The sequence below is a fragment of the Manacus candei genome, unplaced genomic scaffold (genome assembly GCF_025592945.1).
Source record: "Manacus candei isolate 608988 ecotype Guabito, Panama unplaced genomic scaffold, ASM2559294v1 h1tg000172l, whole genome shotgun sequence".
In the NCBI taxonomy this organism is placed as follows: domain Eukaryota; kingdom Metazoa; phylum Chordata; class Aves; order Passeriformes; family Pipridae; genus Manacus; species Manacus candei.
In genome coordinates, this window is record NW_026138220.1 from 554,830 (window position 1) to 696,538 (window position 141,709).

Below are 141,709 nucleotides of genomic sequence, written 5' to 3' on the forward strand. Positions count from 1 at the left end.
GGTCCGGCCATTGCAGCACAGGGCGGAAAAAAGGGAACAGCAGCTCTTTCCACCAGGAAAACAGTCTGGAAGCTTTGGCTTTGAGGTGCAGTTGGTGGGGCACTCTGGACACATCTTGGGCAGCAAGACCTTTCTGGGCTGGTACTTTTGTCTGGCAGCAATCTTATTTGGATTCAATTTTTCATGAGGTGGAAGAGGCCATTGCAGCGCAGGGCTGAAAAAATGGAACAGCAGCTCTTTCCACCAGGAAAAAAAGTCTGGAACCTTTGGCTTCAGGTGTAGTTCTTGGGGCAGCGTAAGCACTTGTTGGGCAGCAAGACCTTTCTGTGGTGGCACCTTTTGTCTAGCAGCAATCTTCATTTGGATTCTATTTCTCAGGAGGTGGGACCGGCCATTGCAGCAGAGGGCTGAAAAAAGGGAACAGCAGCTCTTTCCACCAGGAAAAATAGTCTGGATCCTTTGGCTTCACGTGCAGTTTTGGGACAGCGTGGGCACTTGTTGTGCACCAAGACCTTTCTGTGGTGGCACCTTTTGTCTGGCAGGAATCTTCATTTGAATTCTATTTCTCAGGAGGTGGGACCGGCCATTGCAGCAGAGGGCTGAAAAAAGGGAACAGCAGCCCTTTCCCTAAGGAAAAAAAGTCTGAAGCTTTGGCATCACGTGCAGTTGTTGGGGCAGCCCTGGCACTTCTTGGGCAGCAAAGACCTTTCTGTGGTGGCACCTTTTGTCTGGCAGGAATCTTCATTTGGATTCTATTTTTCAGGAGGTGGGACCGGCCATTGCAGCGCAGGGCTGAAAAAAGGGAACAGCAGCCCTTTCCACCAGGAAAAATAGTCTGGATCCTTTGGCTTCACGTGCAGTTTTGGGACAGCCTGAGCACTTTTTGGGCAGCAAGACCTTTCTCTGGTGGCAACTTTTCTCTGGCAGGAATCTTCATTTGGAGTAAATTTTTAAAGACGTGGGACCGGCCATTGCAGCGCAGGGCTGAAAAAAGGGAACAGCAGCTCTTTCCACCAGAAAAAACAGTCTGGAACCTTTGGTTTGGAGGTGCAGTTGTTGGGGTAGCCTGGGCACTTCTTGGGCAGCAAAGAGCTTTCTGTGGTGGCACCTTTTGTCTGGCAGGAATCTTCATTTGCATTGAATTTTCCAGGAGGTGGGACTGGTCATTGCAGAGCAGGGTTGAAAAAAGGGAACAGCAGGTCTTTTCTCTCAGGAAAAATAGTCTGGAAGCTTTGGCTTTGAGATGTAGTTGTTAGGGCAACCTGGGAACTTCTCGGGCAGGAAGAGTTTTCTGTTGTTGGCACCTTTTGTCTGGCAGGAATCTTCATTTGGATTCAATTTTTCAGGAGGTGGGACCGGCCATTGCAGCACAGGGCTGAAAAAAGGGAAGAGCAGCTCTTTCCACCAGGAAAAAAAGTCTGGAACCTTTGACTTGGAGGTGTAGTTGTTGGGGTAGCCTGGGCACTTCTTGGGCAACAAGACCTTTCTGTGGTGGTACTTTTGTCCGGCAGCAATCTTCATTTGGATTCTATTTCTCAGGAGGTGGGATCGACCATTGCAGCAGAGGGCTGAAAAAAGGGAACAGCAGCCCTTTCCCTAAGGAAAAAAAGTCTGGAAGCTTTGCCTTTGAGGTGCAGTTGGTGGGGCACCCTGGATACTTCTTGGGCAGCAAAGAGCTTTCTGTGGTGGCACCTTTTGTCTGGCAGCAATCTTCATTTGGATTCTATTTTTCAAAAGGTGGGTCCGGCCATTGCAGCACAGGGCGGAAAAAAGGGAACAGCAGCTCTTTCCACCAGGAAAACAGTCTGGAAGCTTTGGCTTTGAGGTGCAGTTGGTGGGGCACTCTGGACACATCTTGGGCAGCAAGACCTTTCTGGGCTGGTACTTTTGTCTGGCAGCAATCTTATTTGGATTCAATTTTTCATGAGGTGGAAGAGGCCATTGCAGCGCAGGGCTGAAAAAATGGAACAGCAGCTCTTTCCACCAGGAAAAAAAGTCTGGAACCTTTGGCTTCAGGTGTAGTTCTTGGGGCAGCGTAAGCACTTGTTGGGCAGCAAGACCTTTCTGTGGTGGCACCTTTTGTCTAGCAGCAATCTTCATTTGGATTCTATTTCTCAGGAGGTGGGACCGGCCATTGCAGCAGAGGGCTGAAAAAAGGGAACAGCAGCTCTTTCCACCAGGAAAAATAGTCTGGATCCTTTGGCTTCACGTGCAGTTTTGGGACAGCCTGAGCACTTCTTGGGCAGCAAGACCTTTCTGTGGTGGCAACTTTTCTCTGGCAGGAATCTTCATTTGCATTCAAATTTCAGGACGTGGGACCCACCATTACAGCGCAGGGCAGAAAAAAGGGAACAGCAGCTCTTTCCACCAGGAAAATCAGTCTGGAATATTTGGCTTCACGTGTAGTTCTTGGGGCAGCGTGGGCACTTGTTGTGCACCAAGACCTTTCTGTGGTGGCACCTTTTGTCTGGCAGGAATCTTCATTTGAATTCTATTTCTCAGGAGGTGGGACCGGCCATTGCAGCAGAGGGCTGAAAAAAGGGAACAGCAGCCCTTTCCCTAAGGAAAAAAAGTCTGAAGCTTTGGCATCACGGGCAGTTGTTGGGGCAGCCCTTGCACTTTTTGGGCAGCAAAGAGCTTTCCGTGGTGGCACCTTTTGTCTGGCAGGAATCTTCATTTGGATTCTATTTTTCAGGAGGTGGGACCGGCCATTGCAGCGCAGGGCTGAAAAAAGGGAACAGCAGCCCTTTCCACCAGGAAAAATAGTCTGGATCCTTTGGCTTCACGTGCAGTTTTGGGGCAGCCTGAGCACTTCTCGGGCAGCAAGACCTTTCTGTGGTGGCAACTTTTCTCTGGCAGGAATCTTCATTTGGAGTAAATTTTTAAAGACGTGGGACCGGCCATTGCAGCAGAGGGCTGAAAAAAGGGAACAGCAGCTCTTTCCCTAAGGAAAAAAAGTCTGGAAGCTTTGACTTGGAGGTGTAGTTGTTGGGGTAGCCTGGGCACTTCTTGGGCAGCAAGACCTTTCTGTGGTGATACTTTTGTCTGGCAGCAATCTTATATGGATTCAATTTTTCAGGAGGTGGAAGAGGCCATTGCAGCGCAGGGCTGAAAAAAGGGAACAGCAGCTCTTTCCACCAGGAAAAAAAGTCTGGAACCTTTGGCTTCAGGTGTAGTTCTTGGGGCAGCCTAAGCACTTGCTGGGCAGCAAGACCTTTCTGTGGTGGCACCTTTTGTCTGGCAGCAATCTTCATTTGGATTCTATTTCTCAGGAGGTGGGATCGGCCATTGCAGCAGAGGGCTGAAAAAAGGGAACAGCAGCCCTTTCCCGAAGGAAAAAAAGTCTGGAAGCTTTGGCTTTGAGGTGCAGTTGGTGGGGCAGCCTGGACACTTTTTGGGCAGCAAAGAGCTTTCTGTGGTGGCACCTTTTGTCTGGCAGCAATCTTCATTTGGATTCTATTTTTCAAAAGGTGGGTCCGGCTATTGCAGCGCAGGGCTGAAAAAATGGAACAGCAGCTCTTTCCACCAGGAAAAATAGTCTGGAAGGTTTGGCTTCAGGTGTAGTTCTTAGGACCGCCTGGGCAGTTGTTGGGCACCAAGACATTTCTGTGGTGGCACCTTTTGTCTGGCAGCAATCTTCATTTGGATTCTATTTCTCAGGAGGTTGGATTGACCATTGCAGCGCAGGGCTGAAAAAAGGGAACAGCAGCCCTTTCCCTAAGGAAAAAACGTCTGGAAGCTTTGCCTTTGAGGTGCAGTTGGTGGGACACCCTGGGCACTTCTTGGGCAGCAAAGAGCTTTCTGTGGTGGCACCTTTTGTCTGGCAAGAATCTTCATTTGCATTGAATTTTCCAGGAGGTGGGACTGGTCATTGCAGAGCAGGGTTAAAAAAAAAGGAACAGAAGGTCTTTTCTCTCAGGAAAAACAGTCTGGAAGCTTTGGCTTTGAGATGCAGTTGTTAGGGCAGCCTGGGAACTTCTCGGGCAGGAAGAGTTTTCTGTTGTTGGCACCTTTTGTCTGGCAGGAATCTTCATTTGGATTCAATTTTTCAGGACGTGGGACCGACCATTGATGCACAGGGTTGAAAAAAGGGAAGAGCAGCTCTTTCCACCAGGAAAAAAAGTCTGGAAGCTTTGACATGGAGGTGTAGTTGTTGTGGCAGCCTGGGCACTTCTTGGGCAGCAAGAGCTTTCTTTGGTGGCACCTTTTGTTTAGGACAAATCTTCATTTGCATTCAATTTTTCAAAAGGTGGGACGGACCATTGAAGCAGAGGGCTGAAAAAAGGGAACAGCAGCCCTTTCCCTAAGAAAAAAAATTCTTAAAGCTTTGGGTTCACGTGCAGTCGTTGGGGCAGCCCTGGCATTTCATGGACAGCAAGACCTTTCTCTGGTGGCAACTTTTCTCTGGCAGGAATCTTCATTTAGAGTAAATTTTTAGAGACGTGGGACTGGCCATTGCAGCGCAGGCCTGAAAAAAGGGAACAGCAGCTCTTTCCACCAGGAAAAAAAGTCTGGAAGCTTCAGCTTTGAGGTGGAGTTGGTGGAGTAGCCTGGGCACTTCTTGGGTAGCAGGAGCTTTCTGTGGTGGCACCTTTTGTCTGGCAGGAATCTTCATTTGGATTCTATTTTTCAGGAGGTGGGACCGGCTATTGCAATGCACGGCTGAAAAAAGGGAACAGCAGCCCTTTCCACCATGAAAAAATATCTAGTTGCTTCGGCTTGGCAGTATAGTTGGTGGGGCAGCCTGGGCACTTCTTGGGCAACCAGCAGCTTTCTGTGGTGGCACCTTTTGTCTGGCAGCAATCTTCATTTGGATTCTATTTTTCAAAAGGTGGGTCCGGCTATTGCAGCGCAGGGCGGAAAAAAGGGAACAGCAGCTCTTTCCACCAGGAAAAATAGTCTGGAAGGTTTGGCTTCAGGTGTAGTTCTTGGGGCAGCCTAAGCACTTGTTGGGCAGCAAGACCTTTCTGTGGTGGCACCTTTTGTCTGGCAGCAATCTTCATTTGGATTCTATTTCTCAGGAGGTGGGATCGACCATTGCAGCAGAGGGCTGAAAAAAGGGAACTACAGCCCTTTCCCTAAGGAAAAAAAGTCTGGAAGCTTTGGCTTTGAGGTGCAGTTGGTGGGGCACCCTGGACACTTCTTGGGCAGCAAAGAGCTTTCTGTGGTGGCACGTTTTGTCTGGCAGCAATCTTCATTTGGATTCTATTTTTCAAAAGGTGGGTCCGGCTATTGCAGCGCAGGGCCGAAAAAAGGGAACAGCAGCTCTTTCCCTAAGGAAAAACAGTCTGGAAGCTTTGGCTTGGAGGTGCAGTTGTTGGGGCACCCTGGGCACTTCTTGGGCAGCAAAGAGCTTTCTGTGGTGGCACCTTTTGTCTGGCAGGAATCTTCATTTGCATTGAATTTTCCAGGAGGTGGGACTGGTCATTGCAGAGCAGGGTTGAAAAAAGGGAACAGCAGGTCTTTTCTCTCAGGAAAAACAGTCTGGAAGCTTTGGCTTTGAGATGCAGTTGTTAGGGCAGCCTGGGAACTTCTCGGGCAGGAAGAGTTTTCTGTGGTGGCACCTTTTGTCCGGCAGGAATCTTCATCTGGATTCAATTTTTCAGGAGGTGGGACCGGCCATTGCAGCACAGGGCTGAAAAAGGGAAGAGCATCTCTTTCCCTAAGGAAAAAACAGTCTGGAAGCTTTGACTTGGAGGTCTAGTTTTTGGGGCAGCCGGGGCACTTCTTGGGCAGGAAAGAGCTTTCTTTGGTGGCACCTTTTGTTTGGCACGAATCTCCATTTGCATTCATTATTTCTGGAGGTGGGACCGGCCATTGCAGCACAGGGCTGAAAAAAGGGAACAGCAGCTCTTTCCACCAGGAAAAAAGTCTGGAAGCTTTGGCTTTGAGGTGCAGTTGTTGGAGAAGCCTGGGAACTTTTGGGGCAGCAAAGACCTTTCTGTGGTGGCACCTTTTGTCTGGCAGCAATCTTCATTTGGATTCAATTTTTCAGGACGTGGGACCGGTCATTGCAGCGCAGGGCGGAAAAAAGGGAACAGCAGCTCTTTCCACCAGGAAAACAGTCTGGAACCTTTGGCTTTGAGGTGCAGTTGGTGGGGCACCCTGGGCAGTCCTTGGACAGCAAGACCTTTCTGTGGTTGCACCTTTTCTCTGGCAGGAATCTTCATTTGCATTCAGATTTCAGGAGGTGGGACCGACCATTGCAGCGCAGGGCAGAAAAAAGGGAACAGCAGCTCTTTCCACCAGAAAAACAGTCTGGAACCTTTGGCTTCAGGTGTAGTTCTTAGGGCAGCGTGGGCACTTGTTGTGCACCAAGAGATTTCTGATGTGTTACCTTTTGTCTGACAGCAATCTTCATTTGGATTCTATTTTTCAAAAGGTGGGACCGACCATTGCAACGCAGGGCTGAAAAAAGGGAATAGCAGCTCTTTCCCTAAGGAAAAAAAGTCTGGAAGCTTAAGCTTTGAGATGGAGTTGGTGGGGTAGCCTGGGCACTTCTTGGGCAGCAGGAGCTTTCTGTGGTGGCACCTTTTGTCTGGCAGGAATCTTCAGTTGGATTCAATTTTGGGAGTTATTTTGGTCATTGTAGCGCAGGGCTGAAAAATGGATGAGCAGCTCTTTTCCACAGGAAAGTAAGTTTGGATCCTTTGGTTTCAGGTGCAGTTGGTTGGGCAGCCTGGGCACTTCTTGGCAAGCAAGAACTTTCTGTGGTGGCACCTCTTTTCTAGGAGGTGTTTGCTCCCTTTTAGCAAGTCTCTTATGGCATCAATCACAGAGCACTGGGACTGCTCACAGGGCATGATGAAGTAAGACACCGGTAGTCCGGAAAGAGGGGCTAGAAAAATAAATTCCTGTATCTAATTGCCTTCCTTAATTACAGAAATCGATACTCTTTTGACATGATCTCTACTGACCCTGCTAAGGATGTACTTTTGCCCTGACCCCTTGCTCCAGATGTGCCAGGTACACCAAAGGAAACAAGAGAGAATCTCAGCGAAGCCAAAAATCAGCTCTTATGGCAGTTGACACTCTATGGGGTTTAGCACTGGAGTTCAATCTCTCTGGGATGTCTGGTCCAGAACAGTGTATTTACTGAATGGTGCTGTTGCTGAACTTCCCTGGGCATGTTGCAATTGGCTACTGAGGTTGAAAGGTTTCCTCAAAGGATTTTTATCTTTTGAAACTACAGGTTGAATTTGAGGGATAAACTCCAGTATTCTGAAAGTGGAAAGTTGATCAAACAGAAAAGACTGTTTCTTCTACAACAGATTTGAAATAGTGCACTTGTAAAAATCACAAAGCTTGAAGCCTACTCAGCAGAGCTGATTCCTCATCTGCACTGTGCCAGGGGTGACAGCGGGTCTGTCAGCACCTTGGCACATACTGACGAAGCAATAGATGTTGACCAGATCAAAGTATACCCCTGAGATGGACTGAAAAGAGAGGACTGAAAACGGAGGCCCTGATCCTGACAACATACTGATGCATCCTGAAGAAGCTGTCCCGTGGGAACAGAGAACACTGTCTCATGAGAACAGGAGCACTGTCTCATGAGAACAAGAACCTGTTTTGAACGAGGGGAGTTGCGAAAAACATCAACATGAGAGAAAAATAAGAGCAGGTGCTCGGGAAAGAACTGGGCTGTTTTGAGAAAAAGCAAAGTTGTTGTGAGAAAGTAGAGTTTAGAAAATGCACCTATTAGCTGTAAGAATTCTGGTGTGAAAGTTTGAACTGTCCTATCCGTGTGCATTACGTGTGTTCAAAAACTGTACTTAAGGGGCTGCGCAGCAGCCCCGGGCGGCTGTCCCTGCTTTTTCCTTGGAATAAACTTTACTGGAACCTTTTTTCGTGTCGCTTTGGCCGTTCCGACATTATCAGCGACATCTGGTGACCCCGACGTGATTGCAACGTTGAAGACAGATTTATCTCCAATTGTGGAGCTGCTGTGACTTCCCTCCTAGAGGGGGAAAGAGCAGAGGATTTTCTCTCCTAGAGGGAGATTGGACCTGTGGGGCGAGGCACAGGGGGAACGGAGCCCGCTGAAGCTTGAGAGTGGGGCTGGTTCCCACCAAACGCTCCGGACCTGAACTTTTTGACCCTCATTAGGTAAGCTAACGGGGGTGCCACCGGGGACTATATTTTAACAATGGGACAGCACATAACGAAGGAGGAAAGTGTAGTTCTATCTACATGGAAATCCCTCCTTAACCGAAAGAATGTCAAGGTTGCTGAATTTAATTTACGACGTGTGCTGTTATAGTACTGAAAATAAGGCTTTGAAGCTGCTACGTTAAGTTGCATTTCATGTGTTTGCCTAACACTTGCTCCGTGAGACTTTGAAAGATTTAGGAGTATGGGAGGCAACGATCTATGCAATAATTCATATAAGAACTAAAACTCTGAAACGCAGTTGCCCAGAAAGATAAGCAGGTTGCTGATGTAACAAATTGTCCTTGAACTACACCTCCAAGCAAAAAATGCAGAAAAATTTAATAATTCACTCCCGGAGACAGAAAAGAAGTCAGGACCCCCCCCTCCATTGCCACTGCTGCAGAAAAAGCAGTTTTTCCACCAGATAACTCCACCGAGAAAACAACTAAGAAAAGAAATCCAAGGCAAGATTTATAAGCGAATGGAGAGGGACAGAGATAAATTAGAACAATGGGGGCTGGGCAGAAAACAAGACAGCAAAGCCCATCCCTGTAGAAGCCTTCGAACTCAAAAGTCAGCATCTACCTCCTTTTCTTGCTTCTTCGCAGCCTGAGTTACCTATTTTTTGTTCATGTACTAATTGGTTGTTTCAGTCTCACAATGTGTGTAAAATAAAACACAGAAAAATACGCAACAAATCAAGTTTGGTGTCATGGAAGCCTGAAGACAACGATCCCTACTGGGGGGTGGAAAGAAAAGGGGGGACAAAAAACTGCCTTCTGATATTTCTGTTAATTCTTGTGTTAACTGTAGTGTCTGTGGAATGTGTTTTTGTGAGCTCACAATATTAGTGTTACTGTGCATGTGTATGTGAAGAAACAAAGTTCTTTGCCAGGAGAAAAAGGAAAAAGAAAAGTAAAAAGCCTTCCCTTGAAAAGATTCAGCCCTGCCAGGGAAAGAAACAGAGTGTATTTCACATGATAGAGATGGTTGGTTGCTTGGTAACTAAGCAGAAACTTTATTCACTCCCTCAGAGCTGGGAGGACAATCAAAATATCCCGCTTTGTAGAAATTGCAACTTTGTAACCTTCTGATTGGAGAAAGAAATTGTCTTACAATTTCATAACATAGTCTGACTAACTGTTTTCTGAAGTTGTTCATTAAAATAACCAAAATTGTTTCAGAATGCATACATAAATGTAATGGAGAAATAGAGTTTTTAAAGTAACTGCTGACAATTGCCTGTTATAAGAAAATTCCAGTGTGTGGGGGGGAGTGATTCTCCGGCAGAGCTCTAAGCACAGCTGTGCTACCTTCCCTCTCCCCCCCCTGCTCAAACAGCTCTGTAAACATTCTTTTGTTACTTCTGTATTTTACAGATAGGTTTTTTGAGATTGTTGAGGAAGCTTTAAGGTAGACTTTTTTTTGGTGGAATACCTAGCTCAAAAATATCTTATTTGACAGGGGCAGTTTTTGCCAGAGAAAAAAGGGAAAAATAAGTAAACTGTTTCTAGCTGGAAGTTTCCACCTTTGTGGAAAGAGAGAGAAAATCTAAAGATATAATACAGGAAACTGCCTAACAACAGGTAGTGTTTCAAGTTTAAACTGCATCTGTCCTAGTCCCTGTGCTGAGCAGCAGAGGTGTGTCCCTGTTATCAGGTGACAAGCTTAAACCAGAACTGTTGCTGCTTTGCAAGGTGTGCATTCTGGATCCCCTGGTATACTCTTATGAGCAAAACCCTAGTTTAAAGCAGTCCAAGGGAGTTTTACTGTGGCTTTATGTAAATTGCTAAAGTTGAAAGCTACTTTAAGAGTGTTAATTTCTTAAATACATGGATGTAAGTTAAACTGTTACACCTATTTTGTTTAAATAAGATGTTTAAAGTTTTCACGCATATCCCAGAAAAATATATAAATATCAGCAAAAATTCAGAATTGGCTGCTTATAAATCCTAGTTGATCATATCGTTTCAGAGGCTGGATGAGACTGCTTAAGTTTTAAAAGGATATGACTGTTCTCCTGTTTCATTTTTTTATATTCAGAGAGGCAGGAATCTGCCCTACGAATTTGTGAATCCTGTTCAAATCACAAGCCATGTGTGGCTTGATAATAGAAAAGTAAAAGATACAAAACTATATTTAACCCAATTATGCAACCAAGACCCTTATAAAAATCAGTAATCCCATCCTCTGAAAGATTTCCATATGCTGGGATTTTGAACAGCCAATTGTTTCTTCATAATGAAAGCTGCTCTTTGCTTTTACTGAAGTTACAGTGACCTTCCTGAAATTCAGTGTGTTTTACTTTACAATAGGAGAGAATTGTTCTGCAGTACAACATGATAAAATGATACTCAAAATGACAGAAACAAAGTAAAAGGAAATACAGAAGTTAGAGACCTAAAAAGATGAGCTAAAACTAAATAGGATTGTTCTAACCAATGTTCTTTGAGAAGCAGGATTGAAGAATGCTCCAGGAAAAAATTCATAAAACCAAGCCATAGAACCTATCTCCTACAGAGAGACTCATACTGCAAAGAATCATCACTAGGCCTTCAGCTTCAAAGAAAAACTGCAAAATTACCCATGATACCCACTTAAAACTGACTGAACTATTAATAACAAATTTGTGAGTTTTTTATTAAAGGTGAAGAACAACTAAAAGAAGCAGATGAACAAGAGCTGAGAGTTAATTACATCCCAGACATCGGAGACAACTTGGACTGACTTCTCACAGAAGACCCTGAATTTCAAGCTGTATTAGCAGACTGTAATAGTGATTTATCTATTCATTTTTCTAGGTACCGACTATAGACAGAAATCATGTGTTGCTGTCTATCACACATTACTCATGTAACTCAGACATTGGTTTAATTCTCCACAATTTAGGAAGTTTTGAAAAACTGTAAGGACAAGTCATGTTGTAATTTGCTGGTTTTCCAGAGCTAAAACAATTATGCAGAGATTCCTAACTCACTTATAGGACAAATTGTTGTCAAGAAAACATTTTACACATCAAATGAACATTTTAAAATATAAAAAGGGGGGAAAGAGACCATGCCGGTGCATAAACAGATGCTAAATCGGAGTAGATCTCACTTAAATTTGTTAGGCCTTATATTCCTTGTATGTATTCCTTTTCAGGCCAGGTACACTTGTTGGACGTGACTGCCAAAGATGACAAACTGAGAAGTACACAGCCAATAACTACTTAAAATGTAAAGTGTGTAATTAAAATGTAAAAGTATAATAGAAATTCCAGCTATGCGTGAGTGAAGTGTGACTGAGGTGGCCACCAAGGAATGACTGGAAAACGATTGTACGAGAGAGAGAAACTGTGTAGATATATATGTGTGTAGACTTAAAAATACTTTACAGGAGTGTCAAGATTTTAAAGAAATATGTTACATGAATCTGTCGGACCATAGTGAGTCCTTATTCTAGATGGTAGATGAACTCTCTTTTTTCTTGGTGAAGTGTTGTTATCCATCCTCGTTGGGAAATGCTGCATTTCTTCTTAGCTTTGAATCAGGGGTTGTCGATACCGATGCCTTGCTTGATCAGCCTGTTGCAAAGGGCCCTGCAACAGACTGTTAAGGCCATCTTTGTCGCACAAATACAAAAAAGGGGGAATTGTCAGGGGTGACAGCGGGTCTGTCAGCACCTTGGCACATACTGACGAAGCAATAGATGTTGACCAGATCAAAGTATACCCCTGAGATGGACTGAAAAGAGAGGACTGAAAACGGAGGCCCTGATCCTGACAACATACTGATGCATCCTGAAGAAGCTGTCCCGTGGGAACAGAGAACACTGTCTCATGAGAACAGGAGCACTGTCTCATGAGAACAAGGACCTGTTTTGAACGAGGGGAGTTGTGAAAAACATCAACATGAGAGAAAAATAAGAGCTGGTGCTCGGGACTGTTCTGGGAAAGAACTGGGCTGTTTTGAGAAAAAGCAAAGTTGTTGTGAGAAAGTAGAGTTTAGAAAATGCACCTATTAGCTGTAAGAATTCTGGTGTGAAAGTTTGAACGGTCCTATCCGTGTGCATTACGTGTGTTCAAAAACTGTACTTAAGGGGCTGCGCAGCAGCCCCGGGCGGCTGTCCCTGCTTTTTCCTTGGAATAAACTTTGATGGAACCTTTCTTCGTGTCACTTTGGCCGTTCCGACATTATCAGCGACAGCACTGATCATCAGCAACTGGCCTCTCTCCTATTTCAGGGTCTCATCCGTGTACACTGGATTAAGGCCTCCTAACTTCTTAAGAAAAGTAGTGTTATAAGCTCACTTTTCTGGCAAGGTTTCCTTAGCAGATGGGTTGAAAAGCAAAACTTTGGTGCCATGACCAATGAATGCACAGTGGTGCTAGAGAGCCCAAGGTTATTTGTGGTGCTAGCTTTGCTCCACTCTCTAATAACTTCTGTCCAGATCAGTGCTGGCAACAAGAATTCCAGGTTAACGCTTGTTTCATTTTTCAGGCTTTGCATTTCAAGAATGGAGAGTTGTTATTGGAAACTCTGCCATGGCTGTCAGTAACAGCCTCGGAAAACAGTTTTTCTTATTTCTGAGGGAGAAGATTCTAACCCAGCTTTGGAGTATGCAAATAGTTGAATGACTTGTTGTACAATTGGAAATAAAAATCCAAACATTTGCTCTGATTAATGTCTTAACTTATATTTGGCTAAAGAGTCCTTTTCTTGTTACCTTCTTTAAAAAATAGAACCCATAATTCAAAAGGTGCTCTCCTAAAGTGTTGTAACCTTTTAAGTCCACTTGTTGCCACACAACAGTAGCATGCCAATATCACATCCAAAGATACAGAATCTTATAGAGATACACACAAATGTATACCTATACATATCTATGTATGTATATCTATCTACCTATACATATCTATACATATCTATACAAATACACACAAGAAAGTTTGGGGTTCCTGATGAGAGTTCTACACGGGTAATGAACAGAGGACTGGTTTGATGTGTCATACAACTGGGGGGACCAAGAACGTATGTTCTGAGCTTTGATTTACTGTCCTGGTTTGTACCTGCCTGCCTTCCCTTGGGGGGAACACAGGCCTCTATTTTGCACGGTCTGTTTTCTTTTACTTTGCAGTGTAGACTAGGGGCAGAAGAGTTTTTGGAGCCAAACAGCTCGATGCAGATTCAGGTCCTTTAGTGGTGCCTAAAACTCAGGAGCTGGACTCCACGGTGCCGGTGGGACCCTCCCAACTCAGCACCTTCCATGATTCCATCAAGTCAACCGTCAGCCCAGCACTACCCCAGCAACCCCCAAAGCACCAAACCGTGTCAGCCATGGCCAGATGCAGGCGCCTCTGAAACACCTGCCGGGCTGCTGGCTCCGCCTGGGCAACCCATTGCAGTGCCCGAGCCCCCCCGAAAAACACAGCGAGAAACCTTTCTCCAGGAGCTGACCTGAAGCTCCCCTGCCTCAGCCTCGGGCCACGTGCCCCGCTCCTCCCAGCGCAGGCTCCTTTCCAGCAGCCCCCTCGGCAGAAGGCGGCTCAGGGCTCCCCTCTGCCCCCCCGGCCGGCTCCGCTCCGGCCCCGCTCCCGCCACGGCCCCGCTCGGCTCTGCACGGGGAAGGAACGCGCCCAGCCCCGGCCCGACACCCCGCGGGGGCCGCGCACCGGGGATCCCTCCCCGGGGCTCACTCATTGGGGGTCCCTCCCCGGGGCTCACTCACCGGGGCTCACTTGCCGAGGGTCCCTCCCCGGGGGTCACTTGCCAGGGGTTGTTCACCGCGGGTCGCTCACCGGGGTCCCTCCCCAGGGCTCACTTACCGGGGCTTCTTCACCGCGGGTCGCTCACCGGCTGTCATTTACTGGGGGCCGCTCACCAGCGGCCACTCGCCGGGGGCCGCACACGGGGGGTCTCTCCCTCGGGACCGCGCACCGGGGGCCGCTCGCCGGGGGTCTCCCCCGGGGGCCGCTGCCCGGGGGTCGCTCAGCGGCAGCGCTCCCGCTCCCGGCCCCGCCCGCTCCCACCCTCACCCAAACCCCACCAACCGCCCTTCTCGGCCCCGCCCCCGCCCCGCCCAATCCCCGCATCGCCCCGCCCACTCCGCCGCCTCCCATTGGCTGCGCACCTTCGGCCCTGGAGCGAGGAGTGCGCGGGGAGCGTTGCCTGGAAACCGGTGAGGGAATCCCGGGAATCCTCGAGGCGCCGGCGCTGCCCCCCCACTCCTGGAGCAGCGGCCCTGCCCGCGCGGGGAGCGGCCACTCAGCGCCCGGCTGCAGCCGCCGCAACGGCCAGGGAAGCAGGCGCAAGGAAGGTGCGCTTCGGCCCCCGGCCAGCGAGGAGTCCTAAAAAGAACAAAAGTGTTCAAAGAGAGGGAACTCATCGCACCATCACAGAACATGCTCAGTTGGAAGGGACCCACGAGGAGCGTCCAGTGCAAGCCTTTGCCCGGCACAGCACCGACCCCAAGAGTCACACCGTGCGCCTGAACTCTGCCAGCCTTGCTTTGCGACCACTGCCCTGGGGAGCCTGGTCCAGTGCCAACCACCCTCGCAGGGAAGAACCTTTCCCAAATATCCACCCTAAACCCCCGTGAAAAAAACCTATTTGCAACCAAAAAAAAAAACTTTCTATTTTCTTCCTTCCCCTTCTCCTTATTTAGTGTTTACACAACAGTCCTGCAGTGCCCTACTGGCTCAAAACTGAACTACTTAAAGTCCTTGCCGTATAGGCTGGATTTTGTCCCTTAGGCAGAGGCTAATCTGTCTGCAGTCCACCAGGACTGCCAGAGCTTGGGGAAGGGATGGAGGCTATCGCAGGAAGGAACAGAGATGCGGAGATATTCCCTGATATTCTACTCTAGAAGCGGCTCAAGAGACAGCCCTGGAGTTGGAAACACTTGCCTTCGTCACTGGACGATCTTGTCCAGCACCACAGAAAGGATCTTCTCCTCCGGCAAAGCCGCAGCTTCCCGGGAGCCGTGGATTGAGAACCGGTGTCTTGGGAACAGGAGCTGCTGGGTCACCTGCTCCTGGGAATCTTAGACTGCAATGGCCTGGGCTCCCACTCCTACCTGCAGCCTTTTGCTGCCATGTGCATCCTCGGCGAGGAGCGGGCTCTGCTCTTCCCCGCCCCTCCCCGGCAGCAGGGAGACCTGGCCAGAGGGGCTCCTGTGTGTGACTCCGGCAGGTCTCCCAAAGGCTCTGGGAGGGATGGAGTCTCTTGCCAGAAGTAACTGAGGTGCCGAGATACTCCGTCCCCTGCTCTTCACATACTGGATCGGGGAAGAGCCCTGGAGTCGGGAACACCTGCTTTTGCCATAGGAGACAACACAGCACGTGTTCCCGCACAGGATCCTGATGTGGCACTGGGAGAGCATCAAGGGACGCAGGGATTGGGCACCTCATCTTTGGGATAAAGTGTCGTTTGTCTTCAATTATGGGAGATTAGTGCAGGGTTCCGAAAAGAAACAAACAACAGCCTTTCTCCCAAAAAAGAAAGCCCAAATGCTATCCCTTTGAGGGGCAGTTGGTGGGACACCCAGGGCACTTCTTGGGCAGCAAGAGCTTCCGTGGTGGCACCTTTTATCTGGCAACAATCTTCATTTGCATTCAATTTTTGGATCTACTTTGGCCATTGTAGAGCAGGCCAGAAAAAAAAAAGGAAAAACAGCCCTTTCCTCCAGGCAAGAACATCTGGATCCTTTGGCTTCAGGTGCAGTTGGTGGGGCAGCCTGGGTACTTCTTGGGCAGCAAGAGATTTCTGTGCTGGCAGCTTTTGTCTGTCACGAATCTTCATTTATTTTCAATTTTTAAAAAGGTAGGACAGGCCATTGAAACGCAGAGCTGAAAAAAGGGAACAGCAGCTCTTTCCACCAGGAAAATCAGTCTGGAACTTTTGCCTTCAGGTGTAGTTCTTGGGGCAGCGTGCGCACTTGTTGTGCACCAAGACATTTCTGTGGTGGCAACTTTTGTCTGGCAGGAATCATCATTTGAATTCTATTTCTCAGGAGGTGGGACCAGCAATTGCAGCGCAGGGCTGAAAAAAGGGAACAGCAGCCCTTTCCACCAGGAAAAACAGTCTGAAAGCTTTGGCTTTGAAGTGCAGATGTAGGGGCACCCTGGGCAGTCCTTGAACAGCAAGTCCTTTCTGTGGTGGTACCTTTCTCAGGCAGGAATCTTCATTTCCATTCACTTCTCCAGAAGTTGAGACCGACAATTGCAGCTCAGGGTTGAAAAAGGGGATCAGCATCTCTTTCCGTAAGGAAAAAAAGTCTGGAAGTTTTCCTTTGAGGTGCAGTTGTAGGGGCAGCCTGGGCACTCCTTGGGCAGCAAGAGCTTTCTTTGGTGGCACCTTTTGTCTGGCAGGAATCTTCATTTGCATTCAAATTTCAGGAGGTAGATCCGACCATGGAAGCGCAGGGCTGAAAAAAGGGAACAGCAGCTCTTTCCACCAGCAAAAACAGTCTGGAAGCTTTGGCTTCATTTGGATTCAATTTTTCAGGACGTGGGACCGGCCATTGCAGCACAGGGTTGAAAAAAGGGAAGAGCAGCTCTTTCCCTAAGGAAAAAAAGTCTGGAAGCTTTGACTTGGAGGTATAGTTGTTGGGGCAGCCTGGGCACTTCTTGGGCAGCAAGACCTTTCTTTGGTGACACCTTTTGTCTGGCAGCAATCTTCATTTGGATTCTATTTCTCAGGAGGTGGGACCAACCATTGCAGCGCAGGGCTGAAAAAAGGGAACAGCAGCCCTTTCCACCAGGAAAAATAGTCTGGATCCTTTGGCTTCACGTGCAGTTTTGGGGCAGCCTGAGCACTTCTTGGGCAGCAAGACCTTTCTCTGGTGGCAACTTTTCTCTGGCAGGAATCTTCATTTGGAGTAAATTTTTAAAGACGTGGGACCAGCCATTGCATCGCAGGGCTGAAAAAAGGGAACAGCAGCCCTTTCCACCAGGAAAAACAGTCTGGAAGCTTTGGTTTGGAGGTGCAGTTGTTGGGGCACCCTGGGCACTTCTTGGGCAGCAAAGAGTTTTCTGTGGTGGCACCTTTTGTCTGGCAGGAATCTTCATTTGCATTGAATTTTCCAGGAGGTGGGACTGGTCATTGCAGAGCAGGGTTGAAAAAGGGAACAGCAGGTCTTTTCTCTCAGGAAAAACAGTCTGGAAGCTTTGGCTTTGAGATGCAGTTGTTAGGGCAGCCTGGGAACTTCTCGGGCAGGAAGAGTTTTCTGTTGTTGGCACCTTTTGTCTGGCAGGAATCTTCATTTGGATTCAATTTTTCAAAAGGTGGGACCGGCCATTGCAGCGCAGGGCGGAAAAAAGGGAACAGCAGCTCTTTCCCTAAGGAAAAAAAGTCTGGAAGCTTTGACTTGGAGGTGTAGTTCTTGGAGTAGTCTGGGAACTTCCTTGGCAGCAAAGAGCTTTCTGTGGTGGCACCTTTTGTCTGGCAGGAATCTTCATTTGCATTGAATTTTTCAGGAGGTGGGACCGGCCATTGCAGCGCAGGGCTGAAAAAAGGGAACAGCAGCTCTTTCCAACAGGAAAAAAGTCTGGAAGCTTTGGCTTTGAGGTGCAGTTGGTGGAGAAGCCTGGGCACTTGGTGTGCACCAAGACCTTTTTGTGATGGTACTTTTGTCTGGCAGCAATCTTCATTTGGATTCTATTTCTCAGGAGGTGGGATCGACCATTGCAGCAGAGGGCTGAAAAAAGGGAACAGCAGCCCTTTCCACCAGGAAAAAAAGTCTGGAAGCTTTGGCTTTGAGGTGCAGTTGTTGGGGCAGCCTGGGCACTTCTTCGGCAGCAAGACCTTTCTGTGGTGGCACCTTTTCTCAGGCAGGAATCTTCATTTGCATTGAATTTTTCAGGAGGTGGGACCGGTCATTGCAGCGCAGGGCAGAAAAAAGGGAACAGTAGCTCTTTCCACCAGGAAAATCAGTCTGGAACCTTTGGCTTCAGGTGTAGTTCTTGGGGCAGCGTGGGCACTTGTTGTGCACCAAGACCTTTCTGTGGTGGCACCTTTTGTCTGGCAGCAATCTTCATTTGAATTCTATTTCTCAGGAGGTGGGACCGGCCATTGCAGCAGAGGGCTGAAAAAAGGGAACTACAGCCCTTTCCCTAAGGAATAAAAGTCTGAAGCTTTGGCATCACGTGCAGTTGTTGGGGCAGCCCTGGCATTTCTTGGGCAGCAAAGACCTTTCCGTGGTGGCACCTTTTGTCTGACAGGAATCTCCCTTTGGATTGAATTTTCCAGGAGGTGGGACTGGTCATTGCAGAGCAGGGCTGAAAAAAGGGAACAGCAGCCCTTTCCACCAGGAAAAATAGTCTGGATCCTTTGGCTTCACGTGCAGTTTTGGGACAGCCTGAGCACTTCTTGGGCAGCAAGACCTTTCTCTGGTGGCAACTTTTCTCTGACAGGAATCTTCATTTGGAGTAAATTTTTAAAGACGTGGGACCGGCCATTGCAGCGCAGGGCTGAAAAAAGGGAACAGCAGCTCTTTCCACCAGGAAAAACAGTCTGGAAGCTTTGGCTTGGAGGTGCAGTTGTTGGGGCACCCTGGGCACTTCTTGGGCAGCAAAGAGCTTTCTGTGGTAGCACCTTTTGTCTGGCAGGAATCTTCATTTGCATTGAATTTTTCAGGAGGTGGGACTGGTCATTGCAGAGCAGGGTTGAAAAAAGGAAACAGCAGCTCTTTCCACCAGGAAAGAAAAGTCTGGAAGATTTGGATTTGAGGAGTAGTTGTTAGGGCAGCCTGGGCACTTCTTGGGCAGCAAGACATTTCTGTGGTTGCACCTTTTGTCTGGCAGGAATCTTCATTTGGATTCTATTTCTCAGGAGGTGGGACCGGACATTGCAGCAGAGGGCTGAAAAAAGGGAACAGTAGCCCTTTCCCTAAGGAAAAAAAGTCTGGAAGCTTTGGCTTTGAGGTGCAGTTGGTGGGGCACCCTGGGCACTTCTTGGTCAACGAGCAGCTTTCTGTGGTGGCACCTTTTGTCTGGCAGGAATCTTCATTTGGATTCTATTTCTCAGGAGGTGGGACAGGCCATTGCAGAGTAGAGTTGAAAAAAGGGAACAGCAGCTCTTTCCACCAGGAAAAACAGTCTGGATCCTTTGCCTTCAGGTGCAGTTTTGGGGCAGCATGAGAACTTCTTGGGCAGCAAGACCTTTCTGTGGTGGCACCTTTTGTCTGGCAGGAATCTTCATTTGGATTCTATTTCTCAGGAGGTGGGATCGACCATTGCAGCAGAGGGCTGAAAAAAGGGAACTACAGCCCTTTCCCTAAGGAAAAAATGTCTGGAAGCTTTGGCTTTGAGGTGCAGTTGGTGGGGCAGCCTGGGCACTTCTTCGGCAGCAAGACCTTTCTGTGGTGGCACCTTTTCTCAGGCAGGAATCTTCATTTGCATTGAATTTTTCAGGAGGTGGGACAGACCATTGCAGTGCAGGGTAGAAAAAAGGGAACAGCAGCTCTTTCCACCAGGAAAAAAAGTCTGGAACCTTTGGCTTCAGGTGTAGTTCTTGGGACAGCCTAAGCACTTGTTGGGCAGCAAGACCTTTCTGTGGTGGCACCTTTTGTCTGGCAGCAATCTTCATTTGGATTCTATTTCTCAGGAGGTGGGATCGACCATTGCAGCAGAGGGCTGAAAAAAGGGAACTACAGCCCTTTCCCTAAGGAAAAAAAGTCTGGAAGTTTTGGGTTTGAGGTGCAGTTGGTGGGGCACCCTGGACACTTCTTGGGCAGCAAAGACCTTTCTGTGGTGGCACCTTTTGTCTGGCAGGAATCTTCCTTTGGATTCTATTTTTCAAAAGGTGAGTCCGGCCATTGCAGCACAGGGCGGAAAATAGGGAACAGCAGCTCTTTCCACCAGAAAAACAGTCTGAATCCTTTGGCTTCAGGTGTAGTTCTTAAGGCAGTGTGGGCACTTGTTGTGCACAAAGAGATTTCTGTGGTGGCACCTTTTGTCTGGCAGCAATCTTCATTTGGATTCTATTTTTCAAAAGGTGGGACCGGCCATTGCAGCACAGGGCTGAAAAAAGGGAAGAGCAGTTCATTCCCTAAGGAAAAAAAGTCTGGAAGCTTTGACTTGGAGGTGTAGTTGTTGGGGTCGCCTGGGAACTTCTTGGGCATCAAGAGATTTCTGTGGTGGCACCTTTTGTCTGGCAGCAATCTTCATTTGGATTCAATTTTTCAAAAGGTGGGACCGGCCATTGCAGCGCAGGGCGGAAAAAAGGGAACAGCAGCTCTTTCCCTAAGGAAAAAAAGTCTGGAAGCTTTGACTTGGAGGTGTAGTTCTTGGAGTAGTCTGGGAACTTCCTTGGCAGCAAAGAGCTTTCTGTGGTGGCACCTTTTGTCTGGCAGGAATCTTCATTTGCATTGAATTTTTCAGGAGGTGGGACCGGCCATTGCAGCGCAGGGCTGAAAAAAGGGAACAGCAGCTCTTTCCAACAGGAAAAAAGTCTGGAAGCTTTGGCTTTGAGGTGCAGTTGGTGGAGAAGCCTGGGCACTTGGTGTGCACCAAGACCTTTTTGTGATGGTACTTTTGTCTGGCAGCAATCTTCATTTGGATTCTATTTCTCAGGAGGTGGGATCGACCATTGCAGCAGAGGGCTGAAAAAAGGGAACAGCAGCCCTTTCCACCAGGAAAAAAAGTCTGGAAGCTTTGGCTTTGAGGTGCAGTTGTTGGGGCAGCCTGGGCACTTCTTCGGCAGCAAGACCTTTCTGTGGTGGCACCTTTTCTCTGGCAGGAATCTTCATTTGCATTGAATTTTTCAGGAGGTGGGACCGGTCATTGCAGCGCAGGGCAGAAAAAAGGGAACAGTAGCTCTTTCCACCAGGAAAATCAGTCTGGAACCTTTGGCTTCAGGTGTAGTTCTTGGGGCAGCGTGGGCACTTGTTGTGCACCAAGACCTTTCTGTGGTGGCACCTTTTGTCTGGCAGCAATCTTCATTTGAATTCTATTTCTCAGGAGGTGGGACCGGCCATTGCAGCAGAGGGCTGAAAAAAGGGAACTACAGCCCTTTCCCTAAGGAATAAAAGTCTGAAGCTTTGGCATCACGTGCAGTTGTTGGGGCAGCCCTGGCATTTCTTGGGCAGCAAAGACCTTTCCGTGGTGGCACCTTTTGTCTGACAGGAATCTCCCTTTGGATTGAATTTTCCAGGAGGTGGGACTGGTCATTGCAGAGCAGGGCTGAAAAAAGGGAACAGCAGCCCTTTCCACCAGGAAAAATAGTCTGGATCCTTTGGCTTCACGTGCAGTTTTGGGACAGCCTGAGCACTTCTTGGGCAGCAAGACCTTTCTCTGGTGGCAACTTTTCTCTGACAGGAATCTTCATTTGGAGTAAATTTTTAAAGACGTGGGACCGGCCATTGCAGCGCAGGGCTGAAAAAAGGGAACAGCAGCTCTTTCCACCAGGAAAAACAGTCTGGAAGCTTTGGCTTGGAGGTGCAGTTGTTGGGGCACCCTGGGCACTTCTTGGGCAGCAAAGAGCTTTCTGTGGTAGCACCTTTTGTCTGGCAGGAATCTTCATTTGCATTGAATTTTTCAGGAGGTGGGACTGGTCATTGCAGAGCAGGGTTGAAAAAAGGAAACAGCAGCTCTTTCCACCAGGAAAGAAAAGTCTGGAAGATTTGGATTTGAGGAGTAGTTGTTAGGGCAGCCTGGGCACTTCTTGGGCAGCAAGACATTTCTGTGGTTGCACCTTTTGTCTGGCAGGAATCTTCATTTGGATTCTATTTCTCAGGAGGTGGGACCGGACATTGCAGCAGAGGGCTGAAAAAAGGGAACAGTAGCCCTTTCCCTAAGGAAAAAAAGTCTGGAAGCTTTGGCTTTGAGGTGCAGTTGGTGGGGCACCCTGGGCACTTCTTGGTCAACGAGCAGCTTTCTGTGGTGGCACCTTTTGTCTGGCAGGAATCTTCATTTGGATTCTATTTCTCAGGAGGTGGGACAGGCCATTGCAGAGTAGAGTTGAAAAAAGGGAACAGCAGCTCTTTCCACCAGGAAAAACAGTCTGGATCCTTTGCCTTCAGGTGCAGTTTTGGGGCAGCATGAGAACTTCTTGGGCAGCAAGACCTTTCTGTGGTGGCACCTTTTGTCTGGCAGGAATCTTCATTTGGATTCTATTTCTCAGGAGGTGGGATCGACCATTGCAGCAGAGGGCTGAAAAAAGGGAACTACAGCCCTTTCCCTAAGGAAAAAATGTCTGGAAGCTTTGGCTTTGAGGTGCAGTTGGTGGGGCAGCCTGGGCACTTCTTCGGCAGCAAGACCTTTCTGTGGTGGCACCTTTTCTCAGGCAGGAATCTTCATTTGCATTGAATTTTTCAGGAGGTGGGACAGACCATTGCAGTGCAGGGTAGAAAAAAGGGAACAGCAGCTCTTTCCACCAGGAAAAAAAGTCTGGAACCTTTGGCTTCAGGTGTAGTTCTTGGGACAGCCTAAGCACTTGTTGGGCAGCAAGACCTTTCTGTGGTGGCACCTTTTGTCTGGCAGCAATCTTCATTTGGATTCTATTTCTCAGGAGGTGGGATCGACCATTGCAGCAGAGGGCTGAAAAAAGGGAACTACAGCCCTTTCCCTAAGGAAAAAAAGTCTGGAAGTTTTGGGTTTGAGGTGCAGTTGGTGGGGCACCCTGGACACTTCTTGGGCAGCAAAGACCTTTCTGTGGTGGCACCTTTTGTCTGGCAGGAATCTTCCTTTGGATTCTATTTTTCAAAAGGTGAGTCCGGCCATTGCAGCACAGGGCGGAAAATAGGGAACAGCAGCTCTTTCCACCAGAAAAACAGTCTGAATCCTTTGGCTTCAGGTGTAGTTCTTAAGGCAGTGTGGGCACTTGTTGTGCACAAAGAGATTTCTGTGGTGGCACCTTTTGTCTGGCAGCAATCTTCATTTGGATTCTATTTTTCAAAAGGTGGGACCGGCCATTGCAGCACAGGGCTGAAAAAAGGGAAGAGCAGTTCATTCCCTAAGGAAAAAAAGTCTGGAAGCTTTGACTTGGAGGTGTAGTTGTTGGGGTCGCCTGGGAACTTCTTGGGCATCAAGAGATTTCTGTGGTGGCACCTTTTGTCTGGCAGCAATCTTATTTGGATTCAATTTTTCAGGAGGTTGAACCGGCCATTGCAGCGCAGGGCTGAAAAAAGGGAACAGCAGCTCTTTCCACCAGGAAAAAAGTCTGGAAGCTTTGGTTTTGAGGTGCAGTTGGTGGGGCAGCCTGGGCACTTCTTGGGCAGCAAGACCTTTCTGTGGTGGCACCTTTTGTCTGGCAGGAATCTTCCTTTGGATTGAATTTTCCAGGAGGTGGGACTGGCCATTGCAGAGCAGGGTTGAAAAAAGGGAACAGCAGGTCTTTTCTCTCAGGAAAAACAGTCTGGAAGCTTTAGCTTTGAGGTGCAGTGGTTGGGGCAGCCTAGGAACTTCTCGGGCAGGAAGAGTTGTCTGTGGTGGCACCTCTAGTCTGGCAGTAATCTTCATTTGGATTCAATTTTCCAGGAGGTGGGACCGGCCACTGTAGCGCAGGGCTGAAAAAAGGGAACAGCAGCTCTTTCCACCAGGAAAGAAAAGTCTGGAAGATTTGGATTTGAGGAGCAGTTGTTGGGGCAGCCTGGGCACTTCTTGGGCAGCAAAACATTTCTGTGATGGCACCTTTTGTCTGGCAGGAATCTTCATTTGGATTCTATTTCTCAGGAGGTGGGATCGACCATTGCAGCAGAGGGCTGAAAAAAGGGAACAGCAGCCCTTTCCCTAAGGAAAAAAAGTCTGGAAGCTTTGGCTTTGAGGTGCAGTTGGTGGGGCACCCTGGGCACTTCTTGGGCAACCAGCAGCTTTCTTTGGTGGCACCTTTTGTCTGGCAGGAATCTTCATTTGGATTCTATTTCTCAGGAGGTGGGACAGGCCATTGCAGAGTAGAGTTGAAAAAAGGGAACAGCAGCTCTTTCCACCAGGAAAAACAGTCTGGATCCTTTGCCTTCAGGTGCAGTTTTGGGGCAGCCTGAGAACTTCTTGGGCAGCAAGACCTTTCTGTGGTGGCAAATTTCTCTGGCAGGAATCTTCATTTGGAGTAATTTTTAAAGACGTGGGACCGGCCATTGAATCGCAGGGTTGAAAAAAGGGAACAGCAGCTCTTTCCACCCGGAAAAAAACTCTGGAACCTTTGGCTTTGAGGTGCAGTTGGTGGGGAAGCCTGGGCACTTCTTGTGCAGCAAGACCTTTCTGTGGTGGCACCTTTTGTCTGGCAGGAATCTTCATTTGGATTCTATTTCTCAGGAGGTGGGATCGACCATTGCAGCGCAGGGCTGAAAAAAGGCAAAAGCAGCTCTTTCCACCTGAAAAAACAGTCTGCAAGCTTTGTCTTTGAGGTGCAGTTGGTGGGGCAGCCTGGGCACTTCTCGGGCAGCAAAGAGCTTTCTGTGGTGGCACCTTCGGTCTGGCAGGAATCTTCATTTGGATGCTATTTTTCAGGAGGTAAGACAGACCATTTCAGCGCAGGTCAAAAAAGGGAACAGCAGCTCTTTCCACCAGGAAAAAAAGTCCGGAAGCTTTGGCTTTGAGGAGCAGTCGTTGGGGCAGCCTGGGCACTTCTTGGGCAGGAAGAGCTTGCCATGGTGGTACCTTTTGTCTGGCAGGACTCTTCATTTGGATTCAATTTTTTAAAAGGTAGGTCCGGCCATTGCAGCGCAGGGTTGAAAAAAGCGAACAGCAGCTCTTTCCCTAAGGAAAAAAAGTCTGGAAGCTTTGGCTTGGAGGTGCAGTTGTTGGGGCACCCTGGGCACTTCTTGGGCAGCAAAGAGCTTTCTGTGGTGGCACCTTTTCTCTGGCAGGAATCTTCATTTGATTCAATTTTTAAAAAGGTCGGACCGGCCAGTGCATCGCAAGGCTGAAAATAGGGAACAGCAGCTCTTTCTCCTGGAAAAAAAATCTAGAAAACGTGGTTCGGAGGTGCAGTTCGTGGGGGAGCCTGGGCACTTCTTGGGCAGGAAGAGTTTTCTGTGGTTGCACATTTTGTCTCGCAGGAATCTTAATTTGGATTCAATTTTCCAGGAGGTGGGACCGGCCAGTGAAGCGAAGGGCTGAAAAAAGGGAACAGCAGCTCTTTCCACCAGGAAAAAAAGTCTGGATCCTTTCGCTTCTGCTACAGTTGTTGGGGCAGCTTGGGCACTTCTTGGGCAGCAAGAGTTTTCTGTGGTTGAACCTTTTGTCTTGCAGGAATCTTCTTTCCCTGTAAATTTTTCAGGAGGTGGGACAGGCCATTGCAGTGCAGGGCTGAAAAAAGGCAAAAGCAGCTCTTTCCACCTGAAAAAACAGTCTGCAAGCTTTGTCTTTGAGGTGCAGTTGGTGGGGCAGCCTGGGCACTTCTAAAGCAGCAAAGAGCTTTCTGTGGTGGCACCTTTTCTTTGGCAGGAATCTTCACTTGCATTCAATTTTTAAGGAGGTGGGACCGACCATTCCAGCGCAGGGCTGAAAAAAGGGAACAGCAGTTCTTTCCCTAAGGAAAAAATGTCTGGAAGCTTTGGCTTGGAGGTGCAGTTGTTGGGGCACCCTGGGCACTTCTTGGGCAGCAAGACCTTTCCGTGGTGGCACCTTTTGTCTAGCAGGAATCTTCATTTGGATTCTATTTTTCAGGAGATGGGACAGGTCATTGCAGAGCAGCGCTGGAAAAAGGGAACAGCAGCTCTTTCCACCAGGAAAAAAAGCCTGGAAGCTTTGGCTTTGAGGTGCAGTTGGTGTAGCAGCCTGGGTATTTCTTGGGCAGGAAGAGCTTTCGGTGGTGGCACCTTTTTTCTGGCAGCAATCTTATTTGGATTCAATTTTTTAAAAGGTGGGTCCGGACATTGTAGCGCAGGGCTGAAAAAAGGAACAGCAGCTCTTTCCACCAGGAAAAACAGTCTGGAAGCTTTGGTTTCAGGTGCAGTTGCTGGGGCAGCCTGGGCACTTCTTGGGCAGTAAAGATCATTCTGTGGTAGCATTTTTTGTCTGGAAGGAATCTTCATTTGGAGTAAATTTTTCAGAAGGTGGGACAGGTCATTGCAGCGCAGGGCAGAAAAAAGGGAACAGCAGGCCTCTCCTAAGGAAAAAAAGTCTGGAAGCTTTAGCTTTGAGGTGCAGTTCTTGGGGCAGCCTGGGTATTTTTTGGCCAGCAAAGATCTTTCTGTAGTCGCACCTTTTGTCTGGCAGGAATCTTTATTTGGATTCTAATTTTCAGGAGGTGGGACAGGCCATTGCAGCAGAGGGCTGAAAAAAGGGAACAGCAGCCCTTTCCCTAAGGAAAAAAACTCTGGAAGCTTAGGATTTGAGGTGCAGTTGTTGGGGCAGCCTGGGCACTTCTTGGGCATCAAAGAGCTTTCCGTGGTGGCACCTTTTGTCTGGCAGCAATCTTCTTTTGGATTTGATTTTTCAGGAGGTCGGACCGGCCATTGCAGTGAAACAGGAGGCTAGGCCCAAAAGAGTTAACTAAGAAATTTGGGCCTGCTAACAAGCTGCCAACATGCAAAACGATCTGTGCTCATTCTGTTCTACTTACTGGACCAAAGCTTAAGAGCATAGTACAAGAACATGTAATAGACCTAGAAGCAATAAATTAGAGATACAGCAGGATCAGGTAGACATTTGAATAGAAGAAATAGGCTGGGAGCCAGGGCCTTTGCCAAGCTTCAGTGAGCGGGTCAAGAACAATGGAAAAGAAGAAGGGTCAAGCTGAGGAAGATGAGTTAGAGACCCCTGCCCTATGGATGAAGATAGGAACGACCCCTCGAAATGGGGTACCAAGAGAAGCACCGCCCCAAGCTCCGCCGATACTCCGCCTATTTTTTAATATGTATTGATAGATGTTGTAATCGTTTGAATATGCATTTAATCGCATCTGAAAATTCTATAAAAGTGCTGATTTTCTGAGGAGCCGGTGAGCAAGTTTGTCCAGCGCGAGCTGGCTTGCTCCCAACGTTGAATAAACAAATACCTTGCTGCTTAAAGATAAAAAGGTCTCTGAGCAGTTTCTTGGACCGATTTTTCGGATTCATTTGGCGACCGCGGCAGCACACCTTCTCCACCCGGCTGCGGAATCCCCCGGAGGACGGGACCCCCTTGGGTGCCCTCGGGTAAGTCTTTTTACCTGAAGGGGCTCCCTTCTTCGGTGGCTTCTTGCGGGGGCTGGACAAGAACACTGCCTATTGATAAAAGGTATTTGTATCTGGTTTCTGGTTTTGTTTATTCTGGTTCTGGGTACCCGTGAGTCGAGGCGGGACGCCGTCTCGCAGGGAACACGGGAGAGGACGCTCTCCCAGGGGAATATCCCCTCTAGTCTGGTCTGGTCTGGTTTTGTTTGTATTCGGCCAAGTATTGTTATTGTGTACCTGATATATCTTGCTTACCTTGAAACATCCAGGAGCACATAGTTAAAGGTATTATCATGCTAAGAGTTGCTATATGAGAGGTAGTGCTGAAGAGTTAACTATAAGCACATCACTTTGGATAAGACCTAGAATTAAGATTTGTCAGTTTTGCAACTGTTAGTTATATGTATGAGCCTTGTGTAACAGATGTAAGGTTTGCCTCCCCGACAGACAAGGCTGGGTCAGAACCAGTGTGCACATTGCAGAAAAGAGGGACACTGGAAGCAAGAATGCCCTGAATTAACAGGTGGAAATACAGGCACAGGAGAGGTTGTTGTTGCTTACAGAGTATTGAGTGAAGGGGGGGGGCGGCAGGCCAGTGCTAGGGGACCGTCTGGTAAAAATTAAGCTAGGGGAAGAAAAAGAAGAATTAGATTTTCTAATTGATACCAGGGCTACATTTTCTGTTTTGAATTAATACCTAAAAGTGATAAATATGTTTAAGTCGTGGGTGCCACTGGCCAATCAGAAAAGCTTTCTTTTGAAACCCCTAAAGTTCAAAATTGGAAAACAAATGGGAGTGCATCAGTTTTTGTATTTACCAAATTTATCCAAACTCATATTGGGCAGAGACCTTCTAGAAAATCTGGGAGCTGTAATAGAATTCAAACAAGGTAAATTTGAACTTAAGGTAAAGGAAGAACAATTAATAGCAGCTCTGAGTTTAGCAATGAGCTATGTGGAGCCAAGCCAGGGTAATTCAAATGTCAATCAAATTTTAGATCAGGTATACCCAGGAGTTTGGGCTACTGAAACACCAGGAAAGTCAAAAGAGCAGCTCCCACTGAAATAGAATTACAGACAGGAGCAAACCCAGTAGTTAGGAAGCAATATGCACTGAAGCTGGAAGATAGAAGAGGGATTGAGCCAATAATAGACAACTTTTTGAAATTAAGGTTTTGTAGAGTGTGAATCAGATTGCAACACCCCAATTTTACCAGTCAAAAGACAAATGGAACACATAGGTTGGCTCAGGATTTAAGAGCAGTAAATAAAATAGCTAAAACATACATGCAGCTGTTGCAAACCTAAATACCTTATTAACAATATTAAAAGAAAGTGTAATTTGGTTCACAGTATTAGACTTAAGAGATGCCTTTTTCTGCCTTCCCTTAACACAGGAAAGTCAAAAGATATTTGCCTTCAAGTGGGAAAATCCCACCACAGGAAGGAAAACTCAGCTCATTTGGACAGTGTTACCTTAAGGGTTCAAAAATATTCCCACAATTTTGGGAATTAATTAGCTAAAGAATTAGAACAATCGCAGTCACCACTGGGAAAGGTCACACTGGTAATGATTGTATTAAGGGAAAAAGGGCATGTTAGCAAGGAAAAGGCAAGTATGGATGTTAAATCTTGGATGGTAAATTATTTCTTCGTAGACTGGTAGAAAAAGCTCTGTGCATTATGGAAGATATGGTGTTCCTTATCACCTCCTATCAGTCCTCATTAATTTCTGGGAAAATGCAAAAGTCAAGGTTAGTTCCAGTTGGCTGAGGTGGAGCCTTCAACATTTCCTTCCTACTTATTGCATGTTAATCTTGAAATTTATTCTTTCACAGTGGGAGACAGACAAGTATGTTAGTGTGTTACCTGTGATTTTTTTTTTTTCAAGTCTCTGTATGTTTATTTATCATTTTCCACCTAGGGGAAAAAAAAAAAAGGGGAGGGATTCTGAACTGTTGCAGTCCCAGATTTTTAGGTAGTGCTGTAGGATTGTCTAGAGCAGCTTGGGTCAGAAATAAAAGATACCACAGTTGCTTTTCCCCCTGCTCTTCTCTGTACTCATAGTGTCCTTTATTCCACCCCTGCCACAGCCTCTACAAAAAGCATTGTGGCAGGTCTAAAACCCAGTTTGGTTGTTGGAATATATTACTGAGTTCTGAGCTCAATGAAGATCAGAGATGTGCATAGGGAGAGCACCAGTGCAATACATTATGGGCAGCGTTTTTATTTTCCATTTATTTCCATTACTTCTGTCAAGTAACACTGTTGTGAGGTGAGTGGGTTAAGTGCTCCTTTTTAAATTTTTCTTTAGAGCTACAGTTTTGCTGACTCTGCAAATGGGGCATTTCTAATGCTATTGCAGTCCTCTTATAGTGAGGGGAATTGTATTTCTGTCCTGTGAAGTACCACATGTCTGGCTCTATTTGCTATCTTTCACCTTCATGAAAGTGCATTTGAATAACAGAATCTGCAAATACAGTTTAGGAAGAAGAGAAGAAAATATGAATATGAACAGCTCTGAAACAGCCCTTGTAAAATAAATAGGCACTACTAGTCCTACTGTAAAGAAACCAGGAGCCTGATATTATGTGATGTTGAGCACCCTGTACATTGGTGGCAGTCAGCTCCTCTGAATTTTAAGTCCAGAACCACGACCTCATAGAGATTAATGACTCTAACATCATTAGTGGAAACCCCTCAGCAACGACGCCCACAATTAGAGACACCAACCACAGAACTGCACGCGAATGAGGAACCAAACAGGGAGCAGCTTGTGAAACCCCAACCAATGAACTACTGACATGACTCAGGGGGGTGGTGTCAACCGAGGGTGTAATTGTTACTGTTTCCGTTCCCCATTTTGCTGACTGTGGTGGAGCAAGGGTTTCCCCCGGTTGCCCGGCTAGCCGCTTTTGCTTGTTGGCCTAAATAAACCTTTTTTTCCTTGCAATCAAAATTATAGCCTCGTTTTTCTTGATAACAATTGGTGCCGTGACTCGGATGGAGACCCCTGAGTGACAGAAACACTCTTTGGGGGGGGGGTGCCCCCGTCCCATTTTTGGACGGCCCTGGGAGATTCTGTCATTCAGCCTCTCCATACCGACTAGTTTCTTAAGGCAAACAAGTAAAAGGAAGTAGGTTTCTGCAGATCTCCGTAATTTTCGCATGCGGATCCAGACAACACCTAGCTCAAGGGCAGCTAGGAACTGATGGTGAGCTCTGTTTGAGAGCAGCAGTCGATTACAGGCGAGGCGACTGTGGGTTGTCTGGTTGGGGAAGGGCCGCTCCAGTGCTCTGAGCAGCACTGCCAGAACGAGCGAAGACTCATCCACGGAGAGGTGAGTATAGCGTACCCCTTGGCGGTTGGGAGGGGGTTCTGGAGTGTGCCTGTTTGAGACGTCCTCTGAGGACGAAGCGATTGTGGACCTCTCAGTAGTGCGGTTTCTGTAGCCCGCGAGGGAGCAGACCACGACCAGAGGGAAGCGTTTGTGATTTGAGTGATTGCGTGTGTGAGAGAAGGCACTCCAGAAGATGGGATCGGGGAAGAGCAAGGCTTCCCCGCCCATGGGTGGCTGTACGGTAGAGCAGCCTAGTAGGACCTCTGATGAGGAGCAGCTCCTGAAGTCTGGTGGCTCCCGGGGAGGGAAAGGACTAGGGAGTAAAATCTATTTGGCGAAGAAGTGCCCTCGGGAGAACAGACAGTCTGTACTAGGCAGCTGCAGCTCCCAGAGTGAAAGGAACCGTGTTAGGGATTTACTTACTGAGAAGGGAAGTGATATTGAGAGTAAAACTAAAACAGACTCTCTGGAGGGGAGAAGATTTGAGAGAAGCGGCTTTGAGGCTAGGTCGCTGGGCATTCCATCAAATAGCCCACTAGGAATAGTGTTGAGGAATTGGAATAATAATCCACATGCTCTCGGGAAGTCGAAAAGCAAGATGATCTATTATTGCATTGAAGTGTGGGGAGGTAGGCAGATAGGAAATGGTATATACTGGCCTATTTATGGCACTTTAGAAGGTTGGATTTGTGAGATCTTGAATTACCATGTTAATGATAAAAGACCTTATTGTCTAGAGGAAAGCCAATATGCTGTTATCTGGCTGGGAGCTAGTACACCTACTCGGTTGTTTCCTCTAAAAGAAAAAGGGAAGCAAGTGGACCCTAATAAGAATTCTGAATTGTGGAGTTCACCTCCACCTTATATTCCTCCATATAGTGAGGATAGTAAAGTGATACCTAGTGCTCCAACAGTGTTAGAGTCCGCCATTTTACCTGAGTCAGGGCGGGAACCCACCATTTTGTGTCCAACAGGGCGGGAATCCGCCATTTTATCTGAACAAAGGCGGGAATCCGCCATTTTGTCTGCACAAGGGCGGAAGCCCTCCATTTTGTTGTCCACCTCTACACCCCTATCAGCCGATAGGGCTAGTGAGTCATTTTTAACCACTGACTTGACAAGGACTCACACAAAAACTGAACACCCCCCTCTACAGTCACAGTTATATCCCCTGCGTGAGACAGCGTTAACGGGGAGGCAGGGAGGTATAGGATTTGTATCGGTGCCCCTTAGCTCCGGAGATGTCTGAGCTTTTAAAAAGGAAATGGGGAATCTTTTAGAGGACCCCATAGGGGTTTCCGAAAGGTTTGATCAATTCTTAGGGCCTAACACCTATACTTGGGATGAGATGCAAGCTATATTAGGCATTTTATTTACAGTGGAAGAAAGGGGAATGATTAGGGCAGCTGGCATGAGAAATTGGGATAGAAGGCATCAGCAAGGTCCAGCTGCTGAGACTAAGTGGCCCCTTGAAAAGCCTAATTGGAATAATCAGAGACCCGAAGATAGGGCCCTAATGGATGATCTAAGGAGTATGATCGTTCAGGGAATACGGGAGTCTGTCCCTAGAGGACAAAATATAGATAGAGCATTTAAGGAATATCAAAAGAAGGATGAGTCACCCACAGATTGGTTGGAGAGATTGAGGAAGAGTTTCCAATTGTATTCAGGGATGGATCCTGAGGATGATGTTATGGGACAAGCAGTACTCAAGCTTAGGTTTGTCCAAGGATCCTGGGAAGATATTAGGAAAAAGTTAGAAAAGAATAGAGACTGGCAAACAAAAGGCTTGGATTTGTTGTTGAGAGAAGCTCAGGAGGTGTATGTTAGGAGAGATGAGGTAAGAGAAGAAGAAAAGCAAAAGGAAAAGGAAGACATGCAGAAGAAACAGACAAGGGTTTTGGTAGCAGCCATCAGAGGAGAGCAAAATAGTAACAGGGAAAAGGAGAGAAAAGAGTCCTTTAGGCTTAATGACAAGGCACAACCAAGTAGAAGTAGGAGGGTAAATTTCAGAGAAGTTGAGTGTCATTATTGTGGCCAGAAGGGACATATTCAGAGAAATTGCAGAAAGAAGCAGAAAGATGAGCAGATCTTTTTAGAAGATTAGAGCGGTCAGGGGCTCTATCTGCTGGGGACCCCGAAGAACACAGAGCCCTTGATAAAATTGAAAGTGGGTCCTCAGCAACAAGTTATAGAGTTCCTTGTGGACTCGGGAGCAGAAAGATCAACTGTACAACAACTACCTCAAGGATGCGTAATATCATCCGACGAAGTCCAAGTGATTGGAGCAAAAGGGGAGCCTTTTAAGGTACCTATGATTAAAGATGTTGAAATAGAAGCTTCTAATAAGTTTGTCTTGGGAACCTTTTTGTTAGTCCCAGAGGCAGAATATAATTTATTAGGAAGAGATTTGATGGTTGAGTTAGGAGTTAACTTAGAGGTCTCAGAGCAACAGTTGAAAGTAAAATTTTATGCCCTTACGGCAGAAGATGAAACCAAAATTAGCCCAGAGGTGTGGTATACTCCTGACACTGTAGGGAAACTAGATATTGAACCATTTGAAATATCTATAAAAGATCCAGATAAACCAATCAGAGTAAAACAGTATCCAATTCCTAATGAAGGGAAAGTGGGCCTTAAGCCTATCATAGAAAGACTGTTGGCAAAAGGACTATTAGAACCTTGTATGTCCCCTCATAACACGCCCATTTTGCCGGTGAAAAAGCCTGATGGGACTTATCGGTTAGTGCAAGACCTAAGGGAAGTGAATAAACAAACAGTGGCAAGATTTCCTGTAGTTGCTAATCCATACACTTTATTAAGTCAAGTATCCCCAGAGTACCAATGGTATAGCGTAATAGATTTGAAAGATGCCTTTTGGACGTGCCCTCTTAAGGAGGAGAGTAGAAATTATTTTGCATTCGAATGGGAGGACCCTGATACACATAGGAAACAGCAGTTGAGAGGGACAGTCTTGCCCCAGGGGTTTACAGAGTCGCCAAATTTGTTCGGGCAAGCTCTGGAACAGTTGCTAGAGTCCTTCAATCCGAGAGAGGGTACAGTGTTAGTGCAATATGTTGATGATCTGCTGATAGCGGGGAAAGATGCTGAATCTGTAAGAGATGAAAGCATTAGGCTCCTGAATTTTTTGGGTGATAAGGGCCTAAAGGTGTCTAAATCCAAGTTGCAGTTTACTGAAGAGAGAGTAAAGTACCTGGGACATTGGTTAAGTAAAGGATGTAAAGGGTTAGACCCTGAAAGAGTAGAAGGAATACTGTCCCTATCTGCACCTAAGAGCAAAAGGCAAATCAGACAGATACTAGGACTTTTGGGATACTGTAGGCAATGGATAGAGAACTATAGCAACAAAGTAAAGTTTCTATATGAAAAACTGGCCAAGGAGAAATTAGTAAAGTGGAATGATGAGGATGAGAGTAAGTTAGAAGCATTAAAAGAGGATTTGATAAATTCTCCGGTGCTTAGTCTTCCAGACACTAGGAAGCCCTTTTATCTGTTTGTAAACGTGGAAAATGGATCAGCTTATGGTGTATTAACTCAGAAATGGGCGGAACATAAGAAACCTGTAGGATACTATTCAAAAATCCTGGATCCAGTCAGTAGAGGTTGGCCCACTTGTTTACAAGCTATAGTGGCTACTGCGCTTTTGGTGGAAGAAGCTGTAAAAATTACTTTTGGTGGGGATTTAAAGGTATATACTCCTCACGACATCAGAGGAGTACTGAAACAAAGGGCAGAGAAATGGTTGACTGATAGCAGGTTGTTGAAATATGAGAGTATTTTGTTGAATACTCCTAAGTTGGAACTGGAAGTAACTCATTTACGGAATCCAGCTCAGTTTCTGTATGGTGAACCTCAAGGAAATATAGTACATGATTGCATCCAAGTCATAAGTCTCCAGACAAAAATTAGAGGAGATCTAGAAGAAGAGGAATTAGATACAGGTGAAAAACTTTATATTGATGGTTCGTCTGGAGTAGTAGATGGAAAAAGGAGATCAGGCTATGCTATAGTGGATGGAGTTACCTTTCAAGTCAGGGAATCTGGATCTTTGTGTAGTACTTGGTCAGCTCAAGTATGTGAACTTTATGCTTTGCTAAGATCTCTTCAGCTGTTAGAAGGGAAGGTAGGAACTATATTCACAGATTCAAAATATGCTTTTGGAGTAGTACACACTTTTGGAAAGATATGGGAAGAAAGAGGGCTAGCAAATGCAAAAGGAAAAGGGCTAGTTCATGAGAATCTGATTCGAGAGGTGTTGAGAGCTCTAAGAGGCCCAAAACAGATTGCCGTAGTGCATGTAAAAGGTCATCAGAAGGGATTGAAAGTAACAGCCAGAGGAAACAATCTAGCTGACGCTGAGGCAAAGAAAGCAGCTCTGTTAGTGGTGAGTGAACAAGAGCTAGGAAGTGAACAGATCCCTAAGTCTTTTAGCAATCGAGAAAAGGAAAAATTGTTGCAAGTAGGTGCAAGAGAAGAACAGGGAAAGTGGTTGTTGTCAGATGGCAGAGAAGTAATTCCCAAAGGCCTTGCCTGTAAAATTATGGGTAGACTGCATGAACAGACTCATTGGAGTACCCAGGCCTTGGTAGATCATTTTGAGAATAGATATGGATGTGTCGGAGTGTATGATATAGCTAAGAAAGCCTTGGAAGGATGTCTGACTTGTAAAAAGGTGAAGAGAGGGTATTTGAGAGATAAAGTCAAAGGAGGAAGAGAATTAGCTAAAAGGCCGTTGGAGAGCATTCAAGTTGATTTTACCGAATTGCCAAGAGTGGGAAGGTATCAGTATTTGTTGGTGTTAGTGGATCATCTGACACACTTTGTGGAAGCTTTTCCCACTGCTCGGTGTACAGCTAAAGTGGTATCTAAAATCCTATTAGAAGAGATTGTACCTAGGTATGGTGTTGTCACTACAATAGATTCAGACAGGGGAACTCACTTTACTTCAAAGGTAATTAAAGAAGTAACAGAGCTGCTAGGCATCAAGTGGGAATATCATGCCCCTTGGCACCCTTAGAGTTCGGGAAGAGTAGAACGAATGAATGGGGAAATTAAGAAACATTTAACTAAATTGATGTTAGAGACTAAAATGAATTGGGTAAAGTGTCTTCCTTTGACATTACTATACATCAGAACCCAACCTCGGACAGATACAGGTATTTCACCATTTGAGATGCTATATGGTATGCCTTATGAATTTGGGACCCCAGTAGATCACCCTAAAGTTGAGGACATACGTTTAAGAGAGTATATTATTGAATTAATGAGGAGAAGACAAGAGTTAAGAAAGAAAGGATTGGTAACTCAAAGACCTCCTTTGGACTTAGCTATCCATAAAATTCAACCTGGTGATCAGGTGTTAATTAAAACCTGGAGAGAAACATCACTAACTCCACAGTGGGAGGGGCCATTTGTCGTTCTTCTCACTACAGATACCTCAGTAAGGACAGCTGAGCGAGGGTGGACTCATGCCTCACGAGTGAAAGGACCGATAAAGAATTTGGAGTGGAGGGTGACTTCGAATCCTGGGAACTTACAGATGAAAATAAAGAGAGTGCGGCCCACAGATGAACTTTGAAGAAGAAGGTGTAAGGCCCAGCCTGTATTCTTTTTTTCAGATACCACAAGGACAGACTCTAAGGAGAGTGTATTATGTTCCATGGAATTTAGAAGGAATACCTGAACAAACTGGAGGTTCAGGACTATATAGAATAGTTGGAACTCAAACGGTTTTGCCTTTTTGCTGCGAGGTGGAAACAGACATACCAGGCGGACGCGATCCACATGGAATATCCTGCATAAAACATCCCGGGTCTACTCATTACAGCTGGGTAGGATGTAAGTGTAAGAAGTGCGGCAAACAGTGGCGCTGTGTTTCACTAAGAGGGTAACCTTATTGTATGAGGTGTAGAACAAGTTCTACTGAATCTATAAGCGAACAATTAGCTAAAGCTGAAATAATAAAGGCATTTTGTGGTTGGGAGTGGTTAGTCCCAGAAACTTGGGAAGTGTATGAACATAATTGGAATAGAGTATTAATAGAACTGTGCCGTACTAGATTCTCATGGAAATTGGAAAAAACAAGTCGAAAGAGATATATTGACTTATTGGGGTTACTTGACAAAATTCAAAAACTCGAAATAGAAGAGTCCCAGCCTGAATCAGTGAAAGGCGATAGAGCAATTTAATCAGTATTCCCTGAAGAATACCTCTGCTGCCAAGAAGAGCTAGAACCTCGTTGTTCCCTGCACAGGAACAGACGAAGGAAGGCAGAGAGGTAAGAGTGTGGGAAATAAGAATCACTGATAATACAGGGATGGGACTCAAAAACAACAAAATGGAGCGAAAATTGGCAATAATCATTGGAGTAATAGTTTTTATGAGCTTTCTGGGATATGCCCACCAACCATTTGAATGGACCATAATCAGGTCAAGAGATTCTAAGGTTGTAAGGAAAATGATAACTGCTATAAGTCCTAGGTTCAGTGTAACCGTTTGTGATCTACTAATGGCCAATATACCCCAGGAATGTGGACAGGGAGGAAGGAAGCCCTCAGTGACAGTTAACAAAGGAGTTACATATTGGTGCCCGACCTCTAACCCAGGGAAGTCTTTTTGTAATTACCCAGGACATTATCATTGCGGGTATTGGGGCTGTGAAACAATAGCTACTGCTTGGAGGCCGGAGAAACCAGATAGGTACTTACGGGTGCAGTGGGGACCCCCACATTGTACACCACCTGCTCTTGGAGGACTTGTCCTCCCCAATGAACCATCTAATTGTGAATATTTACAGGTCCAGATTCTCAACCATGAAGATAAGGGATGGTTGACTTGTTGTACAATTGGAAATAAAAATCCAAACATTTGCTCTGATTAATGTCTTAACTTATATTTGGCTAAAGAGTTGTTTTCCTGTTACCTTCTTTAAAAAATAGAATCCATAATTAGAAAGGTGCTCTCCTAAAGTGTTGTAACCTTTTAAGTCCACTTGTTGCCACACAACAATAGCATGCCAATATCACATCCAAAGATACAGAATCTTATAGAGATACACACAAATGTATACCTATACATATCTATGTATGTATATCTATCTACCTATACATATCTATACATATCTATACATATCTATACATATCTATACAAATACACACAAGAAAGTTTGGGGTTCCTGATGAGAGTTCTACACGGGTAATGAACAGAGGACTGGTGTGATGTGTCATACAACTGGGGGGACCAAGAACGTATGTTCTGAGCTTTGATTTACTGTCCTGGTTTGTACCTGCCTGCCTTCCCTTGGGGGGAACACAGGCCTCTATTTTGCACGGTCTGTTTTCTTTTACTTTGCAGTGTAGACTAGGGGCAGAAGAGTTTTTGGAGCCAAACAGCTCGATGCAGATTCAGGTCCTTTAGGGGTGCCTAAAACTCAGGAGCTGGACTCCACGGTGCCGGTGGGACCCTCCCAACTCAGCACCTTCCATGATTCCATCAAGTCAACCGTCAGCCCAGCACTACCCCAGCAACCCCCAAAGCACCAAACCGTGTCAGCCATGGCCAGATGCAGGCGCCTCTGAAACACCTGCCGGGCTGCTGGCTCCGCCTGGGCAACCCATTGCAGTGCCCGAGCCCCCCCGAAAAACACAGCGAGAAACCTTTCTCCAGGAGCTGACCTGAAGCTCCCCTGCCTCAGCCTCGGGCCACGTGCCCCGCTCCTCCCAGCGCAGGCTCCTTTCCAGCAGCCCCCTCGGCAGAAGGCGGCTCAGGGCTCCCCTCTGCCCCCCCGGCCGGCTCCGCTCCGGCCCCGCTCCCGCCACGGCCCCGCTCGGCTCTGCACGGGGAAGGAACGCGCCCAGCCCCGGCCCGACACCCCGCGGGGGCCGCGCTCCGGGGATCCCTCCCCGGGGCTCACTCATTGGGGGTCCCTCCCCGGGGCTCACTCACCGGGGCTCACTTGCCGAGGGTCCCTCCCCGGGGGTCACTTGCCAGGGGTTGTTCACCGCGGGTCGCTCACCGGGGTCCCTCCCCAGGGCTCACTTACCGGGGCTTCTTCACCGCGGGTCGCTCACCGGCTGTCATTTACTGGGGGCCGCTCACCAGCGGCCACTCGCCGGGGGCCGCACACGGGGGGTCTCTCCCTCGGGACCGCGCACCGGGGGCCGCTCGCCGGGGGTCTCCCCCGGGGGCCGCTGCCCGGGGGTCGCTCAGCGGCAGCGCTCCCGCTCCCGGCCCCGCCCGCTCCCACCCTCACCCAAACCCCACCAACCGCCCTTCTCGGCCCCGCCCCCGCCCCGCCCAATCCCCGCATCGCCCCGCCCACTCCGCCGCCTCCCATTGGCTGCGCACCTTCGGCCCTGGAGCGAGGAGCGCGCGGGGAGCGTTGCCTGGAAACCGGCCAGGGAATCCCGGGAATCCTCGAGGCGCCGGCGCTGCCCCCCCACTCCTGGAGCAGCGGCCCTGCCCGCGCGGGGAGCGGCCACTCAGCGCCCGGCTGCGGCCGCCGCAACGGCCAGGGAAGCAGGCGCAAGGAAGGTGCGCTTCGGCCCCCGGCCAGCGAGGAGTCCTAAAAAGAACAAAAGTGTTCAAAGAGAGGGAACTCATCGCACCATCACAGAACATGCTCAGTTGGAAGGGACCCACGAGGAGCGTCCAGTGCAAGCCTTTGCCCGGCACAGCACCGACCCCAAGAGTCACACCGTGCGCCTGAACTCTGCCAGCCCTGGTTTGCGACCACTGCCCTGGGGAGCCTGGTCCAGTGCCAACCACCCTCAGAGGGAAGAACCTTTCCCAAATATCCACCCTAAACCCCCGTGAAAAAAACCTATTTGCAACCAAAAAAAAAAAGTTTCTATTTTCTTCCTTCCCCTTCTCCTTATTTAGTGTTTACACAACAGTACTGCAGTGCCCTACTGGCTCAAAACTGAACTACTTGAAGTCCTTGCCGTATAGGCTGGATTTTGTCCCTTAGGCAGAGGCTAATCTGTCTGCAGTCCACCAGGACTGCCAGAGCTTGGGGAAGGGATGGAGGCTATCACAGGAAGGAACAGAGATGCGGAGATATTCCCTGATATTCTACTCTAGAAGCGCCTCAAGAGACAGCCCTGGAGTTGGAAACGCCTTCGTCACTGGACGATCTTGTCCAGCACCACAGAAAGGATCTTCTCCTCCGGCAAAGCCGCAGCTTCCCGGGAGCCGTGGATTGAGAACCGGTGTCTTGGGAACAGGAGCTGCTGGGCCACCTGCTCCTGGGAATCTTAGACTGCAATGGCCTGGGCTCCCACTCCTACCTGCAGCCTTTTGCTGCCATGTGCATCCTTGGCGAGGAGCGGGCTCTGCTCTTCCCCGCCCCTCCCCGGCAGCAGGGAGACCTGGCCAGAGGGGCTCCTGTGTGTGACTCCGGCAGGTCTCCCAAAGGCTCTGGGAGGGATGGAGTCTCTTGCCAGAAGTAACTGAGGTGCCGAGATACTCCGTCCCCTGCTCTTCACATACTGGATCGGGGAAGAGCCCTGGAGTCGGGAACACCTGCTTTTGCCATAGGAGACAACGCAGCACGTGTTCCCGCACAGGATCCTGATGTGGCACTGGGAGAGCATCAAGGGACGCAGGGATTGGGCACCTCATATTTGGGATAAAGTGTCGTTTGTCTTCAATTATGGGAGACGAGCGCAGGGTTCCGAAAAGAAACAAACAACAGCCTTTCTCCCAAAAAAGAAAGCCCGTATGCTATCCCTTTGAGGGGCAGTTGGTGGGACAGCCTGGGCACTTCTTGGGCAGCAAGAGCTTCTGTGGTGGCACCTTTTATCTGGTAACAATCTTCATTTGCATTCAATTTTTGGATCTACTTTGGCCATTGCAGTGCAGGCCAGCAAAAAAAAGGAAAAGCAGCCCTTTCCTCCAGGCAAGAAGATCGGGATCCTTTGGCTTCAGGTGCACTTGGTGGGGCAGCCTGGGCACTTCTTGGGCAGCAAGAGATTTCTGTGCTGGCAGCTTTTGTCTGGCACGAATCTTCATTTACTTTCAATTTTTCAAAAGGTAGGACAGGCCATTGAAACGCAGAGCTGAAAAAAGGGAACAGCAGCTCTTTCCCTAAGGGAAAAAAGTCTGGAAGTTTTGGCTTTGCGGTGCAGTTGGTGGAGAAGCCTGGGCACTTCTTGGGCAGCAAAGAGCTTTCTGTGGTGGTACTTTTTTCTGGCAGCAATCTTATTTGGATTCAGGTTTTCAGGAAGGTGGGACAGGCAATGGCAGCGCAGGGCTGAAAAAAGGGAACAGCAGCTCTTTCCACCAGGAAAAAAAGTCTGGATGCTTCGGCTTGGAAGTACAGTTGGTGGGGCAGCCTGGACACTTCTTGGGCAACCAGCAGCTTTCTGTGCTGGCACCTTTTGTCTGGCAGGAATCTTCATTTGGATTCTATTTCTCAGGAGGTGGGACAGGTCATTGCAGAACAGAGATGAAAAAAGGGAACAACAGCCATTTCCCTAAGGAAAAAAAGTCTGAATCCTTTGGCTTCACGTGCAGTTGTTGGGGCAGCCTGAGCACTTCTTGGGCAGCAAGACCTTTCTCTGGTGGCAACTTTTCTCTGGCAGGAATCTTCATTTGGAGTAAATTTTTAAAGACGTGGGACCGGCCATTGCATCGCAGGGCTGAAAAAAGGGAACAGCAGCTCTTTCCACCAGGAAAAACAGTCTGGAAGCTTTGGCTTGGAGGTGCAGTTGTTAGGGCAGCCTGGGCACTTCTTGGGCAGCAGAGAGTTTTCTGTGGTGGCACCTTTTGTCTGGCAGCAATCTTCATTTGGATTCTATTTTTCAAAAGGTGGGTCCGGCTATTGCAGCGCAGGGCGGAAAAAAGGGAACAGCAGCTCTTTCCACCAGGAAAACAGTCTGCAAGCTTTGGCTTGGAGGTGCAGTTGTTGGGGCAGCCTGGGCACTTCTTGGGCAGCAAGACCTTTCTGTGGTTGCACCTTTTCTCTGGCAGGAATCTTCATTTGCATTCAAATTTCAGGACGTGGGACCGACCATTGCAGCGCAGGGCAGCAAAAATGGAACAGCAGCTCTTTCCACCAGGAAAATCAGTCTGGAACCTTTGGCTTCAGGTGTAGTTCTTGGGGCAGCCTAAGCACTTGTTGTGCACCAAGACCTTTCTGTGTTGGCACCTTTTGTCTGGCAGGAATCTTCATTTGGATTCTATTTCTCAGGAGGCGAGACCGGTCATTGCAGCAGAGGGCTGAAAAAAGGGAACAGCAGCCCTTTCCCTAAGGGAAAAAAGTCTGAAGCTTTGGCATCACGTGCAGTTGTTGGGGCAGCCCTGGTACTTCTTGAGCAGCAAAGACCTTTCCGTGGTGGCACCTTTTCTCTGACAGGAATCTTCATTTGGATTCTATTTTTCAGGAGGTGGGACTGGCCATTGCAGCGCAGGGCTGAAAAAAGGGAACAGCAGCCCTTTCCACCAGGAAAAATAGTCTGGATCCTTTGGCTTCACGTGCAGTTTTGGGGCAGCCTGAGCACTTCTTGGGCAGCAAAGAGCTTTCTGTGGTGGCACCTTTTGTCTGGCAGGAATCTTCCTTTGCATTGAATTTTCCACGAGGTGGGACTGGTCATTGCAGAGCAGGGTTGAAAAAAGGGAACAGCAGCTCTTTCCACCAGGAAAAAAGTCTGGAAGCTTTGGCTTTGAGGTGCAGTTGGTGGGGAAGCCTGGGCACTTCTTGGGCAGCAAAGACCTTTCTGTGGTGGCACCTTTTGTCTGGCAGCAATCTTCATTTGGATTCTATTTCTCAGGAGGTGGGATCGACCATTGCAGCAGAGGGCTGAAAAAATGGATCAGCAGCCCTTTCCCTAAGGAAAAAAAGTCTGGAAGCTTTGGTTTGGAGGTGCAGTTGGTGGGGCACACTGGGCACTTCTTGGGCAGCAAAGAGCTTTCTGTGGTGGCACCTTTTGTCTGGCAGGAATCTTCATTTGGATTCTATTTTTCAAAAGGTGGGTCCGGCTATTGCAGCGCAGGGCGGAAAAAAGGGAACAGCAGCTCTTTCCACCAGAAAAACAGTCTGGAACCTTTGGCTTCAGGTGTAGTTTTTATGGCAGCGTGGGCACTTGTTGGGCACCAAGAGATTTCTGTGGTGTTAGCTTTTGTCTGGCAGCAATCTTCATTTGGATTCTATTCTTCAAAAGGTGGGACCGGCCATTGCAGCAGAGGACTGAAAAAAGGGAACAGCAGCCCTTTCCACCAGGAAAAAAAGTCTGGAAGCTTTGACTTGGAGGTGTAGTTGTTGGGGCAGCCCTGGCATTTCTTGGGCAGCAAAGACCTTTCTGTGGTGGCACCTTTTGTCTGGCAGGAATCTTCATTTGAATTCGATTACTCAGGAGGTGGGACCGGCCATTGCAGCAGAGGGCTGAAAAAAGGGAACTACAGCCCTTTCCCTAAGGAAAAAAAGTCTGGAAGCTTTGGCTTTGAGGTGCAGTTGTTGGGGCAGTGTGGGCACTTGTTGTGCACCAAGACCTTTCTGTGGTGGCACCTTTTGTGTGGCAGGAATCTTCATTTGAATTCGATTACTCAGGAGGTGGGACCGGCCATTGCAGCAGAGGGCTGAAAAAAGGGAACAGCAGCTCTTTCCCTAAGGAAAAAAAGTCTGGAAGCTTTGACTTGAAGGTGTAGTTGTTGGGGTAGCCTGGGCACTTCTTGGGCAGCAAGAGCTTTCTTTTGGGGCACCTTTTGTTTGACACTAATCTTCATTTGCATTCATTTTTTCAGGAGGTGGGACCGGCCATTGCAGAGCAGCGCTGAAAAAAGGGAATAGCAGCTCTTTCCACCAGGAAAAAAGTCTGGAAGCTTTGGCTTTGAGGTGCAGTTGGTGGAGAAGCCTGGGCACTTCTTGGGCAGCAAAGACCTTTCTGTGGTGGTACTTTTGTCTGGCAGCAATCTTATTTGGATTCTTCTTTTCAGGAGGTGGAACTGGCCATTGCAGCGCAGGGCTGAAAAAAGGGAACAGCAGCTCTTTCCACCAGGAAAAAAAGTCTGGAACCTTTGGCTTCAGGTGTAGTTCTTGGGCAGCCTAAGCACTTGTTGGGCAGCAAGACCTTTCTGTGGTGGCAACTTTTGTCTGGCACGAATCTTCATTTGGATTCTATTTCTCAGGAGGTGGGATCGACCATTGCAGCAGAGGGCTGAAAAAAGGGAACTACAGCCCTTTCCCTAAGGAAAAAAAGTCTGGAAGCTTTGGCTTTGAGGTGCAGTTGGTGGGGCACCCTGGACACTACTTGGGCAGCAAAGAGCTTTCTGTGGTGGCACCTTTTGTCTGGCAGGAATCTTCATTTGGATTGAATTTTCCAGGAGGTGGGACTGGTCATTTCAGAGCAGGGTTGAAAAAAGGGAACAGCAGGTCTTTTCTCTCAGGAAAAACAGTCTGGAAGCTTTGGCTTTGAGATGCAGTTGTTAGGGCAGCCTGGGAACTTCTCGGGCAGGAAGAGTTTTCTGTTGTTGGCACCTTTTGTCTGGCAGGAATCTTCATTTGGATTCAATTTTTCAGGAGGTGGGACCGGCCATTGAGGCACAGGGCATAAAAAAGGGAACAGCAGCCCTTTCCCTAAGGAAAAAAAGTCTGAAGCTTTGGCATCACGTGCAGTTGTTGGGGCAGCCCTGGCACTTCTTGGGCAGCAAAGACCTTTCCGTGGTGGCACCTTTTGTCTGGTAGGAATCTTCATTTGGATTCTATTTTTCAGGAGGTGGGACCGGCCATTGCAGCGCAGGGCTGAAAAAAGGGAACAGCAGCCCTTTCCACCAGGAAAAATAGTCTGGATCCTTTGGCTTCACGTGCACTTTTGGGGCAGCCTGAGCACTTCTTGGGCAGCAAGACCTTTCTCTGGTGGCACCTTTTCTCTGGCAGGAATCTTCATTTGGAGTAAATTTTTAAAGACGTGGGACCGGCCAGTGCAGCGCAGGGCTGAAAAAAGGGAACAGCAGCTCTTTCCACCACGAAAAAAGTCTGGAAGCTTTAGCTTGGAGGTGCAGTTGTTGGAGAAGCCTGGGCACTTCTTGGGCAGCAAAGACCTTTCTGTGGTGGTACTTTTGTCTGGCAGCAATCTTCATTTGGATTCTATTTCTCAGGAGGTGGGATCGACCATTGCAGCAGAGGGCTGAAAAAAGGGAACTACAGCCCTTTCCCTAAGGAAAAAAAGTCTGGAAGCTTTGACTTTGAGGTGCAGTTGGTGGGGCACCCTGGACACTTCTTGGGCAGCAAAGAGCTTTCTGTGGTGGCACCTTTTGTCTGGCAGGAATCTTCATTTGGATTCTATTTTTCAAAAGGTGGGTCCGGCTATTGCAGCGCAGGGTGGGAAACAGGGAACAGCAGCTCTTTCCACCAGGAAAATAGTCTGGAACCTTTGGCTTCAGGTGTAGTTCTTAGGGTAGCGTGGGCACTTGTTGTGCACCAAGAGATTTCTGTGGTGTTACCTTTTGTCTGGCAGCAATCTTCATTTGGATTCTATTTTTCAAATGGTGGGACCGGCCATTGCAGCAGAGGGTAGAAAAAAGGGAACAGCAGCCCTTTCCCTAAGGAAAAAAAGTCTGGAAGCTTTGGCTTCAGGTGCAGTCGTTGGGGCAGCCCTGGCATTTCTTGGGCAGCAAAGACCTTTCCATGGTGGCACCTTTTGTCTGGCAGGGATCTTCATTTGGATTCAATTTTTCAAAAGGTGGGTCCGACTATTGCAGCGGAGGGCTGAAAAAAGGGAACAGCAGCTCTTTCCACCAGGAAAACAGTCTGGAAGCTTTGGCTTTGAGGTACAGTTGTTGGGGCAGCCTGGGCACTTCTTGGGCAGCAAGACCTTTCTGTGGTTGCACCTTTTCTCTGGCAGGAATCTTCATTTGCATACAAATTTCAGGACGTGGGACCGACCATTGCAGCGCAGGGCAGAAAAAAGGGAACAGCAGCTCTTTCCACCAGGAAAATCAGTCTGGAACCTTTGGCTTCAGGTGTAGTTCTTGGGGCAGCGTAGGCACTTGTTGTGCACCAAGACCTTTCTGTGGTGGCACCTTTTGTCTGGCAGGAATGTTCATTTGAATTCTATTTCTCAGGAGGTGGGACCGGCCATTGCAGCAGAGGGCTGAAAAAAGGGAACAGCAGCCCTTTCCCTAAGGAAAAAAAGTCTGAAGCTTTGGCATCACGTGCAGTTGTTGGGGCAGCCCTGGCACTTCTTGGGCAGCAAAGACCTTTCCGTGGTGGCACCTTTTGTCTGACAGGAATCTTCATTTGGATTCTATTTTTCAGGAGGTGGGACCGGTCATTGCAGCGCAGGGCTGAAAAAAGGGGGACAGCAGCTCTTTCCACCAGAAAAACAGTCTGGAAGCTTTGGCTTTGAGGTGCAGTTGGTGGAGAAGCCTGGGCACTTCTTGGGCAGCAAAGACCTTTCTGTGGTGGTACTTTTGTCTGGCAGCAATCTTCATTTGGATTCTATTTCTCAGGAGGTGGGATCGACCATTGCAGCAGAGGGTAGAAAAAAGGGAACAGCAGCCCTTTCCCTAAGGAAAAAAAGTCTGGAAGCTTTGGCTTTGAGGTGCCGGTGGTGGGGCACCCTGGGCACTTCTTGGGCAGCAAAGAGCTTTCTGTGGTGGCACCTTTTGTCTGGCAGGAATCTTCATTTGGATTCTATTTTTCAAAAGATGGGTCCGGCTATTGCAGCGCAGGGCAGAAAAAAGGGAACAGCAGCTCTTTCCACCAGGAAAACAGTCTGGAAGCTTTGGCTTTGTGGTGCAGTTGTTGGGGCAGCCTGGGTACTTCTTGGGCAGCAAGACCTTTCTGTGGTTGCACCTTTTCTCTGGCAGGAATCTTCATTTGCATTCAGATTTCAGGAGGTGGGACCGACCATTGCAGAGCAGGGCTGAAAAAAACGAACAGCAGCTCTTTCCACCAGAAAACAGTCTCGAACCTTCGGCTTCAGGTGAAGTTCAAAGGGCAGCGTGGGCACTTGTTGTGTACCAAGAGATTTCAGTGGTGTTACCTTTTGTCTGGCAGCAATCTTCATTTGGATTCTATTTTTCAAAAAGTGGGACCGGCGATTGCAGCAGAGGGCAGAAAAAAGGGAACAGCAGTCCTTTCCACCAGGAAAACAGTCTGGAAGCTTTGGCTTCAGGTGCAGTCGTTGGGGCAGCCCTGGCATTTCTTGGGCAGCAAAGACCTTTCGGTGGTGGCACCTTTTCTCTGGCAGGAATCTTCATTTGCATTCAAATTTCAGGACGTGGGACCGACCATTGCAGCGCAGGGCAGAAAAAAGGGAACAGCAGCTCTTTCCACCAGGAAAAACAGTCTGGAACCTTTGGCTTCAGGTGTAGTTCTTGGGGCAGCGTGGGCACTTGTTGTGCACCAAGACCTTTCTGTGGTTGCACCTTTTCTCTGGCAGGAATCTTCATTTGAATTCTATTTCTCAGGAGGTGGGACCGGCCATTGCAGCAGAGGGCTGAAAAAAGGGAAGAGCAGCCCTTTCCCTAAGGAAAAAAAGTCTGAAGCTTTGGCATCAGGTGCAGTTCTTTGGGCAGCCCTGGCATTTCTTTCGCAGCAAAGACTTTTCCGTGGTGGCACCTTTTGTCTGGCAGGAATCTTCATTTGGATTCAATTTTTCAGGAGGTGGGACCGGCCATTGCAGCACAGGGCTGAAAAAAGGGAACAGCAGCTCTTTCCCTAAGGAAAAAAAGTCTGGAAGCTTTGACTTGGAGGTGTAGTTGTTGGGGCAGCCTGGGCACTTCTTGGGCAGCAAGACCTTTCTCTGGTGGCAACTTCTGTTTGGCACGAATCTTCATTTGGATTCAATTTTTCAGGACGTGGGACCGGCCATTGCAGCGCAGGGCTGAAAAAAGGGAACAGCAGCTCTTTCCACCAGGAAAAAAGTCTGGAAGTTTTGGATTTGAGGTGCAGTTGGTGGAGAAGCCTGGGCAGTTCTTGGGCAGCAAGAGCTTTCTTTGGTGGCACCTTTTGTTTAGCACAAATCTTCATTTACATTCAATTTTTCAAAAGGTGGGATGGACCATTGCAGCGCAGGGCTGAAAAAAGGGAACAGCAGTTATTTCCACCAGCAAAAACAGTCTGGAAGCTTTGGCTTTGAGGTGCAGTTGGTGGGGCACCCTGGGCACTTCTTGGGCAGCAAGACCTTTCTCTGGTGGCAACTTTTCTCTGGCAGGAATCTTCATTTGGAGTAAATTTTTAAAGACGTGGGACCGGGCATTGCAGCGCAGGGCTGAAAAAAGGGAACAGCAGCTCTTTCCACCAGGAAAAACAGTCTGGAAGCTTTGGCTTGGAGGTGCAGTTGTTGGGGCACCCTGGGCACTTCTTGGGCAGCAAAGACCTTTCTGTGGTGGCACCTTTTGTCTGGCAGGAATCTTCATTTGGATTGAATTTTCCAGGAGGTGGGACTGGTCATTGCAGAGCAGGGTTGAAAAAAATTGAACAGCAGGTCTTTTCTCTAAGGAAAAACAGTCTGGAAGCTTTGGCTTTGAGATGCAGTTGTTAGGGCAGCCTGGGAACTTCTCAGGCAGGAAGAGTTTTCTGTGGTGGCACCTTTTGTCTGGCAGGAATCTTCATTTGGATTCAATTTTTCAGGAGGTGGGACCGGCCATTGCAGCACAGGGCTGAAAAAAGGGAAGAGCAGCTCTTTCCCTAAGGAAAAATGTCTGGAAGCTTTGACTTGGAGGTGTAGTTGTTGGGACAGCCTGGGCACTTCTTGGGCAGCAAGAGTTTTCTGTGGTGGCACCTTTTGTCTGGCAGGAATCTTATTTGCATTCTTCTTTTCAGGAGGTGGGACAGGCCATTGCAGCGCAGGGCTGAAAAAAGGGAACAGCAGCCCTTTCCCTAAGGAAAAAGTCTGGAAGCTTTGGCTTCAGGCGTAGTTGTTGGGGCAGCCTAAGCACTTGTTGGGCAGCAAGACCTTTCTGTGGTGGCACCTTTTGTCTGGCAGCAATCTTCATTTCCATTGAATTTTTCAGGAGGTGGGACCGGCCATTGCAGCGCAGGGCTGAAAAAAGGGAACAGCAGCTCTTTCCACCAGGAAAACAGTCTGGAAGCTTTGGCTTTGAGGTGCAGTTGTTGGGGTAGCCTGGGCACTTCTTGGGCAGCAAGACCTTTCTGTGGTTGCACCTTTTCTCTGGCAGGAATCTTCATTTGCATTCAAATTTCAGGACGTGGGACCGACCATTGCAGCGCAGGGCAGAAAAAAGGGAACAGCAGCTCTTTCCACCAGGAAAATCAGTCTGGAACCTTTGGCTTCAGGTGTAGTTCTTGGGGCAGCGTGGGCACTTGTTGTGCACCAAGACCTTTCTGTGGTGGGACCTTTTGTCGGGCAGGAATCTTAATCTGAATTCTATTTCTCAGGAGCTGGGACCGGCCATTGCAGCAGAGGGCTAAAAAAAGGGAACAGCAGCCCTTTCCCTAAGGAAAAAAAGTCTGAAGCTTTGGCATCACGTGCAGTTTTGGGGCAGCCTGAGCACTTCTTGGGCAGCAAGACCTTTCTCTGGTGGCAACTTTTCTCTGGCAGGAATCTTCATTTGGAGTAAATTTTTAAAGACGTGGGACCGGCCATTGCAGCGCCAGGCTGAAAAAAGGGAACAGCAGCTCTTTCCACCAGGAAAAACAGTCTGGAAGCTTTGGCTTGGAGGTGCAGTTGTTGGGACACCCTGGGCACTTCTTGGGCAGCAAAGAGCTTTCTGTGGTGGCACCTTTTGTCTGGCAGGAATCTTCCTTAGCATTGAATTTTCAAGGAGGTGGGACTGGTCATTGCAGAGCAGGGTTGAAAAAAGGGAATAGCAGGTCTTTTCTCTCAGGAGAAACAGTCTGGAAGCTTTGGCTTTGAGATGCAGTTGTTAGGGCAGCCTGGGAACTTCTCGGGCAGGAAGAGTTTTCTGTTGTTGGCACCTTTTGTCTGGCAGGAATCTTCATTTGGATTCAATTTTTCAGGAGGTGGGACCGGCCATTGCAGCACAGGGCTGAAAAAAGGGAAGAGCAGCTCTTTCCCTAAGGAAAAAAAGTCTGGAAGCTTTGACTTGGAGGTGTAGTTGTTGGGGTAGCCTGGGCACTTCTTGGGCAGCAAGACCTTTCTGTGGTGGTACTTTTGTCTGGCAGCAATATTATTTGGATTCAGTTTTTCAGGAGGTGGAAGAGGCCATTGCAGCGCAGGGCTGAAAAAAGGGAACAGCAGCTCTTTCCACCAGGAAAAAAAGTCTGGAACCTTTGGCTTCAGGTGTAGTTCTTGGGGCAGCCTAAGCACTTGTTGGGCAGCAAGACCTTTCTGTGGTGGCACCTTTTGTCTGGCAGCAATCTTCATTTGGATTCTATTTCTCAGGAGGTGGGATCAACCATTGCAGCAGAGGGCTGAAAAAAGGGAACAGCAGCCCTTTCCCTAAGGAAAAAAAGTCTGAAGCTTTGGCATCACGGGCAGTTGTTGGGGCAGCCCTGGCACTTCTTGGGCAGCAAAGACCTTTCCGTGGTGGCACCTTTTGTCTGGCAGCAATCTTCATTTGGATTCTATTTTTCAGGAGGTGGGACCGGCCATTGCAGCACAGGGCTGAAAAAAGGGAACAGCAGCCCTTTCCACCAGGAAAAATAGTCTGGATCCTTTGGCTTCACGTGCAGTTTTGGGGCAGCCTGAGCACTTCTTGGGCAGCAAGACCTTTCTCTGGTGGCAACTTTTCTCTGGCAGGAATCTTCATTTGGAGTAAATTTTTAAAGACGTGGGACCGGCCATTGCAGCGCAGGGCTGAAAAAAGGGAACAGCAGCTCTTTCCACCAGGAAAAACAGTCTGGAACCTTTGGCTTCAGGTGTAGTTCTTGGGGCAGCCTAAGCACTTGTTGGGCAGCAAGACCTTTCTGTGGTGGCACCTTTTGTCTGGCAGCAATCTTATCTGGATTCAATTTTTCAGGAGGTGGAACCGGCCATTGCAGCGTAGGGCTGAAAAAAGGGAACTACAGCCCTTTCCCTAAGGAAAAAAAGTCTGGAAGCTTTGGCTTCAGGTGTAGTTCTTGGGGCAGCCTAAGCACTTGTTGGGCAGCAAGACCTTTCTGTGGTGGCACCTTTTGTCTGGCAGCAATCTTCATTTGGATTCTATTTCTCAGGAGGTGGGATCGACCATTGCAGCAGAGGGCTGAAAAAAGGGAACTACAGCCCTTTCCCTAAGGAAAAAAAGTCTGGAAGCTTTGGCTTTGAGGTGCAGTTGGTGGGGCACCCTGGACACTTCTTGGGCAGTAAAGAGCTTTCTGTGGTGGCACCTTTTGTCTGGCAGGAATCTTCATTTGGATTCTATTTTTCAAAAGGTGGGTCCGGCTATTGCAGCGCAGGGCGGAAAAAAGGGAACAGCAGCCCTTTCCACCAGGAAAACAGTCTGGAAGCTTTGGCTTTGAGGTGCAGTTGTTGGGGCAGCCTGGGCACTTCTTGGGCAGCAAGACCTTTCTGTGGTTGCACCTTTTCTCTGGCAGGAATCTTCATTTGCATTCAAATTTCAGGACGTGGGACCGACCATTGCAGCGCAGGGCAGAAAAAAGGGAACAGCAGCTCTTTCCACCAGGAAAATCAGTCTGGAACCTTTGGCTTCAGGTGTACTTCTTGGGGCAGCGTGGGCACTTGTTGTGCACCAAGACCTTTCTGTGGTGGCACCTTTTGTCTGGCAGGAATGTTCATTTGAATTCTATTTCTCAGGAGGTGGGACCGGCCATTGCAGCAGAGGGCTGAAAAAAGGGAACAGCAGCCCTTTCCCTAAGGAAAAAAAGTCTGAAGCTTTGGCATCACGGGCAGTTGTTGGGGCAGCCCTGGCACTTCTTGGGCAGCAAAGACCTTTCCGTGGTGGCACCTTTTTTCTGGCGGGAATCTTCATTTGGATTCTATTTTTCAGGAGGTGGGACAGGCCATTGCAGCGCAGAGATGAAAAAAGGGAACAGCAGCCCTTTCCACCAGGAAAAATAGTCTGGATCCTTTGGCTTCACGTGCAGTTTTGGGGCAGCCTGAGCACTTCTTGGGCAGCAAGACCTTTCTCTGGTGGCAACTTTTCTCTGGCAGGAATCTTCATTTGGAGTAAATTTTTAAAGACGTGGGACCGGCCATTGCAGCGCAGGGCTGAAAAAAGGGAACAGCAGCTCTTTCCACCAGGAAAAACAGTCTGGAAGCTTTGGCTTGGAGGTGCAGTTGTTGGGGCACCCTGGGCACTTCTTGGGCAGCAAAGCGCTTTCTGTGGTGGCACCTTTTGTCTGGCAGGAATCTTCATTTGGATTGAATTTTCCAGGAGATGGGACTGGTCATTGCAGAGCAGGGTTGAAAAAAGGGAACAGCAGGTCTTTTCTCTCAGGAAAAACAGTCTGGAAGCTTTGGCTTTGAGATGCAGTTGTTAGGGCAGCCTGGGAACTTCTCGGGCAGGAAGAGTTTTCTGTTGTTGACACCTTTTGTCTGGCAGGAATCTTCATTTGGATTCAATTTTTCAGGAGGTGGGACCGGCCATTGCAGCACAGGGTGGAAAAAAGGGAAGAGCAGCTCTTTCCCTAAGGAAAAAAAGTCTGGAAGCTTTGACTTGGAGGTGTAGTTGTTGGGGTAGCCTGGGCACTTCTTGGGCAGCAAGACCTTTCTGTGGTGGTACTTTTGTCTGGCAGCAATCTTATCTGGATTCAATTTTTCAGGAGGTGGAACCGGCCATTGCAGCGCAGGGCTGAAAAAAGGGAACTACAGCCCTTTCCCTAAGGAAAAAAAGTCTGGAAGCTTTGGCTTTGAGGTGCAGTTGGTGGGGCACCCTGGACACTTCTTGGGCAGCAAAGAGCTTTCTGTGGTGGCACCTTTTGTCTGGCAGGAATCTTGATTTTGATTCTATTTTTCAAAAGGTGGGTCCGGCTATTGCAGCGCAGGGCGGAAAAAAGGGAACAGCAGCCATTTCCACCAGGAAAAAAAGTCTGGAACCTTTGGCTTCAGGTGTAGTTCTTGGGGCAGCCTAAGCACTTGTTGGGCAGCAAGACCTTTCTGTGGTGGCACCTTTTGTCTGGCAGCAATCTTCATTTGGATTCTATTTCTCAGGAGGTGGGATCGACCATTGCAGCAGAGGGCTGAAAAAAGGGAACTACAGCCCTTTCCCTAAGGAAAAAAAGTCTGGAAGCTTTGGCTTTGAGGTGCAGTTGGTGGGGCACCCTGGACACTTCTTGGGCAGCAAAGAGCTTTCTGTGGTGGCACCTTTTGTCTGGCAGGAATCTTGATTTTGATTCTATTTTTCAAAAGGTGGGTCCGGCTATTGCAGCGCAGGGCGGAAAAAAGGGAACAGCAGCCATTTCCACCAGGAAAAAAAGTCTGGAACCTTTGGCTTCAGGTGTAGTTCTTGGGGCAGCCTAAGCACTTGTTGGGCAGCAAGACCTTTCTGTGGTGGCACCTTTTGTCTGGCAGCAATCTTCATTTGGATTCTATTTCTCAGGAGGTGGGATCGACCATTGCAGCAGAGGGCTGAAAAAAGGGAACAGCAGCCCTTTCCCTAAGGAAAAAAAGTCTGGAAGCTTTGGCTTTGAGGTGCAGTTGGTGGTGTTGCCCGTAAACAAAGACACAAACCAACAGAGTGCCGGTTTATGGGTGCTTTATTCGGGGCCCCGGGAACCTGCGGGCTAACGCCCCAAGTCAGGATTCCGACGACCCTCGTTCTCAGTTCAACTTTTATACACAAACAAGTTTACATGTATTCTCACGGCTAAAACAATTACAGTTTCTATAGCAACCCAGGTGCAGTAGTTTATAACAATTAACAATCATCTACTCTAATCATAAATCTGCTTAAGTTGTCCTACCCCCCTAGAAACTGTTTAACAGACCCTTACCACATCTAAGGTACAAATCGTTACGTACATGCTTGACTAAATCTTTTGATTATTGTTTCTACTTCTTCAGTACATTCTATTCCCACGAACAAGGCTGCTGCTTAACTCACTACTGTAATGTGTTGCTTTCTAGGCCTTACCCTTTTACTTAAGCCTTAGCCATTCTACTACTAAATTTAAACTGCTTTGCAACAGTCCCCCCTTTTGAGCATTCTTCAGGCTTTGCTTGCAAGGATGCTCAAATACAGCAATCTTCAGGTTGCAGTTTCTTGATGGATGGGAGGTGATCCATTTTGCGGTGAGATTACTTCTTTTCTTGTTATAGCTTTCATGATTCGTCTCGTATGTTGACCTTCTTTTACAATCATTCCTAAAAGACACTTGTAAACAGTTATGGCTATGACAACAATTATTACAATCAATATTCCGTACTGGATAACAGAAGATATCCATCCTGACACATGGAGACCTAGGGAGCTGAATAATTGTCCTATCCAATTGTGTTCCGCTTCTTTCTGCAGTTTATGAACATTCTCGTCAATTTGTTCTAATTGATTAATATCTTTCTCTACTTCTTGAGTGACATTTGGGATGTGTACACAACAATGCTCATCCTTTGCATGCAGGTAACCGCAAACTCCATGTTCTTTGAGTAATATCAGGTCTAATGCCATGCGGTTTTGTATGGTCATTCTAGAGGTGGCTTGTAATTGTAAATTTAGATCTTTAAATCCTTTCTTAGTGACTGCTGCTAACCTTTCGGTCTGGCTCATCAGTTTGAACAATATTTCTCTATTTCGATATGTTGAAATTGGGGCAAACAAAGATTCTAGTGCCCATCCGAATTTAACTCCTGCTGATGGCTCATGCCAATCTGTTAGTTCCAGGTCATTAATGTCATTACTAACTTCTCTTTTCTCCCGTGGTCGCATCTCTGCTGGTGTTAACTTCTCTTTTCTCCAGAGTGGACAAAGAGTAGGTATCCCTAGTGTGACAGGTACAACCGGACCGTCTAGTGGCATGTGGGTGGTCCATTGACCATGTCCCATGACCCATACTAGGTTTCCGGGACTTCTAACTGTAGTAGTGTGACAATCAATGTTTTTCACATGTCCTTTAATAGTATGGTTATATCCTCGACACTCACATCCTAACTGCAGGAGGGCTTTGACTGGCATTAAGCCTATTTCATCGTCTGGGGTATCACATGTATATATTCGGGTACAATTCCAATCCTCTTTTGTATGTGTTTCTGTCCTCCAATTATGATTCCCTCTATTTCCTGTAGAATAAGTTTGATTCTTTTTCCCCTTCCAGTGAATGCACCACTGTACCTTTCCAATATAACTATATGTCTCTAGCAGGCTGGGTCCCCAAATTGTTTGCCATTCTTCCATGGTTGTAGAACTGGTAATATTTTGACAGACCTCTTCTTGTTTTTCTCGTTTTACTGAAGCCGGAACTTTAGAGCATGGGTGTGTTGAATTTGTAACTAAACAGTATCCTTTTAATTCATTAATTGTTTCACTTGTTACCCATGTCCCAATTACTACCCATCGGAAATATCCCGGCATCTGTTCACATTGCTTCTTCATCATTTTGTCACTTAATAAACATACATCTACCGTTTCGCTCCATGTGATGGTTACAAATTTGCAATTCCTTGTAATATTCTTAAACATTTTGGGTATTTCTGGCACTGGAATTATTCCCCATGGAATTGGGTCTCCTGCTGCATGAGGCATAGGGAGACATGCAGTAATTTTAGTAACGTTTTGTACTTTCCCAAAATCTCGAATTAGGCCCACAATTAAATTTTCCTGTTCTATTTCTCTATTCGGAATCTGCAGATCTCTCACATGTCGAGTTTTCCTAGGGGGTATAACTTGTACCTTAGTCATTATTTCCCGAGTTGTGTTTATCATGTGTATTTCTACATACCCATAATCAAAACTCCTTTGAATCCAAACTACACACATGTATGTCCCTTCTACGGTTTTAGACACCTCAGGTACCTGCAGGACGGTATAACCCTTTTGTTGTGTCGCATCCCAAACTGTTGTCACTCCTTCTGTTATGATTCGATCTTGATCTCTCCGTCTCCACTTGACGTGGACATCTCTTAATTCAGCTCCCTGGTCATCTGAAAACAGACAAGTTAAGTTTACATCAGTGTGTTCTGGTACAAACAAATAAGGATCTGGGGTTTCAATTCTCACGGTGGTCTCTGCTAAACTTATCAACCCCAGGAATACCACAATCTTCAATTGTTGGCTCGAAATACCATCTTCGTAGGTGAGAGAGGTTCTACCGACCATGAGACTGGAACCTTCTTGACTCGGGTGTAATGGATCCAATTGTCGATTCCCTCGACTTTCACCGCCGTATAAGTGGTCATTATCACCTGGCGAGGACCGTCCCATGTTCCCTTTAATGGTTCCACTGACCAGTTCTTCACATAGACTTGGTCTCCTGGAGAAATGTCATGAACCGGATTCTCCAGGGGCAGAGGCCGATTCCACTGCAGCGCTCCTCTGAGGGCTGTGAGGGTCTTATTCAAAGATAACACATAGTTAAATACTGCCTGATCACCCACTACATGAGGATCCCCTTGGTAAGTAGCCGCATGATAGGGCTTGCCATACAATATTTCGTATGGACTTACTCCTATTCTTTCCCTTGGTTTAATCCTAACTCTCAGCAGAGCGAGGGGTACTGCTTGGGGCCACTGGATTTTGGCTTCCTGACAGATCTTCTTCAATTGACCTTTTAATGTCTGATTCATTCTTTCTACTTGTCCACTAGACTGCGGTCTCCATGGTGTATGGAGATTCCATGTTATCCCTAATACAGCTGACACATCTTGGACTATCCCTGCTGTAAAGTGCGGTCCTCGATCAGAGGACAACCCTAGGGGAACTCCAAATCTTGGGATGATTTCCTTCAGAAGGGTTTTCACTACTTCTTTTGCCTGATTGGTCCTACATGGAAAAGCTTCTGGCCACCCTGAGAAGGTACAAACATACACTAGCAGATATTTAAAAGTTTGGGCCTTAGGCAACTCAGAAAAATCTACTTGCCAATAGTCTCCTGGTAACTGTCCTACTTGTAGTTTTCCCATTTGTACTTGCTTCCTGACTACTGGATTATTCTTTATACACATAGGACACATTGCATTCACCCTTTTAGCTAGTGTTAACATCTGGTTTGAGAAAATTTCGTTTTTCAAGAATTTCACTAGTGCTTCTGCACCCCAGTGGCACTTGTTGTGTTCCATCTCAAGCACTGCTTTCATTATTCTGACTGGTAAAATTACCTGTCTCGTAGGAGTGATATACCACCCTCTGATATTTTTCTTTGCTTCCATCATCACAGCTAATTTCTCATCTTCAGGTGAATAATGCGGTTTCTCTTCCATGAATGCTATTGCTGGATTATTCCGGGTTGGTAAAAGAACCATTTGAGTCCATACCTCTCTCGCAGCCCTCCTGGCTGCTTGGTCAGCGTATCGATTTCCCTGAAACTCTCGTCCTGGATCAGCCTGGTGTCCTCTGACATGCATTATTGCCACTGCTGAGGACTTATGTATTGCCGTTTTCTACAAAACTAGATCCGTCGGTGTACAGCTCCCAGTCAGGATCTGTCAGTGGTTCGTCCTTCAAGTCTCTTCTGCTCGCGTAGACTTGTTCAATGGTCTCTACACAGTCATGCTCCAGGGTGCCTTCTTCCTGTGTAGACCTAAGGAATTCTGCTGGGTTGAGATGGTTAGTAATTTTCAGTTCAACATCATCTTGTTCTCTCAACAAAGCCTGGTATTGCAACATGCGGCTGGAGGAGAGCCAATGCCCCCCTTTTTGCTCTAGAACTGCTATGACCATGTGGGGCACGTACACTATCATGTGTTTTCCCAGAGTCAATTTGCGTGCTTCCTGTATTAAAATGACCGTCGCTGCCACAGCTCTGAGACACCCCGGCCATCCCCCACTTACTGCGTCTAGCCGTTTGGAGAAGTACCCAACCGGTCTCTTCCAGGATCCTAGACGCTGAGTGAGGACTCCTAAGGCCATTCGCTGTCTCTCACAAACATAGAGCTGAAATTCCTTGGTTGGGTCCGGTAGTCCCAGGGCAGGTGCTTCCTGGAGGGCTTTCTTCAGTTCCTGGAATGCTTTTTCTTGCTCTGTCCCCCAGGTTAGCTTGGACTCCTTTGCTGCTTCATACAGTGGTCGAGCAGTCAGTCCGAAGTTAGGAATCCACAGCCTGCACCATCCGACCATTCCTAGAAAAGATCTCAGTTCTTGATTATTTCTAGGCACAGGTATAGCACATATTGCTTGAATTCTATTTGTTCCCAGGCGCCGGACTCCTTGGGAAATTTCACATCCCAGATAGATAACTTTCCGTTTTACTAGTTGTGCTTTTTCTTTTGAGACTCGGTAGCCTGCTTGGCCCAGCATGTTTAACAGTTCAATAGTTAACTGACGACAAAGTCCCTGTTCTGTAGCTCCTAAGAAAATGTCATCTACATATTGCAGTATTATATATGAAAAAGGAGATTCTTTTACCTGAGTAGTCTTCCATTCCTCTAGTTCTTTTGCTAACTGATTACCAAATATCGTGGGTGAGCATTTGAATCCTTGTGGTAATCGAGTCCAAGCGAGCTGTCTCTTTCGTCCTGTCTCCGGACTTTCCCATTCAAAGGCAAAGATTTTTCAACTTTCTCGTGCCAGTGGTATGCAGAAGAAAGCATCTTTCAAATCAACCACAGTAAACCACTGAAACTTCTCAGACACAGATGTTAGCAAGGTATAAGGATTTGCTACAACCGGGTGAATATCTTTTGTAATAAGATTTACTGCTCTCAAATCTTGTACTAATCTATATTTTCCATTTGGTTTTTTTTTTATCGGAAATATGGGGGTGTTAAATTCTGATTCACATTCTTGTAATATTCCTAGAGTTAGGAACTGTGAAATCATAGGGGCTATTCCCTTTCTTGCTTCTAAACTAATTGGGTATTGCCTAACTCTGACAGGTTGTGCTCCTTCTTTTAATTCTATTCTAACTGGGGTGGCTGCTTTAGATTTCCCAGGAACCCCGGTCTCCCACACCCAGGGTACAACAGCCTGTTCAATCTCTTGGGGTATTTCTTCCTTTTCCACTTCTTTCACAACAAAAATTTTTGCTAAATTTTCTTCTGGAATTTCTATCTTGACTCTCCCTTTTTCAAATATAATTTTAGCTTGCAAGGCTGAAAGCAAATCCCTTCCTAATAAACATTCAGGACTGTTAGGCATGTATAGAAATTGATGATCTAATTCTCTTCCCTTAAATTTGATATCTAGAGGTCGCAGAAATGTTCTTTCCTCTATCTGTCCTGAAACTCCCACTACTTGTACGGTTGAATCACTTAATGGCCCCATCAATTCATTCATTGCCGAAAAACTAGCTCCAGTATCTATTCTAAATTCCGTCGGCTCCCCCTCTACTTCCAAAACAACCTTTAAGTCTGAATCTAGCCGACTCTGTCTTCCACAACTCCCTAACATAAATGCTTGGGCGACACCCTGTGGCGTGCCCATACCAACAGGGTTTTGTGGATTCACAAAGCTTTGAGGATTCCAAGGATTCATTCCATTTCCAGCATTTAATGGGCATTCGTTTTTCCAATGTCCTTGTCCTTTACAAAGAGCACACTGATTTGGTCCTATTCTACCACGTCCTCCCCCGTATTGATTTCCAAATCCCGACTGATTGTTAAATCCTCTACCCATTCCTCCCCTTCCCCTATTACCACGACTTCTTCCTCTATGGCCACCGGCCCCATTGTTCTCTCCTGAAGCTTGTAAAAGCGCCAACAAGCTCGCTTGTTGTTTCTTAGTACTTTCCTTTTCCCGATTGTTGTATGCTTTCCAAGCCACTTCTAACAATTTCTCTAAATCTCTTGTTTCTCTCCCTTCCAGTTTTTGAAATTTCTTTCTAATATATTCTTGTGATTGTCCCATAAAGATCAATGCTAATTGTAATTTTCCAGACTCGTCTTCCACGTCTAAGTCTGTATACCTCCTAGCTGTTTCCTTTAGCCTTTCTAAAAAGGCAGAAGGGGACTCAGTCTTATCTTGCATTACTGAATATAACTTAGACCAATTCAACGTTTTTGGAATGCCACATCGTATTCCCTCTACCAATAATTCCTGGTAAATTTTTAACTTTTTATAATCTGCGGGGTTATTAGCGTCCCAATCGGGATCCTCCCGCGGTACAAAATCATTTACCGTCCCCCGCGCTGCCCGAGGCAGGGTACGAATCCTTTCCTTTGCTCTCTCCACCATCACCTTTAATACCATTTCTTTTTCTGTTGAATCTAAAATTGTATCTATTAATACCTGTAAATCATTCCAGTCCGGGTCTTGTGTTTTTATAACCATTTTTATAACACGAGCCACCCGCTCAGGATTTTCTCTATATGTCCCAGCTGACTGTTTCCAAATTAGTAAATCATTAGGCGAAAAAGGAACTTTTATCATGATTTTTCCCCTGCCTGCTCCAACCGCTTCTCGCAAGGGAGCCATCAATCTAGGGGGTGAGAGCGAAACGTCTGTCTCCCTCCCCCCTCCCCGTCTTCTTTCCCTCTCCCTTCGCCCTCTCCGAGTCCGTTCTGCTAGAGGAGTTCTGTCACATTCCCACCCCCCTTTTTCTTCCTCATCCGAGGATGATTCTAACGGGGGCATGGTGTGTGATTGTGCCCTTGCACGTGAAGGGAGACTATTTCTCGGGGGCGCACTTGGAGTTACTCCGGGGGAGACTAACAAAGACACGTCCTCCTCTGGTTCTGAAAACCGTATTTTCTGCTCATGTTTATCATCCAATCCTTTCAATATCTTTATACTCCGCTCTTGACATTTCTTACATTTATCATCCTCCAGTTCCAGTTCTTTCAACACTAAGATACCACATTCCTTTTGCCATTCAGTGTTTTGTTCTAAATAATAAAACAAATCCAGATATGGTATTTCATCCCACTTCTCATTCTCTCGTAAATATCGCATCAAAGGGGTTATAATTTCCAGAGTCAGTGATCCATTTCTGGGCCACAGCATTCCTCCTGTTTCATATTGAGGCCATACATTATTACAATAATCAATCAACTGTTTCTTGCTTAACTCTTGTCCAAAATTTCCTTCCTTCCAATGTTTTAACAAGCAACCAAGCGGAGAATCGCTAGGGATATCTTTTTCTGTGCAGGATAGTGCTCTAAAGGTTTTAAATGACATCATGCTTGCTACTTGCTCACACACACACCACAATCTAAATTCATCAAATTCACAATAACACAACAACACAAAACAATACTTTTAACGACCAGCACGATAACACAACAATATAAACCAGAACAAAACCAAAACCAAAACCAACTCGCCGATTCTCCCTCTGAGAGACGAGTGCTGGTACTGCGCAGCTTTCGCCGCGTCTTACGACCAGCGCCTAGGCTTCCCAACCAAGGTACCTTTAGCCCAACCCAGCGGGACACTCACTATCCCGTCTTATAGGCAGGCTCCCAACCAACAAACCTAAAAGAATAAAGCACCTTCGGGCTTACCTAGAGGGTTGTCCGGCGGGCGCGGGTCGGGCACGGGTCGATGTCTCCCCAGAAATCACCTGGTTGCCGGCATGGAGTAGATCAGCTCGTGAGCCGCCCAGCTACCCCCGGAGTTCCATCTGGTGTCGCCAAAACTGTTGCCCGTAAACAAAGACACAAACCAACAGAGTGCCGGTTTATGGGTGCTTTATTCGGGGCCCCGGGAACCTGCGGGCTAACGCCCCAAGTCAGGATTCCGACGACCCTCGTTCTCAGTTCAACTTTTATACACAAACAAGTTTACATGTATTCTCACGGCTAAAACAATTACAGTTTCTATAGCAACCCAGGTGCAGTAGTTTATAACAATTAACAATCATCTACTCTAATCATAAATCTGCTTAAGTTGTCCTACCCCCCTAGAAACTGTTTAACAGACCCTTACCACATCTAAGGTACAAATCGTTACGTACATGCTTGACTAAATCTTTTGATTATTGTTTCTACTTCTTCAGTACATTCTATTCCCACGAACAAGGCTGCTGCTTAACTCACTACTGTAATGTGTTGCTTTCTAGGCCTTACCCTTTTACTTAAGCCTTAGCCATTCTACTACTAAATTTAAACTGCTTTGCAACAGTGGGGCACCCTGGACACTTCTTGGGCAGCAAAGAGCTTTCTGTGGTGGCACCTTTTGTCTGGCAGGAATCTTCATTTGGATTCTATTTTTCAAAAGGTGGGTCCGGCTATTGCAGCGCAGGGCGGAAAAAAGGGAACAGCAGCTCTTTCCACCAGGAAAACAGTCTGGAAGCTTTGGCTTTGAGGTGCAGTTGTTGGGGCAGCCTGGGCACTTCTTGGGCAGCAAGACCTTTCTGTGGTTGCACCTTTTCTCTGGCAGGAATCTTCATTTGCATTCAAATTTAAGGACGTGGGACCGACCATTGCAGCGCAGGGCAGAAAAAAGGGAACAGCAGCTCTTTCCACCAGGAAAATCAGTCTGGAACCTTTGGCTTCAGGTGTACTTCTTGGGGCAGCGTGGGCACTTGTTGTGCACCAAGACCTTTCTGTGGTGGCACCTTTTGTCTGGCAGGAATGTTCATTTGAATTCTATTTCTCAGGAGGTGGGACCGGCCATTGCAGCAGAGGGCTGAAAAAAGGGAACAGCAGCCCTTTCCCTAAGGAAAAAAAGTCTGAAGCTTTGGCATCACGGGCAGTTGTTGGGGCAGCCCTGGCACTTCTTGGGCAGCAAAGACCTTTCCGTGGTGGCACCTTTTTTCTGGCGGGAATCTTCATTTGGATTCTATTTTTCAGGAGGTGGGACAGGCCATTGCAGCGCAGAGATGAAAAAAGGGAACAGCAGCCCTTTCCACCAGGAAAAATAGTCTGGATCCTTTGGCTTCACGTGCAGTTTTGGGGCAGCCTGAGCACTTCTTGGGCAGCAAGACCTTTCTCTGGTGGCAACTTTTCTCTGGCAGGAATCTTCATTTGGAGTAAATTTTTAAAGACGTGGGACCGGCCATTGCAGCGCAGGGCTGAAAAAAGGGAACAGCAGCTCTTTCCACCAGGAAAAACAGTCTGGAAGCTTTGGCTTGGAGGTGCAGTTGTTGGGGCACCCTGGGCACTTCTTGGGCAGCAAAGAGCTTTCTGTGGTGGCACCTTTTGTCTGGCAGGAATCTTCATTTAGATTGAATTTTCCAGGAGATGGGACTGGTCATTGCAGAGCAGGGTTGAAAAAAGGGAACAGCAGGTCTTTTCTCTCAGGAAAAACAGTCTGGAAGCTTTGGCTTTGAGATGCAGTTGTTAGGGCAGCCTGGGAACTTCTCGGGCAGGAAGAGTTTTCTGTTGTTGGCACCTTTTGTCTGGCAGGAATCTTCATTTGGATTCAATTTTTCAGGAGGTGGGACCGGCCATTGCAGCACAGGGCTGAAAAAAGGGAAGAGCAGCTCTTTCCCTAAGGAAAAAAAGTCTGGAAGCTTTGACTTGGATGTGTAGTTGTTGGGGTAGCCTGGGCACTTCTTGGGCAGCAAGACCTTTCTGTGGTGGTACTTTTGTCTGGCAGCAATCTTATCTGGATTCAATTTTTCAGGAGGTGGAACCGGCCATTGCAGCGCAGGGCTGAAAAAAGGGAACTACAGCCCTTTCCCTAAGGAAAAAAAGTCTGGAAGCTTTGGCTTTGAGGTGCAGTTGGTGGGGCACCCTGGACACTTCTTGGGCAGCAAAGAGCTTTCTGTGGTGGCACCTTTTGTCTGGCAGGAATCTTCATTTGGATTCTATTTTTCAAAAGGTGGGTCCGGCTATTGCAGCGCAGGGCGGAAAAAAGGGAACAGCAGCCATTTCCACCAGGAAAAAAAGTCTGGAACCTTTGGCTTCAGGTGTAGTTCTTGGGGCAGCCTGGGCACTTCTTGGGCAGCAAGACCTTTCTGTGGTTGCACCTTTTCTCTGGCAGGAATCTTCATTTGGAGTAAATTTTTAAAGACGTGGGACCGGCCATTGCAGCGCAGGGCTGAAAGAAGGGAACAGCAGCTCTTTCCACCAGGAAAATCAGTCTGGAACCTTTGGCTTCAGGTGTAGTTCTTGGGGCAGCGTGGGCACATGTTGTGCACCAAGACCTTTCTGTGTTGGCACCTTTTGTCTGGCAGGAATCTTCATTTGAATTCTATTTCTCAGGAGGTGGGACCGGCCATTGCAGCAGAGGGCTGAAAAAAGGGAACAGCAGCCCTTTCCCTAAGGAAAAAAAGTCTGAAGCTTTGGCATCACGTGCAGTTGTTGGGGCAGCCCTGGCACTTCTTGGGCAGCAAAGACCTTTCCGTGGTGGCACCTTTTTTCTGGCAGCAATCTTCATTTGGATTCTATTTTTCAGGAGGTGGGACCGGCCATTGCAGCGCAGGGCTGAAAAATGGGAACAGCAGCCCTTTCCACCAGGAAAAATAGTCTGGATCCTTTGGCTTCACGTGCAGTTTTGGGGTAGCCTGAGCACTTCTTGGGCAGCAAGACCTTTCTCTGGTGGCAACTTTTCTCTGGCAGGAATCTTCATTTGGAGTAAATTTTTAAAGACGTGGGACCGGCCATTGCATCGCAGGGCTGAAAAAAGGGAACAGCAGCTCTTTCCACCAGGAAAATCAGTCTGGAACCTTTGGCTTCAGGTGTAGTTCTTGGGGCAGCATGGGCACATGTTGTGCACCAAGACCTTTCTGTGTTGGCACCTTTTGTCTGGCAGGAATCTTCATTTGAATTCTATTTCTCAGGAGGTGGGACCGGCCATTGCAGCAGAGGGCTGAAAAAAGGGAACAGCAGCCCTTTCCCTAAGGAAAAAAAGTCTGGAAGCTTTGTCTTTGAGGTGCAGATGGTGGGGCACCCTGGACACTTCTTGGGCACCAAAGAGCTTTCTGTGGTGGCACCTTTTGTCTGGCAGCAATCTTCATTTGGATTCTATTTTTCAAAAGGTGGGTCCGGCTATTGCAGCGCAGGGCAGAAAAAAGGGAACAGCAGCTCTTTCCACCAGGAAAACAGTCTGGAAGCTTTGGCTTTGAGGTGCAGTTGTTGGGGCAGCCTGGGCACTTCTTGGGCAGCAAGACCTTTCTGTGGTTGCACCTTTTCTCTGGCAGGAATCTTCATTTGCATTCAAATTTCAGGACGTGGGACCGACCATTGCAGCGCAGGGCAGAAAAAAGGGAACAGCAGCTCTTTCCACCAGGAAAATCAGTCTGGAACCTTTGGCTTCAGGTGTACTTCTTGGGGCAGCGTGGGCACTTGTTGTGCACCAAGACCTTTCTGTGGTGGCACCTTTTGTCTGGCAGGAATCTTCCTTTGAATTCTGTTTCTCAGGAGGTGGGACCGGCCATTGCAGCAGAGGGCTGAAAAAAGGGAACAGCAGCCCTTTCCCTAAGGAAAAAAAGTCTGAAGCTTTGGCATCACGGGCAGTTGTTGGGGCAGCCCTGGCACTTCTTGGGCAGCAAAGACCTTTCCGTGGTGGCACCTTTTTTCTGGCGGGAATCTTCATTTGGATTCTATTTTTCAGGAGGTGGGACAGGCCATTGCAGCGCAGAGATGAAAAAAGGGAACAGCAGCCCTTTCCACCAGGAAAAATAGTCTGGATCCTTTGGCTTCACGTGCAGTTTTGGGGCAGCCTGAGCACTTCTTGGGCAGCAAGACCTTTCTCTGGTGGCAACTTTTCTCTGGCAGGAATCTTCATTTGGAGTAAATTTTTAAAGACGTGGGACCGGCCATTGCAGCAGAGGGCTGAAAAAAGGGAACAGCAGCCCTTTCCCTAAGGAAAAAAAGTCTGGAAGCTTTGTCTTTGAGGTGCAGATGGTGGGGCACCCTGGGTACTTCTTGGGCAGCAAAGAGCTTTCTGTGTTGGCACCTTTTGTCTGGCAGGAATCTTCCTTTGGATTGAATTTTCCAGGAGGTGGGACTAGTCATTGCAGAGCAGGGTTGAAAAAAGGGAACAGCAGGTCTTTTCTCTCAGGAAAAACAGTCTGGAAGCTTTGGCTTTGAGATGCAGTTGTTAGGGCAGCCTGGGAACTTCTCGGGCAGGAAGAGTTTTCTGTTGTTGGCACCTTTTGTCTGGCAGGAATCTTCATTTGGATTCAATTTTTCAGGAGGTGGGACCGGCCATTGCAGCACAGGGCTGAAAAAAGGGAAGAGCAGCTCTTTCCCTAAGGAAAAAAAGTCTGGAAGCTTTGACTTGGATGTGTAGTTGTTGGGGTAGCCTGGGCACTTCTTGGGCAGCAAGACCTTTCTGTGGTGGTACTTTTGTCTGGCAGCAATCTTATCTGGATTCAATTTTTCAGGAGGTGGAACCGGCCATTGCAGCGCAGGGCTGAAAAAAGGGAACTACAGCCCTTTCCCTAAGGAAAAAAAGTCTGGAAGCTTTGGCTTTGAGGTGCAGTTGGTGGGGCACCCTGGACACTTCTTGGGCAGCAAAGAGCTTTCTGTGGTGGCACCTTTTGTCTGGCAGGAATCTTCATTTGGATTCTATTTTTCAAAAGGTGGGTCCGGCTATTGCAGCGCAGGGCGGAAAAAAGGGAACAGCAGCCATTTCCACCAGGAAAAAAAGTCTGGAACCTTTGGCTTCAGGTGTAGTTCTTGGGGCAGCCTGGGCACTTCTTGGGCAGCAAGACCTTTCTGTGGTTGCACCTTTTCTCTGGCAGGAATCTTCATTTGGAGTAAATTTTTAAAGACGTGGGACCGGCCATTGCAGCGCAGGGCTGAAAGAAGGGAACAGCAGCTCTTTCCACCAGGAAAATCAGTCTGGAACCTTTGGCTTCAGGTGTAGTTCTTGGGGCAGCGTGGGCACATGTTGTGCACCAAGACCTTTCTGTGTTGGCACCTTTTGTCTGGCAGGAATCTTCATTTGAATTCTATTTCTCAGGAGGTGGGACCGGCCATTGCAGCAGAGGGCTGAAAAAAGGGAACAGCAGCCCTTTCCCTAAGGAAAAAAAGTCTGAAGCTTTGGCATCACGTGCAGTTGTTGGGGCAGCCCTGGCACTTCTTGGGCAGCAAAGACCTTTCCGTGGTGGCACCTTTTTTCTGGCAGCAATCTTCATTTGGATTCTATTTTTCAGGAGGTGGGACCGGCCATTGCAGCGCAGGGCTGAAAAATGGGAACAGCAGCCCTTTCCACCAGCAAAAATAGTCTGGATCCTTTGGCTTCACGTGCAGTTTTGGGGTAGCCTGAGCACTTCTTGGGCAGCAAGACCTTTCTCTGGTGGCAACTTTTCTCTGGCAGGAATCTTCATTTGGAGTAAATTTTTAAAGACGTGGGACCGGCCATTGCATCGCAGGGCTGAAAAAAGGGAACAGCAGCTCTTTCCACCAGGAAAATCAGTCTGGAACCTTTGGCTTCAGGTGTAGTTCTTGGGGCAGCATGGGCACATGTTGTGCACCAAGACCTTTCTGTGTTGGCACCTTTTGTCTGGCAGGAATCTTCATTTGAATTCTATTTCTCAGGAGGTGGGACCGGCCATTGCAGCAGAGGGCTGAAAAAAGGGAACAGCAGCCCTTTCCCTAAGGAAAAAAAGTCTGGAAGCTTTGTCTTTGAGGTGCAGATGGTGGGGCACCCTGGACACTTCTTGGGCACCAAAGAGCTTTCTGTGGTGGCACCTTTTGTCTGGCAGGAATCTTCATTTGGATTCTATTTTTCAAAAGGTGGGTCCGGCTATTGCAGCGCAGGGCAGAAAAAAGGGAACAGCAGCTCTTTCCACCAGGAAAACAGTCTGGAAGCTTTGGCTTTGAGGTGCAGTTGTTGGGGCAGCCTGGGCACTTCTTGGGCAGCAAGACCTTTCTGTGGTTGCACCTTTTCTCTGGCAGGAATCTTCATTTGCATTCAAATTTCAGGACGTGGGACCGACCATTGCAGCGCAGGGCAGAAAAAAGGGAACAGCAGCTCTTTCCACCAGGAAAATCAGTCTGGAACCTTTGGCTTCAGGTGTACTTCTTGGGGCAGCGTGGGCACTTGTTGTGCACCAAGACCTTTCTGTGGTGGCACCTTTTGTCTGGCAGGAATCTTCCTTTGAATTCTGTTTCTCAGGAGGTGGGACCGGCCATTGCAGCAGAGGGCTGAAAAAAGGGAACAGCAGCCCTTTCCCTAAGGAAAAAAAGTCTGAAGCTTTGGCATCACGGGCAGTTGTTGGGGCAGCCCTGGCACTTCTTGGGCAGCAAAGACCTTTCCGTGGTGGCACCTTTTTTCTGGCGGGAATCTTCATTTGGATTCTATTTTTCAGGAGGTGGGACAGGCCATTGCAGCGCAGAGATGAAAAAAGGGAACAGCAGCCCTTTCCACCAGGAAAAATAGTCTGGATCCTTTGGCTTCACGTGCAGTTTTGGGGCAGCCTGAGCACTTCTTGGGCAGCAAGACCTTTCTCTGGTGGCAACTTTTCTCTGGCAGGAATCTTCATTTGGAGTAAATTTTTAAAGACGTGGGACCGGCCATTGCAGCGCAGGGCTGAAAAAAGGGAACAGCAGCTCTTTCCACCAGGAAAAACAGTCTGGAAGCTTTGGCTTGGAGGTGCAGTTGTTGGGGCACCCTGGGCACTTCTTGGGCAGCAAAGCGCTTTCTGTGGTGGCACCTTTTGTCTGGCAGGAATCTTCATTTGCATTGAATTTTCCAGGAGGCTGGACTGGTCATTGCAGAGCAGGGTTGAAAAAAGGGAACAGCAGGTCTTTTCTCTCAGGAAAAACAGTCTGGAAGCTTTGGCTTTGAGATGCAGTTGTTAGGGCAGCCTGGGAACTTCTCGGGCAGGAAGAGTTTTCTGTTGTTGACACCTTTTGTCTGGCAGGAATCTTCATTTGGATTCAATTTTTCAGGAGGTGGGACCGGCCATTGCAGCACAGGGCGGAAAAAAGGGAAGAGCAGCTCTTTCCCTAAGGAAAAAAAGTCTGGAAGCTTTGACTTGGAGGTGTAGTTGTTGGGGTAGCCTGGGCACTTCTTGGGCAGCAAGACCTTTCTGTGGTGGTACTTTTGTCTGGCAGCAATCTTATCTGGATTCAATTTTTCAGGAGGTGGAACCGGCCATTGCAGCGCAGGGCTGAAAAAAGGGAACTACAGCCCTTTCCCTAAGGAAAAAAAGTCTGGAAGCTTTGGCTTTGAGGTGCAGTTGGTGGGGCACCCTGGACACTTCTTGGGCAGCAAAGAGCTTTCTGTGGTGGCACCTTTTGTCTGGCAGGAATCTTCATTTGGATTCTATTTTTCAAAAGGTGGGTCCGGCTATTGCAGCGCAGGGCGGAAAAAAGGGAACAGCAGCCCTTTCCACCAGGAAAAAAAGTCTGGAACCTTTGGCTTCAGGTGTAGTTCTTGGGGCAGCCTAAGCACTTGTTAGGCAGCAAGACCTTTCTCTGGTGGCAACTTTTCTCTGGCAGGAATCTTCATTTGGAGTAAATTTTTAAAGACGTGGGACCGGCCATTGCAGCGCAGGGCTGAAAGAAGGGAACAGCAGCTCTTTCCACCAGGAAAATCAGTCTGGAACCTTTGGCTTCAGGTGTAGTTCTTGGGGCAGCGTGGGCACATGTTGTGCACCAAGACCTTTCTCTGTTGGCACCTTTTGTCTGGCAGGAATCTTCATTTGAATTCTATTTCTCAGGAGGTGGGACCGGCCATTGCAGCAGAGGGCTGAAAAAAGGGAACAGCAGCCCTTTCCCTAAGGAAAAAAAGTCTGAAGCTTTGGCATCACGTGCAGTTGTTGGGGCAGCCCTGGCACTTCTTGGGCAGCAAAGACCTTTCCGTGGTGGCACCTTTTTTCTGGCAGCAATCTTCATTTGGATTCTATTTTTCAGGAGGTGGGACCGGCCATTGCAGCGCAGGGCTGAAAAATGGGAACAGCAGCCCTTTCCACCAGCAAAAATAGTCTGGATCCTTTGGCTTCACGTGCAGTTTTGGGGCAGCCTGAGCACTTCTTGGGCAGCAAGACCTTTCTCTGGTGGCAACTTTTCTCTGGCAGGAATCTTCATTTGGAGTAAATTTTTAAAGACGTGGGACCGGCCATTGCAGCGCAGGGCTGAAAAAAGGGAACAGCAGCTCTTTCCACCAGGAAAATCAGTCTGGAACCTTTGGCTTCAGGTGTTGTTCTTGGGGCAGCATGGGCACATGTTGTGCACCAAGACCTTTCTGTGTTGGCACCTTTTGTCTGGCAGCAATCTTCATTTGAATTCTATTTCTCAGGAGGTGGGACCGGTCATTGCAGCAGAGGGCTGAAAAAAGGGAACTACAGCCCTTTCCCTAAGGAAAAAAAGTCTGGATGCTTTGTCTTTGAGGTGCAGATGGTGGGGCACCCTGGACACTTCTTGGGCACCAAAGAGCTTTCTGTGGTGGCACCTTTTGTCTGGCAGGAATCTTCATTTGGATTCTATTTTTCAAAAGGTGGGTCCGGCTATTGCAGCGCAGGGCGGAAAAAAGGGAACAGCAGCTCTTTCCACCAGGGTAACAGTCTGGAAGCTTTGGTTTTGAGGTGCAGTTGTTGGGGTAGCCTGGGCACTTCTTGGGCAGCAAGACCTTTCTGTGGTTGCACCTTTTCTCTGGCAGGAATCTTCATTTGCATTCAAATTTCAGGACGTGGGACCGACCATTGCAGCGCAGGGCAGAAAAAAGGGAACAGCAGCTCTTTCCACCAGGAAAATCAGTCTGGAACCTTTGGCTTCAGGTGTACTTCTTGGGGCAGCGTGGGCACTTGTTGTGCACCAAGACTTTTCTGTGGTGGCACCTTTTGTCTGGCAGGAATCTTCCTTTGAATTCTGTTTCTCAGGAGGTGGGACCGGCCATTGCAGCAGAGGGCTGAAAAAAGGGAACAGCAGCCCTTTCCCTAAGGAAAAAAAGTCTGAAGCTTTGGCATCACGGGCAGTTGTTGGGGCAGCCCTGGCACTTCTTGGGCAGCAAAGACCTTTCCGTGGTGGCACCTTTTTTCTGGCGGGAATCTTCATTTGGATTCTATTTTTCAGGAGGTGGGACAGGCCATTGCAGCGCAGAGATGAAAAAAGGGAACAGCAGCCCTTTCCACCAGGAAAAATAGTCTGGATCCTTTGGCTTCACGTGCAGTTTTGGGGCAGCCTGAGCACTTCTTGGGCAGCAAGACCTTTCTCTGGTGGCAACTTTTCTCTGGCAGGAATCTTCATTTGGAGTAAATTTTTAAAGACGTGGGACCGGCCATTGCAGCGCAGGGCTGAAAAAAGGGAACAGCAGCTCTTTCCACCAGGAAAATCAGTCTGGAACCTTTGGCTTCAGGTGTAGTTCTTGGGGCAGCATGGGCACATGTTGTGCACCAAGACCTTTCTGTGTTGGCACCTTTTGTCTGGCAGGAATGTTCATTTGAATTCTATTTCTCAGGAGGTGGGACCGGTCATTGCAGCAGAGGGCTGAAAAAAGGGAACTACAGCCCTTTCCCTAAGGAAAAAAAGTCTGGAAGCTTTGTCTTTGAGGTGCAGATGGTGGGGCACCCTGGACACTTCTTGGGCACCAAAGAGCTTTCTGTGGTGGCACCTTTTGTCTGGCAGGAATCTTCATTTGGATTCTATTTTTCAAAAGGTGGGTCCGGCTATTGCAGCGCAGGGCGGAAAAAAGGGAACAGCAGCTCTTTCCACCAGGAAAACAGTCTGGAAGCTTTGGCTTTGAGGTGCAGTTGTTGGGGCAGCCTGGGCACTTCTTGGGCAGCAAGACCTTTCTGTGGTTGCACCTTTTCTCTGGCAGGAATCTTCATTTGCATTCAAATTTCAGGAGGTGGGACAGGCCATTGCAGCGCAGGGCAGAAAAAAGGGAACAGCAGCTCTTTCCACCAGGAAAATCAGTCTGGAACCTTTGGCTTCAGGTGTACTTTTTGGGGCAGCGTGGGCACTTGTTGTGCACCAAGACCTTTCTGTGGTGGCACCTTTTGTCTGGCAGGAATCTTCCTTTGAATTCTGTTTCTCAGGAGGTGGGACCGGCCATTGCAGCAGAGGGCTGAAAAAAGGGAACAGCAGCCCTTTCCCTAAGGAAAAAAAGTCTGAAGCTTTGGCATCACGTGCAGTTGTTGGGGCAGCCCTGGCACTTCTTGGGCAGCAAAGACCTTTCCGTGGTGGCACCTTTTTTCTGGCGGGAATCTTCATTTGGATTCTATTTTTCAGGAGGTGGGACCGGCCATTGCAGCGCAGAGATGAAAAAAGGGAACAGCAGCCCTTTCCACCAGGAAAAATAGTCTGGATCCTTTGGCTTCACGTGCAGTTTTGGGGCAGCCTGAGCACTTCTTGGGCAGCAAGACCTTTCTCTGGTGGCAACTTTTCTCTGGCAGGAATCTTCATTTGGAGTAAATTTTTAAAGACGTGGGACCGGCCATTGCAGCAGAGGGCTGAAAAAAGGGAACAGCAGCCCTTTCCCTAAGGAAAAAAAGTCTGGAAGCTTTGTCTTTGAGGTGCAGATGGTGGGGCACCGTGGGTACTTCTTGGGCAGCAAAGAGCTTTCTGTGGTGGCACCTTTTGTCTGGCAGGAATCTTCCTTTGGATTGAATTTTCCAGGAGGTGGGACTGGTCATTGCAGAGCAGGGTTGAAAAAAGGGAACAGCAGGTCTTTTCTCTCAGGAAAAACAGTCTGGAAGCTTTGGCTTTGAGATGCAGTTGTTAGGGCAGCCTGGGAACTTCTCGGGCAGGAAGAGTTTTCTGTTGTTGGCACCTTTTGTCTGGCAGGAATCTTCATTTGGATTCAATTTTTCAGGAGGTGGGACCGGCCATTGCAGCACAGGGCGGAAAAAAGGGAAGAGCAGCTCTTTCCCTAAGGAAAAAAAGTCTGGAAGCTTTGACTTGGAGGTGTAGTTGTTGGGGTAGCCTGGGCACTTCTTGGGCAGCAAGACCTTTCTGTGGTGGTACTTTTGTCTGGCAGCAATCTTATTTGGATTCAATTTTTCAGGAGGTGGAACCGGCCATTGCAGCGCAGGGCTGAAAAAATGGAACAGCAGCTCTTTCCACCAGGAAAAAAAGTCTGGAACCTTTGGCTTCAGGTGTAGTTCTTGGGGCAGCCTAAGCACTTGTTGGGCAGCAAGACCTTTCTGTGGTGGCACCTTTTGTCTGGCAGCAATCTTATTTGGATTCAATTTTTCAGGAGGTGGAACCGGCCATTGCAGCGCAGGGCTGAAAAAATGGAACAGCAGCTCTTTCCACCAGGAAAAAAAGTCTGGAACCTTTGGCTTCAGGTGTAGTTCTTGGGGCAGCCTAAGCACTTGTTGGGCAGCAAGACCTTTCTGTGGTGGCACCTTTTGTCTGGCAGCAATCTTCATTTGGATTCTATTTCTCAGGAGGTGGGATCGACCATTGCAGCAGAGGGCTGAAAAAAGGGAACAGCAGCCCTTTCCCTAAGGAAAAAAAGTCTGGAAGCTTTGGCTTTGAGGTGCAGTTGGTGGGGGACCCGGGACACTTCTTGGGCAGCAAAGAGCTTTCTGTGGTGGCACTTTTTGTCTGGCAGGAATCTTCATTTGGATTCTATTTTTCAAAAGGTGGGTCTGGCTATTGCAGCGCAGGGCGGAAAAAAGGGAACAGCAGCTCTTTCCACCAGGAAAACAGTCTGGAAGCTTTGGCTTTGAGGTGCAGTTGTTGGGGCAGCCTGGGCACTTCTTGGGCAGCAAGACCTTTCTGTGGTTGCACCTTTTCTCTGGCAGGAATCTTCATTTGCATTCAAATTTCAGGACGTGGGACCGACCATTGCAGCGCAGGGCAGAAAAAAGGGAACAGCAGCTCTTTCCACCAGGAAAATCAGTCTGGAACCTTTGGCTTCAGGTGTAGTTCTTGGGGCAGCGTGGGCACTTGTTGTGCACCAAGACCTTTCTGTGGTGGCACCTTTTGTCTGGCAGGAATCTTCATTTGAATTCTATTTCTCAGGAGGTGGGACCGGCCAGTGCAGCAGAGGGCTGAAAAAAGGGAACAGCAGCCCTTTCCCTAAGGAAAAAAAGTCTGAAGCTTTGGCATCACGTGCAGTTGTTGGGGCAGCCTGGACACTTCTTGGGCAGCAAAGACCTTTCCGTGGTGGCACCCTTTTTCTGGCAGGAATCTTCATTTGGATTCTATTTTTCAGGAGGTGGGACAGGCCATTGCAGCGCAGGGCTGAAAAAAGGGAACAGCAGCCCTTTCCACCAGGAAAAATAGTCTGGATCCTTTGGCTTCACGTGCAGTTTTGGGGCAGCCTGAGCACTTCTTGGGCAGCCAGACCTTTCTCTGGTGGCAACTTTTCTCTGGCAGGAATCTTCATTTGGAGTAAATTTTTAAAGACGTGGGACCGGCCATTGCAGCGCAGGGCTGAAAAAAAGGGAACAGCAGTTCTTTCCACCAGGAAAAACGGTCTGGAAGCTTTGGCTTGGAGGTGCAGTTGTTGGGGCAGCCTGGGCACTTCTCGGGCAGCAAGATCTTTCTGTGGTTGCACCTTTTCTTTGGCAGGAATCTTCATTTGCATTCAAATTTCAGGACGTGGGACCGACCATTGCAGTGCAGGGCAGAAAAAAGGGAACAGCAGCTCTTTCCACCAGGAAAAACAGTCTGGAACCTTTGGCTTCAGGTGTAGTTCTTGGGGCAGTGTGGGCACTTGTTGTGCACCAAGACCTTTCTGTGGTGTTACCTTTTGTCTGGCAGGAATGTTCATTTGAATTCTATTTCTCAGGAGGTGGGACCGGCCATTGCAGCACAGGGCTGAAAAAAGGGAAGAGCAGCTCTTTCCCTAAGGAAAAAAAGTCTGGAAGCTTTGACTTGGAGGTGTAGTTGTTGGGGTAGCCTGGGCACTTCTTGGGCAGCAAGAGCTTTCTTTGGGGGCACCTTTTGTTTGGCACGAATCTTCATTTGCATTCATTTTTTCAGGTGGTGGGACCGGGCATTGTAGCGAAGGGCTGAAAAAAGGGAACAGCAGCCCTTTCCACCAGGAAAAAAGTCTGGAAGCTTTGGCTTTGAGGTGCAGTTGGTGGAGAAGCCTGGGCACTTCTTTGGCAGCAAAGACCTTTCTGTGGTGGTACTTTTGTCTGGCAGCAATCTTATTTGGATTCAATTTTTCAGGAGGTGGAACTGGCCATTGCAGCGCAGGGCAGCAAAAAGGGAACAGCAGCACTTTCCACCAGGAAAAAAAGTCTGGAACCTTTGGCTTCAGGTGTAGTTCTTGGGGCAGCGTGGGCACTTGTTGTGCACCAAGACCTTTCTGTGGTGGTACCTTTTGTCTGGAAGAATCTTCATTTGAATTCTATTTCTCAGGAGGTGGGACCGGCCATTGCAGCAGAGGGCTGAAAAAAGGGAACAGCAGCCCTTTCCCTAAGGAAAAAAAGTCTGAAGCTTTGGCATCACGTGCAGTTGTTGGGGCAGCCCTGGCACTTCTTGGGCAGCAAAGACCTTTCCGTGGTGGCACCTTTTTTCTGGCAGGAATCTTCATTTGGATTCTATTTTTCAGGAGGTGGGACAGGCCATTGCAGCGCAGGACTGAAAAAAGGGAACAGCAGCCCTTTCCCTAAGGAAAAATAGTCTGGAAGCTTTGGCTTCACGTGCAGTTTTGGGGCAGCCTGAGCACTTCTTGGGCAGCCAGACCTTTCTCTGGTGGCAACTTTTCTCTGGCAGGAATCTTCATTTGGATTCTATTTTTCAAAAGGTGGGTCCGGCTATTGCAGCGCAGGGCGGAAAAAAGGGAACAGCAGCTCTTTCCACCAGGAAAACAGTCTGGAAGCTTTGGCTTTGAGGTGCAGTTGTTGGGGCAGCCTGGGCACTTCTTGGGCAGCAAGACCTTTCTGTGGTTGCACCTTTTCTCTGGCAGGAATCTTCATTTGCATTCAAATTTCAGGACGTGGGACCGACCATTGCAGCGCAGGGCAGAAAAAAGGGAACAGCAGCTCTTTCCACCAGGAAAATCAGTCTGGAACCTTTGGTTTCAGGTGTAGTTCTTGGGGCAGCGTAAGCACTTGTTGTGCACCAAGACCTTTCTGTGGTGGCACCTTTTGTCTGGCAGGAATCTTCATTTGATTCAATTTTTAAAAAGGTCCGACCGGCCAGTGCATCGCAGGGCTGAAAATAGGGAACAGCAGCTCTTTCTCCTGGAAAAAAAATCTAGAAAACGTGGTTCAGAGGTGCAGTTCGTGGGGAGCCTGGGCACTTCTTGGGTAGGAAGAGTTTTCTGTGGTTGCACATTTTGTCTCGCAGGAATCTTAATTTGGATTCTATTTCCAGGAGGTGGGACCGGCCAGTTAAGCGAAGGGCTGAAAAAAGGGAACAGCAGCTCTTTCCACCAGGAAAAAAAGTCTGGATCCTTTCGCTTCTGCTACAGTTGTTGGGGCAGCTTGGGCACTTCTTGGGTAGCAAGAGTTTTCTGTGGTTGAACCTCTTGTCTAGCAGGAATCTTCATTTCCTGTAAATTTTTCAGAAGGTGGGACAGGCCATTGCAGTGCAGGGCTGAAAAATGGCAAAAGCAGCTCTTTCCACCAGAAAAAACAGTCTGCAAGCTTTGTCTTTGAGGTGCAGTTGGTGGGGCAGCCTGGGCACTTCTCGGGCAGGAAGAGCTTTCTGTGGTGGCACCTTTTGTCTGGCAGGAATCTTATTTGGATTCAATTTTTCAGGAGATGGGACAGGTCATTGCAGAGCAGCGCTGGAAAAAGGGAACAGCAGCTCTTTCCACCAGGAAAAAAAGCCTGGAAGCTTTGGCTTTGAGGTGCAGTTGGTGTAGCAGCCTGGGTCTTTCTTGGGCAGGAAGAGCTTTCTGTGGTGGCACCTTTTTTCTGGCAGCAATCTTATTTGGATTCAATTTCTTAAAAGGTGGGTCCGGACATTGTAGCGCAGGGCTGAAAAAAGGAACAGCAGCTCTTTCCACCAGTAAAAACAGTCTGGAAGCTTTGGCTTCAGGTGCAGTTGGTGGGGAACCTGGGCACTTCTTGGGCAGTAAAGATCATTCTGTGGTGGCATTTTTTGTCTGGAAGGAATCTTCATTTGGAGTAAATTTTTCAGAAGGTGGGACAGGTCATTGCAGCGCAGGGCAGAAAAAAGGGAACAGCAGGCCTCTCCTAAGGAAAAAAAGTCTGGAAGCTTTAGCTTTGAGGTGCAGTTCTTGGGGCAGCCTGGGTATTTTTTGGCCAGCAAAGATCTTTCTGTAGTCGCACCTTTTGTCTGGCAGGAATCTTTATTTGGATTCTAATTTTCAGGAGGTGGGATAGGCCATTGCACCAGAGGGCTGAAAAAAGGGAACAGCAGCCCTTTCCCTAAGGAAAAAAACTCTGGAAGCTTAGGATTTGAGGTGCAGTTGTTGGGACAGCCTGGGCACTTCTTGGGCATCAAAGAGCTTTCCGTGGTGGCACCTTTTGTCTGGCAGCAATCTTCTTTTGGATTTGATTTTTCAGGAGGTCGGACCGGCCATTGCAGTGAAACAGGAGGCTAGGCCCAAAAGAGTTAACTAAGAAATTTGGGCCTGCTAACAAGCTGCCAACATCCAAAACGATCTGTGCTCATTCTGTTCTACTTACTGGACCAAAGCTTAAGAGTATAGTACAAGAACACGTAATAGACCTAGAAGCAATAAATTAGAGATACAGCAGGATCAGGTAGACATTTGAATAGAAGAAATAGACTGGGAGCCAGGGCCTTTGCCAAGCTTCAGTGAGCGGGTCAAGAACAATGGAAAAGAAGAAGGGTCAAGCTGAGGAAGATGAGTTAGAGACCCCTGCCCTATGGATGAAGATAGGAACGACCCCTCGAAATGGGGTACCAAGAGAAGCACCGCCCCAAGCTCCGCCGATACTCCGCCTATTTTTTAATATGTATTGATAGATGTTGTAATCGTTTGAATATGCATTTAATCGCATCTGAAAATTCTATAAAAGTGCTGATTTTCTGAGGAGCCGGTGAGCAAGTTTGTCCAGCGCGAGCTGGCTTGCTCCCAACGTTGAATAAACAAATACCTTGCTGCTTAAAGATAAAAAGGTCTCTGAGCAGTTTCTTGGACCGATTTTTCGGATTCATTTGGCGACCGCGGCAGCACACCTTCTCCACCCGGCTGCGGAATCCCCCGGAGGACGGGACCCCCTTGGGCGCCCTCGGGTAAGTCTTTTTACCTGAAGGGGCTCCCTTCTTCGGTGGCTTCTTGCGGGGGCTGGACAAGAACACTGCCTATTGATGAAAGGTATTTGTATCTGGTTTCTGGTTTTGTTTATTCTGGTTCTGGGTACCCGTGAGTCGAGGCGGGACGCCGTCTCGCAGGGAACACGGGAGAGGACGCTCTCCCAGGGGAATATCCCCTCTAGTCTGGTCTGGTCTGGTTTTGTTTGTATTCGGCCAAGTATTGTTATTGTGTACCTGATATATCTTGCTTACCATGAAACATCCAGGAGCACATAGTTAAAGGTATTATCATGCTAAGAGTTGCTATATGAGAGGTAGTGCTGAAGAGTTAACTATAAGCACATCACTTTGGATAAGACCTAGAATTAAGATTTGTCAGTTTTGCAACTGTTAGTTATATGTATGAGCCTTGTGTAACAGATGTAAGGTTTGCCTCCCCGACAGACAAGGCTGGGTCAGAACCAGTGTGCACATTGCAGAAAAGAGGGACACTGGAAGCAAGAATGCCCTGAATTAACAGGTGGAAATACAGGCACAGGAGAGGTTGTTGTTGCTTACAGAGTATTGAGTGAAGGGGGGGGGCGGCAGGCCAGTGCTAGGGGACCGTCTGGTAAAAATTAAGCTAGGGGAAGAAAAAGAAGAATTAGATTTTCTAATTGATACCAGGGCTACATTTTCTGTTTTGAATTAATACCTAAAAGTGATAAATATGTTTAAGTCGTGGGTGCCACTGGCCAATCAGAAAAGCTTTCTTTTGAAACCCCTAAAGTTCAAAATTGGAAAACAAATGGGAGTGCATCAGTTTTTGTATTTACCAAATTTATCCAAACTCATATTGGGCAGAGACCTTCTAGAAAATCTGGGAGCTGTAATAGAATTCAAACAAGGTAAATTTGAACTTAAGGTAAAGGAAGAACAATTAATAGCAGCTCTGAGTTTAGCAATGAGCTATGTGGAGCCAAGCCAGGGTAATTCAAATGTCAATCAAATTTTAGATCAGGTATACCCAGGAGTTTGGGCTACTGAAACACCAGGAAAGTCAAAAGAGCAGCTCCCACTGAAATAGAATTACAGACAGGAGCAAAACCAGTAGTTAGGAAGCAATATGCACTGAAGCTGGAAGATAGAAGAGGGATTGAGCCAATAATAGACAACTTTTTGAAATTAAGGTTTTGTAGAGTGTGAATCAGATTGCAACACCCCAATTTTACCAGTCAAAAGACAAATGGAACACATAGGTTGGTTCAGGATTTAAGAGCAGTAAATAAAATAGCTAAAACATACATGCAGCTGTTGCAAACCTAAATACCTTATTAACAATATTAAAAGAAAGTGTAATTTGGTTCACAGTATTAGACTTAAGAGATGCCTTTTTCTGCCTTCCCTTAACACAGGAAAGTCAAAAGATATTTGCCTTCAAGTGGGAAAATCCCACCACAGGAAGGAAAACTCAGCTCATTTGGACAGTGTTACCTTAAGGGTTCAAAAATATTCCCACAATTTTGGGAATTAATTAGCTAAAGAATTAGAACAATCGCAGTCACCACTGGGAAAGGTCACACTGGTAATGATTGTATTAAGGGAAAAAGGGCATGTTAGCAAGGAAAAGGCAAGTATGGATGTTAAATCTTGGATGGTAAATTATTTCTTCGTAGACTGGTAGAAAAAGCTCTGTGCATTATGGAAGATATGGTGTTCCTTATCACCTCCTATCGGTCCTCATTAATTTCTGGGAAAATGCAAAAGTCAAGGTTAGTTCCAGTTGGCTGAGGTGGAGCCTTCAACATTTCCTTCCTACTTATTGCATGTTAATCTTGAAATTTATTCTTTCACAGTGGGAGACAGACAAGTATGTTAGTGTGTTACCTGTGATTTTTTTTTTTTCAAGTCTCTGTATGTTTATTTATCATTTTCCACCTAGGGGAAAAAAAAAAAGGGGAGGGATTCTGAACTGTTGCAGTCCCAGATTTTTAGGTAGTGCTGTAGGATTGTCTAGAGCAGCTTGGGTCAGAAATAAAAGATACCACAGTTGCTTTTCCCCCTGCTCTTCTCTGTACTCATAGTGTCCTTTATTCCACCCCTGCCACAGCCTCTACAAAAAGCATTGTGGCAGGTCTAAAACCCAGTTTGGTTGTTGGAATATATTACTGAGTTCTGAGCTCAATGAAGATCAGAGATGTGCATAGGGAGAGCACCAGTGCAATACATTATGGGCAGCGTTTTTATTTTCCATTTATTTCCATTACTTCTGTCAAGTAACACTGTTGTGAGGTGAGTGGGTTAAGTGCTCCTTTTTAAATTTTTCTTTAGAGCTACAGTTTTGCTGACTCTGCAAATGGGGCATTTCTAATGCTATTGCAGTCCTCTTATAGTGAGGGGAATTGTATTTCTGTCCTGTGAAGTACCACATGTCTGGCTCTATTTGTTATCTTTCACCTTCATGAAAGTGCATTTGAATAACAGAATCTGCAAATACAGTTTAGGAAGAAGAGAAGAAAATATGAATATGAACAGCTCTGAAACAGCCCTTGTAAAATAAATAGGCACTACTAGTCCTACTGTAAAGAAACCAGGAGCCTGATATTATGTGATGTTGAGCACCCTGTACATTGGTGGCAGTCAGCTCCTCTGAATTTTAAGTCCAGAACCACGACCTCATAGAGATTAATGACTCTAACATCATTAGTGGAAACCCCTCAGCAAGGACGCCCACAATTAGAGACACCAACCACAGAACTGCACGCGAAAGAGGAACCAAGCAGGGAGCAGCTTGTGAAACCCCAACCAGTGAACTACTGACATGACTCAGGGGGGTGGTGTCAACCAAGGGTGTAATTGTTACTTTTCCGTTCCCCATTTTGCTGACTGTGGTGGAGCAAGGGTTTCCCCCGGTTGCCCGGCTAGCCGCTTTTGCTTGTTAGCCTTAATAAACCTTTTTTTCCTTGCAATCAAAATTATAGCCTCGTTTTTCTTGATAACAATTGGTGCCGTGACTCGGATGGAGACCCCTGAGTGACAGAAACACTCTTTGGGGGGGGTGCCCCCGTCCCATTTTTCGACGGCCCTGGGAGATTCTGTCATTCAGCCTCTCCATACCGACTAGTTTCTTAAGGCAAACAAGTAAAAGGAAGTAGGTTTCTGCAGATCTCCGTAATTTTCGCATGCGGATCCAGACAACACCTAGCTCAAGGGCAGCTAGGAACTGATGGTGAGCTCTGTTTGAGAGCAGCAGTCGATTACAGGCGAGGCGACTGTGGGTTGTCTGGTTGGGGAAGGGCCGCTCCAGTGCTCTGAGCAGCACTGCCAGAACGAGCGAAGACTCATCCACGGAGAGGTGAGTATAGCGTACCCCTTGGCGGTTGGGAGGGGGTTCTGGAGTGTGCCTGTTTGAGACGTCCTCTGAGGACGAAGCGATTGTGGACCTCTCAGTAGTGCGGTTTCTGTAGCCCGCGAGGGAGCAGACCACGACCAGAGGGAAGCGTTTGTGATTTGAGTGATTGCGTGTGTGAGAGAAGGCACTCCAGAAGATGGGATCGGGGAAGAGCAAGGCTTCCCCGCCCATGGGTGGCTGTACGGTAGAGCAGCCTAGTAGGACCTCTGATGAGGAGCAGCTCCTGAAGTCTGGTGGCTCCCGGGGAGGGAAAGGACTAGGGAGTAAAATCTATTTGGCGAAGAAGTGCCCTCGGGAGAACAGACAGTCTGTACTAGGCAGCTGCAGCTCCCAGAGTGAAAGGAACCGTGTTAGGGATTTACTTACTGAGAAGGGAAGTGATATTGAGAGTAAAACTAAAACAGACTCTCTGGAGGGGAGAAGATTTGAGAGAAGCGGCTTTGAGGCTAGGTCGCTGGGCATTCCATCAAATAGCCCACTAGGAATAGTGTTGAGGAATTGGAATAATAATCCACATGCTCTCGGGAAGTCGAAAAGCAAGATGATCTATTATTGCATTGAAGTGTGGGGAGGTAGGCAGATAGGAAATGGTATATACTGGCCTATTTATGGCACTTTAGAAGGTTGGATTTGTGAGATCTTGAATTACCATGTTAATGATAAAAGACCTTATTGTCTAGAGGAAAGCCAATATGCTGTTATCTGGCTGGGAGCTAGTACACCTACTCGGTTGTTTCCTCTAAAAGAAAAAGGGAAGCAAGTGGACCCTAATAAGAATTCTGAATTGTGGAGTTCACCTCCACCTTATATTCCTCCATATAGTGAGGATAGTAAAGTGATACCTAGTGCTCCAACAGTGTTAGAGTCCGCCATTTTACCTGAGTCAGGGCGGGAACCCACCATTTTGTGTCCAACAGGGCGGGAATCCGCCATTTTATCTGAACAAAGGCGGGAATCCGCCATTTTGTCTGCACAAGGGCGGAAGCCCTCCATTTTGTTGTCCACCTCTACACCCCTATCAGCCGATAGGGCTAGTGAGTCATTTTTAACCACTGACTTGACAAGGACTCACACAAAAACTGAACACCCCCCTCTACAGTCACAGTTATATCCCCTGCGTGAGACAGCGTTAACGGGGAGGCAGGGAGGTATAGGATTTGTATCGGTGCCCCTTAGCTCCGGAGATGTCCGAGCTTTTAAAAAGGAAATGGGGAATCTTTTAGAGGACCCCATAGGGCTTTCCGAAAGGTTTGATCAATTCTTAGGGCCTAACACCTATACTTGGGATGAGATGCAAGCTATATTAGGCATTTTATTTACAGTGGAAGAAAGGGGAATGATTAGGGCAGCTGGCATGAGAAATTGGGATAGAAGGCATCAGCAAGGTCCAGCTGCTGAGACTAAGTGGCCCCTTGAAAAGCCTAATTGGAATAATCAGAGACCCGAAGATAGGGCCCTAATGGATGATCTAAGGAGTATGATCGTTCAGGGAATACGGGAGTCTGTCCCTAGAGGACAAAATATAGATAGAGCATTTAAGGAATATCAAAAGAAGGATGAGTCACCCACAGATTGGTTGCAGAGATTGAGGAAGAGTTTCCAATTGTATTCAGGGATGGATCCTGAGGATGATGTTATGGGACAAGCAGTACTCAAGCTTAGGTTTGTCCAAGGATCCTGGGAAGATATTAGGAAAAAGTTAGAAAAGACTAGAGACTGGCAAACAAAAGGCTTGGATTTGTTGTTGAGAGAAGCTCAGGAGGTGTATGTTAGGAGAGATGAGGTAAGAGAAGAAGAAAAGCAAAAGGAAAAGGAAGACATGCAGAAGAAACAGACAAGGGTTTTGGTAGCAGCCATCAGAGGAGAGCAAAATAGTAACAGGGAAAAGGAGAGAAAAGAGTCCTTTAGGCTTAATGACAAGGCACAACCAAGTAGAAGTAGGAGGGTAAATTTCAGAGAAGTTGAGTGTCATTATTGTGGCCAGAAGGGACATATTCAGAGAAATTGCAGAAAGAAGCAGAAAGATGAGCAGATCTTTTTAGAAGATTAGAGCGGTCAGGGGCTCTATCTGCTGGGGACCCCGAAGAACACAGAGCCCTTGATAAAATTGAAAGTGGGTCCTCAGCAACAAGTTATAGAGTTCCTTGTGGACTCGGGAGCAGAAAGATCAACTGTACAACAACTACCTCAAGGATGCGTAATATCATCCGACGAAGTCCAAGTGATTGGAGCAAAAGGGGAGCCTTTTAAGGTACCTATGATTAAAGATGTTGAAATAGAAGCTTCTAATAAGTTTGTCTTGGGAACCTTTTTGTTAGTCCCAGAGGCAGAATATAATTTATTAGGAAGAGATTTGATGGTTGAGTTAGGAGTTAACTTAGAGGTCTCAGAGCAACAGTTGAAAGTAAAAATTTATGCCCTTACGGCAGAAGATGAAACCAAAATTAGCCCAGAGGTGTGGTATACTCCTGACACTGTAGGGAAACTAGATATTGAACCATTTGAAATATCTATAAAAGATCCAGATAAACCAATCAGAGTAAAACAGTATCCAATTCCTAATGAAGGGAAAGTGGGCCTTAAGCCTATCATAGAAAGACTGTTGGCAAAAGGACTATTAGAACCTTGTATGTCCCCTCATAACACGCCCATTTTGCCGGTGAAAAAGCCTGATGGGACTTATTGGTTGGTGCAAGACCTAAGGGAAGTGAATAAACAAACAGTGGCAAGATTTCCTGTAGTTGCTAATCCATACACTTTATTAAGTCAAGTATCCCCAGAGTACCAATGGTATAGCGTAATAGATTTGAAAGATGCCTTTTGGACGTGCCCTCTTAAGGAGGAGAGTAGAAATTATTTTGCATTCGAATGGGAGGACCCTGATACACATAGGAAACAGCAGTTGAGATGGACAGTCTTGCCCCAGGGGTTTACAGAGTCGCCAAATTTGTTCGGGCAAGCTCTGGAACAGTTGCTAGAGTCCTTCGATCCGAGAGAGGGTACAGTGTTAGTGCAATATGTTGATGATCTGCTGATAGCGGGGAAAGATGCTGAATCTGTAAGAGATGAAAGCATTAGGCTCCTGAATTTTTTGGGTGATAAGGGCCTAAAGGTGTCTAAATCCAAGTTGCAGTTTACTGAAGAGAGAGTAAAGTACCTGGGACATTGGTTAAGTAAAGGATGTAAAGGGTTAGACCCTGAAAGAGTAGAAGGAATACTGTCCCTATCTGCACCTAAGAGCAAAAGGCAAATCAGACAGATACTAGGACTTTTGGGATACTGTAGGCAATGGATAGAGAACTATAGCAACAAAGTAAAGTTTCTATATGAAAAACTGGCCAAGGAGAAATTAGTAAAGTGGAATGATGAGGATGAGAGTAAGTTAGAAGCATTAAAAGAGGATTTGATAAATTCTCCGGTGCTTAGTCTTCCAGACACTAGGAAGCCCTTTTATCTGTTTGTAAACGTGGAAAATGGATCAGCTTATGGTGTATTAACTCAGAAATGGGCGGAACATAAGAAACCTGTAGGATACTATTCAAAAATCCTGGATCCAGTCAGTAGAGGTTGGCCCACTTGTTTACAAGCTATAGTGGCTACTGCGCTTTTGGTGGAAGAAGCTGTAAAAATTACTTTTGGTGGGGATTTAAAGGTATATACTCCTCACGACATCAGAGGAGTACTGAAACAAAGGGCAGAGAAATGGTTGACTGATAGCAGGTTGTTGAAATATGAGAGTATTTTGTTGAATACTCCTAAGTTGGAACTGGAAGTAACTCATTTACGGAATCCAGCTCAGTTTCTGTATGGTGAACCTCAAGGAAATATAGTACATGATTGCATCCAAGTCATAAGTCTCCAGACAAAAATTAGAGAAGATCTAGAAGAAGAGGAATTAGATACAGGTGAAAAACTTTATATTGATGGTTCGTCTGGAGTAGTAGATGGAAAAAGGAGATCAGGCTATGCTATAGTGGATGGAGTTACCTTTCAAGTCAGGGAATCTGGATCTTTGTGTAGTACTTGGTCAGCTCAAGTATGTGAACTTTATGCTTTGCTAAGATCTCTTCAGCTGTTAGAAGGGAAGGTAGGAACTATATTCACAGATTCAAAATATGCTTTTGGAGTAGTACACACTTTTGGAAAGATATGGGAAGAAAGAGGGCTAGCAAATGCAAAAGGAAAAGGGCTAGTTCATGAGAATCTGATTCGAGAGGTGTTGAGAGCTCTAAGAGGCCCAAAACAGATTGCCGTAGTGCATGTAAAAGGTCATCAGAAGGGATTGAAAGTAACAGCCAGAGGAAACAATCTAGCTGACGCTGAGGCAAAGAAAGCAGCTCTGTTAGTGGTGAGTGAACAAGAGCTAGGAAGTGAACAGATCCCTAAGTCTTTTAGCAATCGAGAAAAGGAAAAATTGTTGCAAGTAGGTGCAAGAGAAGAACAGGGAAAGTGGTTGTTGTCAGATGGGAGAGAAGTAATTCCCAAAGGCCTTGCCTGTAAAATTATGGGTAGACTGCATGAACAGACTCATTGGAGTACCCAGGCCTTGGTAGATCATTTTGAGAATAGATATGGATGTGTTGGAGTGTATGATATAGCTAAGAAAGCCTTGGAAGGATGTCTGACTTGTAAAAAGGTGAAGAGAGGGTATTTGAGAGATAAAGTCAAAGGAGGAAGAGAATTAGCTAAAAGGCCGTTGGAGAGCATTCAAGTTGATTTTACCGAATTGCCAAGAGTGGGAAGGTATCAGTATTTGTTGGTGTTAGTGGATCATCTGACACACTTTGTGGAAGCTTTTCCCACTGCTCGGTGTACAGCTAAAGTGGTATCTAAAATCCTATTAGAAGAGATTGTACCTAGGTATGGTGTTGTCACTACAATAGATTCAGACAGGGGAACTCACTTTACTTCAAAGGTAATTAAAGAAGTAACAGAGCTGCTAGGCATCAAGTGGGAATATCATGCCCCTTGGCACCCTTAGAGTTCGGGAAGAGTAGAACGAATGAATGGGGAAATTAAGAAACATTTAACTAAATTGATGTTAGAGACTAAAATGAATTGGGTAAAGTGTCTTCCTTTGACATTACTATACATCAGAACCCAACCTCGGACAGATACAGGTATTTCACCATTTGAGATGCTATATGGTATGCCTTATGAATTTGGGACCCCAGTACATCACCCTAAAGTTGAGGACATACGTTTAAGAGAGTATATTATTGAATTAATGAGGAGAAGACAAGAGTTAAGAAAGAAAGGATTGGTAACTCAAAGACCTCCTTTGGACTTAGCTATCCATAAAATTCAACCTGGTGATCAGGTGTTAATTAAAACCTGGAGAGAAACATCACTAACTCCACAGTGGGAGGGGCCATTTGTCGTTCTTCTCACTACAGATACCTCAGTAAGGACAGCTGAGCGAGGGTGGACTCATGCCTCACGAGTGAAAGGACCGATAAAGAATTTGGAGTGGAGGGTGACTTCGAATCCTGGGAACTTACAGATGAAAATAAAGAGAGTGCGGCCCACAGATGAACTTTGAAGAAGAAGGTGTAAGGCCCAGCCTGTATTCTTTTTTTCAGATACCACAAGGACAGACTCTAAGGAGAGCGTATTATGTTCCATGGAATTTAGAAGGAATACCTGAACAAACTGGAGGTTCAGGACTATATAGAATAGTTGGAACTCAAACGGTTTTGCCTTTTTGCTGCGAGGTGGAAACAGACATACCAGGCGGACGCGATCCACATGGAATATCCTGCATAAAACATCCCGGGTCTACTCATTACAGCTGGGTAGGATGTAAGTGTAAGAAGTGCGGCAAACAGTGGCGCTGTGTTTCACTAAGAGGGCAACCTTATTGTATGAGGTGTAGAACAAGTTCTACTGAATCTATAAGCGAACAATTAGCTAAAGCTGAAATAATAAAGGCATTTTGTGGTTGGGAGTGGTTAGTCCCAGAAACTTGGGAAGTGTATGAACATAATTGGAATAGAGTATTAATAGAACTGTGCCGTACTAGATTCTCATGGAAATTGGAAAAACCAAGTCGAAAGAGATATATTGACTTATTGGGGTTACTTGACAAAATTCAAAAACTCGAAATAGAAGAGTCCCAGCCTGAATCAGTGAAAGGCGATAGAGCAATTTAATCAGTATTCCCTGAAGAATACCTCTGCTGCCAAGAAGAGCTAGAACCTCGTTGTTCCCTGCACAGGAACAGACGAAGGAAGGCAGAGAGGTAAGAGTGTGGGAAATAAGAATCACTGATAATACAGGGATGGGACTCAAAAACAACAAAATGGAGCGAAAATTGGCAATAATCATTGGAGTAATAGTTTTTATGAGCTTTCTGGGATATGCCCACCAACCATTTGAATGGACCATAATCAGGTCAAGAGATTCTAAGGTTGTAAGGAAAATGATAACTGCTATAAGTCCTAGGTTCAATGTAACCGTTTGTGATCTACTAATGGCCAATATACCCCAGGAATGTGGACAGGGAGGAAGGAAGCCCTCAGTGACAGTTAACAAAGGAGCTACATATTGGTGCCCGACCTCTAACCCAGGGAAGTCTTTTTGTAATTACCCAGGACATTATCATTGCGGGTATTGGGGCTGTGAAACAATAGCTACTGCTTGGAGGCCGGAGAAACCAGATAGGTACTTACGGGTGCAGTGGGGACCCCCACATTGTACACCATCTGCTCTTGGAGGACTTGTCCTCCCCAATGAACCATCTAATTGTGAATATTTACAGGTCCAGATTCTCAACCATGAAGATAAGGGATGGTTGACTTGTTGTACAATTGGAAATAAAAATCCAAACATTTGCTCTGATTAATGTCTTAACTTATATTTGGCTAAAGAGTTGTTTTCCTGTTACCTTCTTTAAAAAATAGAATCCATAATTAGAAAGGTGCTCTCCTAAAGTGTTGTAACCTTTTAAGTCCACTTGTTGCCACACAACAATAGCATGCCAATATCACATCCAAAGATACAGAATCTTATAGAGATACACACAAATGTATACCTATACATATCTATGTATGTATATCTATCTACCTATACATATCTATACATATCTATACATATCTCTACAAATACACACAAGAAAGTTTGGGGTTCCTGATGAGAGTTCTACACAGGTAATGAACAGAGGACTGGTGTGATGTGTCATACAACTGGGGGGACCAAGAACGTATGTTCTGAGCTTTGATTTACTGTCCTGGTTTGTACCTGCCTGCCTTCCCTTGGGGGGAACACAGGCCTCTATTTTGCACGGTCTGTTTTCTTTTACTTTGCAGTGTAGACTAGGGGCAGAAGAGTTTTTGGAGCCAAACAGCTCGATGCAGATTCAGGTCCTTTAGGGGTGCCTAAAACTCAGGAGCTGGACTCCACGGTGCCGGTGGGACCCTCCCAACTCAGCACCTTCCATGATTCCATCAAGTCAACCGTCAGCCCAGCACTACCCCAGCAACCCCCAAAGCACCAAACCGTGTCAGCCATGGCCAGATGCAGGCGCCTCTGAAACACCTGCCGGGCTGCTGGCTCCGCCTGGGCAACCCATTGCAGTGCCCGAGCCCCCCCGAAAAACACAGCGAGAAACCTTTCTCCAGGAGCTGACCTGAAGCTCCCCTGCCTCAGCCTCGGGCCACGTGCCCCGCTCCTCCCAGCGCAGGCTCCTTTCCAGCAGCCCCCTCGGCAGAAGGCGGCTCAGGGCTCCCCTCTGCCCCCCCGGCCGGCTCCGCTCCGGCCCCGCTCCCGCCACGGCCCCGCTCGGCTCTGCACGGGGAAGGAACGCGCCCAGCCCCGGCCCGACACCCCGCGGGGGCCGCGCTCCGGGGATCCCTCCCCGGGGCTCACTCATTGGGGGTCCCTCCCCGGGGCTCACTCACCGGGGCTCACTTGCCGAGGGTCCCTCCCCGGGGGTCACTTGCCAGGGGTTGTTCACCGCGGGTCGCTCACCGGGGTCCCTCCCCAGGGCTCACTTACCGGGGCTTCTTCACCGCGGGTCGCTCACTGGCTGTCATTTACTGGGGGCCGCTCACCAGCGGCCACTCGCCGGGGGCCGCACACGGGGGGTCTCTCCCTCGGGACCGCGCACCGGGGGCCGCTCGCCGGGGGTCTCCCCCGGGGGCCGCTGCCCGGGGGTCGCTCAGCGGCAGCGCTCCCGCTCCCGGCCCCGCCCGCTCCCACCCTCACCCAAACCCCACCAACCGCCCTTCTCGGCCCCGCCCCCGCCCCGCCCAATCCCCGCATCGCCCCGCCCACTCCGCCGCCTCCCATTGGCTGCGCACCTTCGGCCCTGGAGCGAGGAGCGCGCGGGGAGCGTTGCCTGGAAACCGGCCAGGGAATCCCGGGAATCCTCGAGGCGCCGGCGCTGCCCCCCCACTCCTGGAGCAGCGGCCCTGCCCGCGCGGGGAGCGGCCACTCAGCGCCCGGCTGCGGCCGCCGCAACGGCCAGGGAAGCAGGCGCAAGGAAGGTGCGCTTCGGCCCCCGGCCAGCGAGGAGTCCTAAAAAGAACAAAAGTGTTCAAAGAGAGGGAACTCATCGCACCATCACAGAACATGCTCAGTTGGAAGGGACCCACGAGGAGCGTCCAGTGCAAGCCTTTGCCCGGCACAGGACCGACCCCAAGAGTCACACCGTGCGCCTGAACTCTGCCAGCCTTGCTTTGCGACCACTGCCCTGGGGAGCCTGGTCCAGTGCCAACCACCCTCAGAGGGAAGAACCTTTCCCAAATATCCACCCTAAACCCACATGAAAAAAACCTGTTTGCAACCAAAAAAAAAAACTTTCTATTTTCTTCCTTCCCCTTCTCCTTATTTAGTGTTTACACAACAGTCCTGCAGTGCCCTACTGGCTCAAAACTGAACTACTTAAAGTCCTTGCCGTATAGGCTGGATTTTGTCCCTTAGGCAGAGGCTAATCTGTCTGCAGTCCACCAGGACTGCCAGAGCTCAGGGAAGGGATGGAGGCTATCGCAGGAAGGAACAGAGATGCGGAGATATTCCCTGATATTCTACTCTAGAAGCGGCTCAAGAGACAGCCCTGGAGTTGGAAACACTTGCCTTCGTCACTGGACGATCTTGTCCAGCACCACAGAAAGGATCTTCTTCTCCGGCAAAGCCGCAGCTTCCCGGGAGCCGTGGATTGAGAACCGGTGTCTTGGGAACAGGAGCTGCTGGGCCACCTGCTCCTGGGAATCTTAGACTGCAATGGCCTGGGCTCCCACTCCTACCTGCAGCCTTTTGCTGCCATGTGCATCCTCGGCGAGGAGCGGGCTCTGCTCTTCCCCGCCCCTCCCCGGCAGCAGGGAGACCTGGCCAGAGGGGCTCCTGTGTGTGACTCCGGCAGGTCTCCCAAAGGCTCTGGGAGGGATGGAGTCTCTTGCCAGAAGTAACTGAGGTGCCGAGATACTCCGTCCCCTGCTCTTCACATACTGGATCGGGGAAGAGCCCTGGAGTCGGGAACACCTGCTTTTGCCATAGGAGACAACGCAGCACGTGCTCCCGCACAGGATCCTGATGTGGCACTGGGAGAGCATCAAGGGACGCAGGGATTGGGCACCTCATATTTGGGATAAAGTGTCATTTGTCTTCAATTATGGGAGACGAGTGCAGGGTTCCGAAAAGAAACAAACAACAGCCTTTCTCCCAAAAAAGAAAGCCCGTATGCTATCACTTTGAGGGGCAGTTGGTGGGACACCCAGGGCACTTCTTGGGCAGCAAGAGCTTCTGTGGTGGCACCTTTTATCTGGCAACAATCTTCATTTGCATTCAATTTTTGGATCTCCTTTGGCCATTGTAGAGCGGGCCAGAAAAACAAAAGGAAAAACAGCCCTTTCCTCCAGGCAAGAACATCTGGATCCTTTGGCTTCAGGTGCAGTTGGTGGGGCAGCCTGGGTACTTCTTGGGCAGCAAGAGATTTCTGTGCTGGCAGCTTTTGTCTGTCACGAATCTTCATTTATTTTCAATTTTTAAAAAGGTAGGACAGGCCATTGAAACGCAGAGCTGAAAAAAGGGAACAGCAGCTCTTTCCACCAGGAAAAACAGTCTGGAAGTTTTGGTTTCAGGTGCAGTTGTTGGGGCACCTGAAGCACTTGATGTGCACCAAGACATTTCTGTGGTGGCAACTTTTGTCTGGCAGGAATCATCATTTGAATTCTATTTCTCAGGAGGTGGGACCAGCAATTGCAGCGCAGGGCTGAAAAAAGGGAACAGCAGCCCTTTCCACCAGGAAAAACAGTCTGAAAGCTTTGGCTTTGAAGTGCAGATGTAGGGGCACCCTGGGCAGTCCTTGAACAGCAAGTCCTTTCTGTGGTGGTACCTTTCTCAGGCAGGAATCTTCATTTCCATTCACTTCTCCAGAAGTTGAGACCGACAATTGCAGCGCAGGGTTGAAAAAGGGGATCAGCATCTCTTTCCGTAAGGAAAAAAAGTCTGGAAGTTTTCCTTTGAGGTGCAGTTGTAGGGGCAGCCTGGGCACTCCTTGGGCAGCAAGAGCTTTCTTTGGTGGCACCTTTTCTCTGGTAGGAATCTTCATTTGCATTCAAATTTCAGGAGGTAGATCCGACCATGGAAGCGCAGGGCTGAAAAAAGGGAACAGCAGCTCTTTCCACCAGCAAAAACAGTCTGGAAGCTTTGGCTTCATTTGGATTCAATTTTTCAGGAGGTGGGACCGGCCATTGCAGCACAGGGCTGAAAAAAGGGAACAGCAGCTCTTTCCACCAGGAAAAAAAGTCTTGAACCTTTGGCTTCAGGTGTAGTTCTTGGGGCAGCCTAAGCACTTGTTGGGCAGAAAGACCTTTCTGTGGTGGCACCTTTTGTCTGGCAGCAATCTTCATTTGGATTCTATTTCTCAGGAGGTGGGATCGACCATTGCAGCAGAGGGCTGAAAAAAGGGAACAGCAGCCCTTTCCCTAAGGAAAAAAAGTCTGGAAGCTTTGGCTTTGAGGTGCAGTTGGTGGGGCACCCTGGACACTTCTTGGGCAGCAAAGACCTTTCTGTGGTGGCACCTTTTGTCTGGCAGCAATCTTCATTTGGATTCTATTTTTCAAAAGGTAGGTCCGGCTATTGCAGCGCAGGGCGGAAAAAAGGGAACAGCAGCTCTTTCCACCAGGAAAACAGTCTGGAAGCTTTGACTTTGAGGTGCAGTTGTTGGGGCAGCCTGGGCACTTCTTGGGCAGCAAAGACCTTTCTGTGGTTGCACCTTTTCTCTGGCAGGAATCTTCATTTGCATTCAAATTTCAGGACGTGGGACACCATTGCAGCGCAGGGCAGAAAAAAGGAACAGCAGCTCTTTCCACCAGGAAAAAAAATCTGGATCCTTTGGCTTCACGTGCAGTTTTGGGGCAGCCTGAACACTTCTTGGGCAGCAAGACCTTTCTCTGGTGGCAACTTTTCTCTGGCAGGAATCTTCATTTGGAGTAAATTTTTAAAGACGTGGGACCGGCCACTGCAGCGCAGGGCTGAAAAAAGGGAACAGCAGCTCTTTCCCTAAGGAAAAAAAGTCTGGAAGCTTTGACTCGGAGGTGTAGTTGTTGGGGTAACCTGGGCACTTCTTGGGCAACAAGACCTTTCTGTGGTGGCACCTTTTGTTTGGCACGAATCTTCATTTGCATTGAATTTTTCAGGAGGTGGGACCGGCCATTGCAGCAGAGGGCTGAAAAAAGGGAACAGCAGCTCTTTCCACCAGGAAAAAAGTCTGGAAGCTTTGGCTTTGAGGTGCAGTTGGTGGAGAAGCCTGGGCACTTCTTGGGCAGCAAAGACCTTTCCGTGGTGGTACTTTTGTCTGGCAACAATCTTCATTTGGATTCTATTTCTCAGGAGGTGGGATCGACCATTGCAGCAGAGGGCTGAAAAAAGGGAACTACAGCCCTTTCCCTAAGGAAAAAAAGTCTGGAAGTTTTGGGTTTGAGGTGCAGTTGGTGGGGCACCCTGGACACTTCTTGGGCAGCAAAGAGCTTTCTGTGGTGGCACCTTTGGTCTGGCAGCAATCTTCATTTGGATTCTATTTTTCAAAAGGTGGGTCCGGACATTGCAGCGCAGGGCGGAAAAAAGGGAACAGCAGCTCTTTCCACCAGAAAAACAGTCTGGAACCTTTGGCTTCAGGTGTAGTTCTTAGGGCAGCGTGGGCATTTGTTGTGCACCAAGAGATTTCTGTGGTGTTACCTTTTGTCTGGCAGGAATCTTCATTTGGATTCTATTTTTCAAAAGGTGGGTCCGGCTATTGCAGCACAGGGCTGAAAAAAGGGAAGAGCAGTTCATTCCCTAAGGAAAAAAAGTCTGGAAGCTTTGACTTGGAGGTGTAGTTGTTGGGGTCGCCTGGGAACTTCTTGGGCATCAAGAGATTTCTGTGGTGTTACCTTTTGTCTGGCAGCAATCTTATTTGGATTCAATTTTTCAGGAGGTGGAACCGGCCATTGCAGCGCAGGGCTGAAAAAAGGGAAGAGCAGCTCTTTCCCTAAGGAAAAAAAGTCTGGAACCTTTGGCTTCAGGTGTAGTTCTTGGGGCAGCGTAAGCACTTGTTGGGCAGCAAGACCTTTCTGTGGTGGCACCTTTTGTCTGGCAGGAATCTTCATTTGAATTCTATTTCTCAGGAGGTGGGACCGGTCATTGCAGCAGAGGGGTGAAAAAAGGGAACAGCAGCCCTTTCCACCAGGAAAAAAAGTCTGAAGCTTTGGCATCACGTGCAGTTGTTGGGGCAGCCCTGGCACTTCTTGGGCAGCAAAGACCTTTCTGTGGTGGCACCTTTTGTCTGGCAGGAATCTTCATTTGGATTCTATTTTTCAGGAGGTGGGACTGGCCATTGCAGCGCAGGGCTGAAAAAAGGGAACAGCAGCCCTTTCCACCAGGAAAAATAGTCTGGATCCTTTGGCTTCACGTGCAGTTTTGGGACAGCCTGAGCACTTTTTGGGCAGCAAGACCTTTCTCTGGTGGCAACTTTTCTCTGGCAGGAATCTTCATTTGGAGTAAATTTTTAAAGACGTGGGACCGGCCATTGCAGCGCAGGGCTGAAAAAAGGGAACAGTAGCTCTTTCCACCAGGAAAAACAGTCTGGAACCTTTGGTTTGGAGGTGCAGTTGTTGGGGCACCCTGGGCACTTCTTGGGCAGCAAAGAGCTTTCTGTGGTGGCACCTTTTGTCTGGCAGGAATCTTCATTTGCATTGAATTTTCCAGGAGGTGGGACTGGTCATTGCAGAGCAGGGTTGAAAAAAGGGAACAGCAGGTCTTTTCTCTCAGGAAAAACTGTCTGGAAGCTTTGGTTTTGAGATGCAGTTGTTAGGGTAGCCTGGGAACTTCTCGGGCAGGAAGAGTTTTCTGTTGTTGGCACCTTTTGTCTGGCAGGAATCTTCATTTGGATTCAATTTTTCAGGAGGTGGGACCGGCCATTGCAGCATAGGGCTGAAAAAAGGGAAGAGCAGCTCTTTCCCTAAGGAAAAAAAGTCTGGAAGCTTTGACTTGGAGGTGTAGTTGTTGGGGTAGCCTGGGCACTTCTTGGGCAACAAGACCTTTCTGTGGTGGCACCTTTTGTCTGGCAGCAATCTTCATTTGGATTCTATTTCTCAGGAGGTGGGATTGACCATTGCAGCAGAGGGCTGAAAAAAGGGAACAGCAGCCCTTTCCCTAAGGAAAAAAAGTCTGGAAGCTTTGGCTTTGAGGTGCAGTTGGTGGGGCACCCTGGACACTTCTTGGGCAGCAAAGAGCTTTCTGTGGTGGCACCTTTTGTCTGGCAGGAATCTTCATTTGGATTCTATTTTTCAAAAGGTGGGTCCGGCCATTGCAGCACAGGGCGGAAAAAAGGGAACAGCAGCTCTTTCCACCAGGAAAACAGTCTGGAAGCTTTGACTTTGAGGTGCAGTTGTTGGGGCAGCCTGAGCACTTCTTGGGCAGCAAGACCTTTCTGTGGTTGCACCTTTTCTCTAGCAGGAATCTTCATTTGCATTCAAATTTCAGGACGTGGGACCGACCATTGCAGCGCAGGGCAGAAAAAAGGGAACAGCAGCTCTTTCCACCAGGAAAATCAGTCTGGAACCATTGCCTTCAGGTGTAGTTCTTGGGGCAGCGTGGGCACTTGTTGTGCACCAAGACCATTCTGTGGTGGCACCTTTTGTCTGGCAGCAATCTTCATTTGGATTCTATTTTTCAAAAGGTGGGTCCGGCTATTGCAGAGCAGGGCCGAAAAAAGGGAACAGCAGCTCTTTCCACCAGGAAAACAGTCTGCAAGCTTTGGCTTTGAGGTGCAGTTGTTGGGGCAGCCTGGGCACTTCTTGGGCAGCAAGACCTTTCTGTGGTTGCACCTTTTCTCTGGCAGGAATCTTCATTTGCATTCAAATTTCAGGAGGTGGGACCGACCATTGCAGCGCAGGGCAGAAAAAGGAACAGCAGCTCTTTCCACCAGGAAAATCAGTCTGGAACCTTTGGCTTCAGGTGTAGCTCTTGGGGCAGCGTGGGCACTTGTTGTGCACCAAGACCTTTCTGTGTTGGCACCTTTTGTCTGGCAGCAATCTTCATTTGAATTCTATTTCTCAGGAGGTGGGACCGGCCATTGCAGCAGAGGGCTGAAAAAAGGGAACAGCAGCCCTTTCCCTAAGGAAAAAAAGTCTGAAGCTTTGGCATCACGTGCAGTTGTTGGGGCAGCCCTGGCACTTCTTGGGCAGCAAAGACCTTTCTGTGGTGGCACCTTTTGTCTGGCAGGAATCTTCATTTGGATTCTATTTTTCAGGAGGTGGGACTGGCCATTGCAGCGCAGGGCTGAAAAAAGGGAACAGCAGCCCTTTCCACCAGGAAAAATAGTCTGGATCCTTTGGCTTCACGTGCAGTTTTGGGACAGCCTGAGCACTTTTTGGGCAGCAAGACATTTTTCTGGTGGCAACTTTTCTCTGGCAGGAATCTTCATTTGGAGTAAATTTTTAAAGACGTGGGACCGGCCATTGCAGCGCAGGGCTGAAAAAAGGGAACAGCAGCTCTTTCCACCAGGAAAAAAAGTCTGGAACCTTTGGTTTGGAGGTGCAGTTGTTGGGGCACCCTGGGTACTTCTTGGACAGCAAAGAGCTTTCTGTGGTGGCACCTTTTGTCTGGCAGGAATCTTCATTTGCATTCTATTTCCAGGAGGTGGGACTGGTCATTGCAGAGCAGGGTTGAAAAAAGGGAACAGCAGGTCTTTTCTCTCAGGAAAAATAGTCTGGAAGCTTTGGCTTTGAGATGCAGTTGTTAGGGTAACCTGGGAACTTCTCGGGCAGGAAGAGTTTTCTGTTGTTGACACCTTTTGTCTGGCAGGAATCTTCATTTGGATTCAATTTTTCAGGAGGTGGGACCGGCCATTGCAGCACAGTGCTGAAAAAAGGGAAGAGCAGCTCTTTCCCTAAGGAAAAAAAGTCTGGAAGCTTTGACTTGGAGGTGTAGTTGTTGGGGTAGCCTGGGCACTTCTTGGGCAACAAGACCTTTCTGTGGTGGTACTTTTGTCTGGCAGCAATCTTCATTTGGATTCTATTTCTCAGGAGGTGGGATCGACCATTGCAGCAGAGGGCTGAAAAAAGGGAACAGCAGCCCTTTCCCTAAGGAAAAAAAGTCTGGAAGCTTTGGCTTTGAGGTGCAGTTGGTGGGGCAGCCTGGACACTTCTTGGGCAGCAAAGAGCTTTCTGTGGTGGCACCTTTTGTCTGGCAGCAATCTTCATTTGGATTCTATTTTTCAAAAGGTGGGTCCGGCCATTGCAGCGCAGGGTGGAAAAAAGGGAACAGCAGCTCTTTCCACCAGGAAAACAGTCTGGAAGCTTTGACTTTGAGGTGCAGTTGTTGGGGCAGCCTGAGCACTTCTTGGGCAGCAAGACCTTTCTGTGGTTGCACCTTTTCTCTAGCAGGAATCTTCATTTGCATTCAAATTTCAGGACGTGGGACCGACCATTGCAGCGCAGGGCAGAAAAAAGGGAACAGCAGCTCTTTCCACCAGGAAAAAAAGTCTGGAAGTTTTGGCTTCAGGTGCAGTTGTTGGGGCACCTGAAGCACTTGATGTGCACCAAGACATTTCTGTGGTGGCAACTTTTGTCTGGCAGGAATCATCATTTGAATTCTATTTCTCAGGAGGTGGGACCAGCAATTGCAGCGCAGGGCTGAAAAAAGGGAACAGCAGCCCTTTCCACCAGGAAAAACAGTCTGAAAGCTTTGGCTTTGAAGTGCAGATGTAGGGGCACCCTGGGCAGTCCTTGAACAGCAAGTCCTTTCTGTGGTGGTACCTTTCTCAGGCAGGAATCTTCATTTCCATTCACTTCTCCAGAAGTTGAGACCGACAATTGCAGCGCAGGGTTGAAAAAGGGGATCAGCATTTCTTTCCGTAAGGAAAAAAAGTCTGGAAGTTTTCCTTTGAGGTGCAGTTGTAGGGGCAGCCTGGGCACTCCTTGGGCAGCAAGAGCTTTCTTTGGTGGCACCTTTTGTCTTGCAGGAATCTTCATTTGCATTCAAATTTCAGGAGGTAGATCCGACCATGGAAGCGCAGGGCTGAAAAAAGGGAACAGCAGCTCTTTCCACCAGCAAAAACAGTCTGGAAGCTTTGGCTTCATTTGGATTCAATTTTTCAGGAGGTGGGACCGGCCATTGCAGCACAGGGCTGAAAAAAGGGAACAGCAGCTCTTTCCACCAGGAAAAAAAGTCTAGAACCTTTGGCTTCAGGTGTAGTTCTTGGGGCAGCCGAAGCACTTGTTGGGCAGCAAGACCTTTCTGTGGTGGCACCTTTTGTCTGGTAGCAATCTTCATTTGGATTCTATTTCTCAGGAGGTGGGATCGACCATTGCAGCGCAGGGCTGAAAAAAGGGAACTACAGCCCTTTCCCTAAGGAAAAAATGTCTGGAAGCTTTGGCTTTGAGGTGCAGTTGGTGGGGCAGCCTGGGCACTTCTTGGGCAGCAAAGACCTTTCCGTGGTGGTACTTTTGTCTGGCAACAATCTTCATTTGGATTCTATTTCTCAGGAGGTGGGATCGACCATTGCAGCAGAGGGCTGAAAAAAGGGAACTACAGCCCTTTCCCTAAGGAAAAAAAGTCTGGAAGCTTTGGGTTTGAGGTGCAGTTGGTGGGGCACCCTGGACACTTCTTGGGCAGCAAAGACCTTTCTGTGGTGGCACCTTTGGTCTGGCAGCAATCTTCATTTGGATTCTATTTTTCAAAAGGTGGGTCCGGCCATTGCAGCGCAGGGCGGAAAAAAGGGAACAGCAGCTCTTTCCACCAGAAAAACAGTCTGGAACCTTTGGCTTCAGGTGTAGTTCTTAGGGCAGCGTGGGCACTTGTTGTGCACCAAGAGATTTCTGTGGTGTTACCTTTTGTCTGGCAGCAATCTTATTTGGATTCTATTTTTCAAAAGGTGGGACCGGCCATTGCAGCACAGGGCTGAAAAAAGGGAAGAGCAGTTCATTCCCTAAGGAAAAAAAGTCTGGAAGCTTTGACTTGGAGGTGTAGTTGTTGGGGTCGCCTGGGAACTTCTTGGGCATCAAGAGATTTCTGTGGTGTTACCTTTTGTCTGGCAGCAATCTTATTTGGATTCAATTTTTCAGGAGGTGGAACCGGCCATTGCAGCGCAGGGCTGATAAAAGGGAAGAGCAGCTCTTTCCCTAAGGAAAAAAAGTCTGGAACCTTTGGCTTCAGGTGTAGTTCTTGGGGCAGCGTAAGCACTTGTTGGGCAGCAAGACCTTTCTGTGGTGGCACCTTTTGTCTGGCAGGAATCTTCATTTGAATTCTATTTCTCAGGAGGTGGGACCGGTCATTGCAGCAGAGGGCTGAAAAAAGGGAACAGCAGCCCTTTCCCTAAGGAAAAAAAGTCTGGAAGCTTTGACTTGGAGGTGTAGTTGTTGGGGTAGCCTGGGCACTTCTTGGGCAACAAGACCTTTCTGTGGTGGTACTTTTGTCCGGCAGCAATCTTCATTTGGATTCTATTTCTCAGGAGGTGGGATCGACCATTGCAGCAGAGGGCTGAAAAAAGGGAACAGCAGCCCTTTCCCTAAGGAAAAAAAGTCTGGAAGCTTTGGCTTTGAGGTGCAGTTGGTGGGGCACCCTGGACACTTCTTGGGCAGCAAAGAGCTTTCTGTGGTGGCACCTTTTGTCTGGCAGGAATCTTCATTTGGATTCTATTTTTCAAAAGGTGGGTCCGGCCATTGCAGCACAGGGCGGAAAAAAGGGAACAGCAGCTCTTTCCACCAGGAAAACAGTCTGGAAGCTTTGACTTTGAGGTGCAGTTGTTGGGGCAGCCTGAACACTTCTTGGGCAGCAAGACCTTTCTGTGGTTGCACCTTTTCTCTAGCAGGAATCTTCATTTGCATTCAAATTTCAGGACGTGGGACCGACCATTGCAGCGCAGGGCAGAAAAAAGGGAACAGCAGCTCTTTCCACCAGGAAAATCAGTCTGGAACCATTGCCTTCAGGTGTAGTTCTTGGGGCAGCGTGGGCACTTGTTGTGCACCAAGACCATTCTGTGGTGGCACCTTTTGTCTGGCAGCAATCTTCATTTGGATTCTATTTTTCAAAAGGTGGGTCCGGCTATTGCAGAGCAGGGCCGAAAAAAGGGAACAGCAGCTCTTTCCACCAGGAAAACAGTCTGCAAGCTTTGGCTTTGAGGTGCAGTTGTTGGGGCAGCCTGGGCACTTCTTGGGCAGCAAGACCTTTCTGTGGTTGCACCTTTTCTCTGGCAGGAATCTTCATTTGCATTCAAATTTCAGGAGGTGGGACCGACCATTGCAGCGCAGGGCAGAAAAAGGAACAGCAGCTCTTTCCACCAGGAAAATCAGTCTGGAACCTTTGGCTTCAGGTGTAGCTCTTGGGGCAGCGTGGGCACTTGTTGTGCACCAAGACCTTTCTGTGGTGGCACCTTTTGTCTGGCAGCAATCTTCATTTGAATTCTATTTCTCAGGAGGTGGGACCGGCTATTGCAGAGCAGGGCCGAAAAAAGGGAACAGCAGCCCTTTCCCTAAGGAAAAAAAGTCTGAAGCTTTGGCATCACGTGCAGTTGTTGGGGCAGCCCTGGCACTTCTTGGGCAGCAAAGACCTTTCTGTGGTGGCACCTTTTGTCTGGCAGGAATCTTCATTTGGATTCTATTTTTCAGGAGGTGGGACTGGCCATTGCAGCGCAGGGCTGAAAAAAGGGAACAGCAGCCCTTTCCACCAGGAAAAATAGTCTGGATCCTTTGGCTTCACGTGCAGTTTTGGGACAGCCTGAGCACTTTTTGGGCAGCAAGACATTTTTCTGGTGGCAACTTTTCTCTGGCAGGAATCTTCATTTGGAGTAAATTTTTAAAGACGTGGGACCGGCCATTGCAGCGCAGGGCTGAAAAAAGGGAACAGCAGCTCTTTCCACCAGGAAAAAAAGTCTGGAACCTTTGGTTTGGAGGTGCAGTTGTTGGGGCACCCTGGGTACTTCTTGGACAGCAAAGAGCTTTCTGTGGTGGCACCTTTTGTCTGGCAGGAATCTTCATTTGCATTCTATTTCCAGGAGGTGGGACTGGTCATTGCAGAGCAGGGTTGAAAAAAGGGAACAGCAGGTCTTTTCTCTCAGGAAAAATAGTCTGGAAGCTTTGGCTTTGAGATGCAGTTGTTAGGGTAACCTGGGCACTTCTCGGGCAGGAAGAGTTTTCTGTTGTTGGCACCTTTTGTCTGGCAGGAATCTTCATTTGGATTCAATTTTTCAGGAGGTGGGACCGGCCATTGCAGCACAGTGCTGAAAAAAGGGAAGAGCAGCTCTTTCCCTAAGGAAAAAAAGTCTGGAAGCTTTGACTTGGAGGTGTAGTTGTTGGGGTAGCCTGGGCACTTCTTGGGCAACAAGACCTTTCTGTGGTGGTACTTTTGTCCGGCAGCAATCTTCATTTGGATTCTATTTCTCAGGAGGTGGGATCGACCATTGCAGCAGAGGGCTGAAAAAAGGGAACAGCAGCCCTTTCCCTAAGGAAAAAAAGTCTGGAAGCTTTGGCTTTGAGGTGCAGTTGGTGGGGCACCCTGGACACTTCTTGGGCACCAAAGAGCTTTCTGTGGTGGCACCTTTTGTCTGGCAGCAACTTCATTTGGATTCTATTTTTCAAAAGGTGGGTCCGGCTATTGCAGAGCAGGGCCGAAAAAAGGGAACAGCAGCTCTTTCCACCAGGAAAACAGTCTGCAAGCTTTGGCTTTGAGGTGCAGTTGTTGGGGCAGCCTGGGCACTTCTTGGGCAGCAAGACCTTTCTGTGGTTGCACCTTTTCTCTGGCAGGAATCTTCATTTGCATTCAAATTTCAGGAGGTGGGACCGACCATTGCAGCGCAGGGCAGAAAAAGGGAACAGCAGCTCTTTCCACCAGGAAAATCAGTCTGGAACCTTTGGCTTCAGGTGTAGTTCTTGGGACAGCGTGGGCACTTGTTGTGCACCAAGACCTTTCTGTGGTGGCACCTTTTGTCTGGCAGGAATCTTCATTTGAATTCTATTTCTCAGGAGGTGGGACCGGCCATTGCAGCAGAGGGCTGAAAAAAGGGAACAGCAGCCCTTTCCCTAAGGAAAAAAAGTCTGAAGCTTTGGCATCACGAGCAGTTGTTGGGGCAGCCCTGGCACTTCTTGGGCAGCAAAGACCTTTCTGTGGTGGCACCTTTTGTCTGGCAGGAATCTTCATTTGGATTCTATTTTTCAGGAGGTGGGACCGGCCATTGCAGCGCAGGGCTGAAAAAAGGGAACAGCAGCCCTTTCCACCAGGAAAAATAGTCTGGATCCTTTGGCTTCACGTGCAGTTTTGGGACAGCCTGAGCACTTTTTGGGCAGCAAGACCTTTCTCTGGTGGCAACTTTTCTCTGGCAGGAATCTTCATTTGGAGTAAATTTTTAAAGATGTGGGACCGGCCATTGCAGCGCAGGGCTGAAAAAAGGGAACAGCAGCTCTTTCCACCAGAAAAAACAGTCTGGAACCTTTGGTTTGGAGGTGCAGTTGTTGGGGTACCCTGGGCACTTCTTGGGCAGCAAAGAGCTTTCTGTGGTGGCACCTTTTGTCTGGCAGGAATCTTCATTTGCATTGAATTTTCCAGGAGGTGGGACTGGTCATTGCAGAGCAGGGTTGAAAAAAGGGAACAGCAGGTCTTTTCTCTCAGGAAAAATAGTCTGGAAGCTTTGGCTTTGAGATGCAGTTGTTAGGGCAACCTGGGAACTTCTCGGGCAGGAAGAGTTTTCTGTTGTTGGCACCTTTTGTCTGGCAGGAATCTTCATTTGGATTCAATTTTTCAGGAGGTGGGACCGGCCATTGCAGCACAGGGCTGAAAAAAGGGAAGAGCAGCTCTTTCCACCAGGAAAAAAAGTCTGGAACCTTTGACTTGGAGGTGTAGTTGTTGGGGTAGCCTGGGCACTTCTTGGGCAACAAGACCTTTCTGTGGTGGTACTTTTGTCCGGCAGCAATCTTCATTTGGATTCTATTTCTCAGGAGGTGGGATCGACCATTGCAGCAGAGGGCTGAAAAAAGGGAACAGCAGCCCTTTCCCTAAGGAAAAAAAGTCTGGAAGCTTTGGCTTTGAGGTGCAGTTGGTGGGGCACCCTGGATACTTCTTGGGCAGCAAAGAGCTTTCTGTGGTGGCACCTTTTGTCTGGCAGCAATCTTCATTTGGATTCTATTTTTCAAAAGGTGGGTCCGGCCATTGCAGCACAGGGCGGAAAAAAGGGAACAGCAGCTCTTTCCACCAGGAAAACAGTCTGGAAGCTTTGGCTTTGAGGTGCAGTTGGTGGGGCACTCTGGACACATCTTGGGCAGCAAGACCTTTCTGGGCTGGTACTTTTGTCTGGCAGCAATCTTATTTGGATTCAATTTTTCATGAGGTGGAAGAGGCCATTGCAGCGCAGGGCTGAAAAAATGGAACAGCAGCTCTTTCCACCAGGAAAAAAAGTCTGGAACCTTTGGCTTCAGGTGTAGTTCTTGGGGCAGCGTAAGCACTTGTTGGGCAGCAAGACCTTTCTGTGGTGGCACCTTTTGTCTAGCAGCAATCTTCATTTGGATTCTATTTCTCAGGAGGTGGGACCGGCCATTGCAGCAGAGGGCTGAAAAAAGGGAACAGCAGCTCTTTCCACCAGGAAAAATAGTCTGGATCCTTTGGCTTCACGTGCAGTTTTGGGACAGCCTGAGCACTTCTTGGGCAGCAAGACCTTTCTGTGGTGGCAACTTTTCTCTGGCAGGAATCTTCATTTGCATTCAAATTTCAGGACGTGGGACCCACCATTACAGCGCAGGGCAGAAAAAAGGGAACAGCAGCTCTTTCCACCAGGAAAATCAGTCTGGAATATTTGGCTTCACGTGTAGTTCTTGGGGCAGCGTGGGCACTTGTTGTGCACCAAGACCTTTCTGTGGTGGCACCTTTTGTCTGGCAGGAATCTTCATTTGAATTCTATTTCTCAGGAGGTGGGACCGGCCATTGCAGCAGAGGGCTGAAAAAAGGGAACAGCAGCCCTTTCCCTAAGGAAAAAAAGTCTGAAGCTTTGGCATCACGGGCAGTTGTTGGGGCAGCCCTTGCACTTTTTGGGCAGCAAAGAGCTTTCCGTGGTGGCACCTTTTGTCTGGCAGGAATCTTCATTTGGATTCTATTTTTCAGGAGGTGGGACCGGCCATTGCAGCGCAGGGCTGAAAAAAGGGAACAGCAGCCCTTTCCACCAGGAAAAATAGTCTGGATCCTTTGGCTTCACGTGCAGTTTTGGGGCAGCCTGAGCACTTCTCGGGCAGCAAGACCTTTCTGTGGTGGCAACTTTTCTCTGGCAGGAATCTTCATTTGGAGTAAATTTTTAAAGACGTGGGACCGGCCATTGCAGCACAGGGCTGAAAAAAGGGAAGAGCAGCTCTTTCCCTAAGGAAAAAAAGTCTGGAAGCTTTGACTTGGAGGTGTAGTTGTTGGGGTAGCCTGGGCACTTCTTGGGCAGCAAGACCTTTCTGTGGTGATACTTTTGTCTGGCAGCAATCTTATATGGATTCAATTTTTCAGGAGGTGGAAGAGGCCATTGCAGCGCAGGGCTGAAAAAAGGGAACAGCAGCTCTTTCCACCAGGAAAAAAAGTCTGGAACCTTTGGCTTCAGGTGTAGTTCTTGGGGCAGCCTAAGCACTTGCTGGGCAGCAAGACCTTTCTGTGGTGGCACCTTTTGTCTGGCAGCAATCTTCATTTGGATTCTATTTCTCAGGAGGTGGGATCGGCCATTGCAGCAGAGGGCTGAAAAAAGGGAACAGCAGCCCTTTCCCGAAGGAAAAAAAGTCTGGAAGCTTTGGCTTTGAGGTGCAGTTGGTGGGGCAGCCTGGACACTTTTTGGGCAGCAAAGAGCTTTCTGTGGTGGCACCTTTTGTCTGGCAGCAATCTTCATTTGGATTCTATTTTTCAAAAGGTGGGTCCGGCTATTGCAGCGCAGGGCTGAAAAAATGGAACAGCAGCTCTTTCCACCAGGAAAAATAGTCTGGAAGGTTTGGCTTCAGGTGTAGTTCTTAGGACCGCCTGGGCAGTTGTTGGGCACCAAGACATTTCTGTGGTGGCACCTTTTGTCTGGCAGCAATCTTCATTTGGATTCTATTTCTCAGGAGGTTGGATTGACCATTGCAGCGCAGGGCTGAAAAAAGGGAACAGCAGCCCTTTCCCTAAGGAAAAAAAGTCTGGAAGCTTTGCCTTTGAGGTGCAGTTGGTGGGACACCCTGGGCACTTCTTGGGCAGCAAAGAGCTTTCTGTGGTGGCACCTTTTGTCTGGCAAGAATCTTCATTTGCATTGAATTTTCCAGGAGGTGGGACTGGTCATTGCAGAGCAGGGTTAAAAAAAAAGGAACAGAAGGTCTTTTCTCTCAGGAAAAACAGTCTGGAAGCTTTGGCTTTGAGATGCAGTTGTTAGGGCAGCCTGGGAACTTCTCGGGCAGGAAGAGTTTTCTGTTGTTGGCACCTTTTGTCTGGCAGGAATCTTCATTTGGATTCAATTTTTCAGGACGTGGGACCGACCATTGATGCACAGGGTTGAAAAAAGGGAAGAGCAGCTCTTTCCACCAGGAAAAAAAGTCTGGAAGCTTTGACATGGAGGTGTAGTTGTTGTGGCAGCCTGGGCACTTCTTGGGCAGCAAGAGCTTTCTTTGGTGGCACCTTTTGTTTAGGACAAATCTTCATTTGCATTCAATTTTTCAAAAGGTGGGACGGACCATTGAAGCAGAGGGCTGAAAAAAGGGAACAGCAGCCCTTTCCCTAAGAAAAAAAATTCTTAAAGCTTTGGGTTCACGTGCAGTCGTTGGGGCAGCCCTGGCATTTCATGGACAGCAAGACCTTTCTCTGGTGGCAACTTTTCTCTGGCAGGAATCTTCATTTAGAGTAAATTTTTAGAGACGTGGGACTGGCCATTGCAGCGCAGGCCTGAAAAAAGGGAACAGCAGCTCTTTCCACCAGGAAAAAAAGTCTGGAAGCTTAAGCTTTGAGGTGGAGTTGGTGGAGTAGCCTGGGCACTTCTTGGGTAGCAGGAGCTTTCTGTGGTGGCACCTTTTGTCTGGCAGGAATCTTCATTTGGATTCTATTTTTCAGGAGGTGGGACCGGCTATTGCAATGCACGGCTGAAAAAAGGGAACAGCAGCCCTTTCCACCATGAAAAAATATCTAGTTGCTTCGGCTTGGCAGTATAGTTGGTGGGGCAGCCTGGGCACTTCTTGGGCAACCAGCAGCTTTCTGTGGTGGCACCTTTTGTCTGGCAGCAATCTTCATTTGGATTCTATTTTTCAAAAGGTGGGTCCGGCTATTGCAGCGCAGGGCGGAAAAAAGGGAACAGCAGCTCTTTCCACCAGGAAAAATAGTCTGGAAGGTTTGGCTTCAGGTGTAGTTCTTGGGGCAGCCTAAGCACTTGTTGGGCAGCAAGACCTTTCTGTGGTGGCACCTTTTGTCTGGCAGCAATCTTCATTTGGATTCTATTTCTCAGGAGGTGGGATCGACCATTGCAGCAGAGGGCTGAAAAAAGGGAACTACAGCCCTTTCCCTAAGGAAAAAAAGTCTGGAAGCTTTGGCTTTGAGGTGCAGTTGGTGGGGCACCCTGGACACTTCTTGGGCAGCAAAGAGCTTTCTGTGGTGGCACCTTTTGTCTGGCAGGAATCTTCATTTGCATTGAATTTTCCAGGAGGTGGGACTGGTCATTGCAGAGCAGGGTTGAAAAAAGGGAACAGCAGGTCTTTTCTCTCAGGAAAAACAGTCTGGAAGCTTTGGCTTTGAGATGCAGTTGTTAGGGCAGCCTGGGAACTTCTCGGGCAGGAAGAGTTTTCTGTGGTGGCACCTTTTGTCCGGCAGGAATCTTCATCTGGATTCAATTTTTCAGGAGGTGGGACCGGCCATTGCAGCACAGGGCTGAAAAAGGGAAGAGCATCTCTTTCCCTAAGGAAAAAACAGTCTGGAAGCTTTGACTTGGAGGTCTAGTTTTTGGGGCAGCCGGGGCACTTCTTGGGCAGGAAAGAGCTTTCTTTGGTGGCACCTTTTGTTTGGCACGAATCTCCATTTGCATTCATTATTTCTGGAGGTGGGACCGGCCATTGCAGCACAGGGCTGAAAAAAGGGAACAGCAGCTCTTTCCACCAGGAAAAAAGTCTGGAAGCTTTGGCTTTGAGGTGCAGTTGTTGGAGAAGCCTGGGAACTTTTGGGGCAGCAAAGACCTTTCTGTGGTGGCACCTTTTGTCTGGCAGCAATCTTCATTTGGATTCAATTTTTCAGGACGTGGGACCGGTCATTGCAGCGCAGGGCGGAAAAAAGGGAACAGCAGCTCTTTCCACCAGGAAAACAGTCTGGAACCTTTGGCTTTGAGGTGCAGTTGGTGGGGCACCCTGGGCAGTCCTTGGACAGCAAGACCTTTCTGTGGTTGCACCTTTTCTCTGGCAGGAATCTTCATTTGCATTCAGATTTCAGGAGGTGGGACCGACCATTGCAGCGCAGGGCAGAAAAAAGGGAACAGCAGCTCTTTCCACCAGAAAAACAGTCTGGAACCTTTGGCTTCAGGTGTAGTTCTTAGGGCAGCGTGGGCACTTGTTGTGCACCAAGAGATTTCTGTGGTGTTACCTTTTGTCTGACAGCAATCTTCATTTGGATTCTATTTTTCAAAAGGTGGGACCGACCATTGCAACGCAGGGCTGAAAAAAGGGAATAGCAGCTCTTTCCCTAAGGAAAAAAAGTCTGGAAGCTTAAGCTTTGAGATGGAGTTGGTGGGGTAGCCTGGGCACTTCTTGGGCAGCAGGAGCTTTCTGTGGTGGCACCTTTTGTCTGGCAGGAATCTTCAGTTGGATTCAATTTTGGGAGTTATTTTGGTCATTGTAGCGCAGGGCTGAAAAATGGATGAGCAGCTCTTTTCCACAGGAAAGTAAGTTTGGATCCTTTGGCTTCAGGTGCAGTTGGTGGGGCAGCCTGGGCACTTCTTGGCAAGCAAGAACTTTCTGTGGTGGCACCTCTTTTCTAGGAGGTGTTTGCTCCCTTTTAGCAAGTCTCTTATGGCATCAATCACAGAGCACTGGGACTGCTCACAGGGCATGATGAAGTAAGACACCGGTAGTCCGGAAAGAGGGGCTAGAAAAATAAATTCCTGTATCTAATTGCCTTCCTTAATTACAGAAATCGATACTCTTTTGACATGATCTCTACTGACCCTGCTAAGGATGTACTTTTGCCCTGACCCCTTGCTCCAGATGTGCCAGGTACACCAAAGGAAACAAGAGAGAATCTCAGCGAAGCCAAAAATCAGCTCTTATGGCAGTTGACACTCTATGGGGTTTAGCACTGGAGTTCAATCTCTCTGGGATGTCTGGTCCAGAACAGTGTATTTACTGAATGGTGCTGTTGCTGAACTTCCCTGGGCATGTTGCAATTGGCTACTGAGGTTGAAAGGTTTCCTCAAAGGATTTTTATCTTTTGAAACTACAGGTTGAATTTGAGGGATAAACTCCAGTATTCTGAAAGTGGAAAGTTGATCAAACAGAAAAGACTGTTTCTTCTACAACAGATTTGAAATAGTGCACTTGTAAAAATCACAAAGCTTGAAGCCTACTCAGCAGAGCTGATTCCTCATCTGCACTGTGCCAGGGGTGACAGCGGGTCTGTCAGCACCTTGGCACATACTGACGAAGCAATAGATGTTGACCAGATCAAAGTATACCCCTGAGATGGACTGAAAAGAGAGGACTGAAAACGGAGGCCCTGATCCTGACAACATACTGATGCATCCTGAAGAAGCTGTCCCGTGGGAACAGAGAACACTGTCTCATGAGAACAGGAGCACTGTCTCATGAGAACAAGAACCTGTTTTGAACGAGGGGAGTTGCGAAAAACATCAACATGAGAGAAAAATAAGAGCAGGTGCTCGGGAAAGAACTGGGCTGTTTTGAGAAAAAGCAAAGTTGTTGTGAGAAAGTAGAGTTTAGAAAATGCACCTATTAGCTGTAAGAATTCTGGTGTGAAAGTTTGAACTGTCCTATCCGTGTGCATTACGTGTGTTCAAAAACTGTACTTAAGGGGCTGCGCAGCAGCCCCGGGCGGCTGTCCCTGCTTTTTCCTTGGAATAAACTTTACTGGAACCTTTTTTCGTGTCGCTTTGGCCGTTCCGACATTATCAGCGACATCTGGTGACCCCGACGTGATTGCAACGTTGAAGACAGATTTATCTCCAATTGTGGAGCTGCTGTGACTTCCCTCCTAGAGGGGGAAAGAGCAGAGGATTTTCTCTCCTAGAGGGAGATTGGACCTGTGGGGCGAGGCACAGGGGGAACGGAGCCCGCTGAAGCTTGAGAGCGGGGCTGGTTCCCACCAAACGCTCCGGACCTGAACTTTTTGACCCTCATTAGGTAAGCTAACGGGGGTGCCACCGGGGACTATATTTTAACAATGGGACAGCACATAACGAAGGAGGAAAGTGTAGTTCTATCTACATGGAAATCCCTCCTTAACCGAAAGAATGTCAAGGTTGCTGAATTTAATTTACGACGTGTGCTGTTATAGTACTGAAAATAAGGCTTTGAAGCTGCTACGTTAAGTTGCATTTCATGTGTTTGCCTAACACTTGCTCCGTGAGACTTTGAAAGATTTAGGAGTATGGGAGGCAACGATCTATGCAATAATTCATATAAGAACTAAAACTCTGAAACGCAGTTGCCCAGAAAGATAAGCAGGTTGCTGATGTAACAAATTGTCCTTGAACTACACCTCCAAGCAAAAAATGCAGAAAAATTTAATAATTCACTCCCGGAGACAGAAAAGAAGTCAGGACCCCCCCCTCCATTGCCACTGCTGCAGAAAAAGCAGTTTTTCCACCAGATAACTCCACCGAGAAAACAACTAAGAAAAGAAATCCAAGGCAAGATTTATAAGCGAATGGAGAGGGACAGAGATAAATTAGAACAATGGGGGCTGGGCAGAAAACAAGACAGCAAAGCCCATCCCTGTAGAAGCCTTCGAACTCAAAAGTCAGCATCTACCTCCTTTTCTTGCTTCTTCGCAGCCTGAGTTACCTATTTTTTGTTCATGTACTAATTGGTTGTTTCAGTCTCACAATGTGTGTAAAATAAAACACAGAAAAATACGCAACAAATCAAGTTTGGTGTCATGGAAGCCTGAAGACAACGATCCCTACTGGGGGGTGGAAAGAAAAGGGGGGACAAAAAACTGCCTTCTGATATTTCTGTTAATTCTTGTGTTAACTGTAGTGTCTGTGGAATGTGTTTTTGTGAGCTCACAATATTAGTGTTACTGTGCATGTGTATGTGAAGAAACAAAGTTCTTTGCCAGGAGAAAAAGGAAAAAGAAAAGTAAAAAGCCTTCCCTTGAAAAGATTCAGCCCTGCCAGGGAAAGAAACAGAGTGTATTTCACATGATAGAGATGGTTGGTTGCTTGGTAACTAAGCAGAAACTTTATTCACTCCCTCAGAGCTGGGAGGACAATCAAAATATCCCGCTTTGTAGAAATTGCAACTTTGTAACCTTCTGATTGGAGAAAGAAATTGTCTTACAATTTCATAACATAGTCTGACTAACTGTTTTCTGAAGTTGTTCATTAAAATAACCAAAATTGTTTCAGAATGCATACATAAATGTAATGGAGAAATAGAGTTTTTAAAGTAACTGCTGACAATTGCCTGTTATAAGAAAATTCCAGTGTGTGGGGGGGAGTGATTCTCCGGCAGAGCTCTAAGCACAGCTGTGCTACCTTCCCTCTCCCCCCCCTGCTCAAACAGCTCTGTAAACATTCTTTTGTTACTTCTGTATTTTACAGATAGGTTTTTTGAGATTGTTGAGGAAGCTTTAAGGTAGACTTTTTTTTGGTGGAATACCTAGCTCAAAAATATCTTATTTGACAGGGGCAGTTTTTGCCAGAGAAAAAAGGGAAAAATAAGTAAACTGTTTCTAGCTGGAAGTTTCCACCTTTGTGGAAAGAGAGAGAAAATCTAAAGATATAATACAGGAAACTGCCTAACAACAGGTAGTGTTTCAAGTTTAAACTGCATCTGTCCTAGTCCCTGTGCTGAGCAGCAGAGGTGTGTCCCTGTTATCAGGTGACAAGCTTAAACCAGAACTGTTGCTGCTTTGCAAGGTGTGCATTCTGGATCCCCTGGTATACTCTTATGAGCAAAACCCTAGTTTAAAGCAGTCCAAGGGAGTTTTACTGTGGCTTTATGTAAATTGCTAAAGTTGAAAGCTACTTTAAGAGTGTTAATTTCTTAAATACATGGATGTAAGTTAAACTGTTACACCTATTTTGTTTAAATAAGATGTTTAAAGTTTTCACGCATATCCCAGAAAAATATATAAATATCAGCAAAAATTCAGAATTGGCTGCTTATAAATCCTAGTTGATCATATCGTTTCAGAGGCTGGATGAGACTGCTTAAGTTTTAAAAGGATATGACTGTTCTCCTGTTTCATTTTTTTATATTCAGAGAGGCAGGAATCTGCCCTACGAATTTGTGAATCCTGTTCAAATCACAAGCCATGTGTGGCTTGATAATAGAAAAGTAAAAGATACAAAACTATATTTAACCCAATTATGCAACCAAGACCCTTATAAAAATCAGTAATCCCATCCTCTGAAAGATTTCCATATGCTGGGATTTTGAACAGCCAATTGTTTCTTCATAATGAAAGCTGCTCTTTGCTTTTACTGAAGTTACAGTGACCTTCCTGAAATTCAGTGTGTTTTACTTTACAATAGGAGAGAATTGTTCTGCAGTACAACATGATAAAATGATACTCAAAATGAGAGAAACAAAGTAAAAGGAAATACAGAAGTTAGAGACCTAAAAAGATGAGCTAAAACTAAATAGGATTGTTCTAACCAATGTTCTTTGAGAAGCAGGATTGAAGAATGCTCCAGGAAAAAATTCATAAAACCAAGCCATAGAACCTATCTCCTACAGAGAGACTCATACTGCAAAGAATCATCACTAGGCCTTCAGCTTCAAAGAAAAACTGCAAAATTACCCATGATACCCACTTAAAACTGACTGAACTATTAATAACAAATTTGTGAGTTTTTTATTAAAGGTGAAGAACAACTAAAAGAAGCAGATGAACAAGAGCTGAGAGTTAATTACATCCCAGACATCGGAGACAACTTGGACTGACTTCTCACAGAAGACCCTGAATTTCAAGCTGTATTAGCAGACTGTAATAGTGATTTATCTATTCATTTTTCTAGGTACCGACTATAGACAGAAATCATGTGTTGCTGTCTATCACACATTACTCATGTAACTCAGACATTGGTTTAATTCTCCACAATTTAGGAAGTTTTGAAAAACTGTAAGGACAAGTCATGTTGTAATTTGCTGGTTTTCCAGAGCTAAAACAATTATGCAGAGATTCCTAACTCACTTATAGGACAAATTGTTGTCAAGAAAACATTTTACACATCAAATGAACATTTTAAAATATAAAAAGGGGGGAAAGAGACCATGCCGGTGCATAAACAGATGCTAAATCGGAGTAGATCTCACTTAAATTTGTTAGGCCTTATATTCCTTGTATGTATTCCTTTTCAGGCCAGGTACACTTGTTGGACGTGACTGCCAAAGATGACAAACTGAGAAGTACACAGCCAATAACTACTTAAAATGTAAAGTGTGTAATTAAAATGTAAAAGTATAATAGAAATTCCAGCTATGCGTGAGTGAAGTGTGACTGAGGTGGCCACCAAGGAATGACTGGAAAACGATTGTACGAGAGAGAGAAACTGTGTAGATATATATGTGTGTAGACTTAAAAATACTTTACAGGAGTGTCAAGATTTTAAAGAAATATGTTACATGAATCTGTCGGACCATAGTGAGTCCTTATTCTAGATGGTAGATGAACTCTCTTTTTTCTTGGTGAAGTGTTGTTATCCATCCTCGTTGGGAAATGCTGCATTTCTTCTTAGCTTTGAATCAGGGGTTGTCGATACCGATGCCTTGCTTGATCAGCCTGTTGCAAAGGGCCCTGCAACAGACTGTTAAGGCCATCTTTGTCGCACAAATACAAAAAAGGGGGAATTGTCAGGGGTGACAGCGGGTCTGTCAGCACCTTGGCACATACTGACGAAGCAATAGATGTTGACCAGATCAAAGTATACCCCTGAGATGGACTGAAAAGAGAGGACTGAAAACGGAGGCCCTGATCCTGACAACATACTGATGCATCCTGAAGAAGCTGTCCCGTGGGAACAGAGAACACTGTCTCATGAGAACAGGAGCACTGTCTCATGAGAACAAGGACCTGTTTTGAACGAGGGGAGTTGTGAAAAACATCAACATGAGAGAAAAATAAGAGCTGGTGCTCGGGACTGTTCTGGGAAAGAACTGGGCTGTTTTGAGAAAAAGCAAAGTTGTTGTGAGAAAGTAGAGTTTAGAAAATGCACCTATTAGCTGTAAGAATTCTGGTGTGAAAGTTTGAACGGTCCTATCCGTGTGCATTACGTGTGTTCAAAAACTGTACTTAAGGGGCTGCGCAGCAGCCCCGGGCGGCTGTCCCTGCTTTTTCCTTGGAATAAACTTTGATGGAACCTTTCTTCGTGTCACTTTGGCCGTTCCGACATTATCAGCGACAGCACTGATCATCAGCAACTGGCCTCTCTCCTATTTCAGGGTCTCATCCGTGTACACTGGATTAAGGCCTCCTAACTTCTTAAGAAAAGTAGTGTTATAAGCTCACTTTTCTGGCAAGGTTTCCTTAGCAGATGGGTTGAAAAGCAAAACTTTGGTGCCATGACCAATGAATGCACAGTGGTGCTAGAGAGCCCAAGGTTATTTGTGGTGCTAGCTTTGCTCCACTCTCTAATAACTTCTGTCCAGATCAGTGCTGGCAACAAGAATTCCAGGTTAACGCTTGTTTCATTTTTCAGGCTTTGCATTTCAAGAATGGAGAGTTGTTATTGGAAACTCTGCCATGGCTGTCAGTAACAGCCTCGGAAAACAGTTTTTCTTATTTCTGAGGGAGAAGATTCTAACCCAGCTTTGGAGTATGCAAATAGTTGAATGACTTGTTGTACAATTGGAAATAAAAATCCAAACATTTGCTCTGATTAATGTCTTAACTTATATTTGGCTAAAGAGTCCTTTTCTTGTTACCTTCTTTAAAAAATAGAACCCATAATTCAAAAGGTGCTCTCCTAAAGTGTTGTAACCTTTTAAGTCCACTTGTTGCCACACAACAGTAGCATGCCAATATCACATCCAAAGATACAGAATCTTATAGAGATACACACAAATGTATACCTATACATATCTATGTATGTATATCTATCTACCTATACATATCTATACATATCTATACAAATACACACAAGAAAGTTTGGGGTTCCTGATGAGAGTTCTACACGGGTAATGAACAGAGGACTGGTTTGATGTGTCATACAACTGGGGGGACCAAGAACGTATGTTCTGAGCTTTGATTTACTGTCCTGGTTTGTACCTGCCTGCCTTCCCTTGGGGGGAACACAGGCCTCTATTTTGCACGGTCTGTTTTCTTTTACTTTGCAGTGTAGACTAGGGGCAGAAGAGTTTTTGGAGCCAAACAGCTCGATGCAGATTCAGGTCCTTTAGTGGTGCCTAAAACTCAGGAGCTGGACTCCACGGTGCCGGTGGGACCCTCCCAACTCAGCACCTTCCATGATTCCATCAAGTCAACCGTCAGCCCAGCACTACCCCAGCAACCCCCAAAGCACCAAACCGTGTCAGCCATGGCCAGATGCAGGCGCCTCTGAAACACCTGCCGGGCTGCTGGCTCCGCCTGGGCAACCCATTGCAGTGCCCGAGCCCCCCCGAAAAACACAGCGAGAAACCTTTCTCCAGGAGCTGACCTGCCTCAGCCTCGGGCCACGTGCCCCGCTCCTCCCAGCGCAGGCTCCTTTCCAGCAGCCCCCTCGGCAGAAGGCGGCTCAGGGCTCCCCTCTGCCCCCCCGGCCGGCTCCGCTCCGGCCCCGCTCCCGCCACGGCCCCGCTCGGCTCTGCACGGGGAAGGAACGCGCCCAGCCCCGGCCCGACACCCCGCGGGGGCCGCGCACCGGGGATCCCTCCCCGGGGCTCACTCATTGGGGGTCCCTCCCCGGGGCTCACTCACCGGGGCTCACTTGCCGAGGGTCCCTCCCCGGGGGTCACTTGCCAGGGGTTGTTCACCGCGGGTCGCTCACCGGGGTCCCTCCCCAGGGCTCACTTACCGGGGCTTCTTCACCGCGGGTCGCTCACCGGCTGTCATTTACTGGGGGCCGCTCACCAGCGGCCACTCGCCGGGGGCCGCACACGGGGGGTCTCTCCCTCGGGACCGCGCACCGGGGGCCACTCGCCGGGGGCCTCTCCCCCGGGGGCCGCTGTCCGGGGGTCGCTCAGCGGCAGCGCTCCCACTCCCGGCCCCGCCCGCTCCCACCCTCACCCAAACCCCACCAACCGCCCTTCTCGGCCCCGCCCCCGCCCCGCCCAATCCCCGCATCGCCCCGCCCACTCCGCCGCCTCCCATTGGCTGCGCACCTTCGGCCCTGGAGCGAGGAGTGCGCGGGGAGCGTTGCCTGGAAACCGGTGAGGGAATCCCGGGAATCCTCGAGGCGCCGGCGCTGCCCCCCCACTCCTGGAGCAGCGGCCCTGCCCGCGCGGGGAGCGGCCACTCAGCGCCCGGCTGCAGCCGCCGCAACGGCCAGGGAAGCAGGCGCAAGGAAGGTGCGCTTCGGCCCCCGGCCAGCGAGGAGTCCTAAAAAGAACAAAAGTGTTCAAAGAGAGGGAACTCATCGCACCATCACAGAACATGCTCAGTTGGAAGGGACCCACGAGGAGCGTCCAGTGCAAGCCTTTGCCCGGCACAGCACCGACCCCAAGAGTCACACCGTGCGCCTGAACTCTGCCAGCCTTGCTTTGCGACCACTGCCCTGGGGAGCCTGGTCCAGTGCCAACCACCCTCGCAGGGAAGAACCTTTCCCAAATATCCACCCTAAACCCACGTGAAAAAAACCTATTTGCAACCAAAAAAAAAAACTTTCTATTTTCTTCCTTCCCCTTCTCCTTATTTAGTGTTTACACAACAGTCCTGCAGTGCCCTACTGGCTCAAAACTGAACTACTTAAAGTCCTTGCCGTATAGGCTGGATTTTGTCCCTTAGGCAGAGGCTAATCTGTCTGCAGTCCACCAGGACTGCCAGAGCTTGGGGAAGGGATGGAGGCTATCGCAGGAAGGAACAGAGATGCGGAGATATTCCCTGATATTCTACTCTAGAAGCGCCTCAAGAGACAGCCCTGGAGTTGGAAACACTTGCCTTCGTCACTGGACGATCTTGTCCAGCACCACAGAAAGGATCTTCTCCTCCGGCAAAGCCGCAGCTTCCCGGGAGCCGTGGATTGAGAACCGGTGTCTTGGGAACAGGAGCTGCTGGGCCACCTGCTCCTGGGAATCTTAGACTGCAATGGCCTGGGCTCCCACTCCTACCTGCAGCCTTTTGCTGCCATGTGCATCCTCGGCGAGGAGCGGGCTCTGCTCTTCCCCGCCCCTCCCCGGCAGCAGGGAGACCTGGCCAGAGGGGCTCCTGTGTGTGACTCCGGCAGGTCTCCCAAAGGCTCTGGGAGGGATGGAGTCTCTTGCCAGAAGTAACTGAGGTGCCGAGATACTCCGTCCCCTGCTCTTCACATACTGGATCGGGGAAGAGCCCTGGAGTCGGGAACACCTGCTTTTGCCATAGGAGACAACACAGCACGTGTTCCCGCACAGGATCCTGATGTGGCACTGGGAGAGCATCAAGGGACGCAGGGATTGGGCACCTCATCTTTGGGATAAAGTGTCGTTTGTCTTCAATTATGGGAGATTAGTGCAGGGTTCCGAAAAGAAACAAACAACAGCCTTTCTCCCAAAAAAGAAAGCCCGTATGCTATCACTTTGAGGGGCAGTTGGTGGGACACCCAGGGCACTTCTTGGGCAGCAAGAGCTTCCGTGGTGGCACCTTTTATCTGGCAACAATCTTCATTTGCATTCAATTTTTGGATCTACTTTGGCCATTGTAGAGCAGGCCAGAAAAAAAAAAGGAAAAACAGCCCTTTCCTCCAGGCAAGAACATCTGGATCCTTTGGCTTCAGGTGCAGTTGGTGGGGCAGCCTGGGTACTTCTTGGGCAGCAAGAGATTTCTGTGCTGGCAGCTTTTGTCTGTCACGAATCTTCATTTATTTTCAATTTTTAAAAAGGTAGGACAGGCCATTGAAACGCAGAGCTGAAAAAAGGGAACAGCAGCTCTTTCCACCAGGAAAATCAGTCTGGAACTTTTGCCTTCAGGTGTAGTTCTTGGGGCAGCGTGCGCACTTTTTGTGCACCAAGACATTTCTGTGGTGGCAACTTTTGTCTGGCAGGAATCATCATTTGAATTCTATTTCTCAGGAGGTGGGACCAGCAATTGCAGCGCAGGGCTGAAAAAAGGGAACAGCAGCCCTTTCCACCAGGAAAAACAGTCTGAAAGCTTTGGCTTTGAAGTGCAGATGTAGGGGCACCCTGGGCAGTCCTTGAACAGCAAGTCCTTTCTGTGGTGGTACCTTTCTCAGGCAGGAATCTTCATTTCCATTCACTTCTCCAGAAGTTGAGACCGACAATTGCAGCTCAGGGTTGAAAAAGGGGATCAGCATCTCTTTCCGTAAGGAAAAAAAGTCTGGAAGTTTTCCTTTGAGGTGCAGTTGTAGGGGCAGCCTGGGCACTCCTTGGGCAGCAAGAGCTTTCTTTGGTGGCACCTTTTGTCTGGCAGGAATCTTCATTTGCATTCAAATTTCAGGAGGTAGATCCGACCATGGAAGCGCAGGGCTGAAAAAAGGGAACAGCAGCTCTTTCCACCAGCAAAAACAGTCTGGAAGCTTTGGCTTCATTTGGATTCAATTTTTCAGGACGTGGGACCGGCCATTGCAGCACAGGGTTGAAAAAAGGGAAGAGCAGCTCTTTCCCTAAGGAAAAAAAGTCTGGAAGCTTTGACTTGGAGGTATAGTTGTTGGGGCAGCCTGGGCACTTCTTGGGCAGCAAGACCTTTCTTTGGTGGCACCTTTTGTCTGGCAGCAATCTTCATTTGGATTCTATTTCTCAGGAGGTGGGACCAACCATTGCAGCGCAGGGCTGAAAAAAGGGAACAGCAGCCCTTTCCACCAGGAAAAATAGTCTGGATCCTTTGGCTTCACGTGCAGTTTTGGGGCAGCCTGAGCACTTCTTGGGCAGCAAGACCTTTCTCTGGTGGCAACTTTTCTCTGGCAGGAATCTTCATTTGGAGTAAATTTTTAAAGACGTGGGACCAGCCATTGCATCGCAGGGCTGAAAAAAGGGAACAGCAGCCCTTTCCACCAGGAAAAACAGTCTGGAAGCTTTGGTTTGGAGGTGCAGTTGTTGGGGCACCCTGGGCACTTCTTGGGCAGCAAAGAGTTTTCTGTGGTGGCACCTTTTGTCTGGCAGGAATCTTCATTTGCATTGAATTTTCCAGGAGGTGGGACTGGTCATTGCAGAGCAGGGTTGAAAAAGGGAACAGCAGGTCTTTTCTCTCAGGAAAAACAGTCTGGAAGCTTTGGCTTTGAGATGCAGTTGTTAGGGCAGCCTGGGAACTTCTCGGGCAGGAAGAGTTTTCTGTTGTTGGCACCTTTTGTCTGGCAGGAATCTTCATTTGGATTCAATTTTTCAAAAGGTGGGACCGGCCATTGCAGCGCAGGGCGGAAAAAAGGGAACAGCAGCTCTTTCCCTAAGGAAAAAAAGTCTGGAAGCTTTGACTTGGAGGTGTAGTTCTTGGAGTAGTCTGGGAACTTCCTTGGCAGCAAAGAGCTTTCTGTGGTGGCACCTTTTGTCTGGCAGGAATCTTCATTTGCATTGAATTTTTCAGGAGGTGGGACCGGCCATTGCAGCGCAGGGCTGAAAAAAGGGAACAGCAGCTCTTTCCAACAGGAAAAAAGTCTGGAAGCTTTGGCTTTGAGGTGCAGTTGGTGGAGAAGCCTGGGCACTTGGTGTGCACCAAGACCTTTTTGTGATGGTACTTTTGTCTGGCAGCAATCTTCATTTGGATTCTATTTCTCAGGAGGTGGGATCGACCATTGCAGCAGAGGGCTGAAAAAAGGGAACAGCAGCCCTTTCCACCAGGAAAAAAAGTCTGGAAGCTTTGGCTTTGAGGTGCAGTTGTTGGGGCAGCCTGGGCACTTCTTCGGCAGCAAGACCTTTCTGTGGTGGCACCTTTTCTCTGGCAGGAATCTTCATTTGCATTGAATTTTTCAGGAGGTGGGACCGGTCATTGCAGCGCAGGGCAGAAAAAAGGGAACAGTAGCTCTTTCCACCAGGAAAATCAGTCTGGAACCTTTGGCTTCAGGTGTAGTTCTTGGGGCAGCGTGGGCACTTGTTGTGCACCAAGACCTTTCTGTGGTGGCACCTTTTGTCTGGCAGGAATCTTCATTTGAATTCTATTTCTCAGGAGGTGGGACCGGCCATTGCAGCAGAGGGCTGAAAAAAGGGAACTACAGCCCTTTCCCTAAGGAATAAAAGTCTGAAGCTTTGGCATCACGTGCAGTTGTTGGGGCAGCCCTGGCATTTCTTGGGCAGCAAAGACCTTTCCGTGGTGGCACCTTTTGTCTGACAGGAATCTCCCTTTGGATTGAATTTTCCAGGAGGTGGGACTGGTCATTGCAGAGCAGGGCTGAAAAAAGGGAACAGCAGCCCTTTCCACCAGGAAAAATAGTCTGGATCCTTTGGCTTCACGTGCAGTTTTGGGACAGCCTGAGCACTTCTTGGGCAGCAAGACCTTTCTCTGGTGGCAACTTTTCTCTGACAGGAATCTTCATTTGGAGTAAATTTTTAAAGACGTGGGACCGGCCATTGCAGCGCAGGGCTGAAAAAAGGGAACAGCAGCTCTTTCCACCAGGAAAAACAGTCTGGAAGCTTTGGCTTGGAGGTGCAGTTGTTGGGGCACCCTGGGCACTTCTTGGGCAGCAAAGAGCTTTCTGTGGTAGCACCTTTTGTCTGGCAGGAATCTTCATTTGCATTGAATTTTTCAGGAGGTGGGACTGGTCATTGCAGAGCAGGGTTGAAAAAAGGAAACAGCAGCTCTTTCCACCAGGAAAGAAAAGTCTGGAAGATTTGGATTTGAGGAGTAGTTGTTAGGGCAGCCTGGGCACTTCTTGGGCAGCAAGACATTTCTGTGGTTGCACCTTTTGTCTGGCAGGAATCTTCATTTGGATTCTATTTCTCAGGAGGTGGGACCGGACATTGCAGCAGAGGGCTGAAAAAAGGGAACAGTAGCCCTTTCCCTAAGGAAAAAAAGTCTGGAAGCTTTGGCTTTGAGGTGCAGTTGGTGGGGCACCCTGGGCACTTCTTGGTCAACGAGCAGCTTTCTGTGGTGGCACCTTTTGTCTGGCAGGAATCTTCATTTGGATTCTATTTCTCAGGAGGTGGGACAGGCCATTGCAGAGTAGAGTTGAAAAAAGGGAACAGCAGCTCTTTCCACCAGGAAAAACAGTCTGGATCCTTTGCCTTCAGGTGCAGTTTTGGGGCAGCATGAGAACTTCTTGGGCAGCAAGACCTTTCTGTGGTGGCACCTTTTGTCTGGCAGGAATCTTCATTTGGATTCTATTTCTCAGGAGGTGGGATCGACCATTGCAGCAGAGGGCTGAAAAAAGGGAACTACAGCCCTTTCCCTAAGGAAAAAATGTCTGGAAGCTTTGGCTTTGAGGTGCAGTTGGTGGGGCAGCCTGGGCACTTCTTCGGCAGCAAGACCTTTCTGTGGTGGCACCTTTTCTCAGGCAGGAATCTTCATTTGCATTGAATTTTTCAGGAGGTGGGACAGACCATTGCAGTGCAGGGTAGAAAAAAGGGAACAGCAGCTCTTTCCTCCAGGAAAAAAAGTCTGGAACCTTTGGCTTCAGGTGTAGTTCTTGGGACAGCCTAAGCACTTGTTGGGCAGCAAGACCTTTCTGTGGTGGCACCTTTTGTCTGGCAGCAATCTTCATTTGGATTCTATTTCTCAGGAGGTGGGATCGACCATTGCAGCAGAGGGCTGAAAAAAGGGAACAGCAGCCCTTTCCCTAAGGAAAAAAAGTCTGGAAGTTTTGGGTTTGAGGTGCAGTTGGTGGGGCACCCTGGACACTTCTTGGGCAGCAAAGACCTTTCTGTGGTGGCACCTTTTGTCTGGCAGGAATCTTCCTTTGGATTCTATTTTTCAAAAGGTGAGTCCGGCCATTGCAGCACAGGGCGGAAAATAGGGAACAGCAGCTCTTTCCACCAGAAAAACAGTCTGAATCCTTTGGCTTCAGGTGTAGTTCTTAGGGCAGTGTGGGCACTTGTTGTGCACAAAGAGATTTCTGTGGTGGCACCTTTTGTCTGGCAGCAATCTTCATTTGGATTCTATTTTTCAAAAGGTGGGACCGGCCATTGCAGCACAGGGCTGAAAAAAGGGAAGAGCAGTTCATTCCCTAAGGAAAAAAAGTCTGGAAGCTTTGACTTGGAGGTGTAGTTGTTGGGGTCGCCTGGGAACTTCTTGGGCATCAAGAGATTTCTGTGGTGGCACCTTTTGTCTGGCAGCAATCTTATTTGGATTCAATTTTTCAGGAGGTTGAACCGGCCATTGCAGCGCAGGGCTGAAAAAAGGGAACAGCAGCTCTTTCCACCAGGAAAAAAGTCTGGAAGCTTTGGTTTTGAGGTGCAGTTGGTGGGGCAGCCTGGGCACTTCTTGGGCAGCAAGACCTTTCTGTGGTGGCACCTTTTGTCTGGCAGGAATCTTCCTTTGGATTGAATTTTCCAGGAGGTGGGACTGGCCATTGCAGAGCAGGGTTGAAAAAAGGGAACAGCAGGTCTTTTCTCTCAGGAAAAACAGTCTGGAAGCTTTAGCTTTGAGGTGCAGTGGTTGGGGCAGCCTAGGAACTTCTCGGGCAGGAAGAGTTGTCTGTGGTGGCACCTCTAGTCTGGCAGTAATCTTCATTTGGATTCAATTTTCCAGGAGGTGGGACCGGCCACTGTAGCGCAGGGCTGAAAAAAGGGAACAGCAGCTCTTTCCACCAGGAAAGAAAAGTCTGGAAGATTTGGATTTGAGGAGCAGTTGTTGGGGCAGCCTGGGCACTTCTTGGGCAGCAAAACATTTCTGTGATGGCACCTTTTGTCTGGCAGGAATCTTCATTTGGATTCTATTTCTCAGGAGGTGGGATCGACCATTGCAGCAGAGGGCTGAAAAAAGGGAACAGCAGCCCTTTCCCTAAGGAAAAAAAGTCTGGAAGCTTTGGCTTTGAGGTGCAGTTGGTGGGGCACCCTGGGCACTTCTTGGGCAACCAGCAGCTTTCTTTGGTGGCACCTTTTGTCTGGCAGCAATCTTCATTTGTATTCTATTTCTCAGGAGGTGGGACAGGCCATTGCAGAGTAGAGTTGAAAAAAGGGAACAGCAGCTCTTTCCACCAGGAAAAACAGTCTGGATCCTTTGCCTTCAGGTGCAGTTTTGGGGCAGCCTGAGAACTTCTTGGGCAGCAAGACCTTTCTGTGGTGGCAAATTTCTCTGGCAGGAATCTTCATTTGGAGTAATTTTTAAAGACGTGGGACCGGCCATTGAATCGCAGGGTTGAAAAAAGGGAACAGCAGCTCTTTCCACCCGGAAAAAAACTCTGGAACCTTTGGCTTTGAGGTGCAGTTGGTGGGGAAGCCTGGGCACTTCTTGTGCAGCAAGACCTTTCTGTGGTGGCACCTTTTGTCTGGCAGGAATCTTCATTTGGATTCTATTTCTCAGGAGGTGGGATCGACCATTGCAGCGCAGGGCTGAAAAAAGGCAAAAGCAGCTCTTTCCACCTGAAAAAACAGTCTGCAAGCTTTGTCTTTGAGGTGCAGTTGGTGGGGCAGCCTGGGCACTTCTCGGGCAGCAAAGAGCTTTCTGTGGTGGCACCTTTTCTTTGGCAGGAATCTTCACTTGCATTCAATTTTTAAGGAGGTGGGACCGACCATTCCAGCGCAGGGCTGAAAAAAGGGAACAGCAGTTCTTTCCCTAAGGAAAAAATGTCTGGAAGCTTTGGCTTGGAGGTGCAGTTGTTGGGGCACCCTGGGCACTTCTTGGGCAGCAAGACCTTTCCGTGGTGGCACCTTTTGTCTAGCAGGAATCTTCATTTGGATTCTATTTTTCAGGAGATGGGACAGGTCATTGCAGAGCAGCGCTGGAAAAAGGGAACAGCAGCTCTTTCCACCAGGAAAAAAAGCCTGGAAGCTTTGGCTTTGAGGTGCAGTTGGTGTAGCAGCCTGGGTATTTCTTGGGCAGGAAGAGCTTTCGGTGGTGGCACCTTTTTTCTGGCAGCAATCTGATTTGGATTCAATTTTTTAAAAGGTGGGTCCGGACATTGTAGCGCAGGGCTGAAAAAAGGAACAGCAGCTCTTTCCACCAGGAAAAACAGTCTGGAAGCTTTGGTTTCAGGTGCAGTTGCTGGGGCAGCCTGGGCACTTCTTGGGCAGTAAAGATCATTCTGTGGTGGCATTTTTTGTCTGGAAGGAATCTTCATTTGGAGTAAATTTTTCAGAAGGTGGGACAGGTCATTGCAGCGCAGGGCAGAAAAAAGGGAACAGCAGGCCTCTCCTAAGGAAAAAAAGTCTGGAAGCTTTAGCTTTGAGGTGCAGTTCTTGGGGCAGCCTGGGTATTTTTTGGCCAGCAAAGATCTTTCTGTAGTCGCACCTTTTGTCTGGCAGGAATCTTTATTTGGATTCTAATTTTCAGGAGGTGGGACAGGCCATTGCAGCAGAGGGCTGAAAAAAGGGAACAGCAGCCCTTTCCCTAAGGAAAAAAACTCTGGAAGCTTAGGATTTGAGGTGCAGTTGTTGGGGCAGCCTGGGCACTTCTTGGGCATCAAAGAGCTTTCCGTGGTGGCACCTTTTGTCTGGCAGCAATCTTCTTTTGGATTTGATTTTTCAGGAGGTCGGACCGGCCATTGCAGTGAAACAGGAGGCTAGGCCCAAAAGAGTTAACTAAGAAATTTGGGCCTGCTAACAAGCTGCCAACATGCAAAACGATCTGTGCTCATTCTGTTCTACTTACTGGACCAAAGCTTAAGAGCATAGTACAAGAACATGTAATAGACCTAGAAGCAATAAATTAGAGATACAGCAGGATCAGGTAGACATTTGAATAGAAGAAATAGGCTGGGAGCCAGGGCCTTTGCCAAGCTTCAGTGAGCGGGTCAAGAACAATGGAAAAGAAGAAGGGTCAAGCTGAGGAAGATGAGTTAGAGACCCCTGCCCTATGGATGAAGATAGGAACGACCCCTCGAAATGGGGTACCAAGAGAAGCACCGCCCCAAGCTCCGCCGATACTCCGCCTATTTTTTAATATGTATTGATAGATGTTGTAATCGTTTGAATATGCATTTAATCGCATCTGAAAATTCTATAAAAGTGCTGATTTTCTGAGGAGCCGGTGAGCAAGTTTGTCCAGCGCGAGCTGGCTTGCTCCCAACGTTGAATAAACAAATACCTTGCTGCTTAAAGATAAAAAGGTCTCTGAGCAGTTTCTTGGACCGATTTTTCGGATTCATTTGGCGACCGCGGCAGCACACCTTCTCCACCCGGCTGCGGAATCCCCCGGAGGACGGGACCCCCTTGGGCGCCCTCGGGTAAGTCTTTTTACCTGAAGGGGCTCCCTTCTTCGGTGGCTTCTTGCGGGGGCTGGACAAGAACACTGCCTATTGATAAAAGGTATTTGTATCTGGTTTCTGGTTTTGTTTATTCTGGTTCTGGGTACCCGTGAGTCGAGGCGGGACGCCGTCTCGCAGGGAACACGGGAGAGGACGCTCTCCCAGGGGAATATCCCCTCTAGTCTGGTCTGGTCTGGTTTTGTTTGTATTCGGCCAAGTATTGTTATTGTGTACCTGATATATCTTGCTTACCTTGAAACATCCAGGAGCACATAGTTAAAGGTATTATCATGCTAAGAGTTGCTATATGAGAGGTAGTGCTGAAGAGTTAACTATAAGCACATCACTTTGGATAAGACCTAGAATTAAGATTTGTCAGTTTTGCAACTGTTAGTTATATGTATGAGCCTTGTGTAACAGATGTAAGGTTTGCCTCCCCGACAGACAAGGCTGGGTCAGAACCAGTGTGCACATTGCAGAAAAGAGGGACACTGGAAGCAAGAATGCCCTGAATTAACAGGTGGAAATACAGGCACAGGAGAGGTTGTTGTTGCTTACAGAGTATTGAGTGAAGGGGGGGGGCCGGCAGGCCAGTGCTAGGGGACCGTCTGGTAAAAATTAAGCTAGGGGAAGAAAAAGAAGAATTAGATTTTCTAATTGATACCAGGGCTACATTTTCTGTTTTGAATTAATACCTAAAAGTGATAAATATGTTTAAGTCGTGGGTGCCACTGGCCAATCAGAAAAGCTTTCTTTTGAAACCCCTAAAGTTCAAAATTGGAAAACAAATGGGAGTGCATCAGTTTTTGTATTTACCAAATTTATCCAAACTCATATTGGGCAGAGACCTTCTAGAAAATCTGGGAGCTGTAATAGAATTCAAACAAGGTAAATTTGAACTTAAGGTAAAGGAAGAACAATTAATAGCAGCTCTGAGTTTAGCAATGAGTTATGTGGAGCCAAGCCAGGGTAATTCAAATGTCAATCAAATTTTAGATCAGGTATACCCAGGAGTTTGGGCTACTGAAACACCAGGAAAGTCAAAAGAGCAGCTCCCACTGAAATAGAATTACAGACAGGAGCAAAACCAGTAGTTAGGAAGCAATATGCACTGAAGCTGGAAGATAGAAGAGGGATTGAGCCAATAATAGACAACTTTTTGAAATTAAGGTTTTGTAGAGTGTGAATCAGATTGCAACACCCCAATTTTACCAGTCAAAAGACAAATGGAACACATAGGTTGGCTCAGGATTTAAGAGCAGTAAATAAAATAGCTAAAACATACATGCAGCTGTTGCAAACCTAAATACCTTATTAACAATATTAAAAGAAAGTGTAATTTGGTTCACAGTATTAGACTTAAGAGATGCCTTTTTCTGCCTTCCCTTAACACAGGAAAGTCAAAAGATATTTGCCTTCAAGTGGGAAAATCCCACCACAGGAAGGAAAACTCAGCTCATTTGGACAGTGTTACCTTAAGGGTTCAAAAATATTCCCACAATTTTGGGAATTAATTAGCTAAAGAATTAGAACAATCGCAGTCACCACTGGGAAAGGTCACACTGGTAATGATTGTATTAAGGGAAAAAGGGCATGTTAGCAAGGAAAAGGCAAGTATGGATGTTAAATCTTGGATGGTAAATTATTTCTTCGTAGACTGGTAGAAAAAGCTCTGTGCATTATGGAAGATATGGTGTTCCTTATCACCTCCTATCAGTCCTCATTAATTTCTGGGAAAATGCAAAAGTCAAGGTTAGTTCCAGTTGGCTGAGGTGGAGCCTTCAACATTTCCTTCCTACTTATTGCATGTTAATCTTGAAATTTATTCTTTCACAGTGGGAGACAGACAAGTATGTTAGTGTGTTACCTGTGATTTTTTTTTTTTCAAGTCTCTGTATGTTTATTTATCATTTTCCACCTAGGGGAAAAAAAAAAAAGGGGAGGGATTCTGAACTGTTGCAGTCCCAGATTTTTAGGTAGTGCTGTAGGATTGTCTAGAGCAGCTTGGGTCAGAAATAAAAGATACCACAGTTGCTTTTCCCCCTGCTCTTCTCTGTACTCATAGTGTCCTTTATTCCACCCCTGCCACAGCCTCTACAAAAAGCATTGTGGCAGGTCTAAAACCCAGTTTGGTTGTTGGAATATATTACTGAGTTCTGAGCTCAATGAAGATCAGAGATGTGCATAGGGAGAGCACCAGTGCAATACATTATGGGCAGCGTTTTTATTTTCCATTTATTTCCATTACTTCTGTCAAGTAACACTGTTGTGAGGTGAGTGGGTTAAGTGCTCCTTTTTAAATTTTTCTTTAGAGCTACAGTTTTGCTGACTCTGCAAATGGGGCATTTCTAATGCTATTGCAGTCCTCTTATAGTGAGGGGAATTGTATTTCTGTCCTGTGAAGTACCACATGTCTGGCTCTATTTGCTATCTTTCACCTTCATGAAAGTGCATTTGAATAACAGAATCTGCAAATACAGTTTAGGAAGAAGAGAAGAAAATATGAATATGAACAGCTCTGAAACAGCCCTTGTAAAATAAATAGGCACTACTAGTCCTACTGTAAAGAAACCAGGAGCCTGATATTATGTGATGTTGAGCACCCTGTACATTGGTGGCAGTCAGCTCCTCTGAATTTTAAGTCCAGAACCACGACCTCATAGAGATTAATGACTCTAACATCATTAGTGGAAACCCCTCAGCAACGACGCCCACAATTAGAGACACCAACCACAGAACTGCACGCGAATGAGGAACCAAACAGGGAGCAGCTTGTGAAACCCCAACCAATGAACTACTGACATGACTCAGGGGGGTGGTGTCAACCGAGGGTGTAATTGTTACTGTTTCCGTTCCCCATTTTGCTGACTGTGGTGGAGCAAGGGTTTCCCCCGGTTGCCCGGCTAGCCGCTTTTGCTTGTTGGCCTAAATAAACCTTTTTTTCCTTGCAATCAAAATTATAGCCTCGTTTTTCTTGATAACAATTGGTGCCGTGACTCGGATGGAGACCCCTGAGTGACAGAAACACTCTTTGGGGGGGGGGTGCCCCCGTCCCATTTTTGGACGGCCCTGGGAGATTCTGTCATTCAGCCTCTCCATACCGACTAGTTTCTTAAGGCAAACAAGTAAAAGGAAGTAGGTTTCTGCAGATCTCCGTAATTTTCGCATGCGGATCCAGACAACACCTAGCTCAAGGGCAGCTAGGAACTGATGGTGAGCTCTGTTTGAGAGCAGCAGTCGATTACAGGCGAGGCGACTGTGGGTTGTCTGGTTGGGGAAGGGCCGCTCCAGTGCTCTGAGCAGCACTGCCAGAACGAGCGAAGACTCATCCACGGAGAGGTGAGTATAGCGTACCCCTTGGCGGTTGGGAGGGGGTTCTGGAGTGTGCCTGTTTGAGACGTCCTCTGAGGACGAAGCGATTGTGGACCTCTCAGTAGTGCGGTTTCTGTAGCCCGCGAGGGAGCAGACCACGACCAGAGGGAAGCGTTTGTGATTTGAGTGATTGCGTGTGTGAGAGAAGGCACTCCAGAAGATGGGATCGGGGAAGAGCAAGGCTTCCCCGCCCATGGGTGGCTGTACGGTAGAGCAGCCTAGTAGGACCTCTGATGAGGAGCAGCTCCTGAAGTCTGGTGGCTCCCGGGGAGGGAAAGGACTAGGGAGTAAAATCTATTTGGCGAAGAAGTGCCCTCGGGAGAACAGACAGTCTGTACTAGGCAGCTGCAGCTCCCAGAGTGAAAGGAACCGTGTTAGGGATTTACTTACTGAGAAGGGAAGTGATATTGAGAGTAAAACTAAAACAGACTCTCTGGAGGGGAGAAGATTTGAGAGAAGCGGCTTTGAGGCTAGGTCGCTGGGCATTCCATCAAATAGCCCACTAGGAATAGTGTTGAGGAATTGGAATAATAATCCACATGCTCTCGGGAAGTCGAAAAGCAAGATGATCTATTATTGCATTGAAGTGTGGGGAGGTAGGCAGATAGGAAATGGTATATACTGGCCTATTTATGGCACTTTAGAAGGTTGGATTTGTGAGATCTTGAATTACCATGTTAATGATAAAAGACCTTATTGTCTAGAGGAAAGCCAATATGCTGTTATCTGGCTGGGAGCTAGTACACCTACTCGGTTGTTTCCTCTAAAAGAAAAAGGGAAGCAAGTGGACCCTAATAAGAATTCTGAATTGTGGAGTTCACCTCCACCTTATATTCCTCCATATAGTGAGGATAGTAAAGTGATACCTAGTGCTCCAACAGTGTTAGAGTCCGCCATTTTACCTGAGTCAGGGCGGGAACCCACCATTTTGTGTCCAACAGGGCGGGAATCCGCCATTTTATCTGAACAAAGGCGGGAATCCGCCATTTTGTCTGCACAAGGGCGGAAGCCCTCCATTTTGTTGTCCACCTCTACACCCCTATCAGCCGATAGGGCTAGTGAGTCATTTTTAACCACTGACTTGACAAGGACTCACACAAAAACTGAACACCCCCCTCTACAGTCACAGTTATATCCCCTGCGTGAGACAGCGTTAACGGGGAGGCAGGGAGGTATAGGATTTGTATCGGTGCCCCTTAGCTCCGGAGATGTCTGAGCTTTTAAAAAGGAAATGGGGAATCTTTTAGAGGACCCCATAGGGCTTTCCGAAAGGTTTGATCAATTCTTAGGGCCTAACACCTATACTTGGGATGAGATGCAAGCTATATTAGGCATTTTATTTACAGTGGAAGAAAGGGGAATGATTAGGGCAGCTGGCATGAGAAATTGGGATAGAAGGCATCAGCAAGGTCCAGCTGCTGAGACTAAGTGGCCCCTTGAAAAGCCTAATTGGAATAATCAGAGACCCGAAGATAGGGCCCTAATGGATGATCTAAGGAGTATGATCGTTCAGGGAATACGGGAGTCTGTCCCTAGAGGACAAAATATAGATAGAGCATTTAAGGAATATCAAAAGAAGGATGAGTCACCCACAGATTGGTTGGAGAGATTGAGGAAGAGTTTCCAATTGTATTCAGGGATGGATCCTGAGGATGATGTTATGGGACAAGCAGTACTCAAGCTTAGGTTTGTCCAAGGATCCTGGGAAGATATTAGGAAAAAGTTAGAAAAGAATAGAGACTGGCAAACAAAAGGCTTGGATTTGTTGTTGAGAGAAGCTCAGGAGGTGTATGTTAGGAGAGATGAGGTAAGAGAAGAAGAAAAGCAAAAGGAAAAGGAAGACATGCAGAAGAAACAGACAAGGGTTTTGGTAGCAGCCATCAGAGGAGAGCAAAATAGTAACAGGGAAAAGGAGAGAAAAGAGTCCTTTAGGCTTAATGACAAGGCACAACCAAGTAGAAGTAGGAGGGTAAATTTCAGAGAAGTTGAGTGTCATTATTGTGGCCAGAAGGGACATATTCAGAGAAATTGCAGAAAGAAGCAGAAAGATGAGCAGATCTTTTTAGAAGATTAGAGCGGTCAGGGGCTCTATCTGCTGGGGACCCCGAAGAACACAGAGCCCTTGATAAAATTGAAAGTGGGTCCTCAGCAACAAGTTATAGAGTTCCTTGTGGACTCGGGAGCAGAAAGATCAACTGTACAACAACTACCTCAAGGATGCGTAATATCATCCGACGAAGTCCAAGTGATTGGAGCAAAAGGGGAGCCTTTTAAGGTACCTATGATTAAAGATGTTGAAATAGAAGCTTCTAATAAGTTTGTCTTGGGAACCTTTTTGTTAGTCCCAGAGGCAGAATATAATTTATTAGGAAGAGATTTGATGGTTGAGTTAGGAGTTAACTTAGAGGTCTCAGAGCAACAGTTGAAAGTAAAATTTTATGCCCTTACGGCAGAAGATGAAACCAAAATTAGCCCAGAGGTGTGGTATACTCCTGACACTGTAGGGAAACTAGATATTGAACCATTTGAAATATCTATAAAAGATCCAGATAAACCAATCAGAGTAAAACAGTATCCAATTCCTAATGAAGGGAAAGTGGGCCTTAAGCCTATCATAGAAAGACTGTTGGCAAAAGGACTATTAGAACCTTGTATGTCCCCTCATAACACGCCCATTTTGCCGGTGAAAAAGCCTGATGGGACTTATCGGTTGGTGCAAGACCTAAGGGAAGTGAATAAACAAACAGTGGCAAGATTTCCTGTAGTTGCTAATCCATACACTTTATTAAGTCAAGTATCCCCAGAGTACCAATGGTATAGCGTAATAGATTTGAAAGATGCCTTTTGGACGTGCCCTCTTAAGGAGGAGAGTAGAAATTATTTTGCATTCGAATGGGAGGACCCTGATACACATAGGAAACAGCAGTTGAGAGGGACAGTCTTGCCCCAGGGGTTTACAGAGTCGCCAAATTTGTTCGGGCAAGCTCTGGAACAGTTGCTAGAGTCCTTCAATCCGAGAGAGGGTACAGTGTTAGTGCAATATGTTGATGATCTGCTGATAGCGGGGAAAGATGCTGAATCTGTAAGAGATGAAAGCATTAGGCTCCTGAATTTTTTGGGTGATAAGGGCCTAAAGGTGTCTAAATCCAAGTTGCAGTTTACTGAAGAGAGAGTAAAGTACCTGGGACATTGGTTAAGTAAAGGATGTAAAGGGTTAGACCCTGAAAGAGTAGAAGGAATACTGTCCCTATCTGCACCTAAGAGCAAAAGGCAAATCAGACAGATACTAGGACTTTTGGGATACTGTAGGCAATGGATAGAGAACTATAGCAACAAAGTAAAGTTTCTATATGAAAAACTGGCCAAGGAGAAATTAGTAAAGTGGAATGATGAGGATGAGAGTAAGTTAGAAGCATTAAAAGAGGATTTGATAAATTCTCCGGTGCTTAGTCTTCCAGACACTAGGAAGCCCTTTTATCTGTTTGTAAACGTGGAAAATGGATCAGCTTATGGTGTATTAACTCAGAAATGGGCGGAACATAAGAAACCTGTAGGATACTATTCAAAAATCCTGGATCCAGTCAGTAGAGGTTGGCCCACTTGTTTACAAGCTATAGTGGCTACTGCGCTTTTGGTGGAAGAAGCTGTAAAAATTACTTTTGGTGGGGATTTAAAGGTATATACTCCTCACGACATCAGAGGAGTACTGAAACAAAGGGCAGAGAAATGGTTGACTGATAGCAGGTTGTTGAAATATGAGAGTATTTTGTTGAATACTCCTAAGTTGGAACTGGAAGTAACTCATTTACGGAATCCAGCTCAGTTTCTGTATGGTGAACCTCAAGGAAATATAGTACATGATTGCATCCAAGTCATAAGTCTCCAGACAAAAATTAGAGAAGATCTAGAAGAAGAGGAATTAGATACAGGTGAAAAACTTTATATTGATGGTTCGTCTGGAGTAGTAGATGGAAAAAGGAGATCAGGCTATGCTATAGTGGATGGAGTTACCTTTCAAGTCAGGGAATCTGGATCTTTGTGTAGTACTTGGTCAGCTCAAGTATGTGAACTTTATGCTTTGCTAAGATCTCTTCAGCTGTTAGAAGGGAAGGTAGGAACTATATTCACAGATTCAAAATATGCTTTTGGAGTAGTACACACTTTTGGAAAGATATGGGAAGAAAGAGGGCTAGCAAATGCAAAAGGAAAAGGGCTAGTTCATGAGAATCTGATTCGAGAGGTGTTGAGAGCTCTAAGAGGCCCAAAACAGATTGCCGTAGTGCATGTAAAAGGTCATCAGAAGGGATTGAAAGTAACAGCCAGAGGAAACAATCTAGCTGACGCTGAGGCAAAGAAAGCAGCTCTGTTAGTGGTGAGTGAACAAGAGCTAGGAAGTGAACAGATCCCTAAGTCTTTTAGCAATCGAGAAAAGGAAAAATTGTTGCAAGTAGGTGCAAGAGAAGAACAGGGAAAGTGGTTGTTGTCAGATGGCAGAGAAGTAATTCCCAAAGGCCTTGCCTGTAAAATTATGGGTAGACTGCATGAACAGACTCATTGGAGTACCCAGGCCTTGGTAGATCATTTTGAGAATAGATATGGATGTGTCGGAGTGTATGATATAGCTAAGAAAGCCTTGGAAGGATGTCTGACTTGTAAAAAGGTGAAGAGAGGGTATTTGAGAGATAAAGTCAAAGGAGGAAGAGAATTAGCTAAAAGGCCGTTGGAGAGCATTCAAGTTGATTTTACCGAATTGCCAAGAGTGGGAAGGTATCAGTATTTGTTGGTGTTAGTGGATCATCTGACACACTTTGTGGAAGCTTTTCCCACTGCTCGGTGTACAGCTAAAGTGGTATCTAAAATCCTATTAGAAGAGATTGTACCTAGGTATGGTGTTGTCACTACAATAGATTCAGACAGGGGAACTCACTTTACTTCAAAGGTAATTAAAGAAGTAACAGAGCTGCTAGGCATCAAGTGGGAATATCATGCCCCTTGGCACCCTTAGAGTTCGGGAAGAGTAGAACGAATGAATGGGGAAATTAAGAAACATTTAACTAAATTGATGTTAGAGACTAAAATGAATTGGGTAAAGTGTCTTCCTTTGACATTACTATACATCAGAACCCAACCTCGGACAGATACAGGTATTTCACCATTTGAGATGCTATATGGTATGCCTTATGAATTTGGGACCCCAGTAGATCACCCTAAAGTTGAGGACATACGTTTAAGAGAGTATATTATTGAATTAATGAGGAGAAGACAAGAGTTAAGAAAGAAAGGATTGGTAACTCAAAGACCTCCTTTGGACTTAGCTATCCATAAAATTCAACCTGGTGATCAGGTGTTAATTAAAACCTGGAGAGAAACATCACTAACTCCACAGTGGGAGGGGCCATTTGTCGTTCTTCTCACTACAGATACCTCAGTAAGGACAGCTGAGCGAGGGTGGACTCATGCCTCACGAGTGAAAGGACCGATAAAGAATTTGGAGTGGAGGGTGACTTCGAATCCTGGGAACTTACAGATGAAAATAAAGAGAGTGCGGCCCACAGATGAACTTTGAAGAAGAAGGTGTAAGGCCCAGCCTGTATTCTTTTTTTCAGATACCACAAGGACAGACTCTAAGGAGAGCGTATTATGTTCCATGGAATTTAGAAGGAATACCTGAACAAACTGGAGGTTCAGGACTATATAGAATAGTTGGAACTCAAACGGTTTTGCCTTTTTGCTGCGAGGTGGAAACAGACATACCAGGCGGACGCGATCCACATGGAATATCCTGCATAAAACATCCCGGGTCTACTCATTACAGCTGGGTAGGATGTAAGTGTAAGAAGTGCGGCAAACAGTGGCGCTGTGTTTCACTAAGAGGGCAACCTTATTGTATGAGGTGTAGAACAAGTTCTACTGAATCTATAAGCGAACAATTAGCTAAAGCTGAAATAATAAAGGCATTTTGTGGTTGGGAGTGGTTAGTCCCAGAAACTTGGGAAGTGTATGAACATAATTGGAATAGAGTATTAATAGAACTGTGCCGTACTAGATTCTCATGGAAATTGGAAAAAACAAGTCGAAAGAGATATATTGACTTATTGGGGTTACTTGACAAAATTCAAAAACTCGAAATAGAAGAGTCCCAGCCTGAATCAGTGAAAGGCGATAGAGCAATTTAATCAGTATTCCCTGAAGAATACCTCTGCTGCCAAGAAGAGCTAGAACCTCGTTGTTCCCTGCACAGGAACAGACGAAGGAAGGCAGAGAGGTAAGAGTGTGGGAAATAAGAATCACTGATAATACAGGGATGGGACTCAAAAACAACAAAATGGAGCGAAAATTGGCAATAATCATTGGAGTAATAGTTTTTATGAGCTTTCTGGGATATGCCCACCAACCATTTGAATGGACCATAATCAGGTCAAGAGATTCTAAGGTTGTAAGGAAAATGATAACTGCTATAAGTCCTAGGTTCAGTGTAACCGTTTGTGATCTACTAATGGCCAATATACCCCAGGAATGTGGACAGGGAGGAAGGAAGCCCTCAGTGACAGTTAACAAAGGAGTTACATATTGGTGCCCGACCTCTAACCCAGGGAAGTCTTTTTGTAATTACCCAGGACATTATCATTGCGGGTATTGGGGCTGTGAAACAATAGCTACTGCTTGGAGGCCGGAGAAACCAGATAGGTACTTACGGGTGCAGTGGGGACCCCCACATTGTACACCACCTGCTCTTGGAGGACTTGTCCTCCCCAATGAACCATCTAATTGTGAATATTTACAGGTCCAGATTCTCAACCATGAAGATAAGGGATGGTTGACTTGTTGTACAATTGGAAATAAAAATCCAAACATTTGCTCTGATTAATGTCTTAACTTATATTTGGCTAAAGAGTTGTTTTCCTGTTACCTTCTTTAAAAAATAGAATCCATAATTAGAAAGGTGCTCTCCTAAAGTGTTGTAACCTTTTAAGTCCACTTGTTGCCACACAACAATAGCATGCCAATATCACATCCAAAGATACAGAATCTTATAGAGATACACACAAATGTATACCTATACATATCTATGTATGTATATCTATCTACCTATACATATCTATACATATCTATACATATCTATACATATCTATACAAATACACACAAGAAAGTTTGGGGTTCCTGATGAGAGTTCTACACGGGTAATGAACAGAGGACTGGTGTGATGTGTCATACAACTGGGGGGACCAAGAACGTATGTTCTGAGCTTTGATTTACTGTCCTGGTTTGTACCTGCCTGCCTTCCCTTGGGGGGAACACAGGCCTCTATTTTGCACGGTCTGTTTTCTTTTACTTTGCAGTGTAGACTAGGGGCAGAAGAGTTTTTGGAGCCAAACAGCTCGATGCAGATTCAGGTCCTTTAGGGGTGCCTAAAACTCAGGAGCTGGACTCCACGGTGCCGGTGGGACCCTCCCAACTCAGCACCTTCCATGATTCCATCAAGTCAACCGTCAGCCCAGCACTACCCCAGCAACCCCCAAAGCACCAAACCGTGTCAGCCATGGCCAGATGCAGGCGCCTCTGAAACACCTGCCGGGCTGCTGGCTCCGCCTGGGCAACCCATTGCAGTGCCCGAGCCCCCCCGAAAAACACAGCGAGAAACCTTTCTCCAGGAGCTGACCTGAAGCTCCCCTGCCTCAGCCTCGGGCCACGTGCCCCGCTCCTCCCAGCGCAGGCTCCTTTCCAGCAGCCCCCTCGGCAGAAGGCGGCTCAGGGCTCCCCTCTGCCCCCCCGGCCGGCTCCGCTCCGGCCCCGCTCCCGCCACGGCCCCGCTCGGCTCTGCACGGGGAAGGAACGCGCCCAGCCCCGGCCCGACACCCCGCGGGGGCCGCGCTCCGGGGATCCCTCCCCGGGGCTCACTCATTGGGGGTCCCTCCCCGGGGCTCACTCACCGGGGCTCACTTGCCGAGGGTCCCTCCCCGGGGGTCACTTGCCAGGGGTTGTTCACCGCGGGTCGCTCACCGGGGTCCCTCCCCAGGGCTCACTTACCGGGGCTTCTTCACCGCGGGTCGCTCACCGGCTGTCATTTACTGGGGGCCGCTCACCAGCGGCCACTCGCCGGGGGCCGCACACGGGGGGTCTCTCCCTCGGGACCGCGCACCGGGGGCCGCTCGCCGGGGGTCTCCCCCGGGGGCCGCTGCCCGGGGGTCGCTCAGCGGCAGCGCTCCCGCTCCCGGCCCCGCCCGCTCCCACCCTCACCCAAACCCCACCAACCGCCCTTCTCGGCCCCGCCCCCGCCCCGCCCAATCCCCGCATCGCCCCGCCCACTCCGCCGCCTCCCATTGGCTGCGCACCTTCGGCCCTGGAGCGAGGAGCGCGCGGGGAGCGTTGCCTGGAAACCGGCCAGGGAATCCCGGGAATCCTCGAGGCGCCGGCGCTGCCCCCCCACTCCTGGAGCAGCGGCCCTGCCCGCGCGGGGAGCGGCCACTCAGCGCCCGGCTGCGGCCGCCGCAACGGCCAGGGAAGCAGGCGCAAGGAAGGTGCGCTTCGGCCCCCGGCCAGCGAGGAGTCCTAAAAAGAACAAAAGTGTTCAAAGAGAGGGAACTCATCGCACCATCACAGAACATGCTCAGTTGGAAGGGACCCACGAGGAGCGCCCAGTGCAAGCCTTTGCCCGGCACAGGACCGACCCCAAGAGTCACACCGTGCGCCTGAACTCTGCCAGCCCTGGTTTGCGACCACTGCCCTGGGGAGCCTGGTCCAGTGCCAACCACCCTCAGAGGGAAGAACCTTTCCCAAATATCCACCCTAAACCCCCGTGAAAAAAACCTATTTGCAACCAAAAAAAAAAAGTTTCTATTTTCTTCCTTCCCCTTCTCCTTATTTAGTGTTTACACAACAGTACTGCAGTGCCCTACTGGCTCAAAACTGAACTACTTGAAGTCCTTGCCGTATAGGCTGGATTTTGTCCCTTAGGCAGAGGCTAATCTGTCTGCAGTCCACCAGGACTGCCAGAGCTTGGGGAAGGGATGGAGGCTATCGCAGGAAGGAACAGAGATGCGGAGATATTCCCTGATATTCTACTCTAGAAGCGCCTCAAGAGACAGCCCTGGAGTTGGAAACGCCTTCGTCACTGGACGATCTTGTCCAGCACCACAGAAAGGATCTTCTCCTCCGGCAAAGCCGCAGCCTCCCGGGAGCCGTGGATTGAGAACCGGTGTCTTGGGAACAGGAGCTGCTGGGCCACCTGCTCCTGGGAATCTTAGACTGCAATGGCCTGGGCTCCCACTCCTACCTGCAGCCTTTTGCTGCCATGTGCATCCTTGGCGAGGAGCGGGCTCTGCTCTTCCCCGCCCCTCCCCGGCAGCAGGGAGACCTGGCCAGAGGGGCTCCTGTGTGTGACTCCGGCAGGTCTCCCAAAGGCTCTGGGAGGGATGGAGTCTCTTGCCAGAAGTAACTGAGGTGCCGAGATACTCCGTCCCCTGCTCTTCACATACTGGATCGGGGAAGAGCCCTGGAGTCGGGAACACCTGCTTTTGCCATAGGAGACAACGCAGCACGTGTTCCCGCACAGGATCCTGATGTGGCACTGGGAGAGCATCAAGGGACGCAGGGATTGGGCACCTCATATTTGGGATAAAGTGTCGTTTGTCTTCAATTATGGGAGACGAGCGCAGGGTTCCGAAAAGAAACAAACAACAGCCTTTCTCCCAAAAAAGAAAGCCCGTATGCTATCCCTTTGAGGGGCAGTTGGTGGGACAGCCTGGGCACTTCTTGGGCAGCAAGAGCTTCTGTGGTGGCACCTTTTATCTGGTAACAATCTTCATTTGCATTCAATTTTTGGATCTACTTTGGCCATTGCAGTGCAGGCCAGCAAAAAAAAGGAAAAGCAGCCCTTTCCTCCAGGCAAGAAGATCGGGATCCTTTGGCTTCAGGTGCACTTGGTGGGGCAGCCTGGGCACTTCTTGGGCAGCAAGAGATTTCTGTGCTGGCAGCTTTTGTCTGGCACGAATCTTCATTTACTTTCAATTTTTCAAAAGGTAGGACAGGCCATTGAAACGCAGAGCTGAAAAAAGGGAACAGCAGCTCTTTCCCTAAGGGAAAAAAGTCTGGAAGTTTTGGCTTTGCGGTGCAGTTGGTGGAGAAGCCTGGGCACTTCTTGGGCAGCAAAGAGCTTTCTGTGGTGGTACTTTTTTCTGGCAGCAATCTTATTTGGATTCAGGTTTTCAGGAAGGTGGGACAGGCAATGGCAGCGCAGGGCTGAAAAAAGGGAACAGCAGCTCTTTCCACCAGGAAAAAAAGTCTGGATGCTTCGGCTTGGAAGTACAGTTGGTGGGGCAGCCTGGACACTTCTTGGGCAACCAGCAGCTTTCTGTGCTGGCACCTTTTGTCTGGCAGGAATCTTCATTTGGATTCTATTTCTCAGGAGGTGGGACAGGTCATTGCAGAACAGAGATGAAAAAAGGGAACAACAGCCATTTCCCTAAGGAAAAAAAGTCTGAATCCTTTGGCTTCACGTGCAGTTGTTGGGGCAGCCTGAGCACTTCTTGGGCAGCAAGACCTTTCTCTGGTGGCAACTTTTCTCTGGCAGGAATCTTCATTTGGAGTAAATTTTTAAAGACGTGGGACCGGCCATTGCATCGCAGGGCTGAAAAAAGGGAACAGCAGCTCTTTCCACCAGGAAAAACAGTCTGGAAGCTTTGGCTTGGAGGTGCAGTTGTTAGGGCAGCCTGGGAACTTCTCGGGCAGGAAGAGTTTTCTGTTGTTGGCACCTTTTGTCTGGCAGGAATCTTCATTTGGATTCAATTTTTCAGGAGGAGGGACCGGTCATTGCAGCACAGGGCTGAAAAAAGGGAAGAGCAGCTCTTTCCCTAAGGAAAACAAGTCTGGAAGCTTTGACTTGGAGGTGTAGTTGTTGGGGTAGCCTGGGCACTTCTTGGGCAGCAAGACCTTTCTGTGGTGGCACCTTTTGTCTGGCAGCAATCTTATTTGGATTCAATTTTTCAGGAGGCGGGACTGGCCATTGCAGCGCAGGGCTGAAAAAAGGGAACAGCAGCTCTTTCCACCAGGAAAAAAAGTCTGGAACCTTTAGCTTCAGGTAGAGTTGCTGGGGCAGCCTAAGCACTTGTTGGGCAGCAAGACCTTTCTGTGGTGGCACCTTTTGTCTGGCAGCAATCTTCATTTGGATTCTATTTCTCAGGAGGTGGGATCGACCATTGCAGCAGAGGGCTGAAAAAAGGGAACAGCAGCCCTTTCCCTAAGGAAAAAAAGTCTGGAAGCTTTGTCTTTGAAGTGCAGTTGGTGGGCCACCCTGGACACTTCTTGGGCAGCAGAGAGTTTTCTGTGGTGGCACCTTTTGTCTGGCAGCAATCTTCATTTGGATTCTATTTTTCAAAAGGTGGGTCCGGCTATTGCAGCGCAGGGCGGAAAAAAGGGAACAGCAGCTCTTTCCACCAGGAAAACAGTCTGCAAGCTTTGGCTTGGAGGTGCAGTTGTTGGGGCAGCCTGGGCACTTCTTGGGCAGCAAGACCTTTCTGTGGTTGCACCTTTTCTCTGGCAGGAATCTTCATTTGCATTCAAATTTCAGGACGTGGGACCGACCATTGCAGCGCAGGGCAGCAAAAAGGGAACAGCAGCTCTTTCCACCAGGAAAATCAGTCTGGAACCTTTGGCTTCAGGTGTAGTTCTTGGGGCAGCCTAAGCACTTGTTGTGCACCAAGACCTTTCTGTGTTGGCACCTTTTGTCTGGCAGGAATCTTCATTTGGATTCTATTTCTCAGGAGGCGAGACCGGTCATTGCAGCAGAGGGCTGAAAAAAGGGAACAGCAGCCCTTTCCCTAAGGAAAAAAAGTCTGAAGCTTTGGCATCACGTGCAGTTGTTGGGGCAGCCCTGGTACTTCTTGAGCAGCAAAGACCTTTCCGTGGTGGCACCTTTTCTCTGACAGGAATCTTCATTTGGATTCTATTTTTCAGGAGGTGGGACTGGCCATTGCAGCGCAGGGCTGAAAAAAGGGAACAGCAGCCCTTTCCACCAGGAAAAATAGTCTGGATCCTTTGGCTTCACGTGCAGTTTTGGGGCAGCCTGAGCACTTCTTGGGCAGCAAAGAGCTTTCTGTGGTGGCACCTTTTGTCTGGCAGGAATCTTCCTTTGCATTGAATTTTCCACGAGGTGGGACTGGTCATTGCAGAGCAGGGTTGAAAAAAGGGAACAGCAGCTCTTTCCACCAGGAAAAAAGTCTGGAAGCTTTGGCTTTGAGGTGCAGTTGGTGGGGAAGCCTGGGCACTTCTTGGGCAGCAAAGACCTTTCTGTGGTGGTGCTTTTGTCTGGCAGCAATCTTCATTTGGATTCTATTTCTCAGGAGGTGGGATCGACCATTGCAGCAGTGGGCTGAAAAAAGGGAACAGCAGCCCTTTCCACCAGGAAAAACAGTCTGGAAGCTTTGGCTTGGAGGTGTAGATGTTGTGGCACCCTGGGCACTTCTTGGGCAGCAAAGAGCTTTCTGTGGTGGCACCTTTTGTCTGGCAGGAATCTTCCTTTGGATTGAATTTTCCAGGAGGTGGGACTGGTCATTGCAGAGCAGGGTTGAAAAAAGGGAACAGCAGGTCTTTTCTATCAGGAAAAACAGTCTGGAAGCTTTGGCTTTGAGATGCAGTTGTTAGGGCAGCCTGGGAACTTCTCGGGCAGGAAGAGTTTTCTGTTGTTGGCACCTTTTGTCTGGCAGGAATCTTAATTTGGATTCAATTTTTCAGGAGGTGGGACTGGCCATTGCAGCGCAGGGCTGAAAAAAGGGAAGAGCAGCACTTTCCCTAAGGAAAAAAAGTCTGTAAGCTTTGACTTGGAGGTGTAGTTGTTGGGGTAGCCTGGGCACTTCTTGGGCAGCAAGACCTTTCTGTGGTGGCACCTTTTGTTTGGCACGAATCTTCATTTGCATTGAATTTTTCAGGAGGTGGGACCGACCATTGCAGCGCAGGGCTGAAAAAAGGGAAGAGCAGCTCTTTCCACCAGGAAAAAAGTCTGGAAGCTTTGGCTTAGAGGTGCAGTTGCTGGAGAAGCCTGGGCACTTCTTGGGCAGCAAAGACCTTTCTGTGGTGGTACTTTTGTCTGGCAGCAATCTTCATTTGGATTCTATTTCTCAGGAGGTGGGATTGGCCATTGCAGCGCAGGGCAGAAAAAAGGGAACAGCAGCTCTTTCCACCAGAAAAACAGTCTGGAACCTTTGGCTTCAGGTGTAGTTCTTAGGGCAGCGTGGGCACTTGTTGTGCACCAAGAGATTTCTGTGGTGTTACCTTTTGTCTGGCAGCAATCTTCATTTGGATTCTATTTTTCAAAAGGTGGGACCGGCTATTGCAGCAGAGGGTAGAAAAAAGGGAACAGTAGCCATTTCCCTGAGGAAAAAAAGTCTGGAAGCTTTGGCTTCAGGTGCAGTCGTTGGGGCAGCCCTGGCATTTCTTGGGCAGCAAAGACCTTTCCGTGGTGGCACCTTTTGTCTGGCAGGAATCTTCATTTGGATTCTATTTTTCAGGAGGTGGGACCGGCCATTGCAGCGCAGGGCTGAAAAAAGGGAACAGCAGCCCTTTCCACCAGGAAAAATAGTCTGGATCCTTTGGCTTCACGTGCAGTTTTGGGGCAGCTTGAGCACTTCTTGGGCAGCAAGACCTTTCTCTGGTGGCAACTTTTCTCTGGCAGGAATCTTCATTTGGAGTAAATTTTTAAAGACGTGGGACCGGCCATTGCATCGCAGGGCTGAAAAAAGGGAACAGCAGCTCTTTCCACCAGGAAAAACAGTCTGGAAGCTTTGGCTTTGAGGTGCAGTTGTTAGGGCAGCCTGGGAACTTCTCGGGCAGGAAGAGTTTTCTGTTGTTGGCACCTTTTGTCTGGCAGGAATCTTCATTTGGATTCAATTTTTCAGGAGGTGGGACCGGCCATTGCAGCACAGGGCTGAAAAAAGGGAAGAGCAGCTCTTTCCCTAAGGAAAAAAAGTCTGGAAGCTTTGACTTGGAGGTGTAGTTGTTGGGGTAACCTGGGCACTTCTTGGGCAGCAAAGAGCTTTCTGTGGTGGCACCTTTTGTCTGGCAGGAATCTTCATTTGGATTCTATTTCTCAGGAGGTGGGATCGACCATTGCAGCAGAGGGCTGAAAAAAGGGAACAGCAGCTCTTTCCACCAGGAAAAACAGTCTGGAAGCTTTGGATTGGAGGTGCAGATGTTGGGGTACCCTGGGCACTTCTTGGGCAGCAAAGAGCTTTCTGTGGTGGCATATTTGTCTGGCAGGAATCTTCCTTTGGATTGAATTTTCCAGGAGGTGGGACTGGTCATTGCAGGGCAGGGTTGAAAAAAGGGAACAGCAGGTCTTTTCTCTCAGGAAAAACAGTCTGGAAGCTTTGGCTTTGAGATGCAGTTGTTAGGGCAGCCTGGGAACTTCTCGGGCAGGAAGAGTTTTCTGTTGTTGGC